Genomic DNA, 144,179 nt, shown 5'->3' with positions numbered 1-144,179 from the left:
TGGTAGACCATAGATCTTTGACTCAAGCACATGGTATTCCACCTATCAAGACTCTTAAGAAAATTGTTAATATAAAATATATCATTTATTTAAGTAGCTCTTACCAGACCATAGTGCTGTGTATCAGCTTTCCAGAATTGCAACATTGTAACTCTCCCAGCAGTAAAAGCCGGATATTGCCGGAGTGTGCCCTGTAAATAGTTCATGCTTAATTAATTCCCTGTAATTTTTGTTTCCCTGAAGAACAACTCAGAAGAACATTCCTTTAAGAGAGAAGAGTTTTAATTTAGGAACTCATGCAAGTTCTCTTCTAATTCTTGTGCAAACCAATTATCTCAGCAACTGGTATCTTGAACACCACATGGTAGCATGAAATATCAGTTTTCTAAAGTTTTAATGTAATAAAGACAGACTTCCTGGAGTTTACAAAAAAGAAAAAAAGATCTACAATAGGCCTATCAACAGTGTTCATTGCCTCACCAAGTTCAGTTTTATACATCATGACTTCACTTTGCAGTAAAAGCAAAAAGTGTTTTTTTACTGGCTGTTCGTGTCACTTTGCAATGGCGTTTTCTGAGCGGTGTGCTAAAGTGGATAGATTCTTTCCATCACTAGTTGTGGTCCAGGGAATATAGAATTTGAGTTTTTACTACATACGTAGTACGTTCCAGTGGCAGCCTACAAAAGGAGCTAGTGCTCAGTGCACTTCCAATCTGGCTGGTCCCATGCTCCCCAGTTAGATGGGGAGGGCTGAGCCCCTTTAAACATCCCTCACTACCTTCTACTTCCAGAGACTCCACTGGTACATTTGGATGGCTAAAGCAATCCTCTGAACTTGGCTCTTGTGGTTTGAGATGTGCTTTAATATCTGGAGTACACGATGTTTCAAAGGGCAAAGGTAGATTGCTCAGTATATTTTCCTGGAAAGTGGGAGCAAAAGCTCCCGGTGCAGGGAGTGTACGTATTCTCCATCTACCACCCTTGTTGGAGAGATGCCCTCCCTTGATGAGGGTTATGAAGCTCTTGTGGAGGAGGCAGAGCAGCTTCTTCTAAAATTTTTGTACAAATCAAAACAATATCTAGAGGGCCAAGTCCTGTAGTCTTCATTTGGACCAAACTCCATTATGGAGTCAATGGGAATTGTGTTTGTGTTTGAAGTATAGGATTTGGGCAAACAGAAGATGACAACATGAACACATTTAAAATCAATGGCAGTTTTGCTATGGACACCTCTAAGAGCAGGAGTTAGCTCCTTATGAGCACAGCAGGGCTGAACTGTGATTTGGACTAAGGATTCCCAATCTCACCCTTACTCAGGCTATTTGGGACTGAGCATGCACAAGCATTAGCAGAGATGGTAGATAGGGAGGCAAAAGTTGAGCAAGGGAATGCCTGGAATTTTAGCTCCATTCCTATTTGCTGGCCAACACAGCTGAGTCAGCTGCTAAAGCAGGCTGTAAACTGCACCATCCCCAAAGACATTATGTTGCAAACAAACAGTCTCCAAATCACAGTGTATCCCAGGGCTGCTGTGCCGCTATTTATGAACCATCCTTCGTACAAGGCTATGTGTAAGTCCATCTAGCTCTGAGTGAAGCATGTCACCTGTTCCTTTACAATCACTACACTACTTACAACCAGCCAATTACTTTGTAGAGCACTTTGGCACATAATTATGACAGATGCTCTGTAAAATCAAATATGATTTTATGCACTGGATATTAGCAATAATATCAGACACAGAGAATATAATGGAGTAGAAATTTCACTCATTTTTATTAATGAACAACCCATTTTGCTTGGTCAGATAGCAGACTTATTGATTTGCCACTAGCCTTCCTCGCAAGATAAATTGTTTTTAACTGAAATGAACCTTAGGAAGACTGTTTTAATTTGTTGATTATGCAATTGACGAGGGAAGATCAAAACAGCTTAGCTAGCCTATTGTTGGTTAGAGAAGTAAATATACCTCTTAAGTTTATGTTTTGTTTTTGGTTGTTCAAAATTTAGCAATAATAAAAGTTAAGAAGGAATTTTTAACAGCAAAATACACTCACACACACACAGATAGGCCATATCATCATCTGACTTTAGTCAGAGTAGCTTGATTGACTTCAGAGCTACGTAATTTTACACCATATTAGGATTGACTGGTACAGAGCCTGATCTATGCTCCAGCCCATCACCAGTCTCCAGGCCCCAAGAAACCACACAGTTCCTCAGCGGCAGGCCCACGGCCTTTGGCACAGTGTCCAGTCTCTCCTCATGGCTCCCTGCAGTGAATCTAGCCAAGCTAGAGTCCTGAAGGAAGTTTGTACTGTAGCCCTTGTACTGTGTGCAATGCTCTCAGTGAGTATTTACAGTGACACAGGCAGCCTTTTTAAAACAAGATAACCATTTATAGTTCATCTGGTATACAGAATCTGGAAGTCCTTAGGTTAGCACAGAGAAACAAAAGTTATAGTCCATTCTAGTTAGCACAGAGCCCCAGCCAAGTTGTACTGAACCTCATGTTCAGGCTCTCTCTCTATCCCCCAAAGTCTGGCCTCCAGGTCAATTTCCGGGTGAGAGCCCCAGTGCCTTCCAAAAGCCAACACTTTGGCTTCCACTCCTTTGTTCTTGAGCTGGGGTCTATGCCAGCTTTCCTACTCAGAGATGAGGAAATCCATCTTCCTCTGGGTTGTTAACTGATAGGTGTCAATATCCTGGTGACTGGCTTTTCCATTGTTGTCTTAGATTTTCCATTGATATGGAGCCAACCTCAGCCAGTCCTTGTATTCTGTGACCCATTCAGGCTCAGACAGCTAGGCAACACACATCCACCTCTTGCTCTGAGCCTGTCCTCAAAGCAAACTTAGTCCTTTTCCTCCATCCCAGGTAGCCATGCAAAATGTAGGGGAAACTGAGACACACATAGGATTCAAAGATGCTACAGAAAATGTCCACTTCTTCACAGTGGCCTAAAATTTTCACCTCTTTAAAAAATTTTTTTCACGTTATTGAAGTCAGAGCAGTATTTGAACTTCAGAGTTGAGATGCAAAATGTCCTCAATTTTAAGATTAAATGAGCTCACATGAAATGAGCAAACCGGAATACTACTACCCACACATCCTTCACATTTTCAGAAAAAAATGCAAGCCTGGATTTTCATTTTTAAATTAGGACCTGATCCTACAAAGAATTATGCATATGAATAACTTTGTGAACAGGAACATTCCCATTGAACATAATGGGATGCACATGCATAAAGTTGCTGATGTGCATAAGTCTTTGCAGGAGAGGTTGTGATTACGGCTTTGCAAAAAAGTAGTTTTGTTTTATGAGTTTCTTTTCAATTTAGCAGTAAGTTATGCTAGAAGGGCGAGTTTCTAGTCAACTCAGGCTTTGATAAAAGTTTTGCTAACCATGAACAATTTAGGGGAAACTTGGGCTTACGCTTCAGGAGAGGGGTGTTTTTAAATTGCTACAAGCATTTTGCACAAGCCTAGCTCCAAACTCGTAAACAAAACATGAATCAAAATTGTAAGAAATTGCCTAAACTTATATTTAGATTGACCTTCAAGTGACAGAAAGCCCTAGTCAAAATTTGCAAAGATAGAAGCCTAAATGTTAAGAATTTAAGTAAGGTAGATTTTCAGAAATACTGAGTACTCAACAGCTCCCCTTTGACTTCAGTGAGAGCTGCCAAAACCTCTGAAAATCTGCTTCATTATTTCAGCTCTGAAATATGGATTTCAGTACCTGATTTTAGGCTCCTCGCTTGGAAAGTCTTCGCCTAGTGCCCATACTTCTGGAGCTCTGGTAGTTCATTCTGCAACTAGTAGATCAGTCCTTTCTTCCTATCTAGTTCAGCTGCTCCAGGGAAAAATTCTTCTGCCCATTCTCCCCTGTCTGACAGCAAACTGTAGGGGGGAAAAAAGCTCTCTGCTGTTAAAATGTTGGGCAATAGGACTGGATAGTGAATCCCCCATAATAATTTAGTTGTTTTACAAATTAGAAAAGCCGTTAACATATGTACTTGGGGTGGTAATTAGAGCTCTGCAAATAACTGATTTTTAATTTTGCTGGCGGTCACGAAATTTTAGGAAAAAAACTCCTCTTTGTTGCACGTGGTAAAGGAAGCTGCATCCCTCACTTTACAGCAGTGTGATTATGTATTAGCATATTCAGACCTGAGCTAAACAGATCTGGCTTTCAGTTTTTGGTTGTAAAAGTAACAGTTAAATAACTAAATTAACGTTAAAATGCATATGAAATATTTAGTACTGAGGAATCTAAATGGGGAGAAATCCCATATGTTGGTCAGTATACCGAGTGTTAATATGCTCAATGCAACAACTTTCCTTTACATCCCAGGGAGCCTACCTTAGTTTACCTTAGTTGTGCGCTCAGCTGTAAAAAGTGAGTGTAAGTTTTGTGGGGAAGTACAGACTAATGAACAGAAGCTACCTCTACACTGGCTGACTGAAAGAAGGGAAAAGAGTGAGTTTCACCATCATGGCTGCCCCTCTCTTGAGACCCTGGACCTTCTTTTTCCATCCTAATCCTGAGAGGTATCTTGACCAGACGACATCACCAGCTCCAGCTAAACCCCAAATTCCACCTGCAAGGTGAGACTGTCTCCTTCTCACACTCACAGAAGGTGTCCTTTTCGTTCCCTACCTTTTTTTCTTTTCTCTCTGTTTTTGCCTTGTTTAATAGGAGGCTGTCTTAGCCAGCCAAGATTGTATATTTAGCAACACCGTTGGGAGCCTGTGACCAAAGAGGCAGCTAAAATATAGTGACTTAAATGGCTTGATACTGGTACCAGCTTGCTAGGTCTCAGAGTGGCTGGTAAGACCATGTGCCATGCCTGTGTTTTTCAGCAATGAGGATGCAAGTGAAAGTCAACACCAGAGATGGAAGCTGCATTTTCTATCCTTGCTGTTCTTTTCTCTCCCCCTTTGTGTGCATTTGTCTTGTTTTGTCTTCTGGGAAACAGGATCAGACTTGAACAGCAGCAGCAATGACTGCTGCAGCCCCTTTCAACTAACTTCTTTTTTCCCCAAAAAGCACAGTTATCTTTGATACAATCTAAGGGACTTCAAACAAGGCTTTCTTTCCCCCCTTCTAAAACCTCTCTCCAGCTAAAGGGAAAGGGAACACAGGAGGTTGTTAAAATGAAAGCCTTATTTAATACTTTACATTTCAAATGCTTTAACTAATTTTCCTTCTTTTCTGTATCTTTAATACAAGATTAAAAGGATGTTTAATGGTGTGTTTGCCAGGATACTAAGCAGCCTGAGGTCTCTGTATACCAATCCCCAAACCTTGTTTAAAACTGTTTAATGTTGAACAGCGACTGTATTATGTTAACACCTTTGACTCTTTGGGCACATTTATTCCTTCTAAATTAATATAAGAGGACTGGACAGCTTCAGTGAATGGTAAAGGATACATTATGTCCAGGATACATTATGTCCTGGATACACCAAAGACTAGATTTGTAAAGACCAAAGGCAGGTTAAGACCAAATGGCTATTCAATGGCTTATGTAAATACAGGCAGATAATGTTAGTCCAGTTCTTAGTGATCCAACTCAGCCCAGGATGACTGGAAGTCATTACCATCTGCCAGCTATTTGGTGGTTTCAGTTCAGTTTAGTTAACAGGTCTCCAGACCCCATGACATCCACAATTACCACTTCTGTTAGCATTCTCAATAAACAGCTCTAGGAAGAACTTTACAGAACATGGAGACTCACTTCTGCAATTCAGGGTCAGTGAGGATTGTTAGAGCAGCATGAGAAGCTTGTACTGATACAGCCTATGTTTTATTTTTTCCACCAATAGAGATTACTTTGGTTTATAAGGCTGTCTATTCAGCATCCTTAATTCACACAAAAATGCACTTTTAAAAATAACATTCCCTATTCATTTTGCCAGGAATATCAGCTTCCAGTGGGAATACTTTCTTGGCCTTTACAGAAAATTTTACACCATTGCATTAATTGGAATTATCTGAAGTACATAATGATGCGCAGAATTTATATTATCACCATCATCCCCTCAAGTGGGGAGACTTTCCCAGTTACAACACCCCCATTTCGAAGGCATCGTCAAGATTTATAGTGGATTTTTCAAATGTATCTGAAATTTATTCTTGATCAGTGCCACATTTTCATGGCTCCAGTTTTATTGCCAGCAGTGGATATGCTGAAGTCACCAGTGCCAAGGATTTAATAGCTTGTCAGTTAGGCTTGAAAGTAATTTATCTTCTTTTGGCCATTTCTTAATTTCTTCCTTTATTTTCTGCCTTAACTGAGAAACATTAATTTTCTGTAATCAATTGTAAAGAAATCCTTGCCTGTGCAAGTAATGTTAATAAAAGAGCTGGAATGGAAAGACACTATTGTTGTCAAAGCAATATTTTCAAAACCTTTTGGACATGAAGACCAATATCTATGAAGATTTATGCCTTGGTTACACTTGATTTTCATGTTAAATAAGCTTTGAAGTCATTCTGCATACATCACCCATACACAGAACTGATTTTCATCAAAATGGGGAAATGATTGCCTGTGATGGCAATGGCCCAGTGCAATATTTCCTGATCTCTAAAGGGGGAAGCTTTGACAAGTCAACAATGCACTGCTCATGGAAAGTGACTACTGCCATCATAAAATAATTATAATGGACTAAAAAGTAACACACCCACAGTATATTGAGCATGAGGATATCCGCTATTGCTTTATGAAATATATCTGCAATGTTTTCAATTTTGATTTTACAGAAAATTACAGAAATAAATATGTCATTAAAACATACTTCTGAGTCAGGAAGAGGTTTTAGTACAATACCTCATTGCCAAGCAAACGTTAATGACTAAATTGCTCTTCAGAAAGGAGTAGAAATAGCACAAGGTAAGTCTCAGATCACTTAACAGCAGTGGACATGTGATGTGTGCCGTTACATACAAAAGATCGCATATATCAGTGGATTTTGGCCTATGCATACCATGAACAAACAGACTTTTTCAGCCCTGTGTAACATTTCTGACAGACGTTTTTATCTAAATCTTTATTCAAACCCACTGTGGGATAATTCTGCCAAGAGACTGGAATATACATTTCTTTGTAATCAACACTGTTCAGAAGATGCTCCTGTCTAGCCACACAGAGCATTTTCTCAGCAATGATATAAACCCAAAACAGGTTAATATTGATGGATCAGGTCCTTGAAATATATATATATTTTAGGGAAGAAATATTTAGAAAATAGAAAAACCTAATATAGATTGCTTGTCAATTATTCACCATCACTGTGTTAATTGACTGTTATATTATTATTGGGACTTTTTTCCTTCTGCAGTTAGGCTCTTACCAAATTCTTTTGGTCCTCTGTAGAGCATCTCTGGAAATGCATCTTTTCCTCTCTATCCCCAGTGCTATGATATCTTGCCTTGACTATTACAGCTTCCACCTGACTACTGCATTTTCACTTTGCACCCCTCCAAACCATTCAAATTTCCGATGCTTTTAAAAGCTGCCTCTCTTAGCTCTTAGACTTAGTCTTTCCCTCTCTTTGAATCCCTTCTCTGGCTTTGAGATCTGCTTCAAGCTTCTTGTCATCCCGTTCAGAGCTCTGCATAGTTGCACACCCCACTCGTGGCCTTCATTCACCCCAAACATCTTTTAATTGCTCTGGCCTGGATTTCAACTAAGTATGTGTTGGATAAGTATGTGTATGGAAAAGGAGTGCTTTCTCCTCCTTAGCATGTGACTGAAAGCTTCATTAAGATTTCTGGAAACCATGCAACAATTGAAATAGAGAACTCAGGTCAACAAACTGGCTATTAGGCTAAGTAGAAGACAAATCCATAAATGTACAATTCATTATTAGAATGGTATATGCAATGTAAATATGCTTTTGTGAAGGTCTAAATGTTAACTATGTTGTATCTATCAGTGCTCTTACTGTAATGAGCTGGTGCCCTTTGAATATGCTCCTTGTTACATTTTTCCTTGTTATTGGCGTTTAAGGCGTAACATATTATTAGTTGATCTGTTAATGTAAGAAGAACATTGGGGCTAATTACATGAAAAATGGTAACTCACTGGAAAATAAGATACTAAAGTCAGCAACTGTTCATTTCACACTCCCAGCACATTCCAGGTTGGCATCTCTTGAGGAGCAATTAGCTTTGTTAGGGCAACTGAATTCAAAACACAGAGATATGTCATTTCCTCTACATTAAGAATCATAATTAATAAAGTATAACAAGTTGTCACAAACTTATCCAATTACTGAAACATTCCTTTTCTCTGAAAGCTCAGGGTAAGGTTTTCACAACATTAAGGTAGTAGAAGAAAATATTATATTGTCTCTTAAAAGGGAAGCAAAAAATTGCATCTCTGGTTTGGTTTTATAGGTATGTAATTACAGTTACAATAATACTAATACAAGATTAAAAACAGGCTGGGACTAAAGCTTTATATTATATTCTGCCTTCAAAAAGCACATTAATAGTAATGACAAGTATGACAACAAACTGTCTTTGTCACACTACATCATTAACAAGCTATGCACTGTAATTATAATATAGCAATACTTCTCACCACAGGAAACTTCCTGTAAAAATTTGTTTCAGAGTAACAGCCGTGTTAGTCTGTATTCACAAAAAGAAAAGGAGTACTTGTGGCACCTTAGAGACTAACCAATTTATTTGAGCATAAGCTTTCGTGAGCTACAGCTCACTTCATCGGATTGATTATTTTTGGTAGGTATTTATGAAAAGTGAAATTACTTAGAGGCCCAAATACTGCCAGGAATACCCACCACCATGGTACCTGGGTGCTGATTATTAACCATCCCCGATGTTGTCTATACCTTCTTATACAACAATGCTGTTTACAGAGAGAATAGCGTAGATTTCCAAGACATACAAGCCAGTTCAGCACTTAAGTCAACTGAAGAAATTAATACTGGAACATCAACAACCCGGTTTAAAATTGTAAAATGAGAATTCCTTCACAGTAAGAAAAGATGTCTGCAAAAAAACTTTCCACCACAAAATCTGAAGGAGTCTGTTTTCCAGCATGAATGACAATAAAAAAGCAGTTGGGTTTCTTGCCAACTTTTCACAGGTTCTGATTAAACCTCTCTTTCTCAGAATAGGTATGATTCTTTAAGGTGTAGTTTTCTTACTTATTTGGGTTTTCACACAGGTTCACGACCAAAAAAAAAAAATAAAAATAAAAAAAATAAGTCACAGGGTACAAGGAGGGCTTAATTATATAACTGGCAGGCAGGAGCCCAGGACAGTAATCCCAGGACTGTTGCAGTGTGAGTGATTTGGGGTAAGACAATTAAGATGCTGAACTTCTATTTTCCATCTGTACAAAGGGAAAAAAAACAAAACACCTCACCAACATCACAGAAGTATTGTGAGACATATAGTGGTTACACTTGTGTTTCTAAATCTGTGGAAGCTTTTGCTGTTTTTTTCTGGTGTTCCCCTCACCACACAGAAATGATTATATCTTCCAATCCTGCAGGAATAAAAAAATTACTAAAGCTAATCTTAAAAAATTATGTAGTACACAGGTTAAAGAAAAGAGTGTTTGTACATTTAGGTATAATGCTTAGATTATCCACAAAGTTTGTTTTAAAAGTCCTAAAGTACATATGGTGCATAAATCAGCAATAACCCAACTTTAGGTGAATAAATTTAATAATATGGTTTAGATATTTGCATCCAAGTATTTGGGTTATATCACTCATAAAAAGTTGTACAGAGAGCTGGTTGTGGAAAGCAAAATATATCAACAAGTGAAGATTGTCCTTCAGTAGTTAAGAATTTAGGGTAGGTTGTCCATTGGAAAATACAATCCACCAGGGAAGTATTTCAGTTACTTTCTGATTTCACATCTCATCAGCACTCCAGCTCATCTCTCCTGGTATTGTCAATGTCTGGTGATGTGTTCTATGTAGATGTCCCTCGACCACCTGATAGTTTCCGACACCTTGCGTTGCTGCATCAGCCAAGTGTAGCACTGACTGATTTCGCATTCTCATGAAGTGCTTCTAGGTCTCTAGCTGGCTGAATATTCCACTTGGCACCATGATGCCATTACAGGTAGGCATTTCAAAGGCGGTGGCTATTTACTTGAGCTTTCAATCCAGTATCCAAAAAACCCCCAAACCCATAATATTTAATTATATTGTGTGGTCATCTTCAAACAGAACCAGTAGGCCAGCAGGGCATAGAGGCAAAATGAGAATTGTTATTTTCTTTTTCACTTTTGGAAATAATTCCATTATCATCAAGTCAATTTCTTAGTGGAGATTTTCTGCTAGGTTACACACAAACACAGCAGCAAAGATCAAGTTAGTTGTCCTTCCTCACCATGTCTGGGATAGATGCTAAATACAAGTAACAATGTCTGATAAGCGATTAAAGACGCTAAGTATCACAGGTGACACCTCTTATAGAAATCCAAGTCCCTGATCTGCAATAAACCATGCAAAAAGTCATGTTGGCAAACCACTATACCAGCACAGTCTTAGTAAAGTTAGTGAGCTCTTTGCATAACTGAGGTTTACATGCAATCTACATAAAGAGGCAGTGTGACATTGCCCTGGGTACATCTGGATTGCTGAACAGCTGTGTCCCTTCAGTTCTCCAAACTGGGGTGCCTCTTACACTACTTTGCTGTAAGAACATCCACTCCTGGCGTGTTCACAGACAGCCTCTTGCATGTAAAATCACTCCCAGCTAAACACTATTGAGTACTACTAGTTAGCCACTCACAAATTAAACTGCAGAACAACACCAGCAGTCCCAGACTTTCCCCCAGGAATGTGCCTCTTGTACTGCTTAAAACCCTCCTGAACAATACCAGCCCCTAGAAAAGCCCTCATTCCTTCAAAGGAAAATTATATGGACCAACCCAAATGGAGTTTTCCCACACACTGGCTAAAATAAAACAATAAGAAAAATGTATTCACTACAGAAATATAGATTTTAAGTGATTACAAGTAATGATGCGTAAAAGTCAGGATTGGTTACAAGACAAATAAAAGAGTAAAACACAAGTGAATACCTAATTTAACAAGCTAAGCGAACTTTAAAGCAAAAAGGTTTTGTCTCACAATATGTTTACTATAGTCTTTACTGGCTGAAAAGCCTTCCAGCCAGGACCACCCCTTCCTCAGTTCAGTCTTTCAAGCATTGTAGCTGCCGTGAGTAGAGATGCAGGGAGAGAGAACTGATTTGAAGGCCACTATCTCTCATTCTTATACCACTCTCCCAGCTGGGGTACAGGCCACAAGTAGTCTCTTGTGGACCTGAGGTCTAAGCTCTCCCTGTGATGGAATGTAAATTTCTTATTCACACCTTCCCTCTGCGGGAGAATGGCCACTTAAGCAGGTGATAGTTTTTTAACACCTGTCTGGGTGCTTGTCTGTCCTTTGTTCCTGAGAAACTGGTTTGGGCCTGGTTTTCTTAATCTTGGAGCATGTCTAACAACGTTCAACAGTAGAAAATTGTAACTTTACATACAATGTTGTCTCACACATATTACCAGGACAAGAATATTCAGCAGATTCTGACATTTTAAAATAATACCTCAAAAGGCATACTTTGTACAAAATTTATTATAGTTTTGTAAAAGTGGTGAACCTAATGGTATAGACTGTCACAGGCAGCATTAAGGGTCTGCAACCAGACCTAAAGTGACCGGATGCAGAAGCAGCATAGTTTTTCAACACTGACCATCTCCCAGCCAGAAATTCTACTGCTAGACGTTAGAACTGAAGCTCTCATCAGAGGAATAGGTGGTCAAATGCCAGATGTGTTTGCCAAAACTGGCGCCCCTACAGCTGGCCTGGTTTTCTACTTACTACTTGTCTCTCTCACACACACACTCACACACACACACTCACAAAGCTGAATTGTTGAAACCTAAAGTGAGCCAAGTTTTGATGAACCTCTCAATCTGAAATTTTGGGGGAGGGACGGACCCACAGTTGCTGAAACATCTAATTTAAATATTTTTGAACTGGAACGTTTTATTCTTGCAAGTCAAATTTTCATTTTGAGACATTAGTAATTGTAGACTAAAAAAGACCCTTCTTTCTCTCCCTGCCCCGAGTTCTGGTTTGAGAACATTTCAACTTTTTGATCTGATTTAGGGCAAGAGCTTCTTTTTTTAAAAATATATCTATCTATCTCAAAACATTTTTGTGGGATGGGAAAACTGTTTCTTACTCAGCTGTAGCAACAGTTCTGTGCCAGCTACAGAAAGATAGTTTGAAGTTGATGAGAGTGACATGGGTAATACTGAACAGGGGAATGTATTGCATCAGGATCCAATCTAGTGCTCATTCAAGTCAACTGAAAGGCTCCCAACTGACTTGAATGGATGCTGGATCAGGCTCATTAGACTAAGAAAGTATTTCTGCCAAGGAAGTAGGTGCTGGCAGTCTGCTTTACTAGTTAAGACTCTGCTTGCTATAGTGTACACATACATAGTGAGAATTTAATGACTCTCTATGGTCCTCATCACCATATATAAGCAGATAGAATGGAAAGCAGGTAACTTCGTGGCAATGACAATGTTTATACAACCCAATTTCTTCCCCTCACATTTTAACCAGGGTTTAAGAGCACAGAAGCTAAATAAATACAAGAAATAGGTAGCAATTTCATTGCACTCCTGGATAATCCAGTAGTAAATATCTTTCGATTGCATGAGTCATTACCTTTACTAATAGAACTTTTACAATGAAGTTTTCTTCTGTTCATAGGATTTTGAGTACCATATCACAGGGGAATCAAATTCACTGCATATTTAGAAGAGTTAAAATATTTATGCCAGATCTCTCTCTCATCTCATCAAACATCACATAATGTAAACTACAGTGGTATAATCATGAATATTTATATATCGTTCAGCTGCAGAAATTGATGTAAATTAAACAACTTTAAATGTGGGTAATATTTGCTTAGAACCCATCTCTTTCTAAAACTATTCCTAATGTTGTGTTAGTTAGTTGAGCATGATCTCCTGGAGACAGCAGCAGCATGTTGTCCCATGTCAACACTTGACAATTTTTATTGTCCCAGTATTTGACATCTGGAGCCTGGAAGCTCAGTTGCATGTGTGCTGCAAATAAAGTCACTCAGTTAAAGGCCTTAAGAAGTACAGCTGGCAAGCATGAGGACATTAGCAATGACAGAATACAGTCATGGTTACCTCGTTCAGTGGAAGTCAGAACACACCTTGAAAAAGCACTGGATGCTAGAAAAAGGTAAAAATGTTCAGTCATTCCAAATAGCAGTGAAACTACCTTTTAGGCAGACGAAAGAAATACTGCAGTGTTTTCCCTCAGAATAACATTGGCAAGATCTCACAAAGCCTTTGGAGAAAACTTGCATTTTCAGTCATTTCTATGATTTTGGAAGTTGTAGGTCTTTAATAAAATGTAACAACTTAACATGTAACAACTTAAATGTAAAATAGTGAGAGATTTGCACCAGAGGCCTACAGAGCTGAAGTGTACAGGCCAGACAGCACCTGCCCGTGCCTCCGTGTAGGTGTGTTTGCAGCTGAAAATCTGTGACAACCATGGAATTAAATCCCAAGGGAGGAAAGCTTTACATTCCAGCCAGAATCCGTAGGAGCACTTTGAGTGCTGGGGCAGCCACAATGCTGAGCAAGCGCCCACCTTGTGTCTCAATACTGCTACAATCCAGAGAATGAAGAGTGAGCCAGGACTCTCTCAGCACTGTAAACACAGCAAAAAACTCTCATAACCATGAAGGTTATCAAACTCTAAGCAGGATCACATATTTCTGCTACTTTACAGTACAATTGGCCCTACAGACCCCTGGGAACAGAGCATCCAGTTCTTTTCCAATGTGTTTTTGCAGTGAATAGAGGGACCTAGTATTGGAAGATTCTACTGCAAGTCCCCAATGTGTATTCTGGGTTTCATCCCAGTATAAGTCTTTCACAGAAATTGATATCAAAGGGAATTCCATAGCAGAGGTAGACTGCTGTTAGAAACAGAATACAGGATAATTTGGCTGGAAGGCATGTTGCCTCAGAGAGTAACAAAGACATGGATGAAAATCTGAGGCAAGTGAAATGATCCCTCAGTCTGTACTGTTTACCAGTTGCTAAGGGGGAAATCCTGCCCCCATCTTCCGTGGCTGTTTAAAGACTGAACACAGAGGACAAGATGTGGTTCCACTGTCTTGAAGCAATAAAAGTACGTGGAGCGCCCTGTGCAACATGCTCCTTTTGCCCTAGACCACAAGTTATTTAAGGGGATGGGAGAAGACTGGAGAGGGCCAGGGGAGGAATAAGACGGCTGTGGGCCAAACTCCCCTGTAGCAGGGTATTTAACAGCCATGAAGTTTGCAGCTCTGTTCTTGCGCCTTAGCCTAAAGCAGTGGTTCTCAACTGTGGTCCACTGCTTGTTCAGGGAAAGCCCCTGGCGCGCCAGGCCAGTTTGTTTACCTGCCACATCCGCAGGTTCGACCGACTGCAGCTCCCACTGGCCGCAGTTTGCTGTGCCCAGCCAACGGGGCTGCGGGAAGGGCAGCCAGCATATCCCTTGGCCCGCGTCGCTTCCCGCAGCTCCCATTGGCCTGGAACGGCGAACCGTGGCCGGTGGGGAGCCGCGATTGGCCGAACCTGCGGATGCAGCAGGTAAACAAACCGGCCCGGCGCGCCAGGGGCTTTTCCTGAACAAGCGGTGGACCACAGTTGAGAACCACTGGCCTAAAGAGAAGAATTACTTGCTGGACTCAAGCAAAACTTGCATGTTCACAGTTTGCATGTTCACAGTTTGTTTATAATCATTTGGCCCTTAAGGTCTAGACATTCTTCTTCAGCCCCCCTGTATTCTATTTGTAAGTGATTGGGGATCAGAGAAAGGAGCCACCTTACCTTCTATTTTTTAATATAGAGGGGGGAGGATTATATATTATGGGAACCCACTCATTGTGGTTTGATTTACTGCTCTCATAAGCCCCTGTGGCCTAGGTAATATAGTTTCTATTTCTAAAACTTATCAGTGCTGCACCAAGTGTCATCCATAAGGGGTCACTCCAGTAGGCAAGCAAAACTCCTGTGCAGCAAGTCTCAGTACCTGGCAGCCCAGGGAGCAAGAGATCAACTTTCAACCTGCTCTATATGAGTTTTTCATTAAAACGTTTTCAGCAAACCAAGTTCACTAAAGAGTTTATGCTTTCATCAGAAATGTTTGGCTTTTATTAACCAGGAACGCTGATTAACAAAAATGCAAAACATTTCCAAGGAAAACACTGGCAAAAGTTAACAGTGTTAGTTTGTCAATCAATTCCCACCCCTCAGGAAAAATGTTTCCTGACCAGCTGTGTTCTAATCATTTCATTACATTGTCACTTGACTGATAGACAGGAACAAGGTCCTACTTTATGCATAGTAATTGCCTTCTGCATTCTTATTTAAAAAGAACTGCTCCTGTTTCAGCATCGCTTTTCCTATACAATTTTACCCCTTTGTGCTCTTTTTAAAAAAGGGACTTTTCACTCCACTAGACAAAGACACCAGAGCCAGCCTGATCATTTGTGTGCCAACTTGACTGAGCCAAGAATGTGCATTTTATAGGAGAGCATCTGTTTCCAATTTTGCACAGGACTCCGCAGAATGTTGCATTCTACTCAACAGAAGTTTTCTTTGCAAAACACTGTGGGTATCACTCCCTTGTACCAGGAAACACCAACCAGAAGTAATTCTTTGTTCCCTGAGAAAATGCCCAATGGGGTGTAATGGCGACCGCAATTTTCTTCACAAGTTTGCCAGATGGAGCAAAGAATGCAAACAAATGGCATCAGTTTGTCTGTAAGGCTAAAGTACATTTATTGTCCATAAACTTTAAAATATCAGGTACAGACAGCATCACTAAAAGTATGCGTTACACTAAGACCTGTGTCTACACTACTCTTCGCTCTCCAAATGTCCTACACACTCCTTCTACACAAGAGGATTGAACTGTCTGTTATTGAACCTGTTGTAATGAAATGGTTTGGGTATGTAGAGTTCTACACATTCTCACTACCTTTTTAAAAAACAAAACAAAACAAAAAACACACATGGTTGCAGGGTTGCCCTGTATCAATGTGTGACCAGGGTCTCAGTCGGGGCCAGCTGAGGTCACTCAATTAGGGTGAACTGCAAAGAATAGGGCAGACAAACCCCAAAGCTGCTGGATAATTCAATACTTAGATCTACCAAGACAGCATAAAACAGGTTCTTAAGTACCTTACTGGTTACTCAGAAGTTCAAACAACACAGCTCCCTTAAAGTGATCCAGCCTGAGGCCTCCATACAGGTACTTAAGTCAAATATGATGATTTCTGAAAATCTCATCATATGAAAGCAAAGTTTTTACCAATCCCAAAGGATTGGACACATTACCTCCCAAGTTACTGAACATTCCAGATCTTACCCAAATACACACTTTCAACCAATTCTTATTAACTAAACTAAAATGTATTAAAAAACAAAAGAGAGGATGGTTAAAAGATCAATAGACGGACAGACATGAGTTTAATTCTTGAAGTTCAGATACATAGCAGAGACGGTGAGCTTTGTAGTTGCAAAGAGTGCTTTTAGAAATAGTTTATAGGTTATAGTCCAATGTCCAAATATCATATTCAGGGCATACCAGCACAACTGGAACCTCAGTTTTTCAACTCAAACTTCCCCCGGATGAAGCTTAAGCAGATCTGAGATGACAGAATCAGGACCCAAGGATCTTTTATATAATTTTATGTTCTCTTTGACAAGTTGGAGTTCCTCTGGGAACAAAAGGTAATTAAGATGATTTTGAAGGGGGTCCACCACCGGTACTTAGCTATACAAATTAACATAGGGCAATTGGCTTGTTCCTTCACCATTCACAGGTGATTTGCTGTACATTTCAAAAAGATGTGGAATGGCGCCCCCCCATAAGGCTTTATGGAAATATGCTTATGAATGTATATATGACATAACTATAATATGTTGTATGCTACATATGCCATCTCTCTGTAGAGGTTATGATCTACTGAATCTATTAATCCTATTTTTTATGCATGTATCATTTTGTATTTGAAGTTATGAATGCTGGCTGGATACTAGCTTGATTTTTAAGTAGCCTTTGTAAAGCATTTGGTCAGCTTCTTGAGAAAGGAATGTGCAAATTAAGTGCCCAATCAAGAAGCACTTAAGGGACAATGGATCTTGGGAGGCTCCAATCCACATAAGAACATGAGGATGTTCAAGCTAGCATGTGAGCCATTGCTGCTACCTGTAAGTTCTGAGACATGCGTGGACATGTGACTTGCCCATGTGACTCCAAATCTCCATCTTGTAGCTGGACTTCTACAGGGGGGAGGGAGGGGTATCCAATCACAAAAGAAAGTATTTAAACCCTTGGAGACCCCTCCGTTTTGTCTTCAGCTGGCTAAAGGGATAGCCTCTCCACCCCCAAGGATACCTGAAAGAAACTGGATCAAAGGACAGTAACTACAAGGGGTGTGAGTGATTGCTAGACCCAGACTAGAAGGAGACTAGTCTGTAAAAGGAAGCTTACTGGAATTCCTCTAACAGTGAAGTTTTTATCTTTATTCAGTTTTCTTAGACATAGACTTGCATGTTCTATTTTATTTTGCTTGATAATTCACTTTGTTCTGTCTGTTACTACTTAGAACCACTTAAATCCTACTTTCTGTATTTAATAAAATCACTTTTTAATTAATCCAGAGTATGTATTAATAGCGGGGGGGGGGGAGGGACAGCTGTGCATCTCTCTCTAGCAGTGTTATAGAGGGCGTTTATAAGTTTACCCTTTATAAGCTTTATACAGGGTAAAACGGATTTATTTGGGATTTGGACCCTATTGGGAATTGGGCATCTAAGTGTTGAAGACAGGAACATTTCTTAAGCTGCTTTCAGTTAAGTCTGCAGCTTTGGGGCACATGGTTCAGACCTTGGGTCTGCGTTGGAGCAGACTAGCGTGTCTGGCTCAACAAGATGGGTGCTGGAGTCCCAGGCTGGCAGGGAAAGCAGGGGCAGGGAGTCTTGGCACATCACTTGGCAACCCCAAGGGGGTTTCTGTGATCCAACCCATCACAAGATGAATACAAAGATATCCTGTGATTACAATTCATTTAAATGCTAGGGTGTTCTTTTGATTTCTGAATTATCAGAGTACAGCATAGACAGGGACTGTTGATTACATTGTCTACCCTACTCATACATATGTAAATACACAAAAACACAACCATTACCTCCCCACGTCTTTAAGAGTCAAATTTGAGTTGTTTATTTTGCAGGATGTTTAACCCTTTCTAGCCATGCGTCACAGCATGCTAGCACTAATCTAAAACAGTGGCAATGACCTCTGTGTAACTATCCTATAGATCCTCAGTGCAGTCCAGGAGGAATGGATTCTAGGGGATTTTGAAAGGCCAGTGCTGCCCTTGTGGGATAATAGCAGATGACTGGAAGAATCACTTCAGTTTTTACACATTAACATTGGCACTAACCTATTTCAGATGGAAATGGTATAGACCAGTGGTGGGCAACCTACAGCCCATCATGGTAATCGGCTGGTGGGCTGCCAGTCAGTTTGTTTACATTTTCATGGCCACCCACAGCTCCTAGTGGCCACATTTCACTGTTCCCCAGCCAATGGGAGCTATGGGAAGCAGCACAGGCCTGGCCACTGCTTCCCACAGCCCCCATTGGCCGGGAACAGCGAACCACAGCCACTGGGAGCTGTGGGAAGCCATGAAAATGTAAACAAAGTGTCTGGTGGCCTGCCAGAGAATTACTGTGACAGGCCGCAGGTGGCCTATGGGCTGCAGGTTGCCCACCACTGATATAGATTGAACTTGTTCTTAAGTTCTGCTGAAAACCCAGTTCTGTTAAGAACCAGCTGGTCTGGTGAAATATTTTACAAACAATTGAAAGCTTTCTTACAGTGGTAAGTTTCTGTCGGGTAGAGAAGGCTATTGTTGCTATTTCTGGGTTCACTCTGCCTGCAGTAGCAACATTGGGCACATTATTCTAGACAATGTGACAGCAACCGTACTATTGCTTACAGATGGTCTGAGTAAGTTTAGACAACAGGAAGGTTACTGCCAGCAGCCACCCAAATCTCTATGTTAGTGCTCTGTCCATTGCTACTGTGACCCAGGGGTGCCCAGGGCATGGTAGACTGCAAAAGGGAGAGCAGATAACCACCAGTTTGCGAGTAACACTGAAGTTACACTCACAAATGAGTGACTGGTTATCAAGGAGCTGAAAAAAAAGAAATCACACAGCCTCTTTTATTGCATTCCAGTGCTCTGGCTCCCAATCAGACCACACGTCCAGTACAGTGAGAAGGTATTTAAAAACTCTGCTCACTATACAAAATGTTCTTCTGACTCCAAAGGGCCAGCCCCATTGCCAGGTCCATATTAGTTTGGATCTTACCCAAAATACCATATGGCTAGCCAATCCTTTAGTGTCTAAAACTAAAGGTTTATAAAAAAAAGAAATAAGAAGAGAGTTGTTAAATGATAGAGTGCTCAGATACATACAGAGACTTCAAAGTCCATATATCAGCAATATTGGTGAGTTTGCTGACTTGAAAATCCCCCTGGAACACATCCACAGCTTGGATGGATCATTCAGTCCTTTGTTCAGAGCTTCAGTTTGTAGAAAAGTTACTCCAGAGGTAAGAAGTAGGAATGGATCCAAAATGGAGATGATGCAACTGCCTTTTGCCACATGGCTTGTACTTCCTTGGTCGCAAAACACAAGCTGCCCAGCACATGGCATGGAAAAGTCTTGGAGTTCTCATACCACATGCCTTGCTGACTCATAAGGTGTATTCCCTAGTTCCTTTCAATGGGTTCATTGTACAGGTGATGACCCTGGGAAGGCCAAACAGACTAGGCAATGCTGATGCCAATCTGTCCGGGGGTGTCGCCAAGAAACAGCACAAATTTTGAAATACAGACATGCCATACAAATTTAACTCACAATACAAAAGGGGATACAAACAAGATCATCATACTTGGCAAATCATAACATTTTCAGAGATATCTTACATGGCATATCTGGTCAGATTCCTTTCAATTTTATAATAACGGTATCAACAATATCAAAGTGTTCCACATATTCGATACAGCATCACAGCTACCATAGGAGTTGCATGAGGGGGTGACTATAGTGAGCAATTTTAGCAGAAGAAAAAAAAAAAAAAAAGAGGAGCATAGCCCCAGCTGAGCGCACACAGTGCATTCTACTGTCTGGAAAATAAAAGGACGGGCAAAGAGATACATGGTTGTGTCTACCATAATTGTGGAGATTGAGAAGGTGCTTTGCACATTTGTTTTTCTTCTCCAAATGGGCTCTTTACCCCTTTGTGTTTGATCTTGCACAGCACAATACGTAGTGATGCATTACATACGTGCAAGGTAAAAGAAGCCTCTTTAAAAATGCCTAAACTGACTCCTTCTCCGGTGCTTTTAGTTCAAGCTGCCTATCAAAGCCTTGCATACTGATCCTCCCTGAAAATTAAATAAAAAATTTGAAACAAAACCTTAAAACTAATTACAAAACAGTAAAACAATGGGCAGCCCATGCAAAGGGCAAGAGAATAGGATCTGGGAAGAACAACTCTGCAGCCAGCAATCAACTTCGTGTTTAATCGTACTAAAACGAGGAGGGGGAAGTATGCATTTATTTTTATAAGTGACATATGTCTAGATGACAAGATCTACCTACCTTGCTCTCATGTGTGAGATTAAAGAAAATACTGGTTGTTTGGTCTATCTAGGGGCACGGCTACATTTGCAGATGTAGCGCGCTGGGAGTTAAACCAGCCCTTGGAGACAGCAGCAGGGAAAGCGCTGTAGTGTGTTCACACCGTCAGCTGCACGCGCACTGGCATGGCCACATTAGCAGCTCTTGCAACGCCACAGAGAGCCGGGCATTGTGGACGCTATCCCAGTGTGCAAGTGGCTGCAACTTGTTTTTCGAATTGGGGGGATGTGGAGTGCGACAGGGAGTGCGTTATGTGTATTTGGGGGGAAGAGACTGTGTTTTGGGGGGCAGAGTGTGTGTCAGCACGCGGTCTTTTAAGTTCAGACAGCAGCAGGGGGGAAACCCGATCAGCTCCCCACCCCACACACACCCCCTGCCTGGGCAGCAGCAGCATTCCACACTAATGGTTTGCTTTGGCCTGGAGCAGATAAGCATGCCGGCTCCCAGACAGGGAGCTTTGAAAGGGGATATCCGCATGCCTGCAGCAGAGTTCAAAATAATGACCAGAGTGGCCACTTGACTTCAAGGGATTGTGGGACATTTCCTGAGGCCAAGCACAGCACAGTAATGCAACATGTCATCCACAATGACACCCAGGCGTTTCATCCAGGGCGGAGCAAGGTTTATGCTTCTCATGGAGGTGGATTACCAGGAGCACTCCAGCTGCAGAGTCCTGGAGCTCTAGTATGGACACCTCAGGTGTTAGGGCACCCGAGGCTGATTTAATGCACTCTAACTTGCAAGTGTAGTCAAGGCTTAAGTGTAGCCCTGGCCTCTCTATCATCAGTGTCATGTTGTCTGGAGTGGCTCACGACTGAGAGTGCCTGCCGCAGAACAGACTGTCAAAAAACAGGACAGACACCCTAAACAGGTGCTATGTTCTATGATTAGATTTCACCAAGCCAGTAACAAATGTGAACTCCTGGATCACTATAACAGTCTCCCTGGGGACAGTCCCCTCAGACAATCCCCTCAGACTCTCCAGACAAACTGGATTTAGTGAAAATGGTCACTTATACCAAAAAATCACACCACATTTAGGTTGCTTCCCATCCCAAGAGACCAGTCACTTACCCCAGATCAATTGGTACTCTAGATCCTATACTGAAGACAACACCTGTAGTCAATCATGTAATGATCTATCTAAAGATTTATTAACTAGGTTAAAGCAAGTAAACATATATTACACAAATGAGTTACCATCTAAATCCTAAGAGAGTGACATAAGCTGTAGTGATCTCTCTGATCAAAGTCTTTTTTAGGGAAGACCCGGATGATCTCCGGCTTCAGTTTAGAAATCTCTGGCCCTTCAAAGATCAAACATTCAAAAGATGCTGTTTCCTCTTGCCAGAGATTTTCATTCCCTTTCCCCAGAGTTCAGGATGGTGGGATGAGTTCAGGAGTACTTTTCCTCCCCATGGGTGTGGGGGGGACCAATCAACGAAGTCTTTTGTCCTCTGATTTTACATAATGGCTCATCTAGTATCTTTGGGCCTTCTTTTGTTAGGCAGGAGATAACACCTCCTGTAGCCAACTAGTATTTCACACTTGGTATTGTTCTCTCCAGACAGTGGGGATTTCAGTTTGAGCAAACACTTAAATATTACCTTTTAACAGGGGATGTAGATATTATCAGGGAGATTAATGCATGCAGCAACATACAAGCATTTCATAGAGTCAAAACAGTAAATACAATCTTATAAGACTAATACCTGGTCCCCAGCTATGAGGTTGTCAGTTCTTAGCTAATGCCTACAGCCTGGGCAATAACTGGCATCTGGCTGCCAGCATTCTACATCGGTTCATGGAAATAGGCTAGGGTGTTGAAATATCAGCTTGAAAATTCAGGGGTACCACACTTACTATTCTAATTGACTGAAATAGCTCCATTCCTAACTAGATGAACTTCATGTTCATTCATGTGCAACATGCATTTATCAAAATCAACACAGCACCAGTGCTTCCACCAACAGCACTCTGAAGAAAACAGAGTGATTCAGAACACCACTGTGGAAACTCAGACTGCTCCAGAGTTACTTTCCCAGTCCAACATATTGTCAAGCATGTGGCTTTGAGCATGACCCCCAAAATCTTCATAAAAATGCAGGATAAGCAGTATTTACTAAAAATAAGGAATAAAAAGTAACTGTTCACTAGAAATCCCCTATCCCCACATAAACAAACTTACTATATTGCTAACCATGTAAAGAAGGCACAGTGTTAAATTACGACATTTAAAGAGTAAAAGGGAACCCCTATATTTGTTCCAATGATCCAGGGCCCAGATTCTGAAACATGAGAACCTTGGTGGGAAATCCATATTCTGCCAATCAATACTTTAAAAAGCACGTAGACCATTAATGGTTTTCTCTGAGTAAATGCTTATTTGACTGTCCAAATGTAGCAGTTAGACTGCTTATTAAAGATGTCCATATCTGGAAGCAGAGTCCCTGGGGACAGATTTTCTAAAGAGCTCAGCTCCCATCTAGGTACCTCAGGAAGTTTTCTGTCTGTTTGTTTTAAATCTAGCCATAAGTGTCACAAAGGAAATTTCTGGGTGATTAACACATTTGAAAAGCTGGGTTTTATTTAGCTGCTTGAAAGGTTTGTGGTTAATGAGAATTTAAAACACGAGTGGTATGGCTACCTGCAATATTCAAACTCAGGCTCAAGCCTTAACCCCCACCCCCACCCCCCAGGTCCATCTACACACAAATTGTGCTAATTCAGGTCTCCTACCCAGGGAGATGGAGGGTTCAAGCCTGAGTCAAGCCAGGAACCAGGGTTCAAGCCATATTGCTTTGCAGCGTAAATGCAGACGCACTTAACTTGTGTTCTGAGCTATTCAAGCCAAGAGCTTAATAGAACTTAGAAGAAGGAGGAATAGACTTTTATATGAATAAGAACATTCAGTTACATTAAATAGGATAAAAAAAAATAAAGGTAAATAAACCCTCATGCTTCAGGGCATAATGCAACCAATGCCTGGGATTAGGAAGAGAGGTCTCATATGAAGTCATTCCATAACTGTCCATTCCAAGGTGAAAAATATCAAAATACCCTGGATGTAGCCTTATGTAAATCCCCCAGATAAGTGATTACAATTATTTCTCAAGTTAGTCATTTTTTCCTGATTTTTGGATCCTTGATATAGAACGTGTCAAGAAGTAAATACTCCCCAAAGAGACATAGTATAAGTACAAGCCATCCTGTATTAGTATAGCTTGATTTTTCATTTAAAAAATAAAAGGTAGGATCAGTGACTTCTATAGATACCCAGGAAACCTATTGTGACAAAGCTCTGACCTTGTCTCGGTGGGTCCGACATTTCCTGGTGGATTTCGCGAGCCTCAGAGGCTTACTGTGACCCTCCATGTAGCCCTTCTCTCTCTCTAGAAAAAAGGGTCACAATCTACTGAGTCATTTTCATCATAAGCCAACAAGGGAGGTGAGGAGAAGCTATCCACCCTTGCAAAGTCTCTGTTTTCTCCCAGTCTCAGTGATTAATCGGGGGGGGGGGGGGGGAGGGGGGAAAGAGGGCAAGGGGGGAGCCCGGGCCAGCCCTCTACTCCAGGCTCCAGCCCAGGGACCCTAATAGTATCAGCTATGGTAGCTGACCTTTTAGAAACAGTACATGTATATTCCCTGGGCTACTTCCCCACAGCAGCCCCCACTTCCTCAAGCTCCACTTCACCCTTACCCCAGGGCCTCCTTCCTTGTGCCCAATACGGTGGGTACTGCTCAATCTCTCCAACAGCACAACTTCCTTCCACAGCTCCTAACTGGGAGGCTTTTAACTAGTTTCAGCCAGTGGCTTCAGGTGTCCTAATCAACCTAGAATTCTCCCTGCCTTCTGGAAAGTTCTTAACTGACCTGGAGCAGCTGCCATTTAACTTATCCTGGTACCAGGAATTTGTTTAGCCTGGAGCTAATATATCTATCTCCCACTACTTTTCTGTAGCCATCTGGCCTTGCCCTGTCACACTATGTATCTCAGGGGGTTGGTAAACTAAAAAATCAGCATTTCACCTCAAAGCTGCTAATATGAATATTGTTCAGTTCAGAAGTGACTACTTGTTAAGATTAGACAGCTGTCAGAAATCAGTGGTGGTCTCAGTCCTAAAGGATAGGTGTCCATATCAAATGGCTATCACATTTGGCTTTGACCATTGCTGGCCATTTCAGGACCTAGGTCTTGGACTGTATAGGTTTGGAGATTTACATTATCCTCTTGCTGACCCAGAGGTAGTCTCTCCAGACCATGTTAAATGTTAGCCGTATTACAGTCATGTGGGGGAAGGTTTTCACCCCCTACGTGGTTAGCGTGGGGAAATCCATGTCTTCACTACCTGTTTTGTAGATAAACCCAACACTTCAGTTTCCAGTATGGCCCATCTGGCACTGTTCATGAGCACTGAATGTATGTTATTTATTAACTTTAAAACTACTATTACTTTCCTTTATCATAGCTCCAATAGATATGGCTGAAATTTTTTTTTTTTTGGTTTTTTACATCTGAGCCTAACCTCCTAAGGTACGCAAACCAGCCACTTGGGGTTTCCAAAATACTTTTGTTATCAGCAGGTTTGCATAATGCATAGTTGTTGCACTTAAGGCAAACATTCAACTTTCCAGAAGGCCAGCAACTTTTTTTAATCCAGAAAGTAAGCAGTACTAAACTTATTTTTAAAGTTGTTTTCATTAAGAACCTAAACCTGAGTTTGATAATGCTGGCATTGAGATAATTAATAATTCAGTTCACTAAACCTTTCTGTAACAGCAAACAGTACATCTTGTCCAAGGCAAAGGATGTTTGTGTGGAAAAAAAATGTGCTATAATATAATTTGAGCATAAGACAGATGACTCTACAATAGTGCTGGAAGGAATGGTAAAAGATGCCTGTTTATGGAGACAGCATGTACTATGTAATATGCTTACAAAGTTCACTCTGTTTTACAAAATGGTCCTGAAGGGATTGTGGTTTACTCTCTAAAAAGAGAGAGAAAGAAATCACCAGATTAAAGAATAATTTCATGAAGGTACCAACCACTTAAATACATTTTTAAAGGAGGTAAAGTGAAGTTACCCAACCATTATGCAGTTAAAAAACAAACAATGCAGGCGGCCTTCTACATGCTGAAAGTTTTGTACTGATTTGATTAAGCAGTTTAATTCTTAGGTCTTTTCTAAGCAGCTTATTTCTGTCACTAAAACAATATAAATGATGTTGACAGTCATAAGTAGCTTGAGTATTTATATTATTGTTTTGCTACAATGACTATTAGAGATTCCTTAGGGATGAGAAATGTGATGTATGGAAGATGAGTAATTCTTTCGTATGTGTTACAATGATTTTTTAAAAAAAATTAGAGTAAGTGGATCATGTTTTAAATAACTTATTGCAGTACAAGTATTTTTGAACTTTGAATGTAAAAGGTCTAAATAGACTTGTGGCTGAAAAAGAATATTAACTTTACTTAGTTTTCTTGGGCCTGGTCTACACTGGGGGGGAGGTGGAAATCAATCTAAGATACGCAACTTCAGCTACGAGAATAGCGTAGCTGAAGTCGACGTATCTTAGACTTAGAATCACTTCCTTGCGGTGCGGGATCAATGGCCACCACTCCCCCATCGACTCCACTTCTGCCTCTCGCCATGGAGGAGTTCCGGAGACGACGGCAGAGCGATCGGGGAATCGATTTATCGCATCAACACTAGACACGATAAATCGATCCCCGATAGATTGATCACTACCCGCCAATCCGGCGGGTAGTGTAGACATGGCCTTGGCAACTTCTGTAGTGTGAAATTCCATGAGCACCATGATGAACTTGCTATTACAGTGCTCTCTGTACTGCTCAGCATACATTTGCTAGAATTATGCTAGGGGCTGCAAAAGCTGAGCCTTCATACAAACACCTTTTCTGAAGGGTGATCATTGGTTATCTTGGTTTCTAAACTAGAGCTTAAGATGTTTTTACGGTGGATGTGGTGACATTATGCGCCTACAGAATTCATCGTTGGCTATTTAATTCCTGCTAATCTGAAGCTACTCAAAATCAATGTTAACAAAAAATAGTTTGCCTGGAAAGGCTGGTCCAAAAATTAGATATGCATTTAAATGAATATGCCGAAGAGTAAAACTACACTTCCAAGCATCTGTCCTTCAACCTAGTTAAACACTTCAAGGTTAAGGTTTAATAAGCCTCTCACATCCACCTCATCCTTCACAAAAGCTTTACATAACAGCATTCATATTACCTCTAAACCCTATCCTGAACCATAGAATTGTAGGACTGGAAGGGAGCTTGAGAGGTCATTGAGTCCAGTCATCTGCACTAATGGCAGGACTAAGTATTATCTGGACCATCCCTGACAGGTGTTTGTCTAAACTGCTCTTAAAAACCTCCAATGGTGGGAATTCCACAGCCTCCCTAGGTAATTCTAGTGGTTCACCACACTGGCAGTTAGCAAGTTTTTTCCTAATCTCAAGCTAAACCACCCTTGTTGCAATTTAAGCCCCTTGCTTATTCTCCTATCCTGAGAGATTACAGAGAACAATTTTTCTCCATCCTCCTTATAACAACCTTTTACGTACTTGAAAAGTGTTATGGCCACTCTCATTCTCCTCCAGACTAAATAAACATTTTTTTTCAGTCTATTTGCATAGGTCATGTCTTCTAGACCATTAATCATTTTTGTTGCTCTTCTCTGAACTTTCTCCAATTTGTCCACATTTTTCTTGAAATGTAGTGCTCAGAACTGGACACAGTACTCCAGTGGAGGCCTAATCAGTGCAGATTAGAGTGGAAGAATTGCTTCTTGTGTCTTGCTTACAATACTCTTGCGAATGCATCTTAGCATGATGTTTGCTTTTTTCCAACAGTGTTACATTGTTAACTCATATTTAGCTCGTGATCACTATGACCTCTAGATTCCTTCCTAGGCAGTCTTTTTGTCCCTACATACTTGTGTTCTTTATTTATATCCATCCTTTGTAACTGGACTTAACTTCCACTTTTTGTAGAATTTTTGAGTTTCAGATCGTTCAAGATCTCCTGGTTAAGGCAGGGTGGTCTCTTGTCATACTTACTATCTTCCCTATTTAGTGGGATAGCTTGTTCTTGTGCTTTTAATAACATCTCTTTGAAAAACTGCCCACTCTCTTGAACTGTTTTTCCCCTTAGACTTGCTTCCCATGAGATCTTACCTGTCAACTCCCGGAGTTTGCTAAAGTTTGCCTTCTTGAAATCCATATTCTTTATTGTGCTGTTTTCCTTCTGACCATTTCATGATCACTGACCCAACATGCCCTCCATTTCAAATTCTCCATCAGTTCCTCCCTAATTGTCAAAATCAAATCTAAAACATTCTCCAACTTCAGAAATAAAAAATGGTCTCCAAAACATTCCAAGAACTTGTTGGATAATCTGTGTCCTGCTGTGTTATTTTCTCAGAAGTCTGGGTAGTTGAAGTCCCCCATCACCGCCACCAAGTCTTGTACTTCAGATGATTGTGTTAGTTGTTTATAAAAAGCATCATCCACCCCTTCTTCCTGGTTAGGTGGTCTATATTAGATCCCTACCATGGCATCACCCTTATTTTTTACCCTTTTATCCAGAGAGACTTTCAACAAGTCTCCTATTTCCATCTCAACCTCAGTCCAAGTGTATAATTTGAGATATATAAGGCAACATCTCCTCCCTTTTTCCCTGCCTGTCCTTCCTGAGCAAGCTGTACATTTCTATACCGATATTCCAGTCGTGTATTATTCCCACCAAGTTTCTGTGATGCTATGTCATAGTTTTGTTTATTGACTAACATTTCAAGTTCTTCCCACTTATTCCTCATAATTCTCCCATCAGTATGCAGACATCTAAGATACTGATTTGATTCTCCCTTATCCCAGCTATAACCGCCTATGCTGGCCACAGATTGTGACCCTTCTCCCAGGTCTCCTTGTTTTTGACTTACCTGTGGGCTTTTGCCTCCTGCCCCCATCAAACCTAGTTTAAAGCCCTCCTCACTAGGTTAGTTCTTCCCTTTGCTCAATAAGTGGACCCCATCTCTGCTTAGCAGTCTTTCTTCCCAGAAGAGCATCCCGTGGTTAAGGAAGCTGAAGCCCTCCTGGTGATACCATCCTCACAGCCAGGCATTCTCCCCAGGATGCATCTGTCTCTGCTTGGGCCCCTACCCTTGACTGTAAGGATTGAAGAGAACACCACCTGTGCCCCTAGATCCTTCTCCCTTACTCCCAGAACTCTACAGTCACTTTTGATCTGCTCAGGGTCTTATGTGACAGTATTATTAGTGCCTACATGGATGAGTAGCATGGGGTAGTACTTAGAGGCTGGATGATCCTCGACAATCCCTCCGTAACATATCAGATATGGGCCCCTGGCAGATAGCACACCTCCCAAGATGCCATGTCAGGCTGACAGATCGGTGTCTCCATCTACCTTGGAAGAGAGGCTCCAACCACCACTACCCTATGTTTTCTCCTGAGAGTGGTGGCTGATATCCTCCCAGCCTTGGTGGTACGTGGCTTCTCCTCCTCCACCATTGGGAGTGATTCCTCATCGCTCGTTGCCAGGGCAGCATAATGTTTCTTCATCACTCTGGTGAATGGGTTGGGAGTAGGGGTGTATGACGGGTTGGATCACAGAAACCCTCTTGGGGCTGCCAACTGATGTGCCAAGACTACTTCTGCCCCTGCTTTCCTGTCCTGGCAACTTGGGACTTCAGTGCCCTGCCTGGTTTGAGCCAGGCCCGCTAGCCTTCTGCAAACCCAGACCCAGGTCTGAACCACATCCCCTAACAACTGTAGGCTTAATTGAAAGCAGCTTAAGAAGTGTTCCTGTCTTTAACACTCAGATGCCCAACTCCCACTGGGGTCCAAGCCCCAAATAAATCCATCTTACCCTGTATAAAACTTATACAGGGTAAACTCAAATTGCTCATCCTCTATAACACTGGTAGAGTGATATGCACAGCTGTTCCTCCCTTCCACCCAGGTATTAATACATACTCTGGGTTAATAAGTAAAAAGTGATTTTATTAAATACAGAAAGTAGGATTTAAGTGGTTCCAAGTAATAAGACAGTACAAAGTAAAATACAATAAAACACGCAAGTCTAAACTTAATACAGTAAGAAACTGAATACAGATAAAAATCTCACCCTCAGAGATGTTTCAATAAGCTCCTATCACAGACTGGATGCCTTCCTAGTATGGGCACAATCCTTTCCCCGGTACAGCCCTTGTTCCAGCTCACGTGGTAGCTAGGGGATTTCTCATGACTGCAGGCACCTTTGTTCTGTTCCACCCCCTTATATATCTTTTGCATAAAGCGGGAATTCTTTGTCCCTCTCTGGGTTCCCACCTGTCCTTTTAAATGGAAAAGCACCAGGTTAAAGGTGGATTCCAGTTCAGGTGATATGATCACATGTCACTGTAAGACTCCAAGCCCTCATTCCTCCCAGCCTGACTCACAGAAAGGTCTGCAAGAAACCAGAGCCATCCACAGTCAATTGTCCTGGTTGATGGGAGCCATCAAGATTCCAAACCACCCTTAATGGCCCACACTTTGCATAAATTACAATAGGCCCTACAATATTTTACAATTACAATACAAATTACAATAGGCCAATTGCATAAATTGGTTAGGATATGCATCTGATGAAGTGAGCTGTAGCTCACGAAAGCTTATGCTCTAATAAATTGGTTAGTCTCTAAGGTGCCACAAGTACTCCTTTTCTTTTTGCGAATACAGACTAACACGGCTGTTACTCTGAAACCTGTAAATAGGCCCTCAGTTATATTTCATATTTCTAGTTTCAGATACAAGAGTGATACATTTATACAAATAGGATGACCACATTCAGTAGATTATAGGCTTGTTGTGATACCTTACAAGAAATCTTTTGCATGAAGCATATTCTAGTTACATTATATTCACACTCATTGCATTCTATATGATTTTAGGAAAATATGCTAATGTCACAGGGTGGAGCACAGCCTGCTGCCTGAAGTAACCAGCAGCCAGTGTCCTGCCTCTATGAAGCTCTCCCCCTTCTTGAGGGCTTGTGGCTAATACACAATCTAGCTATTCTTGGTGAAATTCCTGGTAGTCAGGTCTCCTCATCCCTAAGCCCCAGTCTACACTAGGGCTTTAGGTCGAATTTAGCAGCGTTAAATCGATGTAAACCTGCACCCGTCCACATAATGAAGCCCTTCATTTTGACTTAAAGGGATCTTAAAATCGATTTCCTTACTCCACCCCTGACAAGTGGATTAGCGCTTAAATCGGCCTTGCTGGGTCAAATTTGGGGTACTGTGGACACAATTCGACGGTATTGGCCTCCGGGAGCTATCCCAGAATGCTCCATTGTGACTGCTCTGGACAGCACTCTCAACTCAGATGCACTGGCCAGGTAGACAGGAAAAGTGCAAACTTTTGAATCTCATTTCCTGTTTGGCCAGCATGGCAAGCTGCAGGTGACTATGCAGAGCTCATCAGCAGAGGTGACCATGATGGAGTCCCAGAATCGCAAAAGAGCTCCAGCATGGACCGAACGGGAGGTACAGGATCTGATCACTGTATGGGGAGAGGAATCCGTGCTATCAGAACTCCGTTCCAGTTTTCGAAATGCGAAAACTTTTGTCAAAATCTCCCAGGGCATGAAGGACAGAGGCCATAACAGGGACCCGAAGCAGTGCCACGTGAAACTTAAGCAGCTGAGGCAAGCCTACCAGAAAACCAGAGAGGCAAACGGTCGCTCCGGGTCAGAGCCCCAAACATGCCGCTTCTATAATGAGCTGCATGTCATTTTAGGGGGTTCAGCCACCACTACCCCAGCTGTGTTGTTTGACTCCTTCAATGGAAATGGAGGCAACATGGAAGCAGGTTTTGGGGACGAAGAAGATGATGATGAGGTTGTAGATAGCTCACAGCAAGCAAGCGGAGAAACCGCTTTTCCCGACAGCCAGGAACTGTTTCTCACCCTGGACCTGGAGCCAGTACCCCCCCGAGCCCACCCAAGGCTGCCTCCTGGACCCGACAGGTGGAGAAGGGACCTCCGGTGAGTGTACCTTTTAAAATACTATACATGGTTTAAAAGCAAGCATGTGAAAGGATTACTTTGCCCTGGCATTTGCGGCTCTCCTGGATGTACTCCCAAAGCCTTTACAAAAGGTTTCTGGGGAGGGCAGCCTTATTGCATCCTCCATAGTAGGACACTTTACCACTCCAAGCCAGTAACACATACTGGGGAATCATTGTACAACAAAGCATTGCAGCGTATGTTTGCTGGCATTCAAACAACATCCGTTCTTTATCTCTCTGTATTATCCTCAGGAGAGTGAGATATCATTCATGGTCACCTGGTTGAAATAGGGTGCTTTTCTTCAGGGGACACTCACTCAGAGGAGCCTGTTCCTGCTGGGCTGTTTACCTGTGGCTGAACAGAAATGTTCCCCGCTGTTAGCCACGGGGAGGGGGGAGGGTTGAGGGGGTAGCCACGCGGTGAGGGGAGGCAAAATGCGACCTTGTAACGAAAGCACATGTGCTATGTACGTAATGTTAACAGCAAGGTTTACCCTGAAAGAGTGTAGCCACTGTTTTGTAAAAGGTGTCTTTTTAAATACCGCTGTCCCTTTTTTTTCCTCCACCAGCTGCATGTGTTTCAATGATCACAGGATCTTCTCCTTCCCAGAGGCTAGTGAAGATTAGAAAGGAAAAACAAAACAAAAACACACTCATGATGAAATGGTCTCAGAGCTCATGCTGTCCTCCCACACTGACAGAGCACAGACGAATGCGTGGAGGCAAATAATGTCAGAGTGCAGGAAAGCAAAAAATGACTGGGAGGAGAGGTGGCATGCTGAAGAGAGTAAGTGGCGGGCTGAAGCTCAAATGTGGCAGCAGCATGATGAGAGGAGGCAGGATTCAATGCTGAGGCTGCTGGAGGATCAAACCAATATGCTCCAGTGTATGGTTGAGCTGCAGCAAAGGCAGCTGGAGCACAGACTGCCACTACAGCCCCTGTGTAACCAACCGCCCTCGTCCCCAAGTTCCATAGCCTCCACACCCAGATGCCCAAGAATGCAGTGGGGGTGCCACCGGCCAATCAGCCACTCCGCCACAGAGGATTGCCCAAAAAAAAGAAGGCTGGCATTCAATAAATTTTAAAGTTGTAAACTTTTGAAGTGCTGTGTGGCATTTTCCTTCCCTCCTCCACCACCCCTCCTGGGCTACCTTGGTAGTCATCCCCCTATTTGTGTGATGAATGAATAAAGAATGCATGAATGTGAAGGCTCTTGTCCCCAAACAAACATTTGGGTTAAGTTCATATCAGATATACTTGTGCAATTACAGTATAGACAATGGAGTTGTCATCTCTCATTGAGAGCATCATTGGCTTGAAGAAACTTTGTGATGAGGTGCAACACAGCTAGCACCCCGCTTTCCTTTCCAACATGAGTTTTGAGTTGGGCAGTGTGGAAGTATAACGTTGTATAAGGTGACATGCTGGATACATTGTATATGAGAGGGCATGCCAAAACATGTTACAAAGTATCTGAGGGAGCACATGTAGGGACAGTTAGCTTTTGAATGGAGAAGCAATTAAGATAGACGTGCTGGCTCTAAGAAGCAGGCATCAGAATGGAAGGTGTGACGGGCAATTAGTTAAGTGAACTGGAAACTGTTAAAGGAGATTGTTAAGGGTGGCAGGTAATTGAAGATACGTGACTGGTCTCAGGGATCTCGAAGGGTGGTGACTAAAATCTTTTTCTTCTTTTGTCTGTAACTTCTCTGTAACTTGTTCTCCAAAAAACTGTATAAATTAAGAGACACAAGCCCCACTCGGGGGGGCTCACTTCTAAATGTATTAGCAGAGCAGCTTTGCTAATAAAACAGAGTGGTCTGATAAATTGTGAGTCAGAGTCAAACTTTGACAGCAGCTAGTGAGAAAAAAGGCTTTCTACTTGTAAACTGAATACTTTTTATAGGACTCTTTTAAACAAAAGATCTAGAATGCTACAATGCCATCATTGTAGATAGTCACTTTTCAGAACAAAAAAAAAAACAAACAAAAAAACCACACTTTAAACAAAAAGCAGCCTGTATGAGGAAATATACAATTCCTTTGTTCTAAGTGGACTCCACTAGTTTTAATGGTAACGCATGTGGATAGCGGTAACTCATGCTTCTTCTGCATCTCTAATAAAAAACTAAATAATTTATACCAGACTAAGATGCTGCAATAGAAATTAGAAATAAAGCTAATGGTCAAGTTTCCATATTTATATCTATGTGTGCATGGCAATTAAGCAGGAATTTGCTCTAAAGAACAGGATTATGAGAGCTGTGTCTGTGACTTAGTGATAATATTTTCTATTTACTATGTTTGAAATGTATTCCCTTTAATTGATTCTGACTTTTCAGTATTTTTATTAACTTAAACCTGTACAAAAAAATTTAAGTGTTTGTAGAGCATAGCTACAATCTCCATGAACTCCTAAAGCACAGAAAAGAAGAATCAAAATAAAGCTGACACCTTGAAGAGCTGCCAAGAGGAAACAGTGCGACTGGCTGAAAACATTCTGGGAATATGCAGTGCTATTAAGAGCCACCACCTGCAACTAAGGTATTATACGAGAAGGCCAGTAGAAAAGACCTTGTGGTGTTGTAACTGCTGGATTAGAGTTTAATTGTGAGTAGGCACCTGATTAAGGTCATTTTTGCAATGAGGATACAAGCAAAAGGACTGTAGGGAATTTAGCCTCCACTGCACTTGGAAGAGGAGTTCTTCAATAACAGAAGCAATAGAACAAGCATGAATAAAATATTCTCCAGTTCGCTAACTATAGGGGAAGGATGAACAATGACATTATCTGTATTGCCACTATGAAGTGGCTCTGAAATGGTTTCTGGACACAGTTCTGGTGATCCAGAAAATTTGGTTAGTAGAAATGTTGCTTAGTATTTCAAAGAATGGTGTTCATCTTTGGAGGCAAATGGCCACAGCAGCTGGGCTAGTGCTTTCATTGTAAAATGAGCTGTTCAAATGATGGATTGCAACGGGTGTCAAATCCAGACTATCACCCAAATTATACTGGCTGCCTAAAACAGAAGAGCATGATAGTCTGTTCTTAAAGAAAAAGAAAAACTAAGCAGTGTCTAATAGTGAGGCTGTAGCCAGTAGTGGCAGAAGTAGCCAATGCAGGGACTGCAGCACTGGAGAGGGTAAGGGGGACCAATGGGGCCTAGCTGGAGCCATCCTCTGTACCCAGAACGGTGTATAGAAAACACCCTGTCCATTCACTCTAGCAGCACTAGGACCCAGACAGTGTTTCTCTTGGCCTACCATATGGAGCACTTGCTGATAGGGGCACAAGCAGCCAAAGTAGAGACTCTCTCTGCTCCTTGTTGATTGGCTATTTGCACCAACTGTCCCCTCTTCTCCCCCTCACAGCCTCTTCACCTCAGTAGGACTCCTTTTTACGCCCTCTTCTCCCCTTCTCTTTCCCCCTCACCTCACTTTCCTTCAGCGTATCCACTCCTAACTATACCCATAATCAAACATAGCAACAACATGATGCTTGCTACAATCATATTTTTCCACTCTGCTTGTGCGTTAGTCACAGAGTGGGGAAATAGGCATGTCTTGCCTATTTAAGTTGTAACCTTCTCAGGGCAGGGGCCATCTTTTGGTTCTGTGTTTGTGCAGTTCCTAGCACAAATGGGATCCTGGTCTGTGAGATGCTAAAGTAATACAAATAAATAACTAAACATGAAGGTCTAACAAACTGTTTCTTATCTCCTTTTTTAATGTGGAGAGTTTAAGATCTGTGTGGTACTCCTTTATAAAGAAGTAAAATGAAATAGAAAACTACTGAGTGGCATTTCTTCACCCATCGGTTGAAAGTGAAGTGCCTCCAACTAATACATACCTGCAAAGCCAGTAGTGATTTTTTTGGGGGGGTGGGGGGAGAAAGGGGGAGTCATTTGTTTGCCCAAAGGCACAATCATGCATTGGCCATATGGATTTCCTTAAGTGCAAAAGATGATTTACCAGCTCTGGGTCAGATTATACATTTATATAGTGAGGGCAAGATATTTATGTGGCAGATGTCCCTTCTTCCTTCATGCCAGGTGTCCCATCGTGATTCATACCACCATTCCAGGGGATATGCGTCCATACTGATGACGGGTTCTGTTTAATAACTTTCCAAAGCAGTGCAAACCAATGCAGATTCATTTTCATCATCTGAGTCAGATGCCACCAGCAGAAGGTTGATTTTCTTTTTTGGTGGTTCAGGTTGTACAGTTTCCTCATCAGAGCATTCCTCTTTTAAGACTTCTGAAAGCATGCTCCACACCTCATCCCTCTCAGAAGGCACTTCAGATTCTTAAACCTTCAGTTGAGTCTGTGACACGATTAAGGTGGGCCCTGTCTGGTGTGGGTTGAGTGTGCCAGCCTTCCTCAGGGAACAGAAGCAGGTGCACAAACCTCATGTGCCTATTTCCCCCAGCTCAAGTCCTCACATCTGGGCTTAGCTATGGGATAGAGTTGCCCAATGGCCAGAGTTCATAGAATCACCCCTCAAATGGCCAATGACCAGAGCTTAAACATGCTCCTACTGTCTGTCCATTGGTCTGCACTGCACTGAGTACATACAAATATCCCCCCTCACTCGGGGTAATGTGGTCTAGTGGCCAGAGTCTATGAAATACACCCCTATTGTCCAGGCAGTGTGGGCCAATGGCCAGAGTCTATGGGGGCCACTGGCAGAAGGGCCGTCAGCGCAGGTAGGAGGGCTGGACCCACCCGACTCGACTGAGCCCCGACCCAGCACCCTAGTAATGGTGGAATGACCAGCTCAGTGAGGAATCCCTCAGAAATACGCTGAGCTTACCTCAGTGGGAGATACCACTTCGACACTGCCCCGGGTCACTTCCTATTGTAGTCTTGGACGTTGTACTACTGGAGGCACTGGGATCTCTTTGGTCCCCCACACTGGCTGCTCCCTGGGGCTCTGTGGGCTGCTGGTGTCTGAGGTTGTGGTCCACATCTCCACTTCCTTCTGGCACAGGCTGGAAGGCACCCTCAGCAGGAGCTCCCGACACATGTCCTTCCATGCTGGCGTCTCCCCCTGACTGAGCTGGGCTGCTCTTTTATACTGGTACACCTGGAGCATGCCCAGTAGGGAGAAGGGGGTGTGGCTCCCTCAGCCCAAAATCTGGTGTTAACCCCTTCCCGTCCGGTACAGGATGAGTGTGCCCCGTCACACTATCTTTAGAAATCTCACATTGGTACCTTTTGTGTTTTGTGAAATCTGCAGTGATAGTATTCTTAAAACCAACATGTGCTGGGCCATCATTCAAGACTGCTATAACAGGAAATATATGTCAGAATGTGGGTAAAACAGAACGAGGGGACATACAATTCTCCCTCAAGGAGTTCAGTCACAAGTTTTATCACCACTTTTTTTTTTATTAAACGAGCATCTTCAGCATGGAAGCAAGCATGTCCTCTGGAATGGTGGCTGAAGCATGAAGGGGCATACGAATGTTTAGCATATCTGGCATGTAAATACCTTGCAATGCCAGCTACAAAAGTGCCAAGCAAATACCTGTTCTCACTTACTGGTGACATTGTAAATAAGAAGAGGGCAGCATTATCTACTGTAAATGTAAACAAACTTGTTTGTCTTACCAATTGGCTGAACAAGAAGTAGGACTGAGAGGACTTGTAGGCGCTAAAGTTTCACTTTGTTTTGATTACATAACTCCACTCAAAAAAAAAAAACCAAAACAAAAAAAAACAAATAAATTGGTTAGTCTCTAAGGTGCCACAAGTACTCCTTTTCTTTTTGTGAATACAGACTAACACAGCTGTTACTCTGAAACCTTACATTTGTATGTTGCACTTTCACAACTAAAGGATTGCAGTACAGCACTTATGAGGTAAACTGAAATACTATTTCTTTTGTTTTATTTTTACAGTGCAAATATTTATAATCAAAAATATGCACTTTGATTTCAATTACAACACAGAATACAATATACATGAAAATGTAGAAAAACACAAGGTGTTTAACACATTTCAATTGGTATTCTATTGTTTAACAATATGATTAATAACAGGTTTCAGAGAAGCAGCTGTGTTAGTCTGTATTCACAAAAAGAAAAGGAGTACTTGTGGCACCTTAGAGACTAACAAATTTATTTGAGCATAAGCTTTCATGAGCTACAGCTCACTTCATCAGATGCATCTGATGAAGTGAGCTGTAGCTCATGAAAGCTTATGCTCAAATAAATTTGTTAGTCTCTAAGGTGCCACAAGTACTCCTTTTCTTACTGTGATTATTTTTTTTTTTGAGGTTTATCGTGTGAGTTAACTGCAATTAATTGACAGCCCTAGTTGTAATGCTCATAGATATTAAGGTCAGAAGGGACCATTATGATCTAGTCTGACTTCCTGCACAATGCAGGCCACAGAATCTCACCCACGCACTCCTGCAATAAACCCCTGACCTATGTCTGAGCTATTGAAGTCCTCAAATCATGGTTTAAAGACTTCAAGGTGCAGAGAATCCTCCAGCAAGTGACCCGTGCCCCATGCTACAGAGGAAGGCGAAAAACCCCCAGGGCCTCTTCCAGTCTGCCCTGGAGGAAAATTCCTTCCCAACCCCAAATATGGCAATCAGCTGAACCCTGAGCATGTGGGCAAGATTCACCAGCCAGATACTCAGGAAAGAATTCTCTGTCCTAACTCAGATCCCACCTCATCTAACATCCCATCACAGGCCACTGGGCCTATTTAACTGATCTTTAACTATTCATGGTAATTGCCAAAGTCCTGTTATCCCATCATACCATCGCCTCTATAAATTTAACGAGTTTAATCTTGAAGCCAGATAGGTCTTTTGCCCCCACTGCTTCCCTTGGAAGGCTATTCCAGAACTTCAGTCCTCTGATGGTTAGAAACCTTCATCTAATTTCAAGTCTAAGCTTCCCAATGGCAAGTACTTTTAGAGCAGAAACTTGCTAGAGATGTACACCTTATGCACTCAGACAGCTCCCCCAAACCTTGAACATTATTTTTTTTTTAATTTAAATTAGTGCAAGAAACATAACAAGCAATGGGAATTATCCCCTTTCTTTTCATGAAGAAAGATGGACAGCAACCAGAAAATAACCGAATTTCTCATTGCTGTGTTGGGCATCAGTGAAAATAGTGTCCTTGCCTGAATAAATGGTATGTGTGTGTGTAAGTAATCGATCTCAGGGATTGGCAACCTTTGGCATGTGGCCCATCAGGGAAATCTGCTGGTGGGCTGGGACAGTTTACTGCAGAGTCTGCAGGTTCGGCCAGTCTCAGCTCTCACTGGCTGCATTTTGCCGTTCCACGCCAATCGGGGCTGCAGGAAGTGGCGGGGCCGAGGGATGTGCTGGCCAATCCCTGGTGTGTATATATTATATACAATATTAAAAAAAAAAAAAAAGAGTATTACTACTAAGACTGCAATGATATGAAGAATCTCACCATATACAAACAGAAGGCCTCCACATCACTATAAACAGATTTATAATATGCAATAAATACTAAAAAGGTTAAACAGTTGCTACACATGTTGTAGCAGCTGCTTAACTAACAAAGTAAACTGACTCTAAAAGGTGTATGGACTAGTGGCTACAGCATTTTTATGTTTAAGAACAACCACCATTTTCATATAATATTTGCATATATGGTCTACTTATATTTTAAATCACTCTTCACATATTTTGCCTATTCCAATATGTTAATTGAAGGTACCTCACTTATCTCACTGTATCTCAGAACAGAAGCTTTTCATGATGGCTACAAATATCTGTGAATAGATACTATAATGTGACATCAGCATTTTGAATTTCCGAGTTAGTGAATATTTCCATGACAAAAGAATCACTTCCATTAAAGATGAACAGCATTTCTCAGGTACAAAAGCAACAGAAATTCTTAGAATTCACATAGCAACATGTCCCCACTTTACCAGGGAAAAAACAAACAAACAAAAAACCTTTTATGTTGGCCAGAGGTGTGGTAGAAGAGACTTCCATTTGGATGAAGATATAACTGTGGTATTCTTATCACACCCGTAGACAGCAGGAAATGGAACATTCAGGTGAGTTTCACTCTGTTTTGCTCTGTTCAGCTAACTGATGTAAAATGATTTTCTTCATCATATCATCTAGAGACCAACTGAAATAGGGGCCTCTCTGTGCTACTTGCTGTACTCGTAAGCTCTTTTTAATAGGGATTGTCTCTGTCTACATGCAGAAAATAAAGGATGCAGTAAAGTGACTTGCCTAAGGTCACACAGCAGAATTAGGAGTAGAACACAGTTCACCCAAAGCCCAGACTATGCCCTTATAGTGTAAGCCACATTGTCTCCCCAACTGACACCACAGAGATGAAATGATACATGAATACTCGCAATCTAGACTTCGAAATCTATCAGTAGCTTGAATAACCACAACTGCTTGTTATTTCGTTTTAGATATGGAGAAAATGAGTCTAGAGAGCATAAAAAAAATCCTCCTACCTCATGACAGGCCCTCAGCTATTGTTTTTTCAGAAGTCTAAGTGCTTTGTAAGAATTCTGCACTCACATGAACTGCCACAGCCCTGATGAAGGTCGCCTTGCTGGTCGCTCACCAGGCTGCAGCGTTTGACTCCTTGTAACAAGGTGCACCTTCGCTCCTGTCTTCTTTACCAGCAGAAACTGCACAGATTCCTCTGGTTGTGCATTCCCAGTGCCATTTGAGTTCCCTCCACCGACACCACCACTACAGTCCCCGTGCAACAGTCTATTTACAATATCATCTGTGCTTTTGGCCTTCTCCTCAGGACCTGAGGTCTCCCTTCCCTGAGGCCTCTGTGGAGCTGGGCTCACAGAGCCCTGTTCCTCTCTCTCCTTGCAGTTTGTTCCTGTGCCTCTTTAGCCCATCAGCCAAGAAGGATAATTCTCTCTCTCACCCAGCCTGATTAGATAATTACCTTGAAGGGGAGGTGAGGACTAATTGGTGTCCAAGTGATCAGGCTCAACTGTTCACTCCCTGCACTCTCAGTCCCACCACTCTAGACCTGTGCGCTCTTAGGCCTCTCTTGGGTTGGGTAGACTCCAGCACAGTCTCTTTTGTTTGGCCCCTCTGACACACTTCCTGGGAAGACTGTCCGTTACCTCTTTGTAGAAGCTGACCCCCCACCCTCAGACACCCTTAAGCACCTTCCTCAGAGCTCCAGCCTCGTGGGCACTCTGGGTTACAGTTTACCTCCCCAGGAACACATGATAGTTGAAGTGCACGCACACACACACACTTTATTTTAGATATCATAAAAGATACAGACCTGGACAAAACAATAAATCATCTCTATGTCGCTCCCCACATTGGTTTCCTCACCACTTGGACATTCTTTGGGATTTGGTTAGAGTCTTCTAGAGCACTGGTTCTCAAAGCCAGTCCGCCGCTTATTCAGGGAAAGCCTCTGGCGGGCCAGACCGGTTTGTTTGCCTGCCGCGTCCACAGGTTCGGCTGATCGCGGCTCCCACTGGCCGCGGTTCGCCACTCCAGGCCAATGAGGGCGGTGGGAAGGGCGGCCAGCACATCCCTTGGCCCGCACCGCTTCCCGCAGCCCCCATTGGCATGGAGTGGTGAACTGCGGCCAGTGGGAGCTGTGATTGGCTGAACCTGTGGATGCGGCAGATAAACAAATTGGTCCGGCCTCCCAGGGGCTTTCCCTGAACAAGCGGTGTACCGGCTTTGAGGACCACTGTTCTAGAGTGTCCAGGAACTCCCTCTCCGGCACATGACTTCTCCCCCAAATCTCTGGTCATCTTTAAATAAAAACTTCAAAGCAGAAACCAAAAATTTCTGTCACAATCAGGGCAAGTCACAGATGCAGAAAGAAACAACCCAAACTCTCCCCATCCCAGTCTTTGTTCTGAAAACTAGAAGGTAAATCTGGTATTCTAGGTCCCTATGATACCCACCATTCCCCTAAACCCATTCCTTTTTTTCCTCTCCATTACCAGCAACTAAACAACTGCGCAAATTGCAAGAACTAGATTTTCAGGTGAGCAGCTCCCCCCTCTCCCATAGGTAGTATTAAGAGCAAGAGTCTGAAAGAAAATATGCAACAAATGTCTGACCTTGCTTATCGAGGTAGATTCAGAATCCTCTGATCCCTGAAAAGCTCCAGAAGTCTAAAAGTCATGGCCATGCAACAGCGTGACTCTCAGTTTTGAGATCACCAGATCCCAAATGCAGAGGTTAAAGGAGCAGAATATAAAAAAAGTGTTCCATTCTCTCATCTGATCCACACAGGCTTCCTAGAAGCAGCCTTCTTCTTCTATGTGCTTCCCAGGCATAGGTTACCTCTAACCCACAATTTACCATTGAATATCCACCACCTTATATCCTGGTATTTGAAGGGAATGCTAGTATTTCAGAAGTACAACAATGCCCCATTGAGACAATCTTCTGGGCAATTCAGTACCACTAAATGGCATTCTGAGAAATAGTCCTTAAGCACCCTTTGGTAGTGATTTTCTAAACTGCAAACCATGATCTCAAATGCTGGGGAAATACATCTTGGAGCAAGTTGTATAAGAGGGAGCTTGCAGGGCTGTTGCAGGAATAAACTACCCTTTTATGGTCTGACCCCCATTTCCTGCCCCCTTTCCCCTGTTTCTTCCCCGTAATATAGGAGATTAAGTGGCTAGCCCCTATCTGCAGCTGCACAAACCCTATGAAAATTAAATATATATATATCAAGAAACCTTCAGGGCATATCATTCCCAAACCCCCTTCTTTAACTGACTGGGACGACACTACTTTATGCTTATTGCCCCAGAGCATCTGAAAAAAAAAAATCACCCTTTCACTTTGACCAACAATTTTCACAGGGTAGGATAAACATTATATATCCCATAAATACAATGAGGAAACAGCAATGTTTTAACCAACTTCAACTTTTCTGCCAAAGTCAGGGTGCATCTCTTTCACTGAATCTCCTTAACTTGGCAGGAGGCAAACCACTTCTTCCAGTTCAACTCAGCAACCAAATCTCATCTGAAGCTTTGTTCCAAAATATCCCCAAGTCTCCACCCACAAAGGCTTGCTCTTTATGTTGATTACTGCTCCAACTGAATAATTGTTTAAGGTGTCAATAATACATATCCCAATCTTATCCACTGCCCACCAGCACTGTGACGTCTGTACAGGTCAAACATCTCGCCTTCAATCCATACATTTATATTCAAATCCTTTCTTACCATACCCTGCCACCAATAGAGGGTCCAAAGTAAAACAAAACAATAGACTCAAGAGACAACCTTGTCTTACCCGAGAATGTGTCCATATAAACTTTCCCCTCAACTCATTTATAAAATGATGCATTGTGAGTCAATGTACACAATCCATAGCCAGTTTGCAAACTATGGGGGAGGATACGGTCCTTTTCGAAATGGGAGTATGCTCAAAGCGCTCTAAGAAACTATTAACACATATCAGCAGGGTCCACATGGACAGTTTATCTGCAGCAGGCTAGATTCACACCCCAGCTTGCTGTGAACTAGTTGATCACATAGACAAGTCCTATATCGAGACGGGACCAACTCTAAGGTAGGCAGTTTCACTCTATAGAAAGCTTTGACCAGATCCAAAGCCAAAACAAAACCCTGCCAGTCTCCCTGTTTCAAAATTTCAAATACTGCCTGCAAACTACACAAAGCATACGCCATTGCACAAACTTTAACTGCATTAGCAGGACTGGGATGAAATAATTTCTCTGCTATTTTCCCCAATCTCTTGGCAAGAATGGAAGCTAACATTTTGTAATCCAATAGGCCTTCAATATTCCTGGTATCTTCCTAACCCCCTTCTTAGGGGGAAAAGAAAAAAAGCAAAAGGACTTCACAAAAGGACGTTCCCAATGTGCCGCTAGACAAGGCATCATTGAAAGCACAGAAATTCCACACTTAAACTGTCTGTCCCTGGTAGTTCTCTTTTCAGGGACAATACAGTTGCACTAACCTCCATTTCCTCAACGGGCCTCACAAGTGAGTTCCATTCCTCCTCTGCCAATGTTAGAAAACCTGCAATACTATTCAAAAACTGATTCTGGAAAGGGGGGGGGGGAAGATTTATCTCACTGTAACATTCAGGGCATATCCTCAACAAGCCAACAGGTCCCTACAGACCTGTCCAGTACTAGGGTTTCTGACCCAACCATATCCCACTGTAGTCTCTTTTCCTTCGATCTTGCAAACATATCAGAGGGAGCTGCCCAACTTATTGTCATAATGTCCTTTGTAATTTTAACCGATTCCAGCATTCTCCTTCAACACTGAACCATTTCCCTCTTAACTTCCTCTAGGATCCTTATTTCTATGCATCCCCCAGCTTTCAGTAGATTATGAAGCTCTCAAATGGCTCTGCAATGCTAAATAATGTTTGTAATCAGTTGTATACAGACATCCTGAAAAGGGATTACAGAGATTGCCAGTCTCGGCTTGATCAATCCCCATCATGCCATCTGGGATGCATAAAACTCCTAAACTGTTTCTCGTTCCATAAAGATGACTTCAACCTTTTTAATTGCAACTGAATTACTAAGTATTTGTTTTCCAATAACCTCAGACAAAGGTCTCCGTTACATAGTTCCTGAGTTCAATTCAGACCAAGCAGTGGTCCAAAAACTCATCAGGCTGCTCTGCACCTTGTTCAGTTATTGAGGTAGCTGTCACGTGTACCCAATGGACTGCGCAATAACTTTCTAAAAATGTAAATGTTGCCTTTTTTCTGAAATGTGGATGCCCAAAAACATCCTTAACCCAACAGCATCGTACACTGCTTGTAAGTTTCATCAGCTCATAATCCTTTAGGTTGCTTCACTATGTCAATCACAGCAGCTACATAAATTACCCCTCCCTTCATAAAAAACAACTGTCAAGATATCAGTAAAAAAAGAAGCAACCTCAATAAAAAGATCTTTCCTCAGCTTCTGACACTGCAAGATGTAGATGATGACAACAATACTTCATACCCAAACAACAGAAATCAGCTAATAATTCCCTTCCCAACTGCAGTTCTACCACCCTCTGCACTGATATTGCATAACAGTATACCTACTCCATCATAAGTATCAGGCCCGGTGGACTAAAAAGATGGGATCTTCCTCTAGTCCTTCTGAGCTCATCATGTTTCTTGGATCCCCACTTAACCCAGACCTGGCCCCACTAAAAACTGAAAGATTATTTGACTCTGGTGCACACAGGCTGGAACGTACATTCCAAGTTGCAATTGTCAGTATCATCTAAATAAAGACTTAGATCCAGGTCATCACAAGTACTTGCAATTCTCATCTAGTTGACTAACTCTCTCTCTCACTCTCTATTTCTCCCTTTTCTGGCCACTTTTTTCTTGTTGGTTCACTACCCTCAACTATAGGAGCCTCCTAAATCTCCACATCCTGATCCCAACTCTGATAGTGCTGTTCGAAGTTGCTCAAGCCCAGTAACCCACTGGTTCTTTTCCCACCAATCAATATGCTTGTAAAGTGCCCAAATTCTCCTCTCTCTGCCATCCCACTCCACCCAGTACGTAACACTGAAAACTTGTTACCAGCTGGAACCATGAAAATGCTGTGTGTTCCAGACAGCTGTAGGCTACTCTCGGTTACTATAACCTCAGTTTTATGCTTGGATACTCTCCATTCATATCTGATTTCAAGAAACTGTCCTATTCCTGACATTGAGCAGATCAACACTTGCTCCAAAAATTAGTGAGTTTACCATAACCATAGCTTGTCTATCCATCCTTGGTGACTGGGATTTCTACATAAGCAATTGTGTCTGCAGCTGTTACCTTCCCAGTTTCTCTTTTTCCCCTACCCTCACATTACCGATGCTCATGTCCCCATCTGTATGTCCTGAGTCTCTCACTCCCCCCCGCCCCCCACCTTCCCCACAGCCATCTTCTTTTTTCCTCAGCTGGTCCCTCAGTCAAGAGCCACCCCTCTGCTACAAAACCATGTCCCTCTCCTTTCTTTTATCTCAGCTACTGTTTGTCTCTAAGGTGCCACAAGTACTCCTTTTCTTTTTGTGGTTTTAAAGGCTAGCACCAAGACCTAGTTTCTTGGTTTCCCCTTTCTGAGGAAATTCCACTGCTTCATATGCAGACCCACTGCAGAGAAGTTGGAGAAAACTGGTTTCACCTGGAATGCAGCCACATCCCATCATCCTCCAGTGCTCCCATTGGAATGGGAGCTATTCATATTAATCAATCTATTGCTCCTAGTCTGAGGGGGATGTGACACCACTCTTGAAAGCATATGGCTGATTCATAGACTTGAAGTCCTTAGGGAATCATGATCATTTAGTCTGACTACACGTACATCAGAGGTCACAGAACCTCACCCACCCACCCCTGCAACAGGCCCATAACCTCTGAGTTACTGAAGTCTTAAAGTCATGGTTTAAAGACTTCACAAGAGAATTCACCCTTTACTCTAGTTCAGACCAGCAAGTGGCCTGTGCCCCATGCTGCAGAGGACGGTGAAAAATGCCCAGTGTCTCTGCCAATCTGACCGGGGGGGGGGGGGGGGAATTCCTTCCCAATCCCATATAAGGCAATCTGTTAGACCCAGAATGTGGATCCCCCAAATCATCACAAAAAACCATCTCCACACCCATCTCCCGCCACTGAATCTGTAAAACATTGAATTGTCAGTGGAAATAGTGTATTCAGTTCAGAGCTTTAGCAAACAATGTACATCACATAGTGAATGAAAAATAAGCCAATTCTGAGTTTGACTGCTCACCATAAGATGTTTGACATAAAAAAATGTTCTACTGTGAGTGTCGAATGTGCAGGAGCTTCCCCGCTGCCCCAAGCCCACTGCTTTAATAAGCTATTTGCAGACCCTGGCATAAGAATATTTTCCACCCTCATTTTGAGAGGCAGTAACTATTCTGCTAAATGACAGGTTTCAGAGTAGCAGCTGTGTTAGTCTGTATCCGCAAAAAGAAAAGGAGTACTTGTGGCATACGATGAAGTGGGCTGTAGCTCAAAAGCTTATGTTCAAATAAATTTGTTAGCCTCTAAGCTGTCACAAGTACTCCTTTTCTTTATTCAGCTAAAGGGCACTATACAAACACACTTACTAGATATTTCATAGAGTTATTGAAAACAACACCACAAACTCTATGAAAGTGTTGTACCCGTGGTGTTAACTTAACTTTATTCATGCAAGATTAGTCTCTTGCAAATGAAGCAAATTTATTTCTCCTTTTCCATGATGCCTAAAAAATCTTGAAGCAGTTAGGCTGCTAGTTTGTTATGACTACAGCCTATCATGCTGACCAAAATGGTCTCATTGTTTCCTTTTCCTCGACACTTTATCTGTCTAGCTCCACCTGTTGTCTCATGTCATACTTCGATTGTAAACTCTTTGGGACAAAAGCATGTCTGGGACTTCTCGGTGCTATAGTAATACAAATAATAAATGTATTAAGAACAGTTCAGCAAATGTTTGTTAGTGATTCTTCCTTGTTTCAACCAATTTAGTCTGATTTAGCACTTCTTTCTGTCCACAAATGGTCTTAACTGACACTTATCAACCTGTTTGGGTATAATTTTTGCATGCATCGTTTAATAAGAAACTGTTAGGGCCCAAGCATTTCTTAAGCAGTTAATAGAGATCACTCCAAGTGTTCTAGATGCCGAATTGGGTGCTGGAGCTGTTATTTGCCAGCTAAGTCATGTGGTCAGGGGGCCACGTGACTCAACTCTTCTATGTAGAAAGTATCATTCATGTATTTTGTGCGTGTGAGAAGTCACTTTGTGTGTGTGGCAGAGCAACTTACCCAGGTCTGTAATTTATAGATTACTACTTTGCCAGTATTGCCTGACTAGCAAGGGCTACTACTGGTTCCTGGCTTCTCACTGAGAATAGTGATGGGGCTGAAGGCCATGCTCCCTCTAAACAGCATAGACATCATGCTGGCAGGCTACCAGCTAGCAACAGGACCATACATCTCCATGTGTCAAATACAGTGATGGTTCCATAAAGGGGTTGCTGCCTGATGCAAGTTCTTATTGCAGACAATTCGCTTCCTGTTCTGCGGATGGAACCAATGTAAAATGTCCTCAGGCAGTGGGCCAAACAGACACTGCTTGAGCCTCTCTCCTCTTTACATGGTGAGAGATCACCCTATTATTTACCACTGGCTTTCACACCCTGCTACACCCTTCCTACCTATCACCCTTGCTTCCAAGCACACAGTTAATATATGTCAACCAGAAATAGGATGACAAATCCCCCTCCAAACATTAATAGTAACAAAAACTGAAAAGCAATCAAAAAGGAACAAATGCAGTCAGATGAGTAACTCATTGGATTCAATGAACATGTTTTGCATAAAACTTGTTCAGCTACTTCTCAGTTTTGCTTAGCACATTTTGTATTATGCAGAAATCCCTTGAATGCATGCAGGAGGTACATCAGTTTTTTCCTCACACACTTCCCAGGACCATGCACAGATGTGATCGTTACTACATGTAGCATTTCTAGTAAAACCACCTCTCTCTTAATGTACTGTGAGGATTAACAGCAAGGAATGAGGTCTGACCTTGGATCTAATGAAGCTAATGCTGGTTTTACTCTTAGCAAAAGAAGCCCCTGTGTATTACAAGAGGGAGTGAGGTGGGACAGTCAGTCATGGTAAAAATCATCTTTTCCCACACTGTAGTCGGGCGCAGACTCACCAGTGGTGCCTCCTGCTGGTCGTCTCAGGGAATTAGCATTCCAGCCTCTGGAGAACCCTCTTCAGGCCAGTGTCTCGCCTTGCTGCTGGCTCCCGTATCCCTCCAAGGACCCCAGTGCCCCTTTCACTAGGTGCTTCCCCGTGGCAGTACTCCACAATTCTGGGTCTCCCCCTCCCAGGGGACCCCCACACCCACTACCTCACCTCAGTCGTAGGCTCCTGCCAGTCACCAGCCAGCCTCCATGTCCTGGGGCAGACTGTAGTATGAGCCACTCATCACAGGCAAGGTTGGGTTTGGACCTGCTGCCTCTGCCTACCCATGACTGCCCCTGCAACCCCTGTACCTAATAGACCTTACCAGGCCCACAGCCTGGGGCTTTCCTAGGCCAGAGCTCCCAAGATCCCTTGGCCTTTCCCCAGTCCTGCTCCAAACTAGATGTCCTGCTCAGCACCTTGCAGCCAGGCCCTTCTCCCTCTACAGGCAGAGGGAGACTCTCCCTGGACTTCTGGCTCACAGCCTTTATAGAGCCAGTTGGGCCCTGATTGGGGTGTGGCCCCCAATCAGCCCCACTGCCTTCCTTCTACCCTAGCCCTCTCCCAGGGCTATCTTAAACCACTCTGGGCCCGAGCAGGTGCCTACTCTGCTGCACCCACACACAGCAGTACAAAAAGCTTAAGCCAGCAAAAATAAAATAAGCATAGCTTTACCAATATCTATGCTTGCTAACATATAAATATATCTTCTGTAGCTTCCCTTCTGTACTATTCCCCTCTTGCACCAAGGAAGACATTTTGAACCAACGATCTACTCTCCCTCACTCCCCCTTATGAAGTTCTGACTTCACTACAATATTGTTGATACAATGGTAGCAATAATGTCCAAACAAAAAATTTTTAAATTATTATAAACATACACTTTCAGATACATTTTTTTATAACAACGTTTCTATGCTTAAAAAAAAACAACCCTTAATTAAAAATGTTCAGGCAAAATATAGAACTGCTACCCAACACAATCTGCTCTTTGTGAAAGTACAAAAGGCCTGAGAACATGGAATGTATTAAAACATGTGTGATTTGTTTTACATTTTCATATAGACTTTCAGTACATTGTAAAAATAGTTTATCTTTTGTTATTTTGCCTAAGGGCTTGTGTACACTTATCAGGGCTTCGACACACAGCGATCAATGCATTGGTGGTCGATTTAGCAGGTCTAGTGAAGACCTGCTAAATCGACCGCCGATCGCTGTACTCCTCCTGAACAAGAAGTGCAAAGGGAGTTGACGGGAGAGCATCTCCAGTCAACATCTCATAGTGTGGACCCTACAGTAAGTAAATCTAAGTATGTCGACTTCAGCTACATTATTCACGAAGCTGAAGTTGTGTAACTTAGATCAATCTCCCCCTGTAGTGTAGACAAGGCCTAAAAAACACATGCTTGTGTCTCTCATAGCTGTGATTCTTTCCCTGATCATTTTGCAGAAGCCAGAAAGGAATGGTCCATCATCTTTCTGTCCTTATGGATGAAAATGATTACTTTTTACTTTTACTGAGAATAGTTTTTGTGTACGACTATTCAAAAGAGTACACAGTAACATCTACACTAACTTTATAATGGCACCTGTAATCTTGAATTAGAACAAGAGGGGGAATTGTGACCTTAACTTGGTTTTTAATTCTGTAGTTCTATGTTAAGGCAGCAACAGCAAAATGTATTTTGCTGCAATCCCATCTATATAGTTTCTTTAAAACAACCCCATAAGTCCTCTTTATATCAGGAAAGGAAAGAAATTATTTGTTTTTACTTGTGGGGGACACGCAAAAACCCTGGTGGGGATTGTGGGGGCAATACAAGTACCTAGATAAAACAGCTTAATTCAGGAAGAGTTGAAAATTAGTTCTATGACAAAACAAAGTTACTGAGTTTGGTATGTTAATGGAGTATCCAACAAGATGCATGTGCTGTTGAAACGGCTTTGTAGGTCACCTAATATGCTAATTCTAATACCAATTCTGTTAAATTGTGGATTATTATGTGTTAGCTTTAAAAAACTGTTATATTTGACAATGCACTCAGTTACTCTAAGGGTATGTCTACACTACGAAATCAGGTCGAATTTATAGAAGTCATTTTTTTAGAAATCCATTTTATATATTCGAGTGTGTGTGTCCCCACAGAAAATGCTCTAAGTGCATTAAGTGCATTAACTTGGCGGAGTGCTTCCACAGTACCGAGGCTAGCGTCGACTTCCGGAGTGTTGCACTGTGGGCGGCTATCCCACAGTTCCCGCAGTCTCCACTGCCCATTGGAATTCTGGGTTGAGATCCCAATGCCTGATGGGGCTAAAACATTGTCGCGGGTGGTTCTGGGTACATATCGTCAGGCCCCTGTTCCCTCCCTCCCTCCGTGAAAGCAAGGGCAGACAATTGTTTCGTGCCTTTTTTCCTGAGTTACCTGTGCAGATGCCATACCACGGCAAGCATGGAGCCCGCTCAGGTAACCGTCACTGTATGTCTCCTGGGTGCTGGCAGACACGGTACTGCATTGCTACACAGTAGCAGCAACCCATTGCCTTCTGGCAGCAGACAGTGCAATACGACTGGTAGCCGTCCTCATCGTGTCCGAGGTGCTCCTGGCCACGTCGGCCGGGAGCGCCTGGGCAGACATGGGCGCAGGGACTAAGTTTGGAGTGACTTGACCAGGTCATTCTCTTTAGTCCTGCAGTCAGTCCTATTGAACCGTCTTATGGTGAGCAGGCAGGCAATACGGATTGCTAGCAGTCGTACTGTACCATCTTCTGCTGGGCAGGCAAGAGATGGGGATAGCTAGCAGTCGTATTGCACCGTCTTCTGCTGAGCAGCCATGATATGTGGATGGCATGCAGTCCTTCTGCCAGCCAAAGATGTAAAAGATAGATGGAGTGGATCAAAACAAGAAATAGACCAGATTTGTTTTGTACTCATTTGCTTCCCCCCTTCCCCTGTCTAGGGGACTCATTCCTCTAAGTCACACTGCAGTCAATCACAGAAAAGGTGCAGCAAGGTAAATCTAGCCATGTATCAATCAGAGGCCAGACTAACCTCATTGTTCCAATGAGAACAATAACTTAGGAGCACCATTTCTTATTGGAACCCTCCGTGAAGTCCTGCCTGAAATACTCCTTGATGTAAAGCCACCCCCTTTGTTGATTTTAGCTCCCTGAAGCCAACCCTGTAAGCCATATCGTCAGTCGCGCCTCCCTCTGTCAGAGCAATGGCAGACAATCGTTCCGCGCCTTTTTTCTGTGCGGACGCCATACCAAGGCAAGCATGGAGGCCACTCAGCTCACTTTGGCAATTAGGAGCACATTAAACACCACACGCATTATCTAGCAATATATGTAGCACCAGAACCTGGCAAAGCGATACCAGGCGAGGAGGCGATGTCAGCGCGGTCACGTGAGTGATCAGGACATGGACAAAGATTTCTCTGAAAGCATGGGCCCTGCCAATGCATGCATCATGGTGCTAATGGGGCAGGTTCATGCTGTGGAACGCCAATTCTGGGCTCGGGAAACAAGCACAGACTGGTGGGACCGCATAGTGTTGCAGGTCTGGGACGATTCCCAGTGGCTGCGAAACTTTCGCATGCGTAAGGGCACTTCCATGGAACTTTGTGACTTGCTTTCCCCTGCCCTGAAGCACATGAATACCAAGATGAGAGCAGCCCTCACAGTTGAGAGGCGAGTGGCGATAGCCCTGTGGAAGCTTGCAAAGCCAGACAGCTACCGGTCAGTTGGGAATCAATTTGGAGTGGGCAAATCTACTGTTGGAGCTGCTGTGATGCAAGTAGCCCATGCAATCAAAGATCTGCTGATATCAAGGGTAGTGACCCTGGGAAATGTGCAGGTCATAGTGGATGGCTTTGCTGCAGTGGGATTCCCTAACTGCGGTGGGGCCATAGACGGAACCCATATCCCTATCTTGGCACCGGAGCACCAAGCCGGGAGTACATAAACCGCAAGGGGTACTTTTCAATTGTGCTGCAAGCTCTGGTGGATCACAAGGGACGTTTCACCAACATCAACGTGGGATGGCTGGGAAAGGTACATGATGCTTGCATCTTCAGGAACTGTGGTCTGTTTCAAAAGCTGCAGAAAGGGACTTTATTCCCAGACCAGAAAATAACTGTTGGGGACGTTGAAATGCCTATAATTATCCTTGGGGACCCAACCTACCCCTTAATGCCATGGCTCATGAAGCCGTACACAGGCAGCCTGGACAGTAGTCGGGAGCTGTTCAACTACAGGCTGAGCAAGTGCAGAATGGTGGTAGAATGTGCATTTGGATGTTTAAAGGCGCGCTGTTGCAGTTTACTGACTCGGTTAGACCTCAGCGAAACCAATATTCCCACTGTTATTACTGCTTGCTGTGTGCTCCACAATATCTGTGAGAGTAAGGGGGAGACGTTTATGGCAGGGTTGGAGGTTGAGGCAAATCGTCTGGCTGCTCGTTACGCGCAGCCAGACACCAGGGCAGTTAGAAGAGCACAGGAGGGCGCGGTATGCATCAGAGAAGCTTTGAAAACCAGTTTCATGACTGGCCAGGCTACGGTGTGAAAGTTCTGTTTGTTTCTCCTTGATGAACCCCCCCGCCCCTTGGTTCACTCTACTTCCCTGCAAGCTAACCACCCTCCTCTCCTCCCTTTAATCATTGCTTGCAGAGGCAATAAAGTCATTGTTGCTTCACATTCATCATTCTTTATTCATTCATCACACAAATAGGGGAATGACTACCAATGTAGCCCAGGAGGGGTGGTGGAGGAGGGAAGGAAAATGCCACACAGCACTTCAAAAGTTTACAACTTTAAAATTTATTGAATGCCAGCCTTCTTTTTTTTGGGCAATCCTCTGTGGCGGAATGGCTGGTTGGCCGGTGGCCCCCCAACTGCGTTCTTGGGCGTCTGGGTGTGGAGGCTATGGAACTTGGGGAGGAGGGCGGTTGGTTACACAGGGGCTGTAGTGGCAGTCTGTGCTCCAGCTGCCTTTGCTGCAGCTCAACCATACACTGGAACATACTGGTTTGGTCCTCCAGCAGCCTCAGCATTGAATCCTGCCTCCTCTCATCACGCTGCCACCACATTTGAGCTTCAGCCCTGTCTTCAGCCTGCCACTTACTCTCTTCAGCCCGCCACCTCTCCTCCCGGTCATTTTGTGCTTTCCTGCACTCTGACATTATTTGCCTCCACGCATTCGTCTGTGCTCTGTCAGTGTGGGAGGACAGCATGAGCTCAGAGAACATTTCATTATGAGTGTGTTTTTTTTTTTCTTTCTAATCTTCACTAGCCTCTGGGAAGGAGAAGATCCTGTGATCATTGAAACACATGCAGCTGGTGGAGAAAAAAAAAGGGACAGCTGTATTTAAAAAGACACATTTTATGAAACAGTGGCTACACTCGTTCAGGATAAACCTTGCTGTTAACATTACATACATAGCACATGTGCTTTCGTTACAAGGTCGCATTTTGCCTCCCCCTACCGCGTGGCTACCCCTTCAACCCTCCCCCTCCCCGTGGCTAAGAGCGAGGAACATTTCTGTTCAGCCACAGGTAAACAGCCCAGCAGGAACAGGCTCCTCTGAGTGAGTGTCCCCTGAAGAAAAGCACCCTATTTCAACCAGGTGACCATGAATGATATCTCACTCTCCTGAGGATAACACAGAGAGATAAAGAACGGATGTTGTTTGAACGCCAGCAAACATACACTGCAATGCTTTGTTGTGCAATGATTCCCGAGTACGTGTTACTGGCTTGGAGTGGTAAAGTGTCCTACTATGGAGGATGCAATAAGGCTGCCCTCCTCAGAAACCTTTTGTAAAGGCTTTGGGAGTACATCCAGGAGAGCCGCAAATGCCAGGGCAAAGTAATCCTTTCACATGCTTGCTTTTAAACCATGTATAGTATTTTAAAAGGTACACTCACCGAAGGTCCCGTCTCTGCCTGCCGAGTCCAGGAAGCAGCCTTGGGTGGGTTCAGGGGGTACTGGCTCCAGGTCCAGGGTGAGAAACAGTTCCTGGCTCTCGGGAAAAGCGGTTTCTCCGCTTGCTTGCTGTGAGCTATCTACCACCTCATCATCATCATCATCATCATCGTCTTCTTCGTCCCCAAAACCTGCTTCCATGTTGCCTCCATCTCCATTTAAGGAGTCAAACAACACAGCTGGGGTAGTGGAGGCTGAACCCCCTAAAATGGCATGCAGCTCATCATAGAAGTTGCATGTTTGGGGCTCTGACCCGGAGTGGCCGTTCGCCTCTCTGGTTTTCTGGTAGGCTTGCCTCAGCTGCTTAAGTTTCACGTGGCACTGCTTCGGGTCCCTGTTATGGCCTCTGTTCTTCATGCCCTGGGAGATTTTGACAAAGGTTTTGGCATTTCGAAAACTGGAACGGAGTTCTGATAGCACGGATTCCTCTCCCCATACAGCGATCAGATCCCATACCTCCCGTTCGGTCCATGCTGGAGCTCTTTTGCGATTCTGGGACTCCATCAGGGTCACCTCTGCTGATGAGCTCTGCATGGTCACCTGCAGCTTGCCACGCTGGCCAAACAGGAAATGAGATTAAAAAATTCGAGGTGCTTTTCCTGTCTACCTGGCTAGTGCATCTGAGTTGAGAGTGCTGTCCAGAGCAGTCACAATGGAACACTCTGGGATAGCTTCCGGAGGCCAATGCCGTCGAATTGTGTCCACAGTACCCCAAATTCGACCCGGCAAGGCCGATTTAAGCGCTAATCCACTTGTCAGGGGTGGAGTAAGGAAATCGATTTTAAGAGCTCTTTAAGTCGACATAAAGGGCTTCATCGTGTGGACGGGTGCAGGTTTACATCGATTTAACGCTGCTAAATTCGACCTGAAGTCCTAGTGTAGAGCAGGGCTAAATGTCATTTCTAGAATGTCCTCTAAGTCTAAAGTTTGTGCACTATAGCAATAAGCTTCCAGGAGACATATTATATTGAACAGTGCCATCCAGTGGTCAATTGGATTACTCACAGCTAAATGTTCCCTGTGCAACATCCACATTCATACGGTCACACTCTCAGCATTTGTGCTATCACCAGTGGTGAGCTGGAGCCAGTTCCCACCGGTTCGCTAGAACTGGTTGTTAAATTTAGAAGCCCTTTTAGAACCGGTTGTTCCGCAAGGGCTTCTAAATTTAACCGGCCAGAAATGGCGCCTTAGGCGCCGACTCCATGGGTGCTCCACCCCGGAGCACCCAAGAGGAAAATTTGGTGGGTGCAGAGCACTCACCGGCAGCTCCCCGCCCCACCCCCGGCCCCAGCTCACCTCCGCTCCACCTCCGCCTCCTCCCCTGAACGCGCTGCCCAGCTCTGCTTCTCCGCCCGCTCCCTGGCTTCCCACAAATCAGCTGTTCGCGCGGGAAGCCGGGGCAGGCTGAGAAGCAAGCGGCAGCTTCCCACTCAGGCCCAGGGAGGCAGAGTGGAGGTGATCTTGGGCGGGGGCGGCGGGAGGGAGGCGCGAGGAAAGGGCCACCTGTGCCGCAGCAGGTAATCTGGGGGGGGGCGCAGGGGAACCGCTCCCTGCCCCAGCTCACCTCCGCCACCCTCAGCCTCAGTGTGAAGCCGTGGCCTGCTTCTCAGCCCTCCCCTGCTTCCCGCGCAAACAGCTGATTCGTGGGAAGCCAGGGGGGGAGGGGGACGCAGAGAAGCAGAGCGGGGTGGTGCGTTCAGGGGAGGAGGTGGAGGCGGAGCAGAGGTGAGCTGGGGCTGGGCATGGTGCTGGGCAGGGAGCTGCCAGTGGGTGCTCTGCACCCACCAATTTTCCCCATGGGTGCTCCAGCCCCAGAGCACCCAGGGAGTCAGCACCTAAGGCACCACTTTTAATGTGATCAGTGGGGGAGCAGCCGCTCCCCCTGCTCCCCGGCCCCTAGGAGCCAGACGGACCTGCCAGATGCTTCCTGGGAGCTACCCCAGGTAAGCACCGCCAGGACTCCCCACCTCACCTCCCGGCAGGTGCCCCTGGCTCTTAGGGGTGGGGTGGGCACCCACTACGGTGGCCCACGAGATCTTCCTGCCCGGTTCTGGGGGCAGTCAGGGGACAGGGAAGGATGGGGCAGGGGTCCTGGGGGGGACATCAAGGAACACAGGGGGGCTGAATGGGGTAGGAGTCCCGGGGGGCAGGGGTGGGCAACGACCTCCTTGTGGGGTGACGAAGGAGCCTATTGTTAAGATTTTGGCAGCTCATCACTGGCTCTCACCCAATACTAATTTCAACAGTACATGCATAACAGTCGATATTAGCATCCCTTGGATAAGGTCTATTATAATTTTCTATTCATGGCAGAGTTCTAAACTCCTTCTGATGTTAGTGTACAGTTGCCCAAAGTGATTAAGATAAACATCAGTTCGCTTCCTGTTTGAGAGGACTGGTCATTGAAAGATGGCAACAGCAGTGATAAACTGCAAGGTTCTTGAGGAATTCTGTTGCAATATAGTTAGAATACTGTTGACAGATTTTATATCAGGGTTCTAGTTTGTGGAAGAAGAGTGATAGACAATGAAAGGGGGAGAAGTGACTCAATCATCTCCTAACATTCAAACTATTAACGAATCCAGAATTGCATCCCACCAAACAGTAGAAGAATCAGAACTATCATTTGTTTTTGTACCATTCTCTATGGCACCATTAGTTATTGAGAACAGTTAAATATTCTGAGGATATTTGTAATAGTGGGATAATGTATCAAACTGAGGACTGAATTCAGAAAAAAAATAGTTAAAATCGGCTTCCTAAACGAGACACAGAAATTGGCATCGACTGTATTTTCAGATCTGAAGAATTTGATGTCAAATGAAGGCTCGTCAGTATATCTCCATATAATAACTGGAACACTGAAGAGCCATCATCATCATAAGAGCTCATTTCTTTCCCCCAGCTTTATAATTCTTAGCCACTTGCTAGCATGAATCACAGCACTATTCAGATAATGAAGGCTTAGCAATTTCATTATACAGCGTAGCAATATAAATCTGGCCATTCCGTTAAAACTGACTGCATCAAAGACCAAAGTGAACTTCCTGGAAGTAAACTACTTTTAAAAAAATTACTTGATTTGCTCTCCACTCAGCAGGCTACACACTGATACGCTGTATCTAAATGCCAAACCTACTAGTCCCAATGCTGCTTTCCAGATACAGCATTGATAGTAAACAGATATTACACAATGGTTACTCCTCCATGAGAAGCCAGACATATGAGAGGAGGAATGGAACACAGATTTATGTGTATACTCTACTGTTAAGGCAGCCAGTGGGAGGAAACCACAGAAGGTAAAAAAATAGTATATTTTTAAACTACATGGTCAATGTACAAATTCATATCATCCCTACATGGGGAGCTTACCAATAAGATGTCTTTGGTCAAGTCTGACTAATCAGATTTTAAAAGTTCTGTTTCTAAAATCTTAAGGTTTCAATATTTTTGCAACTCTTTGGCTCAAGGTGACGTGTATAGTCCAAGCCTGTGACTGTTCAACATCTATTCGGCACATTTCATAAAACCTTTAAGACCGAAGCATCATAACTTTCACATTAAATCTGTGAATTTAACGTTCTTGTTGCTATTCACAAGGAGCATCTGAAGTGGCTGGTCAGTTATAAGGATTGATATCAAATCAGCAGATAATAAAATTATAACTCCAAAATTTCTTACCCATGTTGATATCTGTGTACTAGATTCTGCACATTAGCTTTTAGGGTGACTGGCTTTCTATCCAGCTTCACCAGGATTGGGCCAGCCTTTAATGATATTTTGGTAAAAATAAATACATATATATATTAGGGATTGGCAACCTTTGGCATGCGGCCCGTCAGGGAAAATCCGCTGGTGGGTCAGAACAGTTTGTTTAACCGCAGCATCTGCAGGTTCGGCCAATCGCAGCTCCGACTGGCCGCAGTTCGCCATTCCAGGCCAATGGGGGCTGCGGGAAGCACCAGCCAACACATCCCTCAGCCTGCGCCGCTGCCTGCATCCCCCATTGACATGGAAGAGCGAACCGTGACCAGTGGGAACTGTGATCGGCCAAATCTGCAGGCGCTGCAGGTAAACAAACCGTCCCGGCCCACCAGCAGATTTCCCTGATGGGCCGCGTGCCAAAGGTTGCCGATCCCTGACATATATATAATTAAATTTTTAATTCTAGAAACAGTGAGACTCCAGGATTCTCAATAACATCCAATATTCAGCATACATCAATAGTGCACACTTCTTACGGTGGTGTGTAGAGTACATATATTGTATGCCGCCCCGCCCAGCATGGGTATAGATAGCAATGTAGACGGTGAGGCACTGCTTAGGTGAGTAGAGTAAAGACACACCAGAGCCTTATGATATGCATCTTACATGGCTTTCTACACACCCATGCTTCCTATGTCTACACTGCTGTTTTTAGCAGTGTAGTGTTCCACTGCCTGGAGGCTGTCTGAGCCTTTCCCCACCACAGAGAAAGGCTCCAATAGTGGGGAAAGACTCTGGCAAAGTGGAGGTGGCAGGCACAAGGTCTAGCAGTTTCCTGCTGCTAAAGCCTTTCCCCACTGCCTCCCTCGTGCCAGAGCCTTAGGCTGACACATGTAGCTATACACTGCAGAGTGGACACACTGCTTTCCACTGCAGCATGTAGTTACACACAACCTACAGGCCGATGCTGGTGGTGTGAAGCATAGATGTAGTCTCAGTGTGCTCTCCAGATCACAAGTGTTTCACTGCAGTGGTGGTGCCTGAGGTCTAGGGGGTAAACCAGAATCATTTGGATATGTGTGCTTGCTAAGAGCAGAGCACAGTTTCACCCAATTATTCGGCAGAGAGTGGGGCTGTTTCACATGTCAGGAATAGCTTAAAATTTTAGTGTAACCTCTCACCGGCATAGGTGGCAAGTTATATGGGCCTGTGGTGCCCGTGCTCCACCAATGTTTGGGCTTACCACACTCTTGGGGGCCCCACACTTCAGGGGGAAGCAGGGTCCAGGGTGTCTTGGAGGGCTAGTGGGGGGCCTGCAGCAGCGAGAGACCCGGCTCCAGCCCACCCTACTCTGCCCTGCCCTGCCGGTCCCCAGCGTCGCTCAAGGGTGGGGGTGGAAGCCCGAAAGAGGCAGGGCGGAGATGCTGCTACTGCCGCACCTTCCCCTCTCACTCTTTCATTGTGGTATAAGAGGTCCCAAGAGAGCAGAGCTCTCTAGCATCCAGGCTTTTCTCTCTCCTCTGCCTCAAATACAGTGAAACTAAAATGGCTCTGTTGTCTTCAGGGTTTCTTAAGCCCTCACATGGGCTGCAGGAATCGCCTCCAAGTTTTCTTGAAGTAAGAGTTAAAAACACTTCCTATACTTGCTACAGATAGTCACTATAAATGGATTCAATACAGGCTTAGTGAGCATCTTCACTTTCCTTAATGCGTCTGGACATAAGAATTTGTCTTCTCTCAGCTGAAAAAAAAATTAAGAATGAGCAGAATGGAATCAAAGAGGAAAAGCTACATCAATTGCTATTTGACTCACAAAACATTATCTAATACAAAAGCATTTAGCAAGAATTTAATTCCCCCATAACACACCTATATTTAGATTATTTATCATTTGACTAGAAAGGACATTCATTCTCTAGGAACAATCAGACCTACTTGAAATTTTGAATTAATAAGGACCCTTATTAAATGGAACAAACACTCAATCCAATAATTGTTCCTCCAGGATCACTGACAAAGTTAAGACAGTTATAGTCTGAAAGGAACAGACTTACATGTTCACAGCTTTGTACAGCATTTAGAATACTTTTGTTTCCTTCTCCACTCTATTTTGCTAAAACCTATGCACGTACAATAGGTGCTTTGGTTACAGTACCAAGTTTGAACATATCTTGTCATATTTGTGTTCATTAAATGTTAACCATTTAAATGTGCATTAACATACAAACTAGTTAGCTAATTAAATCATGCAAAGTAGAGAAGTATAGAAAATTGTTTGTTTGAGTCATTTCCAGATGTTACACTGCAGTACACCTATTTGTTCCTAAAGCAATGCATGCTTTAGACTTCTATTTTAGTAAATGCATTTCAAGTGCACACATAGGACCTGAGCCTGTCACCTATTTGTTTCCATGGGAGTCTTGTTTTCACTAAGAGCCTCAGCTCTGGCTAATAGTCTTAAACCCTATACGCTAATTCTTCTGGTCATGTAACTAACTAAGTGATCATTTAGATTCTCCTGATAGTTTGATACATTTAGATGTACATTGTCAGCGAATCACTCCTAAAGAGATGTATTTATGATTCAATTATTTATGAGTGCCAGAGAAAGTTAAAAAAAACCAAAACCAATATTGCATTACAGACAGAAGTAAGCTTATTTGTTGGCTATTATTTGCAAAAGGCTTGTCACTTATTAGTCTCCTTAAAACTGTGCAGAAGGTTTATACAGTAATTATTTTACATTGGCAAGTAATGGTCATATTATCGAACAATTCCATTTCTGAAAAAGATAACTTCTCTCATTAGCATTTCTATTGGCCCAGTTAATGAAACTCCAAACTCTTCAATCCCCATGTCAACAAAAAAGGTCTAGGGAAGCTCTTGTTGATTAGTGCAATCTGTACTATATCTACCAATGTTAGATATTTCTGATTTTTTTAAAAATGGTCTATTGTAAGAGAAAGTCAAAATAAAAATAGCATAAAAGGACTGGTACATACATTAGCCACTTTCTGCAGACTCTAATCAGAATGCCTAATGACATCAATGGACAGCGGGATATGGCTCCGTTATTAACTACTTGAAAAATACATATAGGACCAGTTTCTGCTCCCACTCAAGTAAATGGGCATTTTGCCCAGGACTTGAACAGAAGTTGGATGCGATTCACCATGAAATAAAGTAATGTGACATTTAGGGATACAAATCTCCTTCAGTGCACTTCTTTTTGTACTGTAAAATTAGCCAGCACTTACACTACAGATACGCTTAATGATTTGCAAAACTATGGGTAATGGATCGGGTGCAGTGCCCAAGGATCTCTGGAACAATTGTAGCTACAGACCAGATGTAGAAATGAAATGTATAACTAACACTAATGCATTTGGCACCCTATAACAATATTTGGTTTGTGTAGATGACCTGTAGTCAGTAGTTCTACACCCAGGAACAATTTGGTCATGTTCTGCCTGAACAGATCTTACTGGTCACATGGTTAGGATCTATAAAGAACTCTGGCACAACTGACAACCACTTCAGAATTTAACACAGAATTCTGTGCTTTCAGAAACAGAACTAGCTAGACCAGCTTCAACAGCACCATTTGGTGACTTCCAACAATATGACTCATGAGGTTAATAGCACTTATTTACCTATTAGCTAAGGTAAAATATACTTGCGAGAAATATAGTTACAGTACCATTCAGGGAACATATCAACGAAAACCTCAATAAATAAGGGGTTGGGTACAGGGATGGAAGAGCTGCTAAACAGATTAGAGAGGCAGGCAGTCATTTTCTTCACTTTGACCTCCTATTCCTTTGAAAAAGATGGACATTCATCCGCAAAGTAGAGCTGCTCAAAAAGTTTAAGCAAAATAGTTTTCCATAGGAAAATGCAGTTTAGTCAAAATTAAAATGTTTCATGGAAACTTGGTCATTCAGACAATTTTCAATGGAAGAAAGTCAAAACAATTTGTTTATACCTTCCTTTTGTTTCATTAAAGTCAAAACTTCTTTCAGTGAGATAAAAACATTTTGTTTAGATTCATTTCGTTTTATTCCATTTAAATTGTACATATTAAACTATGCGTATATATTTAATGGCTTTTTGTTCCAAAAACAACCAAGCACATTTTGAAGTATCAGAATTTCCCATGGAAGAGAAATTCCACTGTCCAGCTAGCTCTGTAGTTAAGTGACATACTATAATGGTAATGAGAAGCATCTTTAACATCCAGAAAACATGCCATTAAATTCTACATGCTGTACTTGTAATTTTGAATTGAGAAGTGGCTGTTAAAGCTAGTTGAAGAATTCAAAATTTTTTGAAAAGTATATTTTTGGTAGGATAACTTCTTCTCTACTTTGCTTCTTCCTACAACTCATCCCACACTAATGCAAAGGAGGTGGAAGTGAGTGAGTGGGAGGAATTAGAGTTTGCCCAACACAACAAAATTAAAGTTTCCAAAGGTTTTGTTCTGAAGTTTGTTAGAAAAGGAAAAAGAAAAAGAAAAGGAAACACACCAACCAAAACCGAGTATGTGAAAACTTTCTTTTTTGTGTGTGTGTCAAAGTGTTTGTCAAACTTTTCAGTTAAAAGGATTCAGCCATTACTAGTGGCTATGTAATACACTGGCTTTGCACATCTGAGGTCTCCCACTAGATTTCATATATAACAGCCCACTATTTAAAGCTAAGGTAGTTCACTCTAGGTCAAGTGGGTGAGTTCTCAAGTTTGGTGCTATTCCATCTACACCGTTCGCAAGTATCCATGAACAGTGTAGACAAACACTGTTCGTTACAAGCACAATAGACATGCTAGCCTGGATTCATGAAATGGCCAGTATGAAGAATGGTGATAAAGAACATTGGTACTGCTTATTTCCCAGCTCTTCAATAAGCTGCTAACTCATTCAAATCCCCCAATCTTGATAGTCTTTCCAGGAACACGACACCTCAGAATCTTTGCCCCTCTTAATACTACAGCCTAAACAGATTTAGTTAATGTTAGTGCACAATTTCCTAAGCATTTATTGAACCTTGTGAGTATCAAATGGCTTTGCTTTGGAAACCTGTTTTTAAAATGTCTACTGTACATAAGAAGAACTGATTGAACACAGAGATGTTTGCAAATTGAATTCTTATGGGACTGTACATTAGTGCATGAATTAAGTTCGCAGCTAATGTTAATGTACCATGACATTAATTTTGAGGCAGGCAGTGGATTAGCTGAAACTGCTCTTTGCTTCATGTATATAGAGGCATGTCACTTTATATTTCATGAGCCATACAGTAGTTACTATTTTGCTAATTTGTTCTTAAAGATCACTCACCTTCGAGCACATCCTTATAGAGCTGGCTAAAATACAGACTCCTGAAAACTTCACATCCATTCCTGATAGACTAAAAACACAGAGAAGAGATTCTTCTGCGTGTAATGTCCAAATTACCATATTGCTGCACTATCATGGACCTGGCCCTCCTTCCACTGAAAACAAGTCCAGGTAGCTATGCTGGTATAGACTGGACACTAAACTGAAAAAAATATCCCAATAGTCTGTTTTATAATAAGAAAAGGAGTACTTGTGGCACCTTAGAGACTAACAAATTTATTTAGTCTCTAAGGTGCCACAAGTACTCCTTTTCTTTTTGCGAATACAGACTAACACGCAGCTACTCTGAAACCTGTTCTATAATAGTTCGTTTTAAAAAAAAATGTAATTTTCACACGTTAACAATGGTGCAGTACTAACAAGGACATCTGATTTAGTGGAATTTATTCAATCTAAATCAGCTCCTCACCTGGCATCTGTTGCTTGTTATACTCTAATAAATAGGACCTGAGTATGTAGGCGGCCTGTGTGATGAACTCCTACAGAGCAGCTGCATATCTGGGACCCCATCATTGGCACAAGTTTTGCGAGGTTAATGACTAACAGCGGGACAATGTCACAGGTACAGATAATTAATAAGATTTGGAAAAGTGCCAACAACACTTTCCTACTCCGTCCTTATTGAAGGCTGCATGGACAGCAGTAGTGATGAAGAAAGCAGGGATAATACAGAGTTGTTGGTAATATCAAGAAATAATTGTTTAACTTTTAAAACTAACATATTTTGTTCATCTTAGTAGCTTTGTAAGTCCTACACAGGCTTCCTAGCAAGCCAGGGTTCTACGGTACTGACTTTGTCAATCATCATTATGATTGATTCAGGATGGGCCTGACTCTGTAAAGTGATGAGCTCCCTCAATTCCCATTGAGAGTTGAGGGTAATGAACAACACCTCAAAACAGCTCAGTAGCATGATTGTATGCCTTTATGGCACCTAAGACCCTATCCCAGCCCTAAAGAGCTTACATAAAGATGTTACGAGACTTGGAGAGAATGAGGGACAAGAGTGACAAAAGATAATGGGTCATATCCCCTGTAACAGGGGAGTCAGGTACCTTGGAAGGCTGCTTGGGTTGCTACCTCTCTGCCCTAGTCCCTGGAGCAAAGTGCACATGGTCAGCTGTCCCCTCTACACTCCACCCTCATGCAGGCATGGTGACCCTGATGTGAACTTGTAGAACAGGTGTCATACTACTGCACTCCCCGTGCACTTACCTCCTTTGCAGTAGGACTGCCAGTGCACTTGCTTACACTGTCTACTGAATTACATGGTTGTAGCTAGACAGCCAGTGTTGTTCATGTTCAATAAAATCTTTTGCTCTTGCTGTTCATGTGAGAGTACCTTGACAGCAAGACATAGAGAATTATAGAAGATTAGGGTTGGAAGAGACCTAAGGAGGTCATCTAGTCCAACCCCCTGCTCAAAGCAGGACCAACACCAACTAAATCATCCCAGCCAGGGCTTTGTCAAGAGGAACATATAAAGAGGAACTTTAAAACACAGGTATTTTAATACAGTCACAGCTTGAAAATACACTACATGATTTCCTCATATATGTACACTCTCAAAATGCATTACAATAATGTTCAGATGTCATTTTTCCCTTTCGAGCTGGGCTGAGGAACAAAAGGTTTCAGACTTCCTTTGCTCTCCTGGACACAGCCCCAGCTGGTGAACATTCTGGCTGCCAGATCTGTCACTATTTTAGTTCCATAACTGAGGAATAATGTTTTAAACACATCTGGAAACGGTTCCTGCTGCTAGCCTCATCCTGATTTGGGTAACTCAATCTCCTGCTCTGGCAGCAGAACTGCCCGGGAAGAATTTAAGGCCCATTTCCCATTCTTTAGCAGACTGGGCCCCACTTATTAATTTCTGTTTTTGAAGTATATTAACTTTTAAAGACACCTGATAGCTTATGTGTGGCGTAGCCAAACTTCCACTTCCTCATTCAAACAGCAGAGTTGCCTCGAAAGGCCTTCTGTAACAAGGTTTAACCAATCCAGTGTGAGATTTTTCTGCTGCCTTAGTTTCTGCTTGTTGTGCTTCCTAATGAGAGCACTCAGCTGCTCCTATGCCAAATAACCCCCCTTCTTGGAGTCTGGTTTATTAAAATACCACCATAGTTCAAATGTCAACTTAAAGCAAACAAGGCTTTCCTACTCCACAGGGTTTTTTTAGCCCCTTACCGGGTTTGCAAAAAAAAAAAAAAAAAAGAAGGTCATTCTCCCTGGCATTTACTAAAGCTTCTAATTCTTGAGGCTTTTGCTCCTTCATTCCATGCAAGTAGGTCCAGCTAGGCCTTTTCCCCAGTCATCTCTAATCCTGGTTCCCTTCTGGACCCCTTGCATCTTTCTCCCCTTCTCTCTCTGATGGAGGAGGCTTCTCCTTATAAGTCCCACTCCAGGGTACTAACAGGTGATCACGTTCACCTAACCCAACTGCTGGTCCAAGTTCAAATCCATCATCCACAGTTGGATAACTTGGAATACAGGGGGCTGAACCATGTAAAAGTGCCAGCCCAGTCCACCCTGCAAAAACTTCCCTGATTCCCTAGGGCTTTCCCCACAAACATTAGCCCAATTTGGCCAATGAAATCTGATAACTAATCACTGTAGTGTTCCAACTCTCCTCCTTTTACTAAATGTTTCTTTCAGTGTTCTGCATTATGCATATACTTAAAAGTACATGGCCTCTGGCCACGATACCCAATAAATATTTGGTAGTAAAGAGATTCTATGAAGAGGCAAAATTCAGGAGAAGTACAGGTGTGCGCACATGTGCACACACACACAATCGTAATACAGGTTTCCTACCTTGCAGGCCGGTGCCAAAACTACTTTACGCAGCTGCTACATGCCAAAGTGAGGCAGAGGATGAGTGACTTGCCCTTGAAGCAACGTGAGCTATTACTGTCTACTAGACAAAAGGTATCTGCAGCCAATTGCAGAGGGATGTGAAATGCCAAAAGAAGTTGAGCATAATTTTTTTCAGACTTCATGTAGCTCTAGAAAAACAGAAGTGTTGGTTGCCCCACCTCTAGTCCTAAGAATAAGTATCCCAGAATTTTTTATGTGATAAAAGCTAAGAAGGTTAAGGGGTTAACTGCTGGACTATTCATAGAATCATAGAATATCAGGGTTGGAAGGGACATCAGGAGGTCATCTAGTCCAACCCCCTGCTCAAAAGCAGGACCCATACCCAATTAAATCATCCCAGCCAGGGCTTTGTCAAGCCATCAAGCTATTCATTTTGTGGTCCACTAGAAACACTGGCAGAAACACTTTATTGAAATTTAACCAACATTTCATGTGTGCAAATTTCCCTAACTTATCACATTGAAGATCTCTTACTACCCTGTCACCAAATAGCTTAGACAGTGAGCTACAGAATACGAGGACCCACATGGGGCTTGTCTAAGCTGTGACAGTGGCAGACCAGGTTTCAGCTCATGCCAAAGCCCCAAGACTCACTAAACACTTACAAATGCACAGCTGGAAACCAGGGCAATTCACCTGCATATTAGTCTAGATCAAAGTGATTGTTAAATGAATAAGAATGTATTTGGTGTTCAAAGTTCATGAAACTAACAAGATATTACGTACATTGTTTTTATGTCTCTGTTTCTCATTATAATGTAATAGCAAACATTTATATTGTATATACACCCGTAACTAAATAACCCAAATGAGAAAGGCTTGTGCAATGCAAATGAAAAATTTTAACAGTAAAATGCTAATTTCAAAACAAGTGGTCATTGTGTGAGATGATCGCAGATCAAAGACTCTAAATGCTTTCCTCAATTTCCGTCCTCAAAGAAAATGCCCACGTGGGTAGTGACCTTCTCCGCTTGTTTTCTGTGAGAAGGTATAAGGATGGATACAAAGGAAAAATTCTTAATCTCTGGACTGTTTGGATTCTAATAGGGTGGAATAACTGAAGAACACAGTGATCCCCAGAGTGATTATGGGTAGCCCTGAGACACTTGGGAAACTGGAAGATTACTACATCTCTGCTACCATGTGGAATTACATACTGTGATTCAATTGTACATATATTTTACTTGCTTTAACCTCTCAATAACTCATTTCTTTTCCTTAGCTATAACCTGTAGTTAGTATAGAATTGGATACCAGCATTGTATTCATCAAGAGATATAGGACGCAACTTGATCTGGGTGAGTGACTGGCCTCTTGGGTCTTGGAATTAACCTGAACTATTTGTGATTTTTGGTGTAAGTGACCATTTATCACATAGCACAGCTTGCTTGGGTAGCAAAGTAGACTGGAGTGTCCAAGGGGACTGTTTGTGATTCCATTATAAGACTATTATAATGGAATCACAAACAGTACTGTAGTACTTTAGGAATTCATATTTGGTACTGGGCTGGTGAGATCTAGTAGAATATGCCACCAGTTTGGGGTGTCTGCCCTGTTTTTGACAGTCTGCCCTGAGGTAGACACTCACAGTCATGAGCCACTCCAGACAGTGTAACATAAGCCGCCCCCTCTGCAAGACCCCAGACAGAGCTAGAACAGGGTATAGACTACTAATGCCTCTTCCATGGAGATCCTAAGCTCCTTCCTTATCAAATAGCTTGAAATGAATCTGGGAGAATAAAAGAATATGCCTTTCACTCATGTCATTCAGCGTATGTCTGATCGACAAGCCAAATTAAGTGACAGCAGCATCCTGAAAGTGGTGTGCTTTCCTTGAGTTCATTACATTTGGAATCATTTAAACAGAAGACACTACTGGAAATCTCAACTGTCTCCTTAGAACTTACTTCCAAAGATCAGAAACTTCCATCGAACCAACCCCAAATTGCCCTTGTATGGTTGGTAACTTTATATTAGTCACATCCGAATAGACTTCACAGTCATACCAAATGCTCCAAAAATAAATAGATAAATAAGGTTGTGGGGAGACTAGAAGGGAAGAATTTCTGTAATATAGAATTAGTTAGAAGTTAACAACCTGCTATACCCAGCTTTAAGTAGGATAAATTCAGTTAACACATCTAAAATTGTACATAACCATCATATGTTTCTACACACATTTGATGTTTTAGATTATAGTCTGTAAAAGGAATAACTAATCCACTCAAATTAATGTCTTCAGCACACAAATTAAAGCATCTGTTGAAGTGTATGAAGTGAAGATTCTATTTCCTCTCAGTTTATTCACTCGAAATTTGATTGCGTTAGTGGTTATGAAAATGAAAGGCAGATAATAATGGCTAAAAGCAAGGTAGAGTGAGGTCACAAACAGCCCTGCTAATGCACCTCGGTCTTGACCTACACTAGCCTGACTTTCAGAAAAACTAACCTTAATAGAGGATGTTAATGGTACCAATTGTGCTGAATTATGTGGAAATTATTATATACATAAAAAATGTCCATTAGGACTAAGGATGAAGATTAACAAATGGATTTCACCTGTCAAATCAAATTTACACCCAGTTTTCATAGGAGATTCTAGTGCATTAACCTGCTGTACCAACTCTGCAATTCCATATCCCTTTCAACACATGCTACTTGATAAAATAAGTATTTAATAGTGGCAGAAAAATGGAAGGATTTCTCCTACTAACAGCTGCCTATTTCACGGTTATAAATAGCAAGACTCGTAGGCAGCTGACTATTCAAAAAGACAGTTTAACAAGCATAATGTCACTCAAGTGACCCATTCTGCCCTTGTATGATTAAAGAATAAAATATGGACAGTAGGTGGGGTATCTACTGTACTCTCCTTTTTCTATTACAACTGGTTAGTTCTCCACTTTGTGGCTATAAGGATTTTAAAAAATCCTATAGATCATAAAAGTGTTCAGTACTGTTTATCTATGACCCTTCCCTCTCCTGAACCACTAATACAGTTAGGCATGCATTGGTAGGCAATAATACTGTGGGGTATAATACTGATAGAAGTTGCTGTAACTTATTAACTTGAAACATGGCATGGGACAAGTATGGAATACACACAAAGGGAGTTAGGATAATGTTAGCAAAGAGAGGCCTACGGGCAGATGTTTGTGCCCAGCATAAAAGTAGGACAAGTGGTGACCCTGGGTCACCTATTTTTGCTTTTCCCATGATGAGAGAACAAAAACAACTGACCACAAGCTAACCTGTACACCACAAGCTTTAAAACACGTTTTGATATAAGGTGTTTTGGGGGACTACTTCAATTTTGTTATGAGGCAGTTAGCCTGCATCAATGCAGGCTATTTATTAAGAAACTGACACAAATTGCTCAGGTTAGTTATTGAAAGCATAAATATAATTAGCAAAAATGACAAGTATAGAAAAAGGTCAATTTAAATCCAGTTATGGTCATGGCTCTCACCTCTCTTTTTGCAAACTTCCATTAGCTCCCCATCTCTATTACATCAAACATAAGGTACTTGTCTTCATTTTCAAGGCCTTGTGTGGCCTATCCCCTCCCTCCCTACCATCTCTTATTCAATATTAAGATATCAATTCCACCTCCAGTCAGCCTGAGAATCCAGCTCTTTTGTTAAATTTTCAAACAAACATCTTTGTGCTTTTTCTTACACTGCCCTTCAGGCTTGGGAGGGATTTCCTGCAAACATCCAGAGTTACCTCATTATAATTCTTCAAATCCCTCTCCTTTGCATGATGTTGACAATAAACTTCACAACAGTTAGGCTGCTGGTGTGCTGAGACCACTGCTTTTCATGCTGACCAATATGGTCTCATTTTCTTGCATTCCATCCCCATCCATCTGTCTGTATCCATCTGTTGTCTCTTGTCTAATACTTAGAGTGTAAATTCTTTGAATGGGACTGACTTTTTTGCAGTGGGGGCCCCTGAGGCATGACTAGGGCTCCGAGATGCTATAGTAATCTAAATAACAAACAATAATAATGTAATAATTATTGAACAACCAAATGCTCAGCTGCTTTACTGCAGAATTTAGCCAGCTCAACTGAGAAGCCTATCACAAGTACTGTATTAGCATAATCATTCACAAACTAATGCAATATCATCTCACTTGGATTATCACTCCCATAATGGTACCTTGATAGCTATCCCCACATTAATAGTCTGAGCTAATTAAATATAACAGAGCTAAAAATATTAAATTATAAGACAAGTTAGCTTGATAATGAAATTCTGCTATGGCCTTTTATCTCCGGGTGCCCAGTTCACTGTGGTACAGTACATCTGATATTTGCAACAGTGAGGTATACTGCTTACATATTTCAAATAAAAAACCTATTAATACTGGCAAAATTTAAGTCTGTTAAATTAGACTAAAATAGAGTTTTCAGATACAACACACATTACATTATGTAATTGTCCTGTGCTATTTGCTATTAGAAACTGATTATGCTCTTATAATAGCTTTTCTAACAAGCAAAATAAAACAGGATATTACTTATCCAAACTACTGTAAAAATTATTCTAATGATAATCATAATGCATTTCATCTCTTCATAGGCATGAAGATTTAAAGTAATTAGTTTCTTTATCTGAGCCAATAGAATTGCTAATGGATTAATTATTGCAGCCTAATAAAGTAGCATAATATAACAGTTAATTAAGCACCAAAGTTGTTCAATAATTATTCACACTTAGAATTTTTTATAATTTTCTTAATTAAAACATTATTGCTGAATATAATAATTTTCAATGTTTATTTCTTTGCTGTAAATATTCAAGTCTATTATCAGAAATTATCAGTAGGAACACTAGAAATGGCCCACCTCTAGAAACTGTACTACGTAATGTCTGGTTGCATCAGTTTTCAAGTGCCAACAAGCATTTAAAAATTATATGCCCAGCCCTGCAAACAATTAGGCACAGACTTAACTTTCAGCATGAGTAATTCCACTGAATTTCATGGAATTACTTATGTGCTCAAACTCAAGAGAGAATCTATGTATTCTGTCAGGGCAATACACAATACTTCATGTTTCTGGTGGGAAGGGGAAGGAAGTAGCGTACTTGAAGAAGTTAATGAACCTACAAACTCTTTCAAAGTACGTGCTGGTATTAATTGCACAAGCAGAAGTTTGCAGGCTCAACCCCAGCTGTACAATGCTCTGCATGGAATAGTTTCCTTCCTGACACCATCACAAAGTCACCCATATAATTTTGCTCACTAACTTATCTCCACACATATAATGTTTATGAAATCACACAGGTTTTGAAAAAAAAAATACTGCCACACTATTTAACTAGACCTCTTGTGAAAATGACTACTGTCATGGAAAGAAGCATTGCCTTTAAATTTAAAGGGCAGCAAATCTGGAAAAAATGTAATCAAGTGACCTCTTACTTTTCACTAAGGATACAGGTAAAGAGGAGAATTACTCAGTCTTCATTGTGAGCATATAGCATTGAGTCAGAAAAGCACCTGCACATTTGCTTAACTTTAAGGATGAGCTTGAGTCCTATTATCTTCAATGAAACTTAAGCACATGGTTAAGTGCTGTTTGATTTAGGAGTGCTTTACTGATCTGGGGCAAAAGTTCATATGTTGTTGAAACTGCTTTTTAGTTTCAGGCTACTTTCTGATCACAGTAACAGTTGCAATCTAGTACTATATAGAAGGAACAACTGAGCCACAAGAGTTCACCTGTTTGTGGGTGGTTTTTTTTTATTTTTGTTTTGTTTTGTTTTAGCCAGGTTACTTACCGCAAGAACTTTGGCATTTTCCCCACACAGAGTAGTGAAGTTTAAATAAATTGGAGAATCTTTTTGCTGTGTCATATGTACCTATTGCATGTTCTAGAACTTTATCATGAGAATATAAACTTTCAGAGAGGCATTTGTGTGGCATTTCTTTAAACTCAAGGGAAATTTCAACCGTAATGCTAGTGAAGGAACAGGACTACACAACTACAGTAATTAACTATGACTTCTCCCAACCTGAAATCACACAACATGGTTAATGATCATTATGTCATACATTGCCTGACGAATGGCACATCATTTCAGAATTCTCTCTCTAATGGCTATAATTTGAGCTGTGTGAAATTAAGTGGTTTTGGTTGCAAGGCATCACAGTAACATTTCCCTTAGTTTTATACTGCATGGATTCTTCACACTTGAATTGCACTGTAATGGTAGGCCATCTTTTCTACTGGTGTAAATAAGACTACCCTGCAACCAAGGGAGATGCACCCATTTATAGCAGTACAGAATGGAGCTGCACCCAATTATAGCAGCACGGAATATGGCTAAGTGGGTTTGTTTTATCCTGTAAATCAAACACACCTCACTTCCTATGGTCTAATTTTACCAGGTTTTCTTTAAACCCACTGAAAGCTGTGAGTGTCACATGCTTTCAGTACAAAGCAGTCACACACCTCCCAGGTTCATATGTCATTCATAGCATGAAAGTTTCTACAACACTCAAATCAGAGTTACATGTGACTTTACATTTCATTATGGACATTTTTTACTAGTTGGGATTATATTTACAAAAAACTGTGGTTATTGCCTTTTTAGTCTAACTGGGTTTACATGAACCCAGTTACAATATTTGTTACATTCATGAAGCGAAGCACCGGTAAAAATTAATCTAATTCTCAGAAGCATTGCAGCTCCACCAGCATGATTAAAACTGGTGTTTGAAAGAATGGAGCACAGTGCTTGCAAAGTTATTAACTACTATATAAAATGCCTAATTTTACTGGTTTCAATGCACTTTCCATTGGGCCCATAATATATATTGATTGCATCATTTTATTGTTATTCTGCAGATCGGTTGGCTTTAAATATGCCAGAGGTGGGGATCCATTGAATAGATCCTATCCCTGCTGTTAAATACCCAAACCATGTCATGAGGAACCTGAGACAGTGTCAACACAATTGAAAATTTGAAAATGAAAGGGACTGATTTATTAGCTTCTCAAGGTGACAGTCATTTGCAATCCAATAGTGAACTCCAATACACTGTCTGGGGGGAGAGAAAACAATGTAATGAACAGACTGAAATTGAAATAAGTAATGCACAAGAAAAGCATAATGCTAATTTTGCACGTGAATCTGATTTAATAAGCTGTACAAAACTGCAACAGGGGTCAGTGAATCAAAAACAAGTTTTTACTTTGGCTCTGTATTGTATGGCTTAAGGTTCAGTCTTTTATTTTTATTTATTACCTCTCAAGCTAAACCTTGCATGTGAAGTTATGGTATGTTTACATTACAAAGACCATGTTAGCACAGCTAAGTCATGGCAGCTATGCCAGCACAACCTGATAGTGTAGACACAGCCCAAACTGACAGAAGAGGTTTCAACTGTCAGTGTAGGAACACCATCTCCCCAAATAACAGTAGCTAAGGCCACATCTGCATTACAAAATTATGCTGACTTAAGTTACATAGCCATACAACAACCACAGTTATTACATCGCCTGTGCGTCTCCACACTACGCTTCTCATGTCAGTAGTATTCTTCCTCAATAGGTGTTGTGGTTCAAATACAAGACAGCACAAAGCTTTAAGCAAGCAAGCAGGCTGGTCTGCCAACGGGCTGCTCCTGTCGGCTTTCCACCCTCTCCTTTATTATTTCTCTCCCCCCGCGCATTACATTCTCCAACAGATAAAAGGAATACACTGGCTTTGTTTAATATTCTTATTTACCAATTTCTATCTACCGCATTCCTTGCTCTTGGGCCTTGAGCCCAGTCCTGGGAGGCTTCCCACGGTTCATGTCATCTGGGCGAGATTCCAAGGTTCATGCCCTTGAGAGGAGCCGTGTGTGCACTGCTCCTACACAACACTCCGGGTGTGCCCTGAATGTTGCCAAGTGCATGAACCTTGTATGAATGCTACAAATAGGAGCGCTTGTATTGATGTGGAGTGCAGCACACCTGGGTAGCTATCCCACTGTGCAGCTAAACACCATACAGCACAGAGCATTTAGGAAAGTTTTAGCAATGCCTGACAGGGCCGAAATGAGTTGTGCAGGGGTGGCTGGGCGCATGGGTTCAGCTTCCAATAGCGCAGTACTATCCATCGCGTAATATTTCACACCTTTTCAAAATTCCCACAAACCCATACGTCCCTCCTTGCTGTCCACCATGTGGAACAGAAGCATGCATCCTTCACAGCTCTGCACTACTGGGAGGAGATTTGCGAGCACGGGTGCCTGATCTTACAGTATTTGTAGAACTGCAAGAAGAGCCATAGGGGATATGACGATTCCTTGGAGACTAGATTCCTGTGAGACCCAGAAAGAAACAATTCAAGGTTGTTGGAGATGGTTTGCAGAACAGCTGCAGCTGGAGTGCCTGAGAAACAAGCACTGACTGGTGGGATGGTACTGTCATGCAGATTTGGGATGATGAGCAGTGACCACAGAACTTTCAGATGTTCAAGGCCACATTCCTGGATCTATGTGCCAAATTTGCCCCAGCCCTCCAGCGCAGGGACACCAAAATGAGAGCTGCACTGACAGTTAAGAAGCAAGTGATGATTTCACTGGGCAAACTTGCAATGTCAGATTGGTAGCAATCAGTCAGGAATCAATTTGGAGTTGAGAAATCAACCATGGGGGCTGTTGTGATGCAAGGGTGCAGGGCCTTTAATTGCCTCCTACAATGAAGGACTGTGACTATGGGCAATGTGCAGGACAAAGTGGATGGTTTTGCAGCAATGGGCTTCCTGAACTGTGGTGGGACAATAGCTGGCACTCACATCCCTATTTTTGCACCAGACCTCCTTGCCACAGAATACATCAACCGAAAGGATTACTTTTCTATGGTGAAGCAAGTGCTGGTGAATCACTAGGGATGCTGTACCAACATCAGTGTGGGGTGGTCAGAGAAGGTGCATGACACATGCATCTTTAAGAACACAGGACTGTTCAGAAAGTTGCAAGCAGGGACTTTCTTTTCCAACCAGCGGATTACTATTGGGAATATTGAAATGCCAGTAGTGATCCTGGGAGACCCAGCCTACCGATTGCTCCTATGGCTCAGGAAGCAGTACACTGGCCACCTCGACAGCACCAAGGAATGCTTCAACTACAGGCTCAGCAGTGTAGTATGACAGCTGAATGTGCCTTTGGTCATTTGAAGCATCTCTGGCATTGTCTACTTGTGAGACTGGACCTCATTAAAAAAAATCCCCATGGTTATAGCTGCCTGCTGTGTCCGGCATAATATCCTTGAAGCAAAGAGGAAAAAGTTTCCACCAGGGTGGAGTGGGAGTGGCTGTCTCCTGAATTGGAAGATACAGATACAAGGGCTATTAGAAGAGCTCAGTGCAGAGCTATACGGCTCAGGGAGGCTTTGAAAGACCATTTTAATAGTGATCCAGAGTAGCATGTGTTGCTGTAGTGTGGTCTACCTGGCCTTGTTCTTTTGCAGCTCATCTTGTAATGAGTGCTGTGTGTGTAGAAATATAACACTACTAATGCACTTGTTAACATTGTCCATGAAGGATGTCTGGGTTCTGTGACAAAATAAAAGCAACAGGAAATTGACATTCATTCATTGACATTCATTCATTAGCAAACAATTGTGAAGCACTCAGTGACAATGGTCAGTTTGAAAAAATAAACCAGTTAACTTCTTTTTCAAGGTCAACACTATCATAGAATCATAGAATATCCGGGTTGGAAGGGACCTCAGGAGGTCATCTAGTCCAGCCCCCTGCTCAAAGCAGGACCTATCCCCAAGTTTTGCCTCAGATGCCTAAATGGCCCCCTCAAGGATTGAACTCACAACCCTGGGCTTAGCAGACCAATGCTCCAACCACTGAGCTATCCCTCCTCCCCCTACAATGTTTGCTATCGTCTTGGGGCTTGTCAACACAGGAAAGATATGTTGGTATAAATTATACCAGTATAACTCCCAGTGTGGGTACTCTTATTCAGATTCATGAGTGCACTTTTCAATTTGGCTTACGTCACTTTGGAAGGGGTTTAAGCTAAACCACAAAAAGTCACTCGGACCTGAATGAGCGTGTCCACACAGGGAGTTAAATTTGTATAATACTATCAATTTAACTGTACTAGTATATCAGTCCATCTGCTAAAACATTCTTATGTCGGCAATCCCTTAGTACCTTGCACAAAAGTCTTAACCACCATAATAACATTAACACGGTCTCAGATGCTTCATGGCATGGTTTGGGGGTACTTATATTATCAGCATAAAGTTAGTACCATGATTTTTCTATTGAGTGGCCATTAAAACCTTTATTATCTTCCACTTGCAGGCAATCTTAGCAAGAACTAGCACCAAGAAAACAAAGCCCTCAAATAATTACCATTTTTTTACTTTTGTAGACTCTGTTTTTTGTGATGGCTAAATGAGTTAATTATACACACACTATACACTATAACTGGAACAGATTTTTTTCCTTCAAGAGTGACAGCAGAATGTTACAACATGCATGATGCACAAGGATACTATAAAGCTGTTGTCCATATGTCCTCTGGACAGGTTACAGTAGAATCCTGCGCTTTAAACTGTGAAAGCAGAAAGATAAACTCAGGGCTTGTCTAAATGGCTAGTTAGTGCATGGCAAACCAGGGTATGAATGTACAGAGTACTAGTCTGTCCTGCACTAACTGGCCATGTAGACCCTGCTATCATGCACTAAAAGTTCCATAGTACACATTACTATAAAGAACAGCAATGATGACGAGAAGATGGAACAACTTTTAACATTCTGAATATAAGATGCACTGGTCCCTTACCATATTTAAGAGACTCTCTAAGTAGCCAGTATAAACATCCAAGAACATGGGAGGATGGTTATAGTTTCCCCCCAGTCCCCCATGCTTGATAGCTGAACAGATTACCCAAGGAATACATGCCCCATGTACTTTTGACTCTGCAAACATGCTGCCACTTCTTAGCAGTTGATAGATTTTGTCAGCTCTAAAAAGAAAAGGACTAGATTTGCTAATCTAAAGCCTCTGTTCCTGTTGTAAAAGGGGAAATGAAGGCCATTGCAGGGAGGAGTGTTACAAGTTATTTTTTTGAAGATTTAGTAAGAAAGAAGTGAATTTATTATTTTCTGTACAGAGACAGTCCCAGTTGCATGGGCAACCTTAATTCTGGCATTTCCTAGGTTTTGAATACTTTACAATGCAACCTTAATAATGTTCCTTTAACAGAGTTGTGTGTGTAATATATTACACACATACTGTATAACTTCACCTTCTTAAAATTAATACAGCTTCTGTGCATCTGTTGTACCATAAAAAGGCAATGAGGAGAAAAACCCTTAAGAGTAAGCTTGTAATTATTTGTCAGCTAGAGCATCTGATATCTGAGTACACCCATAATCAAAATATGCTATTGAAAAAAAATATGGCCAAAACTTTCAAAGTTGTGTGATAAAAGTCAGACACCTAACTAGTCAGGCAAAAGTTGGAGTCAATGGGAGGTGTAAGATACTCAGTCCCCCTGAAAATACCACTGAAGCTACTAATTTAGGTACCCCAGTGCAAAAATGTTGGCTTCTGTGTACATACTGTTTGCTACTATGGAGAAATTCCAGTTAAATGAGTGGAGTTTCACCAGTATGAAACTCAAGTAATGAAGTGGTGAATTATGCCCTAAATGATCCATTTAAAGGACTGATCACAAACTCACACCAGTGGGAAGTTTACTGGAAGGAGAGGACAGTCAGGCTTACAGAGACTTAAAATAGCGTTAAGACATTTAGGACCCAAACTTGGGTGGTAAATTTTAGGTAGATGGGAATTAACACAGACTTGACAAATCTTAATACCAATACAGAATTCTTTGTTGTGTTCAATTCAAGCAAGGGCTCATCTTCAGCTCTAGCAATCCAAATACTGCAGAATCATACTAGTTTCATGAGAACCAATGAGAACTAGTTTTGCAACCATATTCTCTGTGTCATCATTATCATGGCAAATCTTAAAGGACTGTGGCCTCCTTGAAAATCAAGCACCATCTGGATTGCTCTCTGGCATGGTACAGGCAATGTGGCATTATAAAAAAAAATGATGGCAAAACAAAGCTTTGCCAAACTCCCATGGGACATAGGAAACACTGCTGTGTATCTGCCAGCTTCTCAGCTAACTGCTCCAAACAGAATGAAGTGCAAAACGTAAAACAAAATGCAAATGTTCTGATTTTTTTAATGTTAAAACGTAATCTAAAGTGTTACCAGTATTGCAATGTGAGAAAACTTTATGACTTCTCACTTTACAATATTTCTTGAGTTTCAATTTTGGCAATAGTTTAGTCCTTTCAAAAGATCAAGCTTTGTATATACAGGGGGATAACTATTCTAAATTACTGGTGTTTCTTGTATTGTTTTGCAGATAATCCCTCGACAATTAAAATGCTAATAAGAATGGGAATGTTGAACTGTTATTGGTTATCCCATACAACTACAATGACATGAGTTAGAGATGCATGAACTTTCTTCCTGATGACTCTCCCTGAGTACAGCTTTTCCAAAATTGTTCTTATTGCATGCTTATACGAGCTGTTTTTGAGGCAGGAGAAATTGTCCTAATCCTTTTAACATATCCACAAGACAGGACAGATGGAGAAACATAACATAAAAACTAAATATCCACATCACACATTTTCCAGGCCTGCAGTTTCTCTGAATGGAGACTGATAAGGCCTATTACCCTTTTAAAGAAGGAATTATTTACTCAGGTCACATTCACTGCACACAAATATGCATATTCATAACCAAATAGATCACTTTCACTTAAGCTTATGGCGATATGGGAGTAGGAGTTTAGTTAACACAACACTACACAGTGTGTAAAAAACAAATGAGCATGAGGCAATCACTTATGCCCATCTAAAATAAACATGATCATGAGCAATGCCTAGATGATTGGCAGACTTAATTAATTCAAGGTTTGTTATAGGATTCACAAATAACTGCCACCATTGAGAATCAAAACTACCTGAGTCAAATTCTGACCATCCAGCAGAAGTATGCAGGGAATCCCCTTCCCATTACTTTGGGTGAGAAGCAGCCATGGATGACTGTACCTCCTGGAGCTAAGGATTAGTTTAAACACCACCAGAAAGCTGTTATCTGATGGAGTCGACCTCCTGAATACCAGTTTAGAGCCCTGAGAGATGCAACTGATGCTGTTCAGTATGCTGTTCTATACATTCACTATGCTTTGCAAAGGCATAGTGTCTCTAGGTACTACTGCTCCATCAGTTCACCTCTTCACCTACCCTATCAATGCAAGCCCTTGACTCCATTGTTTTAGTAAAATACCGTACTAACAGAACATCTATTGTTAACATTTAATACGTAACCCATATTAAGCAATGTGTTGGGATTTTATTAGGCTACACAGTATTTATCCTTTGTGTGCCACATCATTGGCACAGGCTGAAGGAAACAAGTGGGGGGCGGGAGCTAGAAAAATGTTGCTATTAAATTGGACTGTTAACTCTTTTTGAAGACTCAATTCATAGACCATCAGTGGTCCGAGCCTAGATATTATTCAACAGTGAAGTTTCAAATCTAGCAAATTTTGGCTCATTTGGAACTTACTGTGACTCATTTTGTCTTTAAAAGGATTCATATATAGCCGAGATATTCATATCCGTTTCTCTCTCATATATACAATTTAAGTTCCTTTGGTAGCACCAACTGCAGAAAGGACCCATGGAGTTTCATCTGTTACACTCGCACACTACACAAATCCAGTCAGAAAGCAGTTTGAAAGCTTTAGAGCTAACTTTCTGCAGTTGAAGTGAAAGACAAATCCCACCAGGAGCTGGTAACTCATGCTGCGATGCTGCAGTTTGGTTTTCTTCCTTACTGGAGCCAAGACTGCAATCTGAAGCTTCAACTCAACATGTGGTATTTCATGAAAAGGACTATGTTGACCCATGTGTGGGATCACAAACACTAGCATCGTAATTGTATGATCACATGACGCCACAACAGGGCCAGCTCAAGATTGTTTGGGTGCCTATACTGGGTGCAGTTCTTACCTTAAGATGTTTGGATTTCTTCTAAATATAAGCTTCAATTTGAATCATTCTGGGTTTAGAATGCTTGCTTCTGGAATCACTGCAATAGCCCTGAATTCTTTTTAACCCTTAAGTTACTGATAGGTACTGTCAACCTTAATTCCACCTTCATGTAGGTGGTCTAATCTTGTATCTATCTCCATTAGGGAAATTCACTTTGCTCGGTTTCATTCTTAACTCTTTAGGCTTTAGACTCACCTAAGCAAATGGTTCTAAATCTCCTAAAGCAGGACCCCAATGTATCTCAGGGCACTGTTCTCAAGCACACCCCCTTGTGACACAGTACAGCCCTGCAGGCTCACTGCTCCTTTGAACTCTTGTACTGATTTACTCCCAGACCAGAGTAATCAAAAATCAAGATTCCTCCTGTGCCTGGGTTACTAACTCTTTTTCAGGGTACAGACTCTTTAGCCCCTCAAGTCCACCCTTCCTTTTGGAGGTTGGATGTTAATACAAACAGGGCTGCTCTCCAACGTTCCCTTTGGCCCATGTCATAATTCAGGTAGGCTTACCTTCCTTGTATTCAGCAGTAATACCGACATCCTTTTGGGGTTGGGTGGTAAACAGTCACTCTCTTCTTGAATCAGAAGATCTTGGGTCTCAAGCCGCTTCTTCCCATCTGGCCCCCTTTCCCTACTCATTCCTTTCCCACCTAGGCTTGAAGAGGAAGGCAGGCAGGCAGGCATTCTGCTGGTGTTGGTCTCCTTAGGAACACTCCCACCAGTTCTGGAAGCCTTAACAGGCCCAGGTGCTTGTCAGGCAGCTATCTAGGCATGTTAAAGTAATACTTCAGAAGCCAGAATAGGGTTCTTTAGCCAAGGGTGACCACTGTCACAGTTTATAACATCATTTCTAATGCACAGTAAATGTTAATCTTTTTACAAACATCAGCTACAGTGCTCGTTTTGGCTCTTTGGCAGTTACTCTTCCTTTAAGAACTATAACAAACAACAAGATTGCCTGCTCAGAGAATATGGGAGGTGGGTGGACAAATTCCATATAATAGAATATGAGGGTTGGAAGAGACCTCAGGAGGTCATCTAGTCCAATCCCCTACTCAAAGCAGGACTAACATCAACTAAATTATCCCAGCCAGGGCTTTGTCAAGATGGGCCTTAAAAACCTCTAAGGATGGAGGTTCCACCACCTCCCTAGGTAACACATTCCAGTGCTTCATCACCCTCCTAGTGAAATAGTGTTTCCTAATATCCAACCTAGACCTCCCCCATTTCAACTTGAAACCATTGCTTCTTGTTCTGTCATCTGCTACCACTGAGAACAGCCTAGCTCCATCCTCTTTGGAACCCTCCTTCAGGTAATTAAAGGCTGCTATCAAATCCCCCCTCACTCTTCTCTTCTGCAGACTAAATGAGGCCAGTTCCCTCAGCCTCTCCTCATTAGTCATGTGCCCCAGCCCCCTAATCATTTTCGTTGCCCTCCACTGGATTCCCTCCAATTTGTCCATATCCTTTCTATAGTGGGGGCCCAAAACTGGATACAATACTCCAGGTGTGGCCTCACCAGTGCCGAATAGAGGGGAATAATCACTTCCCTCAATCTCCTGGCAATGCTCCTACTAATACAGTCCAATATGCCATTGGCCCTCTTGGCAACAAGGGCACACTGCTGACTCATATCCAGCTTCTCATCCACTGTAATCCCCAGGTCCTTTTCTACAGAACTGCTACTTAGCAAGACATTCCCCACCCTGTAGCGGTGCATGGGATTCTTCCTTCCTAAGTGCAGAACTCAGCACTTGTCCTTGTTGAAACTCATCAGATTTCTTTTGGCCCAATCCTCCAATTTGTCTAGGTCACTCTGTACCCTATTCGTACCCTCCATTATATCTACCTCTCCCCCCAGCTTAGTGTCATCTGCGAACTTGCTGAAGGTGCAATTAATTCCATCATCCAGATCATTAATAAAGATGCTGAACAAAACCGGCCCCAGGACCGACCCCTGGGGTACTCCGCTTGATACCAGCTACCCAGACATCAAGCCATTGATCACTACCCGTTGAGTCCGACAATCTAGCCAGCTTTCTATCCACTGTGACAAAGTTCCTGCTCTACCTTGGTGGATCTTGCACTTATTGGTGGAATTGCTCACCTTGGAGCTTCACAACAGCTCTCAGTTTGGCCATTTTCATGAGCCCACAGTCCAGGTCAACTCCTCCTGTGTCTGACCAGGAGTCGGGAGGTTTGGGGGAAACCCGGGCCCGCCCTCTACTCCGGGTTCCAGCCCAGGGCCCAGTGGAATGCAGCTGTTTTTGAGTGCTTCCTGGAACAGCTGTGCAACAGCTACAACTCCCTGGGCTACTTCCCCATGGCCTCCTCCCAACACCTTTATCCTCACCATAGGACCTTCCTCCCGGTGTCTGAAAATGCTTGTACGCCTCATTCCTCCAATAGTATGCGTTCTCACTCTCAGCTCCTCGCGCCTCTTGCTCCCAGCTCCTTACACGCACCACAAACTGAAGTGAGCTCCTTTTTAAACCCAGGTGCCCTGATTAGCCTACCTTAATTGAGTCTAGCAGCTTCTTGATTGGCTGCAGGTGTTCTAATCAGCCTGTCTTAATTGTCTCCAGAAGGTTCCTGATTGTGCTGGAACCTTCCCTGCTCCCTTACCCAGGGAAAAGGGACCTCCTTAACCTGGGGCGAATATATCTGCCTTCTATTACTCTCCTAAAGCCCCCTGGCCTGGGATTTTCTCATTTTCTGCCCCCGCCTCAGCTTCCCCCCCCCCCGGCCCCCAACCGGGCCAGACGCTTTTTCTTCGTTTTGTTTTTTTTTGCTGGTTTTTTTTTTTGTTGCCGTTCGAGTGCTGGTCAGCTGCCAGCTAGCTGCCAGCCCCCGCACGCCTGCCCTCGGACGCTGCTACTGCTCCAGCTGAAACCCCAGAGGAGGGGGGGGAGGACTGCCGACCCGCTCCCCGGAGGAGGGGAGTGGAAGCCCCCAGACCCAACCGTTTTGCTATATGTTCATGGCCGAGAGGAATCTTCTTATCTCTCCGACATTCCTGGCCTGCTGAAAGCCTCGCTACAAAACCAGAAGGGAAGATAGCCGACAGAAAAAACCACCCAGGGAAGCTACAAATCATCATGGAGGGGGCCATAAGACTGAGTAATTTTTGAACTGTACTCTCGTGTGGGGGGAGTTTGACTGTGTCTTATCTGCGTTTGTAGGGGCACAGGGGATGTGGCACGGAGCAGCCCCCCACCCAATCCATAGGTGACCCTCCCCACACTACTACAACCGTCACGGCCCTCCCGCCGTCTGTCCCTGCTGGCAACTTACCATCTACCTCTGGATTCAGCTGCTTTCCCTGATTCCACCATCTGGACCAGAAACGACAGCCTACCAAACAAGACTCTTTGGACAAACGCGCGTGGGTCCACTTCCCGTCCCCCCTGGCCCGGACTGTCCACCCCACAGTTTGCCCCTACTACCTGACCCCAAATCCTGTTTCCTCCCTCTGTCCAGTCCGACCCATTTCCCCACCCCTCCCCGGCCTGCAGCCCAATGAGGAGAAGTGGTTAATCTGCTTCTCCCTCCCCCTTCCGCCTTCTGGTGTCTCCCTGTCTCTCCCTGCTCACGATGGCAGGGAATGAGAGGGGCGAGGCCCCTCTAACAACTTCAGCTGCCCCTCCCCCACCTACACCCCTGCCCAACCCCCAAGCCTCTCCCCCACACCATTGCTGCCAAAACACCTCCCACCGCCCCCACTGGGGCATCGGCAGCAGGAGGCACCGGGGCGACTATTGCCGCTGCTATGCCCACCGCCCCCCCCCCAGATTCTAGGAGAGCCTCCCCGGTTAGTCGGAAAGTCCAGGGTGTGAAAAAGGGAAAGGGCCCCACTACAACCATCAGGCCCTCCATGGCAGGGGTTGCCCCCACCGCTGTGGCCTCGTCATCGACCATGGCATCCCTCCCCGCTGTTCCCTCCACCAGCTCTGCGAGCGTCCCTCCCCCGGCCCTCAGGGCATATGCCCGGGGGGTGGCAGCCCCCCCCCACGTCGTCATCTTGCCCATCCACCATCTCCACTACCATCAATAGCGGCCGGGGCCCCTTTCCCACCATGACCAGGAAGCACGGTGTCTGTTGCCTCCTGGTGCCCGCCTCGCCCCACGTGGAGACATACGTGCAGCCGTTGGCGAGGCTGGTAGAACCCACGGCTATTGTGGCAGCCTCCAAAATGTACGGGAAGGTTGTTTTTTTTTTTTTTAGCATCGGAGGCTGCCGCCCAGGAGGCGGTAGAGAAGGGCCTGGCGGTGGAGGGGGGTGCTCATCCCCCTGGAGCCGCTAGAGGACCTGGGCGCCTGCCTAGTCCTGACCTCCGTCCCTCCTTTTCTACCCAATACCGCCCTGTTACCCACTCTCTCCACCCTGGGGAAACCCGTCTCTGTCATCAGCCCTCTCCCGTTGGGCTGCAAGGACCCCACCCTCCATCACGTCCTCTCGTTCCGCCGGCAAGTGCAGCTTCTACCACCGCTGCCGGCGCGTGATGGAGAGGCGTTCGAGGGGTCCTTCCTAGTACCCTACCAAGGAGCCCGCTATCGGGTCTACTACTCCATGGGAGAGGCCCGGTGCTACCTCTGCCGATCAGCGGGGCATGTCCAAAGAGACTGCCCCTTGGCCCGGTGGGGAGGGGCACCCGAGACCCGGCAGGACATCGGCTCCATTGTTGCTGACGCCCCTGGCCGCCCGGCACCTGAAACCACCTCTCCTCCTGCTCAATCCACCGCTGCTCCCGCCGGGGCCCAAGAGACACCTACCCTACAACGCCCAGACGAGCGAGGGAGCCCCGCCCTTGCTGTTAACAATCCAGCAGAGCCTATGGAGGAGGGTGCAGCAAAGATATTACCGGGCATAGGAGAGGCCCCCCCCAAGGAGAACCCCCCTCCATGCTGTTTCACCATTACCCCCCCCGAGCCCCTGAACCATCGCCTCTGCCCCCCGACACGACCCCTGCTAACCAGCCCCCAGACGATGCTATGGAGGGCTGGACCCTAGTCCAGGGGAAGCGAGGCAAGCGGAAGGCTTGAGCTCCGCTGCACCCATCCGATGCGGAGGCCCCCCGGAAGACCAGGAAGGGAGGCACTGACACTGAGCCTTCCACTATGCCCACGAGTGAGATCCATCCACTAGTGTCGGGGGGGGGGAGGGAGACAAAATAGCACTGGAAGGTAGGATCTCCCCTCCACGGGAGACCCTCCCCTCTGAGACCCCTGAGGAAGCCCCTTCTGCCCGAATATCACCCGAACCCCCCGCAAACACCGAAGCGACCGTCGAAGCGGGTGCCAGAGGGGAGACCCCTGGGGTGGCAGAAGACGACCTCTCCTCCATGTATGAGGAGATCGAGGCCCTAGGTTTGACCCTGGTCACCCAGGGAGAGGATGACCTACTGCCGGCTGGCCTCAATCTGGGCAAACTTACCCCAGTCCCCCTTTCCCCATGCTCCCTCCCAACTGCCTTCCCGGGTGGGCACCCTACAGAAGGTGGTCCACTACCTGATGCCGTGGCTGCCAAATCCACCACAGAGCCTGCACCTAGCATCACTGGGAGCCTCCTTCCCCCCACTTAACCCTCGAATCTGTTTGGGAGGTGCCTCATCTGCTTGCCTCCCAAACCCCAGAGCTTCACCTCTGCCCCCGCCCCCACCCCGTCCCTGCCCAATCCACCTCCTCCTGCAATGCTATTGCCGCCCCTGGGGTTATTTCTTTTCCTTTTTTTGCAGATCCCCCCCAAGGAGCAGCCTTTGCATTTTCCTGCCGCAACCCATTAGGAGCTACAATTTTCCTTCTGCCATCCCCTTCTACCCCAAGGCTTGAGACGGACCTAATAACTTTAGCCTGTCAGACGCCCCGTCCGTGGTCCGCACCCTGCCTGCCCGCCTCAGTGGACCATGAGGCTGCACCGAGAGCCACCAGGGAATAACAGGGAAATCGCAACCCCACCCCCCCATGAGCTGCGAAAAGCGTTGCGGGAGTTTTTAGAAGACATCCGTGGCTCCTGCAACAGGGTACAGCTAGCTCTCCAGCTATGGGGGGACTTTGATCAAATCCTCCAGGCCACAAGGGCCGTTATAAAGAAGGGTAGAGGGAAAGGAAGGCACGGTGCTGCGGCCTACGGGCGGGCCCACAGCTTTCGTGATGATTTACTCACTTACGGGATGGGTCACAGATTGTTCCGTGACCTGCCGGGGGCCGCGAACACCCCCGCCAACAAGGAACCCCCACCCCCCCAGCCCTCTGCATGACGCCTCTCATTATCGCAACTTTGAACTGCAGGGGCTGTAGGATGCCTCTCCGCAGGTCCCAGGTGCTCTCTTACCTTCGGGAAAGGGGGTACCCTGTGGTTTTCCTGCAGGAGACTCATACGGATCTGACCGCCGAGGACAGCTGGTGGCTGGAGTGGGGGAAGGGGTCTACTTTAGCCACTTCAAAATTCAACAAGCTGGAGTGGCGACTCTGTTCTCCCCCAACCTACGGCCCGAGGTGCTAGGGGTCACTGAGGCCGTGCCGGGCCACCTGCTGCATCTCCGAGTCCATATGGAGGGGCTCGTGGTCAACCTCATTAACATCTATGCCCCGACAATGAGCCCGAAGCAGCCGCAATTCTATCAGTGGGTGTCCGACTTCCTTGGCACCCTAGATTCTGACGAGTGCCTAGTCCTGGGAGGGGACTTTAACACCACCCTCGAGGAGCAGGACCGCTCAGCGGCCGAGCTGAGCCTGGCCACCGCAAACATTCTCTGAGGAATAGTCGAACATCACTCCCGAGTGGACGTCTGGCATGACCACCACCCAGATGACACTTCCATGTTCACCTTTGTCCGGGTGGAGGCCCATCGTTCACACCACTCTCGGTTAGACCGTATTTATTTACCCCGTTTCCATCTTTCACGAGCCCACTCCTCTAACATTCGGCGGGCCCCTTTCTCCGATCACCATCTAGCCACCATAACAGCCTCCCTCCGTGCAGAGGGGCCAGGGCCGGCCTATTGGCACTTTAACAACAGCCTGTTGGAGGATGAGGGCTTCGTGACGTCCTTCCAGGAGTTCTGGCTGGCCTGGCAAGAGCAGCGGTGTGCCTTTCCCTCGGCGCAGCGATGGTGGGATCTAGGGAAGGTGTGCACCAAGCTCTGCCGTGACTACACCCAGGGCACCAGCCAACGGAGAAATGCGGCGATAGAGCAGTTGGAACGGGAGGTCTTAGAGATGGAGAGGCGTCTGGCCGCCAGCCCCGAGGACCCGTTCCTCTGCGGAGCGTGCCGGGAGAAGCAGGAGGAGCTCTGGGCCCTCGAGGACCATCGGGCCCGAGGTGCCTTTGTTCGATCTCGCATCCGCCTCCTTTGGGAGATGGATCGCGGCTCCCGTTTCTTCTACGCCCTGGAGAAAATGAGGGGGTCCAAGAAACACGTCACCTGCCTTCTAGGAGAAGACGGCACCCCCCTCATGGATCGGGTGGAGATGTGTGGGAGGGCCCATGACTTCTTCACAAGCCTTTTCTCCCCAGATCCGACTGATCCTGGCGCTTGCAGAGTGCTCTGAGAGGAACTCCCCACGGTTGGCGTGGGCGACTGAGACTGAGTAGAGCTGCCTCTCACCCTGGCCGAGTTCTCGGAAGCTGTCCGTCGCATGCCCACCAATAAATCTCTGGGCATGGACGGGCTGACTGTGGAGTTCTACCGCGTGTTCTGGGACATCCTTGGCCCAGACCTAGCCACTGTCTGGGCCGAGTCTTTGCAGGGCGGGGTCCTCCCTCTTTCGTGCAGGCAAGCGGTGCTCGCCTTGTTGCCAAAGAAGGACCTCCGCGATTTATGAAATTGGCGTCCCGTCTTGCTCCTTAGCACGGGCTACAAAATCGTAGCGAAAGCAATCTCGCTGCGGCTAGGGTCCGTGATGGCGGACGTGATCCACCCAGACCAGACCTACGCTGTCCCGGGCCTCAGCATTTTTGACAACCTATTTCTAGTCCGAGACGTTTTGGAACTCAGGCGTAGAGACGGTCTGTCGTTCGCCCTCCTGTCTCTTGATCAGGAGAAGGCGTTCGATAAAGTGGACCATGGGTACCTCCTGGGCACTCTGCAGGCATTTGGATTCGGACCTCAGTTTGTGGGTTTTCTCCGGGTGCTGTACGCTTCTGTGGAGTGTCTGGTTAGGCTCAACTGGACCCTGACCGAACCGGTCAGCTTCGGGCGAGGAGTATGGCAGGGGTGCCCCCTCTCGGGCCAGCTGTACGCTCTGGCAATCAAGCCCTTCCTCTGTCTCCTCTGAAGGAGGTTGACAGGGTTGGTGCTGCGGGAGCCGGAGCTGCGGCTGGTTCTGTCGGCGTACGCCGATAAGGTGCTCCTCGTGGTCCAGGATCCAGGCGACTTGGCGTGGGTGGAGGCTTGCCAGGCCATCTATTCGGCAGCCTCCTCCGCCTGAGGCAACTGGGTCAAGAGCTCTGGCTTGGTGGGGTGGGGGACTGGCGGCGGGTGAGCTCCCTCCCACCCGCGCTTCAGACCATCCGGTGGAGCGCAGGTCCACTGCTCTACCTAGGAGTTTACCTTTCTGCCACGCACCCTTCTCCGCCGGAGAACTGGCAAAATTTAGAAGGCGGGGTGATAGAGCGGCTCCAGAAATGGACAAGGCTACTCCGATGTCTCTCCTTCCGAGAGAGAGCACTGGTGCTTACCCAACTAGTCCTGTCCACGCCCTGGTACTGGCTCAACACCCTGGTCCTGGCCCCAGGTTTCCTGACCAACCTCCGGACATCAATTCTAGAGTTCTTTTGGTCAGGAATGCACTGGGTCCCTGTTGGAGTTCTTCATCTACCCCTGAAGGAAGGAGAGCAGGTCCTGAAGTGTCTGCACACTCAGGTCTGTGTCTTCCACCTCCAGGCCCTGCAGAGGCTCCTTTATAGTGCAGGTAGTTTGAGGTGGAGCATACTGGCGCATGCCTTCCTGCGCCGCTTCCAAAGGCTCCGATACGACCGGCAGCTCTTTTATCTTTGTCCGAGAGGTTTTCCGCGAGACCTCTCCGGGCTGCCGGTCTTCTACCAGGACCTCCTCCGGACCTGGAAACTGTTTTCAACGACCAGGTCCGTGGTGGCCACCATGGGTGCAGATCTCCTCGTGGAGCCCTGCTGCACAACCCCCAGCTTCGTCTGCAGGTGGCGGAGTCCCGCTCGATGTGCCAGAGTTTAGTTCTGGCGGAAGTCATGAGAGTCGGAGACCTCCTGGACTATGACCGGGGAGACTGGCTGGATCCCCTGACGCTCGCTTGGCACATGAGGCTCTCCAGACCTCGTACCCCACAGCGCATACTTCAGGAGGTGAAGGCTGCCTTGACGCCCGCTGCTCGGGCTTATCTCAACCGAGCCCTGCGTGAGGGCGCACCCCGCCCACCCTCTACCCCAGGCCCGCCGGACCTTTCAATTGGGCCCCTACCCCATAGATCCCAACAAACCCCTCACCCTTTCACTGAGAGTTGGCTGCACAAACTGCAGCCGGTCAGCTTCCAAATCGCGCCACGGAAACATCTATACACACTCACGCTTCACACCCTTCACGTCCTGCTGTCCCTCCCTGATACAAAGTGGCGGGACCTCCTGCCACCTTTGGAGGGTGATCAGCCCCGGTGGGCCAGCCTGTATTCCACCTTGGTCCTGAGGCCTGTCGGGGACATTAGTTGGCGGCTCCTCCACGGAGCTGTAAGCACGGGTGTGTTTTTGACACGGTTCACCCCCATCTCGGATACTTGCCCTTTTTGCAACGTGAGGGAAACCCTGGCACACATATATTTAGAGTGTGCCAGACTGCAGCCCCTTTTCTGGCTCCTCACAAATATTTTATTATGCTTTTGGCTACACTTTTCCCCTCACCTTTTTATCTACACTCTCCCCATCTGTGGCCCCACAAAGTCGCGGGATCTCCTGGTTAACGTCCTCCTAGCCCTAGCTAAAACAGCCATCTATAAAACCAGAGAGAGGAGGTTGGCCAATGAAGCGTCCTGCGACTGTAGGGCCGTTTTCCGATCCTCAGTACATTCACATATCTGGGCGGAGTTCCTCTGGGCGGCGTCCACCGACTCCCTTTACGCCTTCGAGGAGCGGTGGGCGCTGTCCGAGGTTCTCTGCTCGGTGACACTGTCCAGTTCCCTCCGTCTGACCCTTTGATTGAGGGGAAGAGTGAGAGACCCCAGCCCCAGCCATTGCCGCTGTGGATACCATCATCACTGTCTCCTAGGAGGGGTTCTATCACATGTGGGTGTATGTCCCCCCACCCCCAAACCGCCCACCCCGCAGCCGTGTCCATCTTGTCGGGCACTCTCAGGAGAGGAATTATCGGTGACATTGGGTGTGGCACTAGGTAACTCGAGGGGGTGGAAGACCATGAGCGTCGAGGAAGCCCCCCCGCTCTGGGCCCAGGCTAGCCTGAACACTTCTTCCTCCTGAAGGCTGCTGTACCTTGCGTTTGCTTTTGTTTTGTTGCATAGTTTTGCTTTATTCTTCTTGGTGATTCTTTTTAAGTGTAATGCCAATAAAACTCTTTCCTGCTGAAAAAAAAAAAAATTACTCTCCTGTAGCCATCTGGCCCGACCCTGTCACACTACGTTACAGTCCATTCATCCAATCTATACTTTTTTAACTTGCTGGAAAGAATAGTGTGGGAGACCATACCAAAAGCTTTGCTAAAGTCAAGATATATCACATCCACCGCTTTCCCATATCCACAGAGCCAGTTATCTCATTTTAGAAGGCAATCAGGTTAGTCAGGAATGACTTGCCCTTGGTGAATCTACGTTGACTGTTCCTGATCACCTTCGTCTCCTCCAAGTGCTTCAAAATGGATTCCTTGAGGACCTGCTCCATGATTTTGCTGGGGACTGAAGTGAGGCTGACTGGTTTGTAGTTCCCCGGGTTCTCTTTTTTCCCTTTTAAAAATATGGGCACTATATCTGCCTTTTTCCAATCATCCAGGACCTCCCCCAATCGCCACAAATTTTCAAAGATAATGGCCAATGACTCTGCAATCACATCAGCCACCTCCCTCAGCACTCTTGGCTGCATTAGATCTGGACTTGTGCATGTCCAGCTTTCCTAAATAGTCCTTAACCTGTCCTTTCACCACTAAGAGCTGCTCACCTACTCCCCATTCTGTGTTGCCCAGTGCAGCAGTTTGGGAGCTGCCCTTGTCCGTGAAGGCCAAGACAAAAAAAGCATTGTGTACTTCAGCTTTTTCCACATCATCTGTCACTAAGCTGCCGCCCGCATTTGGTAAGGGTTCCACACTTTCCCTGACCACCTTCTTGTTGCTAACATACCTGTAGAAACCCTTCTGGTTACCCTTCACATCCCTTGCTAGCTGTATAATAAACATCCCCAAGTATTGACCCTTTCCTTGAACCAAAAATTTTAAAGATTAAAGTCCTCACAAATCTTGCTTGATTGTTCCCCATTTTTCAAAATGCCTTCCAGAGCCTCTACAATTCCATTCCTCCATGTTACTGGGCCCACTTTCAATCAGGGGCCCAGCAAGTCTCCCATTCTCCTGCCATCCCATGGACTGTCTGTGCAGCGCAACCTCTCTACTCCTCGAGACTCATGTGACAGTCAACAGTAATAATAGACCAACTGATGTTTCAAAAGGAAAACTGACTGGTCCCAGAAAGGTAGCAGAAAGTTGCAACTGCCAGAAAACAGTATATATTCTTAACATTCCTTCCCCTTGCTTTGCAGTAGAATTCTAGGATTGAATTTCTTCCAGAATAGCGGTCTTCTATTTTTTTTGGGGGGGGGAGGAGGGGGGAAATCTTAGACATTAAAATAATTTATTCTGATCATTTTGAGGAAGTGCAATCTCTTATCATGAGCTGGCAGGCTTCTCTAGCTGCCACCCATGAAATTAAATGCAAAACAAAGATTTCTTCACATTGATTATCCCTCCTGTATGGGGATAATAGAAAAAGCTAAACTTAAAGCTTCTGTCTGACTATGTTATTCAGCTCTTGTGAGCAGCTGACTAGCATAAATACTCAAAGCAGGAGCAGTTCTGCTATGGAATATTTAACACCCTCTCCCCTATTCGCCCCCAGATGCCAATTTCAATTCTAGAAATCTAACAAGCATATGTTGTTTACCTACTTTGCATGTCATTATCCCTTGATGTCAAGGGGTGGGGAGGTCAGAAGCTACTGACAGATGAAATATAATGCATTTTGCATTACTGTACTACATCAAGAAATTCAGACTGATCATCAAAGGATTAAACAGGGATACAACAAGCCAGCACTTTGCTCATTCTTCACACTACTAAATGAATGCTTCTCACTCTTATCAGGAAAACAAATCAAAGTAGAGCTCTCTAGGTTGGACGGTGGGAAGGAATCTTTCTACTGCTTTTCAAGAGTCATTTCTTTCTGTAAGTAGGAAATACAATCTGCATATGTGAAGGTGCACAACACAGTATTTAACAGCGTGCTTGTCATTAAACCTCTCTTAATGTACTTTAATTTCCATAAATGAAAATTTCTGTGGTAATATTTTCTTTGCAGAGAAGTACATAGCGAAGTTCTGTTTTGCTGTAATTACACACAAGTAAAACTAAAGCAGTAGATCATAATGACGTCAGAGTCAATGATTAATAATCCTGCTTTCCTGGTTTGATCAAATTATAGTTTCATCTGAGAGAGCTGCCATCAAAGCAGTAATTATCACTGAACACACACAGTCTATGGTAATTATCACTTGATTGAAAAATGGCAACTTCTCTCTAAAGCTGTTATATACCTTCTCAAGGTTCCTCCCCCACTCTGAACTCTAGGGTACAGATGTGGGGACCTGCATGAAAACCTCCTAAGCTTACTTTTACCAGCTTAGGTTAAAACTTCCCCAAGGTACAAATTAATTTTATCCTTTGTCCTTGGAATATCCACTGCCACCACCAAACTCTAACTGGGTTTACTGGGAAACGTAGTTTGGACACGTCTTTCCCCCCAAAATCCTCCCAACCCTTGCACCCCACTTCCTGGGAAAGGTTTGGTAAAAATCCTCACCAATTTGCATAGGTGACTACAGACCCAAACCCTTGGATCTGAGAACAATGAAAAAGCATTCAGTTTTCTTACAAGAAGACTTTTAATAGAAATAGAAATAAATAGAAGTAAAGGAATCACCTCTATAAAATCAGGATGGTAGATATCTTACAGGGTAATTAGATTCAAAACATAGAGAATCCCTCTAGGCAAAACCTTAAGTTACAAAAAAGACACACAGACAGAAATAGTCATTCTATTCAGCACAGTTCTTTTCTCAGCCATTTTAAGAAATCATAATCTAACACATACCTAGTTAGATTACTTACTAAAAGTTCTAAGACTCCATTCCTGGTCTATCCCCGGCAAAAGCAGCATACTGACAGACACAGATCCTTTGTTTCTCTCCCTCCTCCCAGCTTTTGAAAGTATCTTGTCTCCTCATTGGTCATTTTGGTCAGGTGCCAGCGAGGTTACCTTTAGCTTCTTAACCCTTTACAGGTGAGAGGATTTTGCCTCTGGCCAGGAGGTATTTTTAAGGGGTTTACCCTTCCCTTTATATTTATGACATACCTATTAATGCAAAAACATTCTCTAGGTCTTGTGGTTAAGTAATGAAAATACTCTAACCTTTTGATTGCTTTGTTTTTCTATGGATACTGATTATAAAAACATTAAATTAAATAGGATATTGGATACAGACAATCTATAATTTTAAAATTACTGTACTCCTTTTTATTAGTTCAAAAATTAATGCATAGCTTACAAGAATGGCCATTTAAAGTATGTAAGAGTTCTATTTCCTATGGTGTTTTTTGAAAGTCATAAGTTATGCCTACAATAGCATGTATACTTGAGTACTGAATCATGTACATGCTATTGTATGCTCCCCATACCTGGACTGAATGTTTACATATGCTGTGCTAGACATGGGTATAACACTGTATACATATGTATATCCACATTCTGGTGCTGTTACATGATGTTAGTGCTACCATTTCATGGGTGATATCCCAAGGTTCTGTACATCATACGGAGACCCTGTAGGAATTGCTTTGCTGTGGGTTGTTGGTACTGTCCCCCGCCTTCACACATTTGCGATGGAAATTCCTGATCACCTTGCTCCTCACTGCTCCAAACTGGGTGGAAGACATGGCGCAATGGGATGATTATCTGGTTCTGCTCCTCGTGGAACTACTTAGTGGAGTAGGCAATTGGTGAATGCTGGATGGAATTTTCTGACACTAAGACAGCTGACTTTGAGAGTCAATTACTACTCATTCAGCTCACAAAGTGAAAGCTGGGACATATTGTGCCATTACTTGGATGGACTGTTACTTCTGGTGCAGGAGAACCAGCACTGTGGGTGGGAATCACACAGCTTTGGAAGCCTGGGATGACCAGCAGTGGCTTCAGAACTTCCAAATGAGAAAACTGACCTTCATGGAGCTGCTTGAGGAACTTGCACTAAACCTCCAGCACCAGAACATTTGATTCAGGGAAACCATATTAGTTCAGAAGTGGGTTGCTATTGCCCTATGGAAGTAGGCTACATCAGACAACTATAGGTCCTTTGCATAGAAATTTGGGGTTGGAAAGTCCACTGTCAGAGCCTTAGAAATCAAGTTGTGCTGGCAAGTTTCTGTAAAAAAATGCAGATTGTCTGGTTATTGAAAACTAGGATTCAGCAGTCATACCTGGCCTTTTGGTCTGTAGATAGGTGGCCTACCCTAGAAAATCATGTACATCTTATTGATATAGCTTAGTCTATGTCTGACAGACATAGGTCAACTTAACAAAGTCCCCATATAGACAGTACTAGGCTGGCTGAAGAATTCTTCCATCTACCTAGCTACCGCCTCTTTGGGAAGTAGATTACCTATGCAGATGGGAGAACCCCTGCCATTGGCATAGATAATATCTACACTGAAACACTCTTCACATCGAGGTTTGTGAGGAATGCAACTACCACACTAAACAGGAAACATCAATAATTCTCGGTACTTTAAAACCCCAAAACCTTAGAATGTTTGGAATTGAACAGTTAAGGATTTAACTCAGGTCTCTCTTCTTTGCTTCCTTGGGTTGGTGAGAAGTGGACAGTTCCTTTTTCTCTCAGGTTCTCTCTCTTGATTTCCTTTGCTTCTATTTCACCCTGCTCTGAACCTCTAGCTATTTCATATAGTGTGGGATCAATATATCGCTAACCAGCCCCACCCCAGAAAAAAACAAAACCACAAAAATGGATTTTCCAGCAAGGCCAGCAATAACAAACTTGGAATTTTGAAGCAAAGCTAATTTGGAAGTATGGTGAACCAAGAAAGTTTTCTCTAAAGTAATCAGTTAGCAAGAGGAAAATATTTTTAGAACAGAAACTTTCAAACTCCTGACTAGTTTTCCTCCCCAACATCCCAGAAAATTTTACCCTGATGAGCTGTCATGTAAAATTTCAAGTTTGTAAGGCAACAAATATTGGGATCTACCCACGAGTGGTTGCCAAATTAAAATTCCAGACATAATAGCTGGATTTCAGAGGATGGGGTTTCCAAACAGTGCAGGGGCCATCGATAGAACCCATATCCCAATACTTTGCTCACCATAAGGGGCAAGTGACTATGTGAACTGAAAAGGTTCTGCAAGGCTTAGTGGATCACAGAGGCAGATTCATTAATACAAATGTAGGAAGCTTATTAATAGAAAATAATGCTGCTTCCTTCGATCTTCAGGTGTTGTGGCAGAGAAAAAGGGAGGAATAATTGGGGGCATCTGTTCTCCCCTCTTATAGTTCTTTCTTTCTCTTCTTTGAGAATCATCTCCAGCTGAGGTTCAGGAAACAGAAAATCTGTGTGGATGGGAACCCCAAGCTGTTTCTTTGTCAAGATGTAGATTTTTTGCCCACACCCTCTTTCCTGCCAAAGCGTGGCCACTTAACCAGGTGGTGGTCCACTTGATTTTGATGACATCTGGCTGAGGTGTCAGCTTGCCTTCTGCCTCTGGGGAACTGGTTTGTGACCGCTCCACAGACTTGGAACATGCCTTAGTTATATCATACAGATGAATCTTAACTTTACATACAAAGTTGCCACACATATTTTACCAGGACAATAATGGTCAGCAAATTATGAGTTTTCAAATGATACTTCAAGGCATACTTCATACAAAATTTACTATAATCTTGTGAAAGAGTGAACACAGGGGTACAGGCAGTCATACCTACAATAAACTTGACAAAGGTTAGGCCACTGGTGGGCTGAGACAATTAGGCTGACCAATATTCTCTCATTGTTTCACAGTAAGAACCCATCTTTTTGTATTGTATCATTGGTCATCTCTTGGCTTTGTAAGCTCTTTGAGGCAGTGTCCAGCTTCCTGTTCTGTATTTGTACAGCACCTAGCACATTGGGGTCCTCCTTGACTATGGCTCCTAGGATGTATGGCATAATAAATAATAGGAGCAAAGGTCTTCCTGGTGGTCATATGTTGCAATCACTTGGCAAAAACAAAAACACAGATACAGTCATAGTAATAATTTACCTCAGTGGATGTTCAGAACCATCCAGAACTTCACTCAACATAGGATCCAACCAAGTACTATGACACAGGTTATGGAGCTCTGGCTTTCTCCCTTCTAATCAGACTGTGTATAGCCTGTACCCTGAGTAGAGATGTGGAAATAGTTGATATTTTTTGGTTTGGTGGCTAAAAATTCTCCAGTAAAATGTGATGTTGCTTATATCAGGCACTAAATGGAAGTAACACAGACAGAAAAAAAGTGTTGCATAATTCCTCAGTGGACAAGCACAAATTCCCTTTGATTTTTAAAGAAGGTCATTCTTTCTTCATTTGAGGAGTGACTGACACTCAGAAATAATAATAATAGTGTTATTAGCAACTTAACAGAATTGTCAGCCTGTCTCAGCCTCCCTAATGTGCCACAAACATTTCATACCTGAATTCTACACATATGTTTACATGTCAGTGCCTTCCCACCCAATTGTCAAAGTCCTCAATATCTCATAACTTTGTTCTCCACGAGCCTTTAGTTTCCAGCTTGGGGAGATGCCCATTGCTCTTTGGACTATTACTTGACAAACTTCTAGCCACTTACTTTCATCATCTAGCCAAACATGGTCAGAACATTTTACAATCAGAATAGTGTGTGATTTTCCTCTCACCATGGCCCAGAAATGGATAAATGTAATTTTAACAGGGGTTTAAGGGATTTTAGGCACTCAGTTCTCATTGAAAGAAACCAATGTGAGTGGAGCACCTAACCCTCCCCTTCCCCAGGCTTTCTTGGACAACCTCCAAATCTTCAAGAAAATATTAACACTTTAAAAAGCCATGATGATTTTTTTTAATGGAAAGTAATAAAAAAAGAATGCAAGGGTTACAATGTAACCAATTTCAAAACCCACGGAAAAGTATCAAGTGGTATACTGCAAAGTAAGCTGTATACAAGAAAACTTGCAAAGCACCCTAGGAATAGGGCTTCCGTGACAACTGCTAAGTCAAATTGGAAGTTAAGGAAACAGACGGCTTGGACATAAGGGCTTGCTGGATGTATCATTTCTCAAGATTTCTTCCCCAGTCGCAGAATACAATAGATGACACCAAAATATTAGCCTACACCATGAGTTATGTTTAAACACACACACATATTGTAACTTCCAGGGAGTGAAAATGTGGTTGAGATAATTGGGCCTGCAAGTTTACCCTAATTGTAAGCACCACAGTAAAGTGAGCAGAAATTCATAAAATATCACAGTGACCATACCACCTGTTGATGGGAAAAGGTGCAAAACAGAGACAGACTAAATTAGTCCAAACAAAAAAAGATCTATGGCTATAACTCAAGGGCTGCGTTAAGATCATGCCTAGTAAACAAGGAAAATATGGAAGTCATTGGACCAAAATTGGTGTGTTGGAAATTATGGCTAATGAGCAAAATAATGAATGGTCGGTCTGTTCCACTCATCATTCCTTTCCCAGGGTCTTAAAAAGAAAAGACTTTAGCAGGAAAATTAGCAGAAAAAGAAAACCTGCTTGAGAACAACTGGTGGGTGGGAGAAGAGTGACTAGGAAAGGAGCAAACATCACCACTCATGGCTGCCACCCTCACCATCTGCTGGAACCCTGCAATCTACCAGAACATCATTGGGACCTGATTCTGAGAAATGTCCTGATTAGATCAGCCTAGAGAGAGGGACCTACGTGACACTTTCACCTCAACTAGCTTCGACTCAATCCCAAACAGCACCTGGAATGTTAGACTGTTCCTTCACTCAGTACCACCCTTTGTGTGTCTTTTTTCTTCCCCACCTTATTTCTTTTTCTTCCTATGCCTCTCCTTTTACCTTCTGTCTAACAAGGGTCTGCCTTAGTTTGTATATTTTGCAACACTGCTGTGAGCAAAGCTAATAGCAATGCTCGATGCTCGTACCAGCTTGCCAGGTTTTGGAATGGCTAACAAGACGGTGTGCGATGCCTGTATTTTTCAAGCAGTACGGTTCCCAGTGAGTCTCAACGCCAGAGAATGAAGCAGCAGCATCTTTTATCTTTGTTGTTTCTTCTCCCTCCCTTCCCCCTGTTTTTGTGAATATTTGTCTTGTTTTATCTTCTAGGAAATGGAATTATAGCTTCAGCCCATCTCAACTACATTCCTCTTTTCCCCAAAAAGGAAAGTTACCACCATCTAAAAGACAGTTTTTAGAAGGAAAACCTCCTTATTTGACATCCTTCCGCTAAAAGGAAAGGGAACAAAAATGTTAAAATCTTTACTTCAAACCTTTGAAGTGTAAATTAATTTTCCTTCTGTATCTTTAATAAAAAGTTAAAAGGATTCTTACTTAGGTTTGCCATGGTACTAAGCACACACATGCAAAGACACAGTGAAAAAAAGCCTCACAATAAAGGCAAGGAGAAATTATATTACACACAAAAACCTGACTCCATTTGCCCTGTTCACTCAGTTTTTCCAATTTATATCACCTGTGCTGACAGTTAGTCTAATAATTAACTAAACTATCTGCTGGACAACAGGTACCCAGAATCTCAGTCTCTTGCCCCTCCACCAATTTCAGCAGCTGCTACAGGGCCATCAGGCTGAATAGCGTATAGCTAAGCTTCACTCCCCAGCTGATACCATCTATATGATGCTCCTTCCAACCCATACCATATCCATAAAACAAAAAATGATATGTAGCAGATTGGAGAATAAATCTACAGATTGTGAGAGCAGTTTATCATGCACTCACATAGAAAGTAAGGCAATTACTATTCTCATTTACATTATGGTGGTACCCAAAGGAACTGTATCAGTGGCTTCCTCAGTCTGACAGCAGGTACGTCCACAGCCCCAGGTTACAGTCTTCCTAGTCAAATGCCACACAAATGATGCTTTTTCCAATTTAATTTTCCCTTTTGGAATCAGGTTTATTAATAAAGAAACTAACTCAAGGCATGTCTGCTAGCACCCTTCCTCGGACTAAACCTTACAGCCCTCATCTAGATCTGAACTCACCGAGACTAAGATCAGATTTCTATATATAATTCCCTCCTGGCAGTCCTGTGCTCCAAGCCAGGTATCTCTCCCTAGACATGAACCCCAATAGACCACAAGAAGTGCACCGTTAAAGGACCCAATCAAGATCCCAGTCCCATAGTTTTACAAACACAAACAAAAGTCCCTTCCCCAAAGTGCCTACAGTCTAATTATTGGTTACCAAGATTATTCAGTAGTTTGGATTATAGTATTAACCCAAAGAAAAGACATTTTAATTGCAAGTGAATGAACTCTAGCTAATCCAAATCAAATCCCATTTTCTTCTGGAAAATTATGCCCTTTGGCTGAACTTCAGCACCTAGATACTATTGTTATAGGCATTACATAAGTAACAGAGTGCAATCCTAACCTATTTTGTCATACAATTCACAAATGTTGCTATGTCTAGAACAGAAAACTTAGACAAATTCTCTGCATCATGTCAACAACCAAGGGGTAAACTTAGTGACACAAGTAGTTCAACTTAACTGAAGATGTGTTGAGCAGCATCTCAATAAATCCCAAAAACGAACTTATTTTGGCTCTCTCATAATCCCAACATTCAGTTAAACAAATATTCTGACATTGTGTCTTATCCTTAAGGATTTTTGAGGAAATGAAATGAAATGAAATGAATGTTCAATTAGATACAATGTAAGAAAATGAGACTCTAATTTAAATAAATTTAATTCACTTTTCCTGAAAGACAGGCTAAATGGTAGCAGAACACTGACTGGAAAGAAATCAGCATCCTTAGATGTAGAAGCTATTGAACAGCTGAGCAAGAGGGTTTTCAAGAAATAAATGTTTTGAAGTATTACATAAAAGAACTATATGGGTGAAGACAAATTGTAAGACCACAATCTAAGTTCCAAACTGTGACTAATTCTGGGGAGGTCATTAATGGTATATTACCTAAGCAACAGGATATGAGGACAGGATAAAAAGAACAGTTCACCCTGCAAACTGTCAAAAATATTTTTTTAAATGTGAAGTGTTGGATATTTAATGCTTGGCATGAGATATTTTTAAAAGAAAGGATTAAGACTCCAACTCAGAAAGCATTGCCATAAAAATGGCTTCAAAAGCCCATAATTTTTTTAAAAAAAAACCCTACTGTAGAGAAATAAGCTTAGATTGACGTATTTTCTCAGCCTGTAGAAGTAGGATACCATTCTCATGGATCTTATTTTTTAGAAAACTTCTCTATTCAGACCGTGGTGGCCTATTGGATTTTTCACTTGGTCTAGTAGTTATAGAGGAGCTTTTAATTACAAAAGCAAAAAAAAGCAAAAGCTACTCCTTTTAAATAATGTTGATTTCATGTTTCTCACAGCTCAGAAGAAGTTCACTGCATTCTCTCTTCTTCGAGTTAAAGTAGTTACTGAGGCCTAGTATAAAAACTTAGATTAACATAGGTAAGACACTTACAGGTGTGAAAAATTAACACCCAGGCATGCCATATCCACACTAACCTAAACCCCAGTGTAGGCACAGCTAAGTCAACGGAAGAATGCTTTCATAAACCTAGCTGCTGCGACTCAGGGAGGTGGTGTTCCTACAGTGATTGATAAGCCTCTTCCATCACTCTACTCTGAGTCTATACTATGGGCTTACAGTGCCATAGGAATTGCGCTGAAGCTATGCCACTGTAGCACTGTTAACATAGACACGGCCTTAGTGACACTCAGTGTGCACGTATGATAACATTTATATGCACAGAGCCCACAAATGGTGGTGGCTGCCAGGAGAAATTGCAGAGCCTTGTTCTGAATTACATTATTCTTCACCTTTGTCGAGGCCTCCAGCACCAGTGACCAATCATGGCAGGGAATACTCCTGGCATGCTCAACTTTGGAGCACCTACAGACACATATTTTGTAGAAAAACCTGCCACAAAAAACCTTTGCTATTTTATCCAAAAATGTGGATTTCCCCCTGAAGGTTGCACTTTCCAGCCCTCAGCTCAGTGTAATACTCATTTCTGAACAACTTAGAGGTCTAAGATACATTAACTTGGAAGCCACAAAGGTAAGAAATAAGAGTTTCCAAAATTAACTGAATGTAACTCCTAAGATAACAGACATGAATAACTACCTTAACATGTATACACAGAAGTTATTTCTGTGGAATATATTTTGAATACAATTCTTAAAAATATATTGAATATATTTTCTTTTCGATCAGAGGTGTATGAAGCTAAGTTTGAGAGAGACAGCTTTCCTCTCCCCCCAAAAAAGGGTTTCTAGTCCTCCCGGTTGCAGACAAAGACTTGAAAAATGACTCAAAATACCTTAAAGATTTAAAAAACAAAAACAAAAACCACAAGCCAAATAGAGAACTTGAAATGTTTTGTTTGTTTGTTTTTTAAATCCCATGATTTTGAATACAGTCTCTTTATTTTTGAATGCTTGGAGTTGCCAATACTGTGCTTATGCCATCAAAATAGATCATACATGGCACCTAAAACTTGTGCTCTCTATTGCCCAGGAGTATGTGTCACCCTGTACGTGTGGAGCACCACACAATGGAACAAACTGCCTCAAGAGATTGCGGAAACTCCTTCATGGGAGGTTTTCAAAAGGAGGTTGGATAGTCATCTGTCTTGAATGGTTTAGACCCAACAAATCTTGCACAGCTTGGCAGGGGATTAGTCTAGATGACCCTTGTGGTCCCTAGGAAAATGGAAGTTTGTTAGATTCTTCCATTCCACAAAAAGAATACCGAAAAGTGGGCCATAAGATACCTGTGGTTCTAATCTACAACATACTCTTCTACAGGGTGAGGGGTGTGTGGGGAGAATTGGTCTGGTTACATGCCTATTAAACACAAGCGTACGGAAGAAGTGTGTAAAGCTCACTTAATATGGAATCATCATTGGGGATTGAAGGTGATTTCCAATAAAATCTGGAGTCCACTAGTAATACAGGGTTTGCACTACCAATGTTACATGGAGTACTGTGCATAATTTGTAACATCAAGTTATTCATTACCATGTACCATGAAAGATGAGAACAGGTCAACCAGAGGCAGAGTTATACATTGCCCAAGTTATATAATGCCATTTCTAAAAAAAATTAAAATTCATAACTAGGGAATGTTCTTCCTTGATTAAACTGGCAATTGTGACCTGATTTTCATATGTGCTGTGCACCTGCAGTTCCTATTGACTCCTGTTACCTTTTCTGACCCAAGCACCTGGTCATAGCTCTGGGCCCTGAGGGAGAAGAAATCAATGGGAGAGTCTTGCGTATTTTTTATGCCATCTTGTTTGTTTACAGGGAACAGACACAGTCATGTTTCCCCAAACACTGGCAAAAACAAACAGAAAGTAGCTTGTTTGCTTACAGCCCAAGCCTCTTAAGCCAGCTTGCCCAGACACACATGCTCACTTTCTTCGGTTCTCCTAGGATCAGGGTCACACACACTGCTTGTCCAGGCCGCGTCCGTCTGTGTGCTGTCTTGCACTCGTATGCTAAAATTCCTCTGCCTAAGTAGTGGATCTCCTGACAGTATGCCTTTTCTTGGAGACCACTACTTTTTCTTAAGTTTCACCTGAATGAAGGGCAGCTGTTACACTTGTTACATAAACAACATTTTAACCCAACCCATATCAGCTCTGTTTAAATTAATGGGTGCTCAGTATTTCTAAAACATGCATCCTTAGGCCAATGTTTTTGGTTGTCTAAAATAAATCACTGTTCATTAAGCAGCCAGATTTTCCTTTAATTCCAGAGGCACCCACAAAAACTACTTAAGTCATTGGGAGCTGCAGGTGATCAGCACCTCTGAGTACGAAGCCACTTGTTCTTGATTCTGAAATCTGGATTTAAGAGCATACATCTAGGCGCGTGTGTGTTTTCAGCATTGATCTTTGTACAAAAGCAATTGATTCTGGCAGCTGATAAAGCGCATCCTGACTAGAACTTTAATCTTTGTGACATTCTAGTGTTAATGCTACAATCTAAGAATGGGCTAACTGACTAAAAATTCTGTATTCTTTTCACCCACTTAACAACTTGCTGCTGCTGGGACAGTTGTCCTTTCTGCTGGTCTTTCTCTATGTTCTAATAACTTTAGTATCAGTATGCAATGAAAACCAACAGTGGTTGCTTTTCCTTCCTCCCACGTCAAGGGAGCATATTTTGCATACAACTTTTTATATCAAACTGTAGAATATTATTAGAATGTAGACTATTGGATACACAAATTCTGTGTTATTAAGTTCTCTGACTCGCACCAGAAACAGAAATTGAAGAGGATAAGTGTGGAGCTGTGGGATAGCACATAAAGATTAAATACCTATGTTCTGGAAATATGGGCAGAAAGCAGTGCTAAAAACAAATGGCTGGATATAGATATATCCTCTGAGCTCCAAATTCTTTTTACGGAGGACTTTGAATTAAGCTCATACAGATACTGAAAAGATTAAAAAACTCGTAATGTTGTAAAATGGTCTCTGGTCTGGCAGAGGGAGAAATTTAGTTCACTTGTGTAAATCCTGAGTAATCAGACTTTATAACACTGAATAATGGAGGAGGTGAATAGGGGAAAATGCCACATGGCTACTATTCAAACTTATCAGCCACTGTTCCTCCTTGCTACTTGCACATAGTTAAATGTGAATTCCATTGCCCCATCCTCAGATAGGACCACCCCCTTGGCTTAAAAATGTATTGCATACCCTTCATCAGCTGTGAGGTCAGGTTGCTGTTCAAAGAATGGGTTTAGTATTTCCAAAAGCTTATGTCACAAAGTATAGTTCTTTGAACTTCACATCTTCAAGCCACCCTTGGCCAGCATGGTGGCCAAGCCCCTGAACTAACTGTTGGCGATAAAAATGTTTTAAGAGTGTCTTGCTTCCTTTGATAACTGTTATATCCTCTTAATCTTTTAACTAGCTTAATTATATCTGCCATCATTTATGTTCAGTACTAATCACAATTACACAGTATGAGTATGTGATTTAACACGTACTTTGGAATAACATGATACCTTCAAGTATGTTAAGCAACCATTAAACTCAAATGCATTGAGGCTATGAGGACACTTAAATACAGTTTAAAGGTGGCCAAGGGGAAATGTCAGAGTTCAAACACTTCCATAGTTTTAACAGGGGTTCCCCCCCATAAACTTCCCTTTGAACTTAAGCCACTATTTGTGGCCAGATTCTCACCTACTTGATTCACGAAAGCGAGGAGCAGGAGGGCCCATTAAGGAATTGGTTACAGCTCCTTGATTCTGTGGCCTGGCCTTTGTTGGCCTCTGCATACGTTAACCCTGCCCTGGTAACTCTGGGGAAAGTGTCTGGCATGCCTTTATTTAATCATGTCAAGTAGAAACAAATTGATTAGTCCAATTATAAGTGATGGGGGTGGAGGTGAGGGGTAAGAAATAGGGCCTAAATTGGCAGTTTAGGTCATGAACACCTTTTAAATTCTACAGCAACATGATTTTTGTCACAACGGTCATCTCAGACAAGATGCCTCCACTAAAGACATTGCCTGCCACTCCCCCTTAACAAAAGAACCCTGAACTCTCAGAAAAATGCATGCCCTTAAATAGGCCAGATAAATTAAACAACTTATTCTGGAAACATGGGTCAGCTGCATGTCAATCTAATATGAAATAGTTAGTCAGTATCTTAGCAGTTTAAGGCAAAGTGAGAACTGTCTGAAAATGCAATTAACAAATCCAAACAGTCAAAACAAAAACAAGCTTCCAGATAAAACATTGCTATACATTTAAAAAAAAAAAAAGAGAGAGAGAGAGAGAGAGAGAGAGGGTGGGTTTTATTCATAGGAACGTCAAATCCTCTGATACAAGCTTGCATATAACAGACTCAGGCCTACCTGAGTCACTACGTGTAAAATTCTGGCAACAGAGAAGTGAATGGTAAAACTACCAGTGACTTCAATGAGGGCAGAACTTCACCTTTTATTTCATTAAAAGAAAAGGAGTACTTGTGGCACCTTAGAGACTAACCAATTTATTTGAGCATAAGCTTTCGTGAGCTACAGATCACTTCATCGGATGCATACTGTGGAAAGTGTAGAAGATCTTTTTATACACACAAAGCATGAAAAAATGGGTGTTTACCACTATAAAAGGTTTTCTCTCCCCCCACCCCACTCTCCTGCTGGTAATAGCTTATCTAAAGTGATCACTCTCCTTACAATGTGTATGATAATCAAGTTGGGCCATTTCCAGCACAAATCCAGGGTTTAGCAAGAACGTCGGGGGGGGGGGGGTAGGAAAAAACAAGGGGAAATAGGTTACCTTGCATAATGACTTAGCCACTCCCAGTCTCTGTTTGAGCCTAAGTTAATTGTATCCAATTTGCAAATGAATTCCAATTCAACAGTCTCTCCCTGGAGTCTGGTTTTGAAGTGGTAAACACCCATTTTTTCATGCTTTGTGTGTATAAAAAGATCTTCTACACTTTCCACAGTATGCATCCGATGAAGTGAGCTGTAGCTCACGAAAGCTTATGCTCAAATAAATTGGTTAGTCTCTAAGGTGCCACAAGTACTCCTTTTCTTTTTGCGAATACAGACTAACACGGCTGTTACTCTGAAACCTTTTATTTCATTGTATCACAGCAATGCTTAGAGGCCATCATCAAGACTACAACCTCTTTGTTCAAACTCTGACATGACAATCCTGCCCTGACAAGCCACAATCAGTGTTCCAAGCAAAGATTAGGGACGAGGTTGGAGGAAGGTCAATAGGAACAAAAATAAAGTCACATGACTACATAAACTGTTGCACAACTCAAAGCTTTTGAATAGCTATGTTTGACTATTTTAAATAAAACTAAATGGAATTGGGTATTCTGAACTGACACACAAGTAAACAAACTGCTGGAGTCACTATTTTCTCTCTTTTTTTCATGAGCAAACATCTGTGTGCCAAACATTTACCTGATACTTCCTCCCCAGAAATATTCAGACCAAATTAGCTGTTGATCTTATGCATCAGTTCTTCCTGTGTCTACCTTGCACGATGGGAACTCCATGTGAGAACTAGTATGGCATTTCATCCCCAGCCCCCAAACGCTATACTTGAGCAAACAGAAAACGCATGCAAATATATCTGTGAACAGATTACATTAAATAGACTGGGGTTTGATTATTTGTTTCTCCTTACCCGCACTGTCCTGTGTATAATTTGATTATCTTAAACCATGAAGGACAGTAACCTTTGCTTCAACACACTTTATTGTGCCAGAGTTATTTTTTAAACTCATAAATAATTAGACCTCATCAGGACATAACTAATTCTTGACATCTAGAAATAGAACTACACAGCTTGGAACTGAAGTTATAACTCATGCCAAGAAGAAAATGTTATCTGAACAGTTTAAAGAGAAGCTTCAAAATATGTTATCTGCATGTGATTCCTCTGCTTTTTGGAAGGCTTCTGAAATTAAATGTTATGATTTTTTTCTATCCTTTAGTATTAAGAAATGGTTGAGAACAGCTAATAATAAATCAAGTATTAACGATGAATTTAAACTATATTGTTAACATTCTACCTTTCTTATAAAGGATGAACTCTGATGTGGTCCCTCTGTCCCCTCCCCCATCAAGCCCTTTTTCTCCTTGTCAAAGAGTACTGAAGGGACTCTATGCCAGCCCTTAACCAGTGAAAGGAGTTATTGAGCAACACAAGACATGTTCCTCAGCAGACTGCCTCTTCTAGCCTAGAGTGAAGGGCTACAGCAGGCAAAAAAATGGCCCTGATCCTGAAAATACTTATGTGTATGTTTAAAGAGTACGCATGGCCAGTTGAAACTCAAGTATTTGTGGGAAGAGGGCCCTAATATTCCAAATGGACAGTGCAAACAGCAGAGAAATCTCCAAGCAGTTTACCATAGCAACCCATGAGGTAGTCTCCCAAATTTTCTTCTAGAAAATTAGGAATTCTAAAGCCACTCGTCACTTATGTTGGTGTATGTAACATAGCGGTGAATCAGGTCTACGTAGTTGCTATCAAAGAAACTTCGAGTAGTACTACTGACGGGTTCAGTTCTGTTATTTGGCTTTAGTGGCCTTTGAATCAGGGACGCAGAGTAGCCATAAGTTTCCTTGGAGCTCTCCCACCAGAGTTCAGTACTGCTTTGCCTGAGGTTGTTCTTTTGTTTGTTTGTTTTTCTCAACTGTCTCTCCCCTAGCGTCAAATTCTTGGGACTTTGGGTTCACTCTGAATGCCTATAGTGCCGTTCCCAGCACCCACTGACATCTTTCTGAAGAAGTAGGCTCTTGCTGTTGTGCCATTAAGAGCCAACACAAGGGCTCTACTGGGAAGGTTTGTTGCCTTGGAGCCACTCTTGCAAATGAAATTATATTTACTTGAGTCCACTGGCATTGCAGATAGACTGTAGGGCACTTACTCACATGCACACATACGTAAATCCCACAGGAGTTTGCATTCACAAGTTAGGAAATGCAGGATACATTTTACACTATAAGAATAGTTCAGGCAGTTGTGTACGCCCAACCAGCATTCCTATTGATGTGCAATAAGATTATTGAAGCGAATGTATACTCCTAGTCATGGGTTCCACAGAAAACACACCTTTCCTACAAACAAGGCAGGTGGCTTATTAATCCCACAGTGTTATGAATATTACATTATAATAACCTTTATTATAATTTATTATTACAAGTCCCCTTTAAAGAATATTTGCTCTACATATGTTACAGAAACGTAAACATTTTAACTATTTAAAGACAGCTGCTGTCTAGCCTATAGATTTGATCAAAAATGTGCATACTGTAAAATACAGCAAAATCTCTACAAGCTGTCCAATGTGTTCTGGGGGAAAAAGAAAAAAATAGAAAAATACAACAAAGCTCAGTATTTGAGGAAGCAGCAGCTTTTCAGTGTCACTATGAGAAGCAATAAGGTGTCAACCTGCTCTGTTGGTTAACAAATGAAGCTGTGGTATGAGTGAGGCATCCAAGTCATAGAGAGGCTCACCACAAGCCATTTAAATGAACTTTATGAGAGAGAGTGTGACAGAACTGCATTCTCTTTATAAGTAAAAATAAATAAATAAATAAATCTAGCCTAAATGTTCCCAACTTGGAGGCCGAAACCTAGACACCTGAAAAATAGAGGCTTGTATTTCAGAGGTGCTGAATGCTCACTGCTAACTTTAGACTCTATTTTAAGTGTCTAAAAAAAGGGTTTCAGTGCCTAAGTACCCCCAGTTTGTCCTAGGCTTTTCACAAACTTTAAAAGAGCCATTAAAACAAAACTGCTGTCTGACAAACTGATTCTAAATAGCTTCTTCTGTCACAGTTTAGCACAGTGGTTAGAGTTAGTCTGAAAATAGAGAGAGGAAGGTGAAGTCATATTACCTGAAAAAATTGTTTTCTTGGCAATTTGCACAACAGTTTTAACATTCAGGAAAATTCAGTTAAGCAAGGAATCAGAAGAAAAAGTAATTTCAGCCTTGCGGGGTGTAACCATTTTTAACATCTAGTACAAATTCATACAAGCATTGAAATGCTGTTTCAGTTTTCAGAGTCAGACATTCAGAGAGGGCGCAGTTTTGTGCCTTAACTTTTGCAAATGTTGCTAAACAGTTATGTGTAATGGTACATAATTGTAGCAGCTCTGGTCTCAGACTGCAAGGCTAGAACTTTGAATTATTCCCCAAACAGTTTAGACAACTCAATCTACAGTTGCAACAGGTGATGCTCAAAAGATTTTGAATTTGGATTTGGTTAGTATGGATGTACAAATTTTGGTTACTTAGACATTTTTTATCTGAAGCAAGCAAACCCTTTGAATCTGCAAATTGTAGTTAACTGTCTTGTGAGAAAATTTCCTGTGAAGTTTGAAGTTTCTGGCACTACTTGTTTACCACCGGAATGAACACAAAGGTTTTGTTTTGTTTTTTACATGTAGCTTCAGTATTTTTGGTTTCAATCCTAGCTGAGATCTGGCAATCTGATTGCTTCTGGAAATGGTTCATAATAGGTTAAATCAACATTTCAAAAGCTTTAAATGTGTCAGGAGGTAGAAATAGCACTAAGAAAGAGAAAGTCACTTTTTTCCCCTCAACCGTTTCACCCATCCCTATACTCACAAACATTATCACAGTTTGTTCACAGTCCTTACTGCTGTGAATAAGCTACAGTTACCATAATCAAAAAATCTTTTTTATTTACTGCACACCACGTGAAAGTAATCTCATTTTCATACTGCTGAAATATCCAAAGGTTTTCATAGACCTATTTTGTTGCAGAGAGGTGGGGAGCGAACGCAAGCAATTTTCTCTGGTTCTTATGTTACGCATGCCTCTGTGGATGCTGATGATATTGGCCATGCACAGATAATACATTTAGAACTCGTGGGGCCAGTTCCACAATGGACAGTGAAATTCCACTTTTAAAAGTAATGTATTGCAATTCTGTAACAGAACTTTGGGAATGTTTAAAAACATTTCAATTCTAAACAAAATTTAAGAAGATGTTTGTCATTCTGTTTCTCTGACAGGTAGCCAGGTCATCATTTATATAGAAATATGCGTGAAGAGACCTGCAACTAACATTAAGATTGTATGTAAAATTAGCAGATCACTAATTCTTAATGAACTAGCAGTCTATTGAACAATGAGCAATTTTTTTTTATTTTCTCCTTGTATGTATCTCTCTCAAAACATAAACCCAAATCGTTAGAAAAAAATCTTACTTTGAGAACCTGTAGCGTTTGAGATTATATATTTCTATTTACATATTTAAATATTTTGCTAGTCTGATATAAGCAAGTACCTTTGCCAAGCTGCTCAAAAACAAAAAGTCCAAACACAATGGAGAGTCAAAAAAATATCCCTCTTGCTAAGATTAAGCTTTACTAAGAATCTAACTCCAAGTAAAAGTTGCATTCATCCAGAGGTGAAAGTAAGCCGGTACGCCCCAGTACGGTGTACTGGCAAGAGCCAGTGCACCGTACTGGGGCAACCCGGCTTCCCCAGAGGGCAATTTAAAGGGCCTCGGGTTCCCAGCAGTGGCTGGAGCCCCAGGCCCTTTAAATTGCCTCCAGAGCCCCGCTGCTGGAGCCATGGGGTAGCGGCGGCAGGGCTCCGGCAGCTATTTAAAAGGGCCTGGGGCTCCCCTGCTTCTACCGCCCGGGCCCTTTAAATAGCCACTGGAGCCCCGCTGCCACTACTCCAGGGCTCCGGCGGCTATTTAAAGGACAGGGGCGGTAGAAGCAGGGGAGCCGCAGGCACTTTAAATAGCCCCCGGAGCCCTGGGGTAGCAGGGGCTCCTGGGGCTATTTAAAGGGCTGGGGCTCCAGCGGCTATTTAAAGGACCGGGGTGGCAGAAGCAGCCCGGGACTCCGGGGGCTATTTAAAGGGCCCGGGGCTCCCCTCTTCTACCGCCCTGGCCCTTTAAATAGCCACTGGAGTCCTGGGGAAGCAGCGGGGCTCCAGCGGCTATTTAAAGGACCGGGGTGGCAGAAGCAGCTGGAGCCCCGCTGCTTCCGCAGGACTCCAGTGGCTATTTAAAGGGCCAGGGCGGTAGAAGAGGGGAGCCCCGGGCCCTTTAAATAGCCCCCGGAGCCCCGGGCTGCTGCTGCTACCCCGGTTGGGGGGAGCACTTACCTTACAGGGTGGATTGGGGATGGCTTTGACCCCCTCAACCCCGCCCCTTCCACCCTAGGCCCCGCCCCTTCTGGGGCCCAGAGGTGGCCCCAGAGTACCAGTGTCAAGGTTCCTCCCCCACTCTGAACACTAGGGTACAGATGCGGGGACCAGCATGAAAACCTCCTAAGCTTATCTTTACCAGCTTAGGTCAAAACTTCCCCAAGGTACAAAATATTCCACCCGTCGTCCTTGGATTGGCCGCTACCACCACCAAACAAATACTGGTTACTGGGGAAGAGCTGTTTGGAAACATCCTTCCCCCCAAAATACTTCCCAAAACCTTGCACCCCACTTCCTGGACAAGGTTTGGTAAAAAGCCTCACCAATTTGCCTAGGTGACTACAGACCCAGACCCTTGGATCTTAAGAACAATGAACAATCCTCCCAACACTTGCACCCACCCCCTTTCCTGGGAAATGTTGGATAAAAAACCTCACCAATTTGCATAGGTGACTACAGACCCAAACCCTTGGATCTGAGAACAATGAAAAAGCATTCAGTTTTCTTACAAGAAGACTTTTAATAGAAATAGGAGTAAATAGAAGTAAAGAAATCCCCCCTGTAAAATCAGGATGGTAGATACCTTACAGGGTAATTAGATTCAAAACATAGAGAATCCCTCTAGGCAAAACCTTAAGTTACAAAAAAGATACACAGACAGAAATCGTTAATCTATTCAGCACAATTCTTTTCTCAGCCATTTAAAGAAATCATAATCTAACACATACCTAGCTAGATTACTTACTAAAAGTTCTAAGACTCCATTCCTGGTCTATCCCCGACAAAAGCAGCATATAGACAGACACAGACCCTTTGTTTCTCTCCCTCCTCCCAGCTTTTGAAAGTATCTTGTCTCCTCATTGGTCATTTTGGTCAGGTGCCAGCGAGGTTACCTTTAGCTTCTTAACCCTTTACAGGTGAGAGGAGTTTTCCTCTGGCCAGGAGGGATTTTAAAGGGGTTTACCCTTCCCTTTATATTTATGACAACCGGTAAGTCACTTGACTTACTTTCACCCCTGCATTCATCCCTTCTCCCTACTTTGGCTGCTCCTAACAACCTTCCAGTGCTCTTCCTGAAGAGCAAGGTCAATACTCTTTATACTCGATGGGGTACAGACCCAGCTCCTCCTGACTTATTAGAACCCACTTAAACTAATAGGATATCTGATACCGGGGTAAGAAGTGCACACAAATCCTGCCAACTTGCCACTTCTGGTTTGCAGGTAACTGTACAATCAAGTTCATCCTAATTAAAAGACTTAGTGCTTGAGGAGATACAGGGTGTATCCAATATTTTACTCAAATGCTCACTCTTGTATAAGTTATTTACTTGTGTTCTGAAAAGAGGTGGACTCTGCTTCCTTTTCCTTAATGTGATATGAAACACCCAAGATGAAAATGAATGGTGGATATTATAGAACCAGCACCACAAAAAGACTAGGTGCCTAAGTCCCAAATTTAGGTATCACTGAGATTCTAAAAAACCTACTCAGAGGCCGCCTAATCCTGTAGGTGTCTCAAATACCTTGGCATCTAAATTTTCTCTTTAAAACAGGCCATGGCACCTAAGTTGCTGCTGCTGCTGGGCTTGTTTCAGCCTCAGCTCCTAAACCCCAGGGCAATCTTCAAACCAGGTGGAACTAGGATTGGCTCATCTGTCTGGCCTATGGGGCCCAATTTGGTAGACATTCTCTGAGCATGTCTAACTCCACACAAAATGAGGGTGGGAGAGGAACTATGGGATATTTTGATACAGGAATCTCTCCTGTTGAAACTGTTTCATTGTGTCTAAAGAATTAAATACGCATTGAGTCAGAGACAGAGAGAGAAGGAGAATGACGCTGTAGTCCAGTAATTAGGGTACTTATCTGAGAGTTTGGAAACCCTTGTTTTAATCTTTTTTTCCGCCCTCAGGCAGAGGGGGAAATTCAACTGGTGTCTCCCAGAGCCCAGGTGCACGCCCTAACCACTGGAATCTCTCTGGCCCAATGCATTTTAAAATTATTTGATTACAACAAGAGCTATTGAAAGTAACTTAAAAATTCTGATGAAATTGTGGTTCTGTCAAACAGGTCATATTCTGAAACAAGCATCTGGTGAAAAAATAGAACATTTCCCTTTTTACTTTGAAATTCATTTGTTTTGATTTTATTATATATTATAACAGAAAATAAGTCAAAATTAAAACATTTCCATTTTCTCCCAAATGAAACATTTTGATCCACCTGAAAATGTCTGAATTTTCCTTCATTGAGAATTTTAAAAATTTCAGGTTATATTCTGATTCAAAATAAAGCAGTATTTTTTTAACCGAGAAATCATCTTCACAGCTCTACATACAATGGCTACTTCAAAAACTATTTTACCTTCCAGGTTACTTTTTTATAGTGTTGTGATTTCCCACCACAAGGTACTTCCACACATGTGCCTTGGAGGAAGGGTATTACTGATGGACCCTAATGAGATAAAATAAAGGGAAAACAGACACCTCATGCTACAATCAGGGTCTCCGACAGCCATCCTGTGTAAAAGTCTCAGTGGGAAGAAAAGAGGAGAAAAAGAAAAAGAAACCAGAAGAAGCTGAGGTGAGCAAAGGACTCCCTGAATGTATTATTTCCAATTCCTTTTAACTTACAAGGAAGTTTAAAATTGGGGTAAAGCCATGATGGCAGAAGCTTTGTTTTATACCACTGCAGCAAATCTACATTAGAGGTTTGCACCATTATAGGTACATTAGTAGAGCTACATTTATATACTGATCTCCAGTATAGTCAGGTCAATAGGTACAACAGTACAGAAGGAAATGCTGAAAAAAGAAAACCAAGCCTGTTTTATGTGAAGGAGACCTAATGGTTGTTACAATGCAGGACAGAAAGAAAGAGAGTTAACTTTGTGCATGATAAACAGGGTTTGGGAATTCATTCAATCTGGGACTGTTTCTCTCATCCAGAAGTTGATATTACCAAGCCTTACAGACTACCTTATAACTTGGACATTAAGCTTGAACCATAAACATGCTTCTGCGCACAGATTTAATTTCCCCAAAGACAGAAGGTGTCTGCCTTTCCAATCATGTAGAGTCAGCAGTTGAATTTTATTTTATTCTAGTCTGTGTGTGTCAAAACAAGTGTATAAAAGCAATTCTGAAGTTACCTGGTACTACATATATTTGGAGTTTCAAAATCTTAGGAAACTAGAAAATGCCCCACAGGATCCATATAGTCCAGTATCCCATCTCTGACAATGTCCATTAACAGATTATTATTGGTTTATCATAGAACATGTAAATTAGAAAATAAGGCACATATATACTATTGCTTACTGCTAAGAAAAAACTGGGACCAATCAAATTTGTCTGGCCTGTAAAGATTGAACTATCATTGACTTTGAGAGGTCATGCAGTCCAGCCCCCTGCAATGAGCCAGGACCAAGTATACCTTGACACCCCTGACAGCAAACCTCCAGTGACAAGGATTCAACAACCTCCCTTATTCCAGTATATAACCAACATTACAGTTAGATATTGTTCATTAATATTTAACCTAAATCTCCCTTGCTGCAGATGAAGCTGATTGAAGGTAAGACAAGAAGCAGTGGACATGGAGAATAACCAACCAACCAACACTCCTTTGCAGACTTATCATGTCCCCTCTCAGTCCTCTGCTCAAGCATGAGCACACAGTTTTTTAAACCTTTCCTCATAGGTCAGATTTTCTAAACTTATCATTTTTGGTTGTTGTTCTCTGAATTCTTTCTCCAATTTTTCCACCTCTTTCCTCAAGTGCCGCACCCAGAACTGAACACAATACTCCATCTGAGGCTGTACCTCAGGAAGCCAGTTACCCCATGTGTCTTATATACAATAATTCTAATACACCCCAGAATGATATTAGTCTTTTTCACAACTGCTTCACACTGTTGACTCATCCGATTTGTGATGCACAGTAACCCCCAGATCCTTTTCTGCAGTACTAGTGTCTACCCAGTTATTTCCCATTTTGTAGTTATCCATTTGATTTTTTTTCTCCCCAAGTGTGCTACTTTGCACTTGTCTTTATTGACTTTCCATCTTGCTGATTTCAGACCAATTCTCCAATTTGTCAAGGTCATTTTGACCCCACCCAGGTTGGTGTCTTCTGCACATTTTAGAAGCACACTCTCAAGGTCGTTAATGAAAATATTTACTAGGACTGACCCCACTACATATGCCCTCCCAGTTTGAGAGTGAATGATTGATAACTACTCTGAGTATGGTCTTTCAACCAGCTTTGTGCCCACTTTACAGTAATTTCATGTAGATTACATTTCCCTAGTTTCCCTATGAAAATGTCATGTGGGACTGTATCAAAAGACTTACTAAAATCAAGATACATCATGTCTACTCCTTCACAACTATCCACTAGGCCAGTAACACTGTCAAAGAAGGAAAATTCATCTGGTTTGGCATGATCTGGTTTTTTTGTTGTTTTTTATTGTTGTTGTTTTTAAAAAAAAAACAGGAAAAAAGTTGGCTATTACTTATTACCCTATTATTCTCTAAGTGCTTACAAATGGCAAATACTTTGTTACAATATCTTTCCAGGTATCAAAGTTAGGCTGACTGGTCTGTAATTCCCCAGGTCCTCTTTGTTCCTCTTTTAAAGACAGGTACTATGTTTGCCCTTCTACAGTCATCCGGAATCTCCCCTATGCTTCAAGCATTCTCAAAGATAAATTGCTAATGGTTCCAAGATTACTTCAGATAGTTCCTTAAGTACCCTAAGCTCTATTTCATACAGCCCCACTGACTTGAATACATGTAATTTATCTAAATATTCTTCAACATCTTCTTTCTCTACTTTGGCTTACATTCCTTCCCCCTTGATAATCATTAATTGTGTGAAGTATCTGGTCACAATTAACCTTTTTAATGAAGAATGATGCAAACTAGGCATTAAATACCTCAGCCTTCTTGCTGTCATCTATTATTAGCTCTCCTTCCCTATTAAATAGTGGACCTACACTTTCCTTTGATTTTCACCAAAGTCAAAGACCAAAGCAAGCACAAAGACAGCCAGACCTGCTGTGATCCTGACAGGCACTTTGTGTGTTCTCTGCAAGGTTAGAGTGACTTCAGGAGTTGATAGGAGGAAATATAAACATAGTGGGTTTGTCAGAGATGGAGATAATGAAGGTTAGCAGGCCCAAGGAAGATGAGGGGAGAAGTTAGTCATGGATGAGGGGAGAAGTTAATCATTGGTCAAACTGGACAGTCTCCACGTAAAAGAATAAATGGACACAAATCAGATGTTAAGAATTATAACATTCATAAACCAGGCGGAGAACACTTCAATCTCTCTGGTCACTCGATTTCTGACCTAAAAGTGGCTATTCTTCAACGAAAAGACTTCAGAAACAGACTCCAACGAGAGACTGCTGAATTGGAATTAATTTGCAAATTGGATACAATAAACTTAGGCTTGAATAGAGACTGGGCGTGGTTGAGTCATTACACCAAGTAAAACTATTTCCCCTTGTTTATTCCCCCACTGTTCCTCAGACGTTCTTGTTAACTGCTGGAAATGGCCCACCTTGATTATCACTACAAAGGGTTTTCCCCCTCCCCCCCGCCCTCCTGCTGGTAATAGCTCATCTTAAGTGATCACTCTCCTTACAGTGTGCATGATAAACACCCATTTCTTCATGTTCTGTGTGTATATAAATCTCCTCACTGTATTTTCCACTGAATGCATCCAATGAAGTGAGCTGTAGCTCACGAAATCTTATGCTCAAATAAATTGGTTAGTCTCTAAGGTGCCACAAGTACTCCTTTTCTTCATGGAGTAGGTTTGCTTATTATATTGTGCTGGTGCAGGGAAAAACAAGTAGGAAGGGACTGCATGTTTTATTTGTATCATTTTACAATAATAAAAACCAAAGAAAATATTTGGATAATAAAGGAATAGAATAATAGGCACTTGTATAGCACCTTCTATCAGAAGATTTCAGAGCACCTTGGAAACATTAATGACTACAGCCTTACAACACCTGTGACAGACAGAGCACTATCAAAATGTTAATGATAGAAGGGGAACCCTGAGGCACAAAGGGGCTCATTGACATTTATATACAATTCATGGTCCCATGCAGAAGAGTTTTAAAATGAAATGTGTACATAATCTTTTCTTTTTATAATAATCTCATACTATCTGGAGAGCATGCAGTGATCTAAAAATTTAGCATGCCTGAGGCAAACAAATTTGTAGACTCTAAAAGGAAAGGAAAGAAACTAACTTGTACTTCTAACGTCTGGGGAAATGGGTTTGGGGGGCGGAATTTAATGCCCCCTCTATGACGTATACATCAAGAAGCAAGTGAAGGATCCTTAATTAATTTCTTCTTAGGCCTTAGTGAAAAAGTAAATAGACTTTCCATTAGGTTAGAAATTATATGTCACCAATTCAATGGGATATCCAAGACCTTATCATCACAATATTGGTCAAAGTATGGCAGCAGTAAATGTCACGGCTGTCATGCTGTGGTATTCTGAACCAATCCATGTTAGATTTACTCTGAGTAAATGTCAGTGCCATTGAGAGTTGCTAGAAAAAAGCAGATTTTTCTCTACTGACAAGCACTTAACAATAAATTGTCTGGCTGGTACCATAGCAGCAAGCTAATGACTAGGCCTTGCTTCTTGGAAAGATTTGAAAGTTGTAACATAGCTGATTCTTCATGTCAAGCAGTTTTTCAGAGAGAACTTATTGTATAAAAGGAATTTGCACAACTGTCCAGTTTGGTGAATCTAAACAAAGCACCATACATTGACATCAAAATTGCCTCTCAAACCACAATACTTTTCAGTCTGTTGACACTAGCTTCAGTTATCACCTATTAATTGCTACACACCTATTAATTGCTAACTGAATGCAGTTCTAAGCCTTAAAAAAAAAATACACACAGATGGGAATCAAAAAGCACTGACTGGATTAATACTTATCTGTACTGTCTAGGACTCAAATATTTGCCAATTCCATACTTAAACGGGACATACATAATTAATGTAGGCATAAGTAAACAATTTTGCACTGAACCTTTCCATATTGGAAAGAAAATGGCTTGATACATCCACTGAATCTTGGCTGCTTGCTTAGTCCAGATCCTGAAAATGGGAGCCTGAAGTCAAAGCAGTCTTCTCAGGTTCTCTCTATTTCATTACAAGGAACATGAGACCTAATCCTGCAAAATCTTAAACATATAAAATATCCAAAGGAAGCCAATGGCATTATTCTCCAGTCTAAAATGAATTGTTTGTGTAAATATTTGTAGGATCAGCCTTGTGCATTTGCTCCAAGAGTCATTTTCGTGTAACACCATACAATGGAGATTTCATTGTACAATCATGTTCGTGATTTGTTTGTTAGACAAGAAGATTTGTATAGAGACTATATGCTGACTTTTCTAGCATGGGATATAGTTCAACTGGATCTAGATCATTTGTCCATATATTCATCTATTTTCAGTTTGGCAATAACGTAGTTCAGCAATTATTTGCTGATCTATATTTTATTTTCCCTCAATCATCAAGCAGGTAAAATGCAAAGGCTAGTTGTTCTTAAATTAAAAGGGCAAACACGCATAGTATAAATATTTAAAATTGCAGTTGGCTTTATCTATTCAGCTGTGCACACTGCATTTTGCTTACTAGTGTTGATTATTAATCCCAACATCATTAAACATAATTTAGAAAAATACAATGATGAAAAAGCAATTGTATTCTCCTAACACTTCATCTGTATAGTGGCACAAATAAGAGATGATGCTTATGAGAGAAATTCTTAGTCCTTCCTACTAGCCGTTATTGGGTTGGTAATTTCTTTTTTAATTAGGATATAATCTATACTAATCAGCAGTTTAATATAGATTTTCATGCAAAAATTCCTTTCCCTGATTGATCTTAATAATATACAAACTAATTCCAGAAAGAATATTCCATGCAGCTTGTAAATGGAAACCAGATGCTTTTGGAAAATAAAGTTCATACAGTGTAAATGCTGCCATGTAGTCACAAATCTTTAATACTGATGGGGAAAGAATGCACAGGTTGTGGTGGTTGTTTTTTTGTTTTTTTCCTTTTCTTGGTTTTGTTTGTGCATGCATGCACTCACATTTTGTTGAGTTAAAGCATATAGATCTGATACATGGGGCCCATAATTTCATGCTCCTTCCTTGCCCATCTCATGTTAGACACTGTCTTTTAAAATTTTGGAAGCTGAAGTGCTCACTTTTTATTTTATTTTATTTTTTTTTAAACGAGGCCTCCTTGGTCCCTTTCTGCTGATGGCTGAAATGGAAAATAAGATTGGAAAAATTCTTGTCAATTGAAAATGGAAGATTTTGACATTTTCTCATTCAAATGAAAAAAAAAACTAAGTAATTTTTGGGCAAATGAAACCTTTCAAAAATGCTTTGACCTGAAATAAAATGTTGTGTTACATTCTGGGTGCTTATTACCCTTTAACCATTAAATCTAGCTAAAATTTCTAAATAAAGTAGTTTTGAAACTAAAAGTTGAAACATTTCGACATTTTTTTTAAAAGTTTTTTTTTTTTCCCCAGCTGAAACTATTCACCAAATGCAGCCCAAACTCACAGATAATATTGGTTGACCTGAAACTACATTTTTCAGCAAATCAACTGTTTGGCCAAAAAAAATTGCCCAACTGCCTTTGTAACAGACATCTTCAAAAAGGCATTCCTAACTGAGCTATCCTAATTGAAGCATTCTAACAAACACCTCTTCTTCAGCTGGCCTTGTTAAAAAAAAATGGAATCTGTAAACCCTTTTAGGTTAAATAGCCTCTCTCTTCCTCATGGAGAGCTGAGGTGTAGGCCTGTCTCGAAAGTTCCAATTTTAGTATTTCTGAACTTCACAAGGACAAAACATCTGTAATGTAAGAAGAAATTGAGTTCTCCCATATACACATCTATCATCTTTTTTTTTTTAAAAAGCCATTTTCCTAATGAAAAGGGAACAAAACTGACTGTAGATTGAAGTTGTTCATGTTTTGTCTTGAACCAAACATACATGCAATCCTGAGACACTGTCAGAAGAAGCTGCATCTAAAACATTTGTTTGCTACTGATCAACAATACATTGGACCAAATCACTAGTGCTAGCATCCACTTCATTGGGATGCCCCAGGGGATGAGCTTTGGTCTCACTACAGTGGCATTCCCAGTTAGCTGGAGGAGTTTCAGAAATATACTGTGTCCCAGGAGCTGTTGATCTGCAGCAAGCCTGTAAACTTACTGAACAGATTTCTATCACTGGAGTCACTATTCACATGTCGGCAGCATTGAGAAGAGGTATTCCCTTATAAGAACTGAGCATGCTGCCTTCACAGTGTCCAGTGTTACTGTGGAGGGATAGAAGGACCATATTAGCAGACAGGAAAAGGCACTTGAACACACTTTCTGTGAATACCGAAAATTGATATTAGCAAAGAAGTAGAGAAACAAACAAACATACACACACCTAAAAAAACCCACTTATGTAGCAATGGCTTTCCCCACTGAGAAGCAGTCTTTGGTATTCATTCAGAATTAATCAAGCTTTAACTGGTTCCCCTGGAAAGGTCTGAATCAGCAGATTTCCCAGTTAAAAGTGAAACAGTTAAGTGAACTGAATAACCATTTTACAGATTAGTAAACTGGGGCAAACAAATGTTAATTGATTTCCCAAAATATCTCAGTGAGCAAGTGGCAATACCAAGAACAGAATTTAGGAGTCCTGACACTTAAGTTCCTTGGTCTAATCAGAACACATAGCCATCCATATTTCCATTCATGCATTTACACAGATTTTTCATAAAGGGGAAAATAACTCACACACCTTGTCTTTAGTTGGATTATTCAGATATGAATCCAACCAATGAAATATTTTGTTCATGGTTATGCTCCTGATGTACTACAAATGTATGCCCTTAAAAGAATAAAAGTTAATGGCCCACAGATAGTAGGTGGTTTTTCCTTAGGAGGGAGAGACAGCTCTGCTATCATACTAGGGACAAAACTGCTGGAAACTGATTGGGTGAAAGTTGGAAACTTTGGCTTATAGTGAAGGTAGAAATAGTGGACCAACTCCAACAGTTCTTTTACGAAGCATCAAGCTTCAGACTGCACTTGTCTGATTACTCATTTTAGAGTTTCTGTTGCTTCCATTCTCTGCAGGTTCAGAGGACTCTTTCCATAAAAAGAACTGTTTGCTGTCTATGCGACTGTGTGCTTTAAGAAAAAAGGATGCCCGAGATGCTGGGGGTTTAGAGGCTCACAGCAAGAAACACTCCTTTTATGCTGACATTTTTCATGCAACGTTTCTTGTTAGTGAGATCTGGTAGAAAGTAGTCAAACACAAGAGGAGTTTTGACTCTGAATCCAGACAGAAATTCAGTGATTTGACAGAAGGGAGACATGGACATGATGTAAGAAAGGAGAACTCAGAGATAACCTTGACCATAATTATTAGCTTGTTCAACATCAAGCACATCTGAATTTGAAAATCAGACCACCTTGTACTACTGGGGAAATGCCCAATAAGTGACTGTATCCTGGCACTACTACTGAATGGCGACTTATCCAATACATACACCAGAAGCACACTCACATGATTCTAACCTTCTCTTCTCTGTTTCTGTGAAGAGTCAAAGAGCTCACTCTGGAATGGATCATTACACAATTAACTGAACTCCTGCACCCTGTTCATATAGAACACTTCTTTCTAATAGCTGGGCTGCTCCTCCATCTTGCGTGTAATAGTTTTTTTTCTGATGGATGAGTTACAGAAATGGCCACTTCACATTGAAAATATATTGCCTCCCTTAACTGTTTTATGAACACGGACACTGAGTGTGGTGAATTAGTACTTAAAATGTTGACCTCAGTAGGTGTCCCAAGTATTCTGTTCTTATCCTCAGAATAAACTGCTTCTTAACTACAGGAACGTGGACACACTGGTTGTATCTGTGAAGGGAGGGTGGTCTATGTACAACTCTCTCTATTAAGACAGTGCAGTTGATCTCTAACCATACAGTATAGAAGCTGGTGCTTGAATCCTTTAGCTCTTCTTGTAGTTTCATGTACCTGAGCATGGATGGCTGTGAAGTGAATTCATACCTTGTGGGGAAAAATATTCCTTACTGTTTATATGAATAATTTCCTTAACTTGTGGATTTTTTCCTCTACTATATGATCAGTGACACAAAGCCATTATTCCTGTAGCTCACAAATCTCTTCTATATCAACTTGTTCATGAAATGAGCAAAAACCATGAGGATTGAGGAGGAGTAGTCATCTTATTCTCAGACAATAGGGCTCTTTTAGAATGTGGAAATTTAGAGTACCTCCTTCTATAAGCAGCTGTTACTTAACTAAGAACACGAACAGATAAAGCTTATCCGTATGCTTGCATCCCCTTATATTTAATGCTCAAGTTGTACTGCTATTGGAATTTTTCACTGTTGATTTAAGAGCTGCTTGCTATAGTGAGCTTCTAATAGGTCCCACAAAGACTTCTTTCTTTGCACTGCACATTCAGTGAGGATGAATACAAATTCAAAGGACAGCCTACTCCAATTACTATGTGAAAAAGCATTTCAAAAGAATGTACCTGCTGGTTGTCTCAAAGAGTTGGATGGGCTAATTTGGGATCATTATGGGGGCATCATATATTTCTCTTCTATTCTAAAAATAGTTATATTTTCATTGTACCATCTATCAATCCCAAAGTGTTCTACAAACATCAGGGAGTATATACAGAAAACTCTGAAGCCAGCCATAAGTGAAATGGCACCCACTCCCAAGAGACAAGTAACATTGTCCAAGAGCACAGAAGCATGTGTGTTTATAACAGAAGGAAGAGCTTTATTAGTGATAACACAGAAGAATTCAGGTTTAAGGATACAATATCAAAATATGATACCACTGGGTCAGAGACAAAGCCAAATGGGTATGAAAATAGTTGTGGATTTAGAATGATTTATCTAAAGATATACTTGTTAGATGTGCTGTGTATAGTTAAGGTCTTTATTAATTCTAGAGACATTTTATATATACATCCACCTAAAGGGGCCATACCATGGAAGTGCACAAGATATACTTACATAATGTGATGCGAAGAAGTTGTTTAAACAATAGATTAGGATCTAAAGAAATTAAAACCAGATCCTCTCTCACCTCATTACATTTTGCGGTCACCCCTCTTTATTGCTAAAAATCATCACACTCTATCTCATCAAGACACACCATGTGCCATGCTTTAGTATTTGCAGAGCTGCTGGCACAGCTTCCCTCAATTGGCCATCATTCATGTTTGCTCATTTGTCACATTCATGTACTTTAACTTGCTGTGAGTTTTATACGATTAAGTTGTCTTTGAAATTACTGGAAACCATACTTTAAAAAAAATAGTTACATTGAAACCAGTTTAAAGCGACATGTTCTTTTTGACTAATAGGAGGTATGATTTACCAGAAAGGAGCATTACTGTCAGGATGCCTGGCTTTACTTTTGGAAGTACACTTCTGTACAATATCAATACCATTGTACAAAGAACCTTATGTGCCCCCTTTAAAGAATTTTTTGTTGCATGGAAACTGAGTATTTCTCATTCCTCCTAGCCCGGTGCAGAGTCAGAAGCAGGCAACATTCTCAGAAGAATATTTTATTTATTTATTGTACTTTCCCAGTTCAAGACAGCATATGCTAACAGTTTCTGTTGCAGTGATATCTGTAAGTTTCCTTTGTTCTTGTCTCTCTGTTCCAATATTGTCAATTTCAAACCTCTAACATCATGCATCACTCCCCAAAAGCATGGGACTGACACAAAACTCAGGGGGATTTTAAAAATAATAAATTTTCGGTCCTTTTTATTTGCATTTGGATTCTTTCCACAACTTTTTTTTTTAAATGAAAGCTGATATTTTGGTGTATTCACATGACTCTAGCAGCCAGGACTTTAAGACAGATGCAAAAATATCACATGACTCATGAAAAAACCACAAGAGTTAGCAAAACTGGTTTTTGGTTGCACATATAATTGCAGAAGAACGAACACATCTGTCTTCAACCTTGACCTATTATTAGTACAACAAACTACAAAAAGAAAATGCTGATTATTGTGCTACATCTCTCCTCCCCTTGTTCCTAAACCCTGTAAATTTCCCCCAGCATCTCCACTGACAGCTTAGCAAGCCCAAGAAGCAAATGCATTTCTCCTTAATAGCATGCATTTACTTACACATATTTGTTGTTAAAATATGGACATTTTTACCCATAACACCTTTCATGTGCAATTCTCAAACTTAACTTATCTGTACAACATTTTTGTACAGAATACATCAGGTCACTTAACTCAGCATTGTGATGCAGCCAGCTCTGTGGTAGAACACTGCAGTTTTTAACAGCACACTTAACACTACATAATTGCTTAGGCTGCAAGATAAAGTAGCAAATTGTAACTTATTGAAACTGAGGAGGAACACAGGTAGGCATAGTTGGTTTGAAATTTCACCAGGAAAATTAGGTTCATTTCCCTATATACATGAGAAGGGTCATGATACATAGAATAATAAATAAGACTTTTTTTGGTTCACTGGCAGTTTCAAACAAACTCAGAACAACCAACCACCACCAAAAATCAAATCCAAAAAATGCTAGCAAATTGAAAAAAAAACATCAATTTTGGGTTTGAATAAAACTTTACTGGACCTGAAATATTTTGTTTGAGTATTTTAAAAGGGACAGATTCACAAAATGTTAGTAAAAGGAGGTACACCCTCGTATATCTTTTAACTCAGTTGTTGGGAAACTCACCTGGGATGGTTGAGACCCAGGTTCAACTCCCTACTCCATTTGAATCCAGGTCCCCACATACCTAGATATGCCCTGATCACAGGGTATAAGGTATTCTGGAAAAGGCCTCTATCAGCGTCTTCTGTTGAAGCTATTCCACTTTGTATAAAACATTTCAATAGTCATTGGGCCAAGCAGTATAAAAATGCCTCTGTAGATTAGTGGCTCCCCTAGGTTGTGGTTGATCCAAGTTTAAGCCCCTGGTCTGGTGAATATTTATGGTTTAAGCTATACCAGCAAAAACAGCACAGGTATACTAGCAAGTCTTTTCTAGCAAAGACTGGACCTTACTCCTCAATCACCGGTAGCAACTTAATTATCTACTTCCCTAACAGAAGCCAATTTCCTTCTCTCTATGTAACTTAATTCAGAAGAAAGTTTTTTTTCTTGGCAGGATTTGCCATCATATATGGGCATATTGAAAAAAAGCTGTCAATATGTGTGCATAGAACAACTAATTGTTTTGCTTTTTTATACTGCATAGGTCTGATATTAATAAAAAGGTGCCAGGAATGAAGTCATCGTAAATGTAATGGTTCGTTTTAAGAAATAGCAGCATTGGACAAAACTGACGTTAACCTTGCCACTTTAACCATGAGATGCAATTTTTAAAAGTGTACAAGTGAAAATCTAATTCCTCTGGCAATAAATAAGTCCAGATTAGACTGACCAGATGTCCTGATTTTATAGTGACAGTCCTGATATATGGGGCTTTTTCTTACTTAGGTGCCTATTACCTCCCAACCCTCTGTCCCAATTTTTCACACTTGCTATCTGGCCACCCTAGTCCAGATGCACAAGCATGTTGAACTCACTTAAGAGTCGCTCACTGGCCCGGAGTCAAGTCCAGTTATCTGTTGGTATGCACCGCAGGTTATACAACACAAGCCAAGCCCATACACAGGACAGAAGGGGCTCTTCCGTTTGCCCAGTAAATTTGATGCACTTATCTAGTGACAAACTAGAATCATTAACAGATAGGATGAGAATGACTCTTAAAAAAGAAAAAAAAACAAAAAAAAAACCATGAATATATTCAAGTGAACCATTCCAATACCCCTACCGCTCTACTACAGTGCCAGCATAATGTATGTGGATTTGACCTAGTATGTCTTGAGGTCTATCAATCACCTCTTTTACTGAAGAGACTCTTGCACTCCATGAATTTCTTGGAGTAGAGAAAAGGTTCTCAACCTCTTCAAGCAGATTGACCTCAAAGCAACCCCTTTGAATATCAGCAATGCTAACTTCTCTGTAATCATTTCCCCGTAGAAATTATTTGTGTGTCTATTCTTCCAAAATGCTTCTTGATCCAGACATAGTTTATTTAAATAGATGTAGGGCAGAACTTAAAAGTCAAGTGAAATGGACTTGTTAATACTCTGCACTGCTGGACAGGTTACCCAAATTGGATTGCTGCTGCTGGAACTTCTTCCTGGTGTTGTCAAAAATGCCCTTGTCAATTGAGAATAAAGTATGTCCAGTTCTAAAAGGCATCTGAATCACTTCACTGGGATGATGGAGGCAGCAATATGTGGTCTTGAACACGAGTGGGCATAGAATATAAATAGCAAAATGGGGATGGTCAGAAAAGGCAGATACTCAGGGTTAGTTAACTACAAAGAGATAGCAGGAGTCATGGACACAAGCGATCTGAAGGAGAAAGTCTCAATGCTTCTGCATGAGAATATTCTCCACAATTGGGCTCTTTCCCCACTACAATATTTCAATACTGAACAGTTCCTATAACACACATTTTGAATTTCATTACCTTTCAAGGTACTCCAGCACTTCTCTTTTCATACAGTTTCTCCTCCCCATCCCCAAATGAGGGTGGAAAAACAAGCTTTTGTCAACCTTTTTTCCTATTCATCCATTGCTCTCTATTAATTAACTTGATCATTCAGCATTTGTGGCTTCATAGACTGTTATCGCTATCATCTGGAGGCATTCAACTAATTAAAAATAAATCAAATCAATACTATGCATGTTGCTCTTCAAATACATGCTACTTTGATTTTTGACTAACTATATTGTTCAGGTTATGTCATAAGATGTCTGGGATCGGAAACTATCAAAACTAGTTAGAGAGGGTGAAAAACACTGAACTGAGCACTAGGTTTTGGATTTTAAAAATTGTTTTAGGTTGTACAAATTAAGTAGAGATGTCTATGACACACATAAAAGAACATATGAAGCCTTGAGCACTTTAAACATGATTTTCTTTGTCTTCCTTTATAAACTACTGTAACAAGTAGATAAGACAGTAACTGATTAGAAACATTGATTGGGCAGTGTATAAAAAAATCAATTAAGGCAATTTGGAAAGCTGATTTATCTTACGAATTTTAAATAGGAGAAGCCCAGTTTTCCTTTTCAGAGGGAACAAAGGAGCATAACAGGTCTGTCTCAAACATGAGAAGTAAAAATACTGCACTATCCCCTAAACAAAACGTTATTTAAAAAACGAACAAAAAAAAACAACACCAGACATTTTAATTTTGGAAATCAATAAGTACAAAGTCATTCTTAAAATCGTAATAGTATTCATTGTATTATTGCTTTGAACCACTAAATAACTATATATAAATATAAACACAAACACATGTGGATATATACTGTGCACATATATAGATTTTAAAATACTATAAAAACAAAACAAAGCTCTGTTATAGTTGGGGAGGCAATATGGTTGCCGCTCAGAGAGAGTAACATTTATTATGACTTCTAAAGCAGGAGAGTCACTCAGACTGGTAGCCAGTTAATGGCCGATTGCTCTCACCAAGTTTCAGAACATGACACATGAACGTGACAATTGTACACCGTTTGTCAGGGAATGTTATGATGATGGGTCAAAGATCAACTCTACAATTGCCTACAAACTCTGGCAGACAATATTACTAAGCATGACATCTGCTTGGTAATGGTGGACTGCAACACCAAGTTTGGGGAGGACAACAATGGAGTGGATAGAGTAGTGTGCAAGCACAGCTTTGGTTCTCAAAATCAGAACGGTGGAAGACTGACAGAAGTGTGCTAATAACAGAGCTCATAATTTGTGGAAGATTTTTTCCTCACAAAGATATTAATTAGCTTGAAATTCCCCTGATGGCATTACCAGGAACCAAACTGACCATCTCTGTATTGGAAGGAAATATAGATCAGCTCTTCAGGGTGCCAGAGCACAGAGAGAAGGTGATATCAGAGAAGACCATAATTTCTGAAGATCAGATGGAAGAAAAACAAACCCCCAAAAGCTTATGCTTTGGGGATAAAAATAGCATTGTACATGTTTGGGCTCTGAGACATTCCCCCTTGGTTAGATTTTAGAGCCCGGGGTCCCAACATTTACACTCCTATTTTTAGCCCACAGGGCAAGCATGAATCAGTTGACCTGGGCTCTGAGAGTCACTGTCACAGGGTTGTTGTTTTTTTGCCACTGTGTAGACATATTGTCTAAGGTGTGATGGGGCAAGGCCAGATGGCTATAGGAAAGTAATGAGAAACCATTAGTTTTAGCTGGAGGATGATGGGTGTGTGTGTGTGCAGGAGTCAGGGCAGAGGGCTGGGGTCGTGGGGGTGCTCCAAGCCCCCTGCCCTGAGCAGCTCACGGCAGGGGGCTGGAGGGGATACACTGATTCCAAGCCCTTCACCAAGGTCCCCGGAGCAGAGAGCGTGAGCATGCTGCAGCTCTGCTTGTCCCTCTCCCTCTCCGTAGCAAGAGCCGCCAGCTGATAGGCTGAAGGGAGGGAAAGAAGGAGGGGCAGGAACCCAGCAGGCTGAGGGAAGAGGCGGGGAGAGGGGGGAAGCTTGCCTGCCCTGCAAGGAGAGAGTGGGGCGGGGGGGGTCGGAGAAGAGCAGGCCGGGCCAGGCAGGATTTTTTAATAGCACGCTGCTGTCTGCCATCCCCGGCAGGCAGCAGCGTGCCATTAAAAATTGGCTCGCGTGCCGTCTTTGGCACGCATGCCATAGGTTGCCGACCCCTGTTCTAAAGGGTGCAGAATCCAGGACATATTAGCTCTCGATTTGTAAAGTTCCAGTTCAAATGAAGGAGACATTTACTGTGAATGTGAAGCACTTAACTAATTCTTTACATTCAATTTCACACAAGTCAGACAATACATAGATCAGAGCAAAGAGATTTCCTGTAAGATGTCAAAAAGGCAGTCCTCAAACAAGGTTAGATGTACAGTGAAAACAAATTGAAGACAATTAGCTAGAAAAGTTAAAAGGAGCAAGAGGTCAGAATCATGGGAACACGGAAAAAATGAACAAGGTCAGTTTACATGCAGCAAGGGGGAAAAACGTCAACGTGTAAGACAAAGTATTAAAATAAAGTGGAGATAATAGGCCTAACTCGGGACTAAAATTATAAAGTCAAACACCAACAATTCAATTTAGTACGCTGCACACTGCACCACCACCCAATAGCAGTTCTAGGAGATCAGGTTGACGAACTTGTATTTAACCAGTTTTGATCAATGCATCTTTTCTTAAAAACATCATGTGCATTTAAAATACAGTGTGGTTAGAGAGGATTAATGGAGTCTGTGCTTACAGATGTTGCTAACAAAACTAGGCTTTTTCTTGGAAATCAGTGTATTAATTACCGTACTTGTTGATTCCTAATTTTTCACTCTTGAGATTTTACGTTTCCTTCCAACAGAACTACTTAAAAAAAATCCATTAAGCATGACTGGACCCTGATTGTACCCATTCCCAATCTCCTACCTCCCTTCCTTAGGCACCTGAAATTATCTCATACTTGAAGTTTGCTGGCTTATATCATGGTTTCAAAAGTTCATGATTTGTATTCATTTTTTAGAAAAACGGATATGGAAGATTTTCAAAAGAAACAGAACAAGATGGAAACATGAAGCTTTTGACATCACTATTGCATCTACAAAAGTAAAATGCTTTAACAATGCAGTATCAGGGTGGGGTAAAGTTATAATAGAAAAATTCTCTCCCTCAAAAAGTAAAGTGGATAATCAATGAAGAAACTTTGGCCTGATCCTATAGTGCTTGTCTACACTTAAAATGCTACACCGGTACAGCTGCACCTCTGTGGCACCTCAGTGTAAACATTACCTACGTTGATAGGAGGGTTTCTTCCATCGGTGTAAACAGTCCACGTTCTTGAGAGGCAGCAACTCGGTTGACGTAAAAATTCTTCCATCAACCCAGTGCTGTCTACACTGGGGATTAGGGTGGCTTAACTTCTGCTCAGGGGTGTGGATTTTTCACTTCCAGAATAAGAGGCCTTGTCTACACTACACATTTTGTTGACAAAAGCTGCCTTTTGCTGACAAGAGTGGAGGTGTGTACACAACTTTTGGTGGCAAAATTCTGGTGTTTTGCCAGCAAAATAAACCCACCTCAAGGAGATGTATAAGCTTTTTTGGCAAAGTTAAAGCGACAAAGCAACAGTGTAGACACCACTGTTTGTTTTGTCGACATAACTGGCTTCCGCCAGTATCCCACAATGCCTGCCATGACCACTCTGCTCACTGCTGCCCTGCAAACATGCACCCCCTCCCCTTTCAAAGCTCTGGGAAGTATCTGACAGCTGAGCATGCTGCTCCATGTTAGGAACAAAGAGAAAATCATTAACATGGAATGCTCCTGTTCTGCCCTGCACTAGGAACACAGCAGCAGGCAGACTGCTGATGTGGAGGGACTGCTATGCTGCTTTGGCATTTCTTAGCATGGAGAGCTCTCAGAGCTGCACAGGATGTGGCCCCCAGCAGCTGAGGAGGTTGTGGGAGAACTCTGAGGGAATCACAGAACCACAGGCAAGCAAGCAGAGCGGGCTGCTTTGGGAAAGACTGCTGTGCTGGGCAGAGCAGGGGCTGACTTGCAGGGATGTCCACGTCCCCCTGCTTCAGAATAGGTCAGTGAGCCTGCTGTATCCCTCAACCCAGACACACCACTCTCCTCTCCCTCCCTCCACACACTTCAGTTGAAAAAGCAGCTGACAATCTACTAGGATGCCCCTGGAATGATGGGATTGAGAAACCTGCATCATGTGACGCTGTAGCTGCCCTATGAGGCATTGCAAACCCTTCCCAAAGCACCCTGAGGCCAGTTGCATAGTGGGATAGCTACCACAGTGCACTGCTCTCTCTGTCAATGTAAGAGCTGTTGGTGTGGATGCACTCTGATGACTCAAGGAGGTAATGTGGACATGCAGTTTTAATTAAACCGGCATAACATTTGCTGACAAAACCGTTGTGTAAAAAAGGCCATAGTTAAGCTCACTTAATTTTCTAGTGTAGACCAGGCCATAAAGTCTAACCTAAGAGACAACTAATAATCTACCATGAAAGTGCCTTTGCCATCAGCACAGTTACAACTAGTGTTAGCTTTACACCCAGTGGCAAGTGCTTCCAGGATTGGACCTCAACTCTGCAACACTTACTCATGATGTATAATAATTAGAGTAATGGCATTCCTCCTATGAGTAGGTGCTACTTACTATGAACAAGGGTTGGTCTACACTGAAAAGTTACATTGGCAAAGCTAGATCTGGGTTGTGAAAAATCCACACCCTGAGAGACACTGGTAAAACAAACTACCCCCACTCCACCCCCAGTGTAGATGGTAGCTAGGTTGATGGAAGAATTTTGTCAACCTAGTACTACCTCTCAGGGAGGTGGATTACCTTTGTTGACAGAAGAACCCCTCCCATCGCTGTAGTGTCTACACTGAAGTGCTCTAGCTGTGCCACTGTAGCACTTTTAAGCACAGACTAAGAGTTAAACCATCAGGCCCTGAATTAAAAAACAATAACCTCCATAGTCAGTTTTGTATTTGTACTTTACCTTCACAGTGATTTCTCCCCCCTAAATATATACAAGCAGACTGCAACATTAGCTGCGGACATAACCTGTTCAAATTCTCATATCCCTATCAAAACGCAATCTAGAAAACATTCTCAACAACCTAAAAAGCACAATGAAATAGCTCCATACACGAAGGGCAAAGGTTTCCTGGAAAATATAAGCTAAATTTATGTTAAATAAACTTAGATTTCAACAGGAAAATAAAAGCCACATTGAAAATGAAAGCAGTATGCATTTTCAACAGCTGAACTTACCATAATGAATAGTATTTGACTTGATTAGATGAGCTGCCTTTGAAAATAGTGGTATTGTGTGTGATCCTGCTGCAGGACATAACTTTTTATTAGAAAGGTTTGGCTTATTCTTCCTTATATATAAAAGTAGACTTATTGTGCATAGTATTTCTAGTACTCCATTCAGTTGAAAAGTTCATCAATCAGTACTGTAGCTTGTCTATACGATGGAGTAATGTGCACAATGGGGGTCAGATTTCTAAAGCACACAACATGTTGCAAATTAATTGCTCCGTATAGATGCTGCTGGTGCACATCTACTGCACTTTAACACAGTGGTGTTAGAAACAGTACTATGTTAAAGTACACCGGCAGCAGCTATATGGACCAATTAATGCACAGCAAGTTGTTGCATTTTAGAAATCACACCCCCAAAGAGCACATTACCCAACTGCGTAGTTAAACCATCAGAGGGTTTCAGCAGGTCACCTACCACACTACTGAAAAGTGCTCCGATTTACATTGATGAGGGTGGCATAAGAACCTATATATGACAGAATAATCTGTGTAAATTGCCTTTCATTACTTCTTAAAATGGTACTGCATGATTCATTCAGTACATACATGGTACATAACCAATGTCAACCTGATTTTCTGTACAGATTTAGGAAGTATAAAAATGAGAAGCTGTAGCTTCAGTCCCAGAATGAAAGGTACTTATTAGTTTATGCCCATCTCAGGGTAAAGGGAGGACAGATCCCTACCTGCATAAAATTAAGTTAACCCTCAATACCAATAAAAAGTAGATCCATCCATTAAGGATTCTAGCCTCCTAAAATGACTCATCCACAGGTATTTAAGAGTTCTGTAACAAGTGATTTAAAAAACCCTATTTATAAATGCAACAGAAGCACTACCAAATAAATTATTCAACTTGATTTTACTCACTGGTGGTGTTGTCTAGTAGTTAGAAAGGACTGGGAGTTTGGTTCCTGGATTCTATTCCCAACTCAGCACGTTATACTCAATCAGTGTCCTGGACAAAAGTCTCAGTTATTTAAGAAGACCAAATCCTCAAAAGTCATCTTTAAAATTGTGTCAACAATTTCTTTGCAACACATTTGCAGTGACATTTAATCACGAATATTTTTACCCACAGAATATCAAATGAGCATGCTAATACCTTAGACATGCAACTACTCCGTTCTAACATACGTATAGTTTGTCACATGTAAAAAACCTACCATATGTTGTGATAAGGCACTCTACTCACTGTGGGGTAGCACTACATCCTGGCAATTCTGGGGATTAGATCTGCCAGGCCAATGCCCCGTGTAGCAGTTGCACTCGGTCTCATTCTCTCTCAGTCCACAGCCCCTCTTTCACTCTAGGAGTTCCCGATTCCTCTTTGTGACTTGGCCCTCTTGCCAGGTCACTCAGCATATTTCCCCCTTCTGAGGGGTTAGTCTTTCCTTACTAGCAGTCTTAGGCAGCCCACCCATTTGCTGCCCCTATGATGCCACTTCCCCAGTGGCTGGTAGGGGAACCCAGGCCGACCCTCTACTCTAGGTTCCAGATCAGGGACCCTCTAGTCAGCAGCTAAGGTCTGCTTCCTTCTGGACCTTAGTACCTTTTCCCTGAGCCTTTCCTGATCTTCTGGCTTACCCTCCCAGGGGTGTGTCAACCACACAATACCCTCCTCCCAAGGAAGGCATTGCTTCCCTACAGCCCAGTCTGTTCCCAGCTTCCTGGCTTTATAAACCTGGCCCAGATCCTCCCCCAGCAGATTAGGCCTTAGCACTCCTGGTTTCCCTCCAGGTGCAACCTATAGGTCAATTGGCTTAATTTACTATTTCAGACCCCCTGGTGTGGGATGGACCCCTCATCACATATGTATACAGACTTTCTGTGAGTCAGACAGGGGAAAGTATTTGAAAATTTTGTGACTGCTGCTTTGCAAGATAAATTCCAGTCCCTTTGAAAATTTGATTCTCTTAGACCAGTGTTCCAGGCCAATGGGGGCTGCAGGAAGCAACGGTCAGTACGTCCCTTGGCCCGCGCCACTTCTCGCAGCCCCCATTGGCCTGCAGCGGGGGACCGTGGCCAGTGGGAGCCGTGACCGGCTGAACCTGTGGACACAGCAGGTAAACAAACCAGCCCGGCCTGCCAGGGGCTTTCCCTGAACAAGCGGCATCCCAAGTTTGGGAAACAATATCTAGGTCTAAATAGACCTATTCTATTCCTGGTTTCTATCCATCAAATAAACGACAAATTAGACTTGAAAATTATTCTTACAAAAGCCAGAAACATGATTCATCTGTATTATTTCATTGAAACTTGGTGTAACGCTCTTGATAGTTGAAGAAAAATCCATGTACTTACGTGGTAGCTCTCTTCTTTTCTTCCACAAAGTGTTTCTCCACACGTAGCTGATTAATTATGACAATCCAAACACCACAATGGGGGACACTATTTTCCCTCGATTATCCAAATCGTAAAGAAACAGAGCTCTACCTTTCAACAATCCCTTATGCTGACAGCATGATGCAGCTTGCTAAAAATATTTAGTGTCAGAAAACATGGCAGCAGAACAATTTCCCTAGGAGAGTGCACAACACAAAGATCTGTTTATGGCAGAGAGGCTGAGTCACTGCACATGTAAACACCTATGCTGCTCACTTTACTTTATCAATTGACTTCTGAGAAGGATTTCAGGTTTAAATTATGATCTTCAAACGTCCAAGCTCCACAACTCAGACTGCATCAATAGGTGTTGAGGGTTCCTGGTGCTTCGTAGTATACTGAAAGCTGAAATAAGGAATCCAGCTGCTAGAGCAACTGTCTGTCCCCTTTATCTTGCCATGGTGGCAAGATTTGGTAGGGTCACTTTTGATGTCAAATCCTAGATTGCAGTGGCAGGGCATCATCAATACAGGGTGCCCTTTACTCTGAAACACTGCCAGTACCTGATCTTAAAAGGGTTTCAGGTCACAGTACAAAGCTCACTTGTAATGTTAAGTAGTTATTATGATCCTGACTAAACAGCAAAGTCTGGGCCCTGTGTAACAATTACACTGAGCTACTCTTTTGATGACTCGCACTGTTCTGATTGATTTTCAAGCTCAATCTGAGGTGTCCAGAAGCCACAGAGTTAGACTCTATACAAGCATCTGAACAACCTAGCATGTTTACTAAAATGTAAATCTGCTGCAGCTCTTTGCTAGGAGCTGTATCTTTTCCCCCTTTGTCTGGTAACGAAATATCAACAAGCAAAATATTAACACTAATGTTAATTAACAGACAGTTGCAGCAGCACAGGAGCTAGCAAACAGAGCTGTAAACAGGGGAGTTTGAGTGGGAGTTCTGTTGGAGGAGAAGGTATTTGTGTTTGTTTGGCTTTGTATTGGTAGTATTTGTATGTGTAGAGGCTTGTAGGGGCTTTGTGCTGGGAGAGAAGCTGAGCCCTGATTAGGGGGCGGGGCTTCACTGACTAGGGGTCCTATAAAGGTAGCAGCCAGTCAGGCAACAGCACAGACAGCTGCAGCAGCACAGGAGCTAGCAAACAGAGCTGTAAACAGGGGAGTTTGAGTGGGAGTTTGAAAGGGGAGTTTGTCTTGTGGTGCTTGTGTGGGGTTTGGTTTTGCTGTGGGTGGTGGTGTTTTGGTGTGGTTTGTGTTTGTGTTTCCCAGATTAACAGGATTTAGGTGGGAAGGCTATGACAGATTCAGAGGTGGCAGTGGGAGTGACCCATGTAGCAGATGACACAATGAAGATGACTGGATGTGGAAGCTGTGGTATGTACATGATCCTGGAGGGGGCACCTGGTAAGAGTTTTGTCTGCCTGAAATGCTGTCTGATAGAGCTGATGGAGGAAAAGATCAGAGGTTTGGAGATGCAGGTGGAAAGTCTGGTAGAGTTTAGGAAGGGGTTTGAGCAGATTATGGAGCAAAGACATGAGGTATCTGAAGGGAAAAGCTCAGACTTGCAGATGGAAGCAGGACTAGGGAATTCTGAGGGGAGACTGGGTGAGGAAAGTGGTCAGTGGAAGCATGTGACTAAAAGAACTAGGCAGAGGAAAAGACGGGCTAGTGAAGGAGAAATAGAGCTTCAGAATAGGTTTGCAGAGTTGGAAAATGAAGAAGGGGCTCAGCAGGTAGTCACTGAAGGTGACAGGGCAAGGAAGAAGAGAAGAGCGGTTAGTCCTATAGGAAAAGGGGAAGAGTTAATGGAGATTACACCAAATATGAGCCCCAGGAGGATACAGGATGGGTTAAAAAGGATTACAAGGGAGAATGGGAATGGAAAAAACTTGCAGCCAGAGGGAACAGGGGATAGACTGGAGAATAGCACCGTCACTAGGAAAAGGCAGGTCTATGTGATTGGGGACTCTTTATTGAGAAGAATAGATAGGCCTGTAACCAGAGCTGATCCAGAAAATAGGAGGGTGTGCTGTCTTCCAGGTGCTAAGATACGGGATGTAGACCTGAGGTTAAAAAGGATTCTAAAGGGAGCGGGAAAGAATCCCCTAATTATCCTTCATGTGGGAACAAATGATACGGCTAGATTCTCACTGGAAAGTATTAAGGGAGACTATGTTAGGCTGGGGAGGACGCTTAAGGAAATTGAGGCTCAGGTGATCTTTAGTGGGATTCTGCCTGTTCCTAGAGAAGGGCAACAAAGGTGTGACAAGATTATGACTATCAATAGATGGCTTAGGCAGTGGTGCTATAAGGAGGGCTTTGGGATGTATGGCCATTGGGAGGCATTCATGGATAGAGGACAGTTCTCTCGGGATGGACTTCATCTGAGTAGGGAAGGAAATAGACTTCTAGGATGGAGGCTGGCACAACTGATTAAGAGAGCTTTAAACTAGGAATTTGGGGGAGATGGTTGGGAGATGTCCAGGTAATCTCCACGCCAGAATTTAGCATAGAGTGGAAAGAAAATGAAGTAAGAGTGGATACAGCTGTAGGTAGGAGGAAGGGCAGTGTAGATACAAGTCTAATAGGTTATACTGGTAGTAAAATAACCGTGCCTAATAGGGTACAGAATGTGAGTGAGGCCAAACAGCAAAAATTAAGATGTTTGTACACTAATGCAAGGAGCCTAGGTAATAAAATGGAGGAACTAGAGTTACTGGTGCAGGAAGTGAAACCAGATATTATAGGTATAACAGAGACCTGGTGGAATAGTCGTCATGACTGGGCTACAGGTATTGAAGGGTATGTGCTGTTTAGGAAAGACCGAAATAAAGGCAAAGGTGGTGGAGTAGCACTGTATATCAATAATGAGATAGAATGTAAAGAAATAAGAAGCGATGAAATGGATATGACTGAGTCTGTCTGGGCAATAATTAAATTGGGGAAGAAAGCTATTAGAGCCTCCCCTGGGATAGTGCTTGGGGTGTGCTATAGACCGCCGGGATCTAATTTGGATATGGATAGAGCCCTTTTTAATGTTTTTAATAAAGTAAATACTAATGGAAACTGTATGATCATGGGAGACTTTAACTTCCCAGATATAGACTGGAGGATGAGTGCTAGTAATAATAATAGGGCTCAGATTTTCCTAGATGCGATAGCTGATGGATTCCTTCAACAAGTAGTTGCTGAACCGACTAGAGGGGATGCCATTTTAGATTTGGTCTTGGCGAGTAATGAGGATCTCATAGAGGAAATGGTTGTAGGGGATAATCTTGGCTCAAGTGATCATGAGCTAATTCAGTTCAAACTGAATGGAAGGATTAACAAAAATAAATCTGCAACTAGGGTTTTTGATTTCAAAAGGGCTGACTTTCAAAAATTAAGGAAATTAGTTAGGGAAGTGGATTGGACTGAAGAATTTATGGGTTTAAAGGTAGAGGAGGCCTGGGATTATTTTAAATTAAAGCTGCAGAAGCTATCGGAAGCCTGCATCCCAAGAAAGGGGAAAAAATTCATAGGCAGGAGTTGTAGACCAAGCTGGATGAGCAAGCATCTTAGAGAGGTAATTAAGAAAAAGCAGAAAGCATATAGGGAGTGGAAGAAGGGAGGGATCAGTAAGGAAAGCTACCTTATTGAGGTCAGAATATGTAGGGATAAAGTGAGACAGGCTAAAAGTCAAGTAGAGTTGGACCTTGCAAAGGGAATTAAAACCAATAGTAAAAGGTTCTATAGTCATATAAATAGGAAGAAAACAAAGAAAGAAGAAGTGGGACCGCTAAAAACTGAGGATGGAGTGGAGGTCAAGGATAATCTAGGCATGGCCCAATATCTAAACAAATACTTTGCCTCAGTCTTTAATAAGACTAAAGAGGATCTTAGGGATAATGGTAGCATGATAAATGGGAATGAGGATATGGAGGTAGACATCACCATATCTGAGGTAGAAGCGAAACTCAAACAGCTTAATGGGGCTAAATCGGGGGGCCCAGATAATCTTCATCCAAGAATATTAAAAGAATTGGCACAAGAAATTGCAAGCCCATTAGCAAGAATTTTTAATGAATCTGTAAATTCAGGGGTTGTACCATATGATTGGAGAATTGCTAACATAGTTCCTATTTTTAAGAAAGGGAAAAAAAGTGATCCAAGTAATTATAGGCCTGTTAGTTTGACATCTGTAGTATGCAAGGTCTTGGAAAAAAATTTTGAAGGAGAAGGTAGTTAAGGACATTGAAGTCAATGGTAAATGGGACAAAATACAACATGGTTTTACAAAAGGTAGATCGTGCCAAACCAACCTGATTTCCTTCTTTGAGAGAGTAACAGATTTTTTAGATAAAGGAAACGCAGTGGATCTAATTTATTTAGATTTTAGTAAGGCGTTTGATACTGTGCCACATGGGGAATTATTAGTTAAATTGGATAAGATGGGCATCAATAGGAAAATTGAAAGGTGGATAGGGAATTGGTTAAAGGGGAGACTACAACGGGTCCTACTGAAAGGTGAACTGTCAAGTTGGAGGGAGGTTACCAGTGGAGTTCCTCAAGGATCAGTTTTGGGACCAATCTTATTTAATCTTTTTATTACTGACCTGGGCACAAAAAGTGGGAGTGTGCTAATAAAGTTTGCAGATGATACAAAGCTGGGAGGTATTGCTAATTTAGAGAAGGACAGGGATACCCTACAGGAGGATCTGGATGACCTTGTAAACTGGAGTAATAGGAATAGGATGAAATTTAATAGTGAGTGTAAGGTCATGCATTTAGGGATTAATAACAAGAATTTTAGTTATAAGCTAGGGACGCATCAACTAGAAGTAACGGAGGAGGAAAAGGACCTTGGAGTATTGGTTGATCATAGGTTGACTATGAGCTGCCAATGTGATATGGCTGTGAAAAAAGCTAATGTCGTCTTGGGATGCATCAGGAGAGGTATTTCCAGTAGGGATAAGGAGGTTTTAGTACCGTTATATAAGGCACTGGTGAGACCTCACCTGGAATACTGTGTGCAGTTCTGGTCTCCCATGTTTAAGAAGGATGAATTCAAACTGGAACAGGTACAGAGAAGGGCTACTAGGATGATCCGAGGAATGGAAAACTTGTCTTATGAAAGGAGACTCAGGGAGCTTGGCTTGTTTAGCCTAACTAAAAGAAGGTTGAGGGGAGATATGATTGCTCTCTATAAATATATCAGAGGGATAAATACCAGAGAGGGAGAGGAATTATTTAAACTCAGTACCAATGTGGACACAAGAACAAATGGATATAAACTGGCCACTAGGAAATTTAGATTAGAAATTAGACGAAGGTTTCTAACCATCAGAGGAGTGAAGTTTTGGAATAGCCTTCCGAGGGAAGTAGTGGGGGCAAAAGATCTATCTTGCTTTAAGATTAAACTCGATAAGTTTATGGAGGAGATGGTATGATGGGATAACATGGTTTTGGTAATTAAATATTCATGGTAAATAGGCCCAATGGCCTGTGATGGGTTTTTAGATGGGGTAAGATCCAAGTTACCCGGGAAAGAATTTTCTGTAGTATCTGGCTGATGAATCTTGCCCATATGCTCAGGGTTTAGCTGATCGCCATATTTGGGGTCGGGAAGGAATTTTCCTCCAGGGCAGATTGGAAGGCCCTGGAGGTTTTTCGCCTTCCTCTGTAGCATGGGGCATGGGTCACTTGCTGGAGGATTCTCTGCTCCTTGAGGTCTTCAAACTACAATTTGAGGACTTCGATAGCACAGATATAGGTGTGAGGTCTTTTTTAGGAGTGGTGGGTGAAGTTCTGTGGCCTGCGTTGTGCGGGGGGTCGGACTGGATGATCATAATGGTCCCTTCTGACCTGAGTATCTATGAATCTATGAATCAACAAGCAAAATATTAACACTAATGAATGCAGATTCACTTCTCTCATAGCTTTTTCTGTAGTAGTACTGTTTTCTAGAGTCTCAGCATCCAAACTTATCCTGACCTACCATTCAGTAGAGAGAGTCCATTCCTCTTACTATAAAAAGGCACTTTAAAAACATAACAGGTATCTGTTAGTCTTTGATTTGAATTGAACACTTTCTGTATCAAGTCCTAGGGTCTCAAATTTGCAGCAAATATGCTTTGGCTGGGGAATAAAACATGTTTCTCAAAATGTTTTTTCTTCTCCAGTTTAACAGTCACATTTCTTCAACATTTATTCTTCCTAGTCCCTAGCCCTCTTTTGCATTTAAAGCTGGTGATTTTTTAAAGCTTCTCTTACCTATATTAGTAAGACTATCACATAACTGTCAATATGAAAAAGGTGATATTCCATTCTCTGAAACTGCCAGTTACAACAATTAAGCAGAGAAAGCTAATTGCCTGTTTTATCACAAATTGCCCATCTTTAGCATAGGTTTTAATTCAGACTTGGAGGACTATTGGCCCAGACACTCAAAGCTACAGCCAACCTTACATTAAACAGAGATTAAAAAAACTCTTTCAATCTTTGCTCAAACAAATGGACCATCAGTCTGTCATAACTGACATCTTGATCTCTAGCAATCCTCTCTGGAATATATTCCCTTTCATCGGGGCCATTCCTTTTGCAATGGTACAAAGATACTTACTTCCCCCACATGCTGCCTCCTGTCTTACCTGATATGCACCCCTCAATTCCAGGATACTTGATGCTTTGGTTTCCGGAAGCAGTCATCTGAAATTACTTTCGAGGACAAAATATGAGCAGGTGTCACTGCACAGATACTCTATAAACAGATACATCCAACTGCTGTGAAACTGTGGGGCATACAGGAAACTTCCTAGAAGGTTACATGCCTACATCAAAAGTATAAGGGAGTTAACAACTTTAATAAAATAAATTAGAACCATATGTTCTCACTATACTCTGTCTTCCTTGACTGGTGACTGAGGAGGGTGGGGTGCGGAAATGATGCTTATTAGCTGAAACTGCCAACCACAATTAGTTCATCTTGATTAGCTTTATAATCATCCTGCAATTTGAGGAGTTGTATAGGCTGCATTTTAGGACTTCTTTCACATTTGCTTGAAGGCTGTGTGATACACAGTCCTGCTATCTGAAGCAGTAGCAAATGTCCCCTATTCATAGGCACCAACTCCATGGGTGCTCCGGGGCTGGAGCACCCATGGAAAAATAATAGAGGGTGCTCAGCACCCACCCACCGATCAGCTGTTGGGTGGGCCCAGCCAATCAGCTGTTCCACAGTGGGCTGGAGATGCTCGGGGAATGGGACAGGCCAGAAGAGCCGGAGCAAAGGCAGGGTATGCTCCAGGAAGGGGGTGGAGCAGAGGCACAAAGAAGTGGAGTGAGAGTGGAGTCTTGGAGGAAGGGATGGAGTGGGGGCGGGGCCTTGAGGCAGAGTGGGGGTGGAGCACCCACCCAAAAAAATGAAAGTCAGCTCCTATTTCTGAGCAGGTGCACTCTCACATTGTATTCCTAGGACCAACAGGCTTTTCTCTGTTTAGAAAAGTGTTACCATTAGTTTCAGTGGTTAGGCAGAAGCCAACAGTCAAATATTTTCTTAAAGAAATAGAAGTGCATTTTGATTGCATACGTAAAGGTAGTTAACCTGCCATTACAATATCTAGCTTTTGCAAAGGTCTACTGAAATCTGAGAAACATTTTATCATTCTGTCTTTCAGGAGGTTGTTAATGTCAGAATTGCAATTCATTCTAATGGTACATCTGATATATAGGCATATGTCCTGGTGAACGATTTGTACGTTAGAGTGCTAATTCACTATTCAATATTTTAAAGTATAGACTTAGGTTTAATACATTCATGGTAATGGAATCCTCTCTCTTCTTCATAGACATAAATCTGAGTAGTTGAAAAAGAGTTCTAAGAAGAAAGAAATGCTAACTTTGATATTATACATTTTCTATGGATCAAAAAACAAACAAACAATTGTTACTGAATCCCATCCACACTCATCAATACCAAAACTGGTTTGGGAAAAGCTTCCCCCCGCTCACAAAAACTACATTTAATGTGTAAAGCTTTACTGCTCAACAATATATGGCACCAGGCAGTAATGACAGGCCGATCCTCACCACTCCAGACCAGGGAACCTTTGTGGCTACCACCATTATAATTAATAAAATGACTGTAGGTTTCTGATACAGCAAAACATTTGTTTTCTAGGCTCTCCGAGTAAAAATTGAAGATGTTTTCTGTAGTGGAAAACACACTTCACGAGAATGGGCAATAAATTTACGTAAAAATGGCTAAATTTGCTCAGTTTGTTTCACAGTACAGAGAACTATCACCATAGACTCAGTCTCTAAATTACTATCCTATTGTCCATTACCTAAGGAATTATGATGTGATTGGAATAACGGAGACTTGGTGGGATAACTCACATGACTGGAGTACTGTCATGGATGGTTATAAACTGTTCAGGAAGGACAGGGAGGCCAGAACAGGTGGGGGAGTTGCACTGTATGTAAGGGAGCAGTATGACTGCTCAGAGCTCAAGTATGAAACTGCAGAAAAACCTGACAGTCTCTGGATTAAGTTTAGAAGCCTGAGCAACAAGGGTGATGTCGTGGTGGGAGTCTGCTATAGACCACCGGACCAGGGGGATGAGGTGGACGAGGCTTTCTTCCGGCAAGTCGCAGAAGCTACTAGATCGCACGCCCCGGTTCTTATGGGCGACTTCAATCATCCTGGTATCTGCTGGGAGAGCAATACAGCGGTGCACAGACAATCCAGGAAGTTTTTGGAAACTGTAGGGGACAATTTCCTGGTGCAAGTGCTGGAGGAACCAACTAGGGGCAGA

This window comes from Lepidochelys kempii, chromosome 9, assembly GCF_965140285.1.
Source record: "Lepidochelys kempii isolate rLepKem1 chromosome 9, rLepKem1.hap1, whole genome shotgun sequence".
Taxonomy (NCBI): Eukaryota; Metazoa; Chordata; order Testudines; family Cheloniidae; genus Lepidochelys; species Lepidochelys kempii.
The sequence above is the reverse complement of the archived record's forward strand: the minus strand, read 5'-3'. Positions refer to the sequence as shown.